The 144,179-nt window shown below is 33.3% G+C and overlaps 6 protein-coding genes, 2 long non-coding RNA genes, 16 other non-coding genes and 2 pseudogenes across 44 annotated transcripts in view; 21 read left to right on the forward strand and 5 right to left on the reverse strand.

Moving 5' to 3' along the window:
* Nucleotides 1–7,709: 7,709 nt before the first annotated feature.
* On the reverse strand, nucleotides 7,710–9,187 carry LOC146912276 (uncharacterized). The gene is made up of 3 exons (XR_015016392.1): nucleotides 8,507–9,187; nucleotides 8,365–8,421; nucleotides 7,710–8,003 (listed from the first exon to the last, which is right to left on the reverse strand). It is a non-coding gene; the product is annotated as an uncharacterized LOC146912276 (long non-coding RNA).
* Nucleotides 9,188–15,670: 6,483 nt separating this feature from the next.
* On the reverse strand, nucleotides 15,671–20,820 carry LOC146912277 (methyltransferase). Its single transcript, XM_085720382.1, has 9 exons — nucleotides 20,568–20,820; nucleotides 20,195–20,298; nucleotides 19,732–19,833; nucleotides 18,543–18,647; nucleotides 18,091–18,195; nucleotides 17,819–17,957; nucleotides 16,905–17,020; nucleotides 16,760–16,816; nucleotides 15,671–16,066 (listed from the first exon to the last, which is right to left on the reverse strand). The coding sequence occupies exons 1-9, from the start codon at nucleotides 20,719–20,721 to the stop codon at nucleotides 15,965–15,967; spliced, it is 984 nt and encodes a 327-aa protein (XP_085576508.1). The 5' UTR covers nucleotides 20,722–20,820; the 3' UTR covers nucleotides 15,671–15,964.
* A 19,330-nt stretch (nucleotides 20,821–40,150) lies between these two features.
* On the forward strand, nucleotides 40,151–45,065 carry LOC146912278 (uncharacterized). Its single transcript, XM_085720384.1, has 9 exons — nucleotides 40,151–40,502; nucleotides 40,836–40,907; nucleotides 41,611–41,835; nucleotides 42,103–42,238; nucleotides 42,606–42,768; nucleotides 42,959–43,087; nucleotides 43,181–43,375; nucleotides 44,026–44,148; nucleotides 44,692–45,065. The coding sequence occupies exons 1-9, from the start codon at nucleotides 40,322–40,324 to the stop codon at nucleotides 44,788–44,790; spliced, it is 1,323 nt and encodes a 440-aa protein (XP_085576510.1). The 5' UTR covers nucleotides 40,151–40,321; the 3' UTR covers nucleotides 44,791–45,065.
* A 3,844-nt stretch (nucleotides 45,066–48,909) lies between these two features.
* On the reverse strand, nucleotides 48,910–51,764 carry TDF1 (Duplicated homeodomain-like superfamily protein). The gene is made up of 3 exons (XM_085720385.1): nucleotides 51,557–51,764; nucleotides 51,160–51,289; nucleotides 48,910–49,796 (listed from the first exon to the last, which is right to left on the reverse strand). The coding sequence occupies exons 1-3, from the start codon at nucleotides 51,687–51,689 to the stop codon at nucleotides 49,046–49,048; spliced, it is 1,014 nt and encodes a 337-aa protein (XP_085576511.1). The 5' UTR covers nucleotides 51,690–51,764; the 3' UTR covers nucleotides 48,910–49,045.
* Nucleotides 51,765–53,366: 1,602 nt separating this feature from the next.
* LOC146912280 (putative prolyl 4-hydroxylase 7) lies at nucleotides 53,367–58,364 on the reverse strand. Its single transcript, XM_085720386.1, has 8 exons — nucleotides 58,003–58,364; nucleotides 57,826–57,897; nucleotides 57,659–57,716; nucleotides 56,140–56,244; nucleotides 54,909–54,966; nucleotides 54,649–54,824; nucleotides 54,467–54,527; nucleotides 53,367–53,817 (listed from the first exon to the last, which is right to left on the reverse strand). The coding sequence occupies exons 1-8, from the start codon at nucleotides 58,101–58,103 to the stop codon at nucleotides 53,504–53,506; spliced, it is 945 nt and encodes a 314-aa protein (XP_085576512.1). The 5' UTR covers nucleotides 58,104–58,364; the 3' UTR covers nucleotides 53,367–53,503.
* Nucleotides 58,365–62,613: 4,249 nt separating this feature from the next.
* LOC146912281 (small nucleolar RNA Z199) lies at nucleotides 62,614–62,692 on the forward strand. Its single transcript, XR_015016900.1, has one exon. It is a non-coding gene; the product is annotated as a small nucleolar RNA Z199 (small nucleolar RNA).
* A 98-nt stretch (nucleotides 62,693–62,790) lies between these two features.
* On the forward strand, nucleotides 62,791–62,865 carry LOC146912282 (small nucleolar RNA SNORD18). The gene has a single exon (XR_015017005.1). It is a non-coding gene; the product is annotated as a small nucleolar RNA SNORD18 (small nucleolar RNA).
* A 65-nt stretch (nucleotides 62,866–62,930) lies between these two features.
* LOC146912283 (small nucleolar RNA U54) lies at nucleotides 62,931–63,013 on the forward strand. Its single transcript, XR_015016894.1, has one exon. It is a non-coding gene; the product is annotated as a small nucleolar RNA U54 (small nucleolar RNA).
* Nucleotides 63,014–63,046: 33 nt separating this feature from the next.
* On the forward strand, nucleotides 63,047–63,141 carry LOC146912284 (small nucleolar RNA R64/Z200 family). The gene has a single exon (XR_015016935.1). It is a non-coding gene; the product is annotated as a small nucleolar RNA R64/Z200 family (small nucleolar RNA).
* Nucleotides 63,142–63,143: 2 nt separating this feature from the next.
* On the forward strand, nucleotides 63,144–63,216 carry LOC146912285 (small nucleolar RNA R64/Z200 family). The gene has a single exon (XR_015016942.1). It is a non-coding gene; the product is annotated as a small nucleolar RNA R64/Z200 family (small nucleolar RNA).
* A 4,106-nt stretch (nucleotides 63,217–67,322) lies between these two features.
* On the reverse strand, nucleotides 67,323–73,875 carry LOC146912286 (beta-amylase-like). Of its 21 annotated transcripts, none has more exons than XM_085720398.1 (10): nucleotides 73,748–73,875; nucleotides 73,130–73,252; nucleotides 71,362–71,412; nucleotides 70,547–70,839; nucleotides 69,963–70,019; nucleotides 68,647–69,461; nucleotides 68,486–68,541; nucleotides 68,075–68,239; nucleotides 67,881–67,979; nucleotides 67,323–67,782 (listed from the first exon to the last, which is right to left on the reverse strand). In XM_085720398.1, the coding sequence occupies exons 6-10, from the start codon at nucleotides 68,873–68,875 to the stop codon at nucleotides 67,765–67,767; spliced, it is 567 nt and encodes a 188-aa protein (XP_085576524.1). In that variant the 5' UTR covers nucleotides 68,876–69,461; nucleotides 69,963–70,019; nucleotides 70,547–70,839; nucleotides 71,362–71,412; nucleotides 73,130–73,252; nucleotides 73,748–73,875; the 3' UTR covers nucleotides 67,323–67,764. The 21 variants fall into 21 exon arrangements, 15 of the variants coding, with proteins under 15 accessions (XP_085576524.1, XP_085576523.1, XP_085576517.1 ...); XM_085720397.1 differs by having other exon boundaries at nucleotides 68,647–69,464; XM_085720391.1 differs by having other exon boundaries at nucleotides 68,647–69,489.
* A 5,681-nt stretch (nucleotides 73,876–79,556) lies between these two features.
* Nucleotides 79,557–79,629, forward strand: LOC146912287 (small nucleolar RNA SNORD18). The gene has a single exon (XR_015017006.1). It is a non-coding gene; the product is annotated as a small nucleolar RNA SNORD18 (small nucleolar RNA).
* An 85-nt stretch (nucleotides 79,630–79,714) lies between these two features.
* LOC146912288 (small nucleolar RNA U54) lies at nucleotides 79,715–79,796 on the forward strand. Its single transcript, XR_015016896.1, has one exon. It is a non-coding gene; the product is annotated as a small nucleolar RNA U54 (small nucleolar RNA).
* A 65-nt stretch (nucleotides 79,797–79,861) lies between these two features.
* Nucleotides 79,862–79,952, forward strand: LOC146912289 (small nucleolar RNA R64/Z200 family). Its single transcript, XR_015016936.1, has one exon. It is a non-coding gene; the product is annotated as a small nucleolar RNA R64/Z200 family (small nucleolar RNA).
* Nucleotides 79,953–81,388: 1,436 nt separating this feature from the next.
* On the forward strand, nucleotides 81,389–81,471 carry LOC146912290 (small nucleolar RNA Z199; annotated as a pseudogene).
* Nucleotides 81,472–81,572: 101 nt separating this feature from the next.
* Nucleotides 81,573–81,647, forward strand: LOC146912291 (small nucleolar RNA SNORD18). Its single transcript, XR_015017007.1, has one exon. It is a non-coding gene; the product is annotated as a small nucleolar RNA SNORD18 (small nucleolar RNA).
* A 107-nt stretch (nucleotides 81,648–81,754) lies between these two features.
* LOC146912292 (small nucleolar RNA U54) lies at nucleotides 81,755–81,838 on the forward strand. Its single transcript, XR_015016895.1, has one exon. It is a non-coding gene; the product is annotated as a small nucleolar RNA U54 (small nucleolar RNA).
* Nucleotides 81,839–81,882: 44 nt separating this feature from the next.
* Nucleotides 81,883–81,977, forward strand: LOC146912293 (small nucleolar RNA R64/Z200 family). The gene has a single exon (XR_015016937.1). It is a non-coding gene; the product is annotated as a small nucleolar RNA R64/Z200 family (small nucleolar RNA).
* Nucleotides 81,978–83,840: 1,863 nt separating this feature from the next.
* LOC146912294 (small nucleolar RNA R72) lies at nucleotides 83,841–83,931 on the forward strand. The gene has a single exon (XR_015016897.1). It is a non-coding gene; the product is annotated as a small nucleolar RNA R72 (small nucleolar RNA).
* An 867-nt stretch (nucleotides 83,932–84,798) lies between these two features.
* Nucleotides 84,799–84,889, forward strand: LOC146912295 (small nucleolar RNA R72). Its single transcript, XR_015016898.1, has one exon. It is a non-coding gene; the product is annotated as a small nucleolar RNA R72 (small nucleolar RNA).
* An 867-nt stretch (nucleotides 84,890–85,756) lies between these two features.
* LOC146912296 (small nucleolar RNA R72) lies at nucleotides 85,757–85,847 on the forward strand. Its single transcript, XR_015016899.1, has one exon. It is a non-coding gene; the product is annotated as a small nucleolar RNA R72 (small nucleolar RNA).
* An 11,203-nt stretch (nucleotides 85,848–97,050) lies between these two features.
* Nucleotides 97,051–97,121, forward strand: LOC146912297 (small nucleolar RNA Z199; annotated as a pseudogene).
* A 5,498-nt stretch (nucleotides 97,122–102,619) lies between these two features.
* LOC146912298 (uncharacterized) lies at nucleotides 102,620–103,280 on the forward strand. The gene is made up of 2 exons (XR_015014624.1): nucleotides 102,620–102,734; nucleotides 102,949–103,280. It is a non-coding gene; the product is annotated as an uncharacterized LOC146912298 (long non-coding RNA).
* A 9,026-nt stretch (nucleotides 103,281–112,306) lies between these two features.
* Nucleotides 112,307–112,384, forward strand: LOC146912299 (small nucleolar RNA Z199). The gene has a single exon (XR_015016906.1). It is a non-coding gene; the product is annotated as a small nucleolar RNA Z199 (small nucleolar RNA).
* A 467-nt stretch (nucleotides 112,385–112,851) lies between these two features.
* On the forward strand, nucleotides 112,852–112,946 carry LOC146912300 (small nucleolar RNA R64/Z200 family). The gene has a single exon (XR_015016940.1). It is a non-coding gene; the product is annotated as a small nucleolar RNA R64/Z200 family (small nucleolar RNA).
* Nucleotides 112,947–138,891: 25,945 nt separating this feature from the next.
* LOC146912301 (uncharacterized) overlaps nucleotides 138,892–144,179 on the forward strand; it is an 8,674-nt gene continuing 3,386 nt past the window's right edge. Inside the window, exons 1-4 of the mRNA XM_085720710.1 lie at nucleotides 138,892–139,741; nucleotides 143,419–143,721; nucleotides 143,904–144,017; nucleotides 144,113–144,179. The exon at nucleotides 144,113–144,179 is cut by the window's right edge and continues 397 nt beyond it. Of these exons, the coding sequence (XP_085576836.1) occupies nucleotides 138,892–139,741; nucleotides 143,419–143,721; nucleotides 143,904–144,017; nucleotides 144,113–144,179 (1,334 nt within the window). The remainder of the gene's footprint in view (nucleotides 139,742–143,418; nucleotides 143,722–143,903; nucleotides 144,018–144,112) is intronic.

The following is a 144,179-nucleotide window of genomic DNA, read 5'->3' on the forward strand; positions in this document are numbered from 1 at the left end:
GTTAACTTGTGCCCTAAGGGCACAAGTTAAGAAGCTAAAAATGGAAGTAAAACATAATTTCTGTCTTGAAAACATAAGATTTTAAATTTCTAAAACATAGAATGCACAATTTCCAACAAAATGTTTCTATATTTAATCTCTTAACTTGTGCCTTAAGGGCATAAGTTAACATTTGCCTTTTTTTAGACTATATAGTTGAAGTAAAGACTATATAGTTATTCTGAAATTTCATGTACATGTACGTGTATATTTCGAAAAACAAAATGTACATGTACGTGCAGTTTAAGGAACAAGCTCTTTTAAGAACATGAATGAGAATAAAGGAAGCATACTTTTCCTTTTCACCAATGCTAGTCATAAGAATTGAATCCTTTTCACCAATGCTAGTCATAAGAATTGAATCCTTGACCATGCATGCAATTCATCCTTTTTTTTTTTGTAAGAACAAAAATCAAAATCAAATGCATAATAAAAGCAAAAGGCATGAATACAAATTTCAGATAAATTTTGTCAAAAAAAAAAAATTCAGATAAATGCAATTCATCCTTTTTATGTGACATGTAGTTGATATGAGTTCAGTATATTTTATGATCACCCAACACTTACTCCCTCCATTTATTTAAGTTTTTTTTTAAGGAATTTATTTAAGATTTTTAAAAATCATTTTTGACTTTTCGTTATGTTTTAAAGTTTTCTAAAAATATATTTTGTTAAAAAAATACTTTTTGTGCTGGAAAAACGAAATAGCTACTCTGATTAGCTTTTGGAGAATTTTCTTTAATAGAAGAAAGAGAAAAGCATATAGTTTATGGGATCTATTATTTTCAGTCACCTATTTATTAATTTTGTTACGTCTGCAACAACTTAACCTAATTTTTTCCCGCTCATTTGCTTGATTAGGTTTGCAATTATTTAACCTAACAAATTCCATCTAAAAAATGCATTGCACACCAATTTCATTCCTATCCGCTTGCCTTTTTTTTAAGAAAATATTTTCTACCATATCAATGATCACGTATGATCCTTCTATTTTATACTTTTTTTTATCAAGAATTTTACACTTTTTTTTTTTGGATTTTTTTTTTAATTTCATGGTTGTTTTTTTGACATCCTTATTTATCCTTATTTATTAATTTTGTTACGTCTGCAGCAACTTAACCTAATTTTTTCTCGCTCATTTGCGAATCCTTATTTATTAATTTTGTTAAGTCTGCAGCAACTTAACCTAATTTTTTCCCGCTCATTTGCAAATTAGGTTTGCCCTTATTTATTAATTTTGTTACGTCTGCAGCAACTTAACCTAATTTTTTCCCGCTCATTTTCAAATCCTTATTTATTAATTTTGTTAAGTCTGCAGCAACTTAACCTAATTTTTTTCGCTCATTTGCAAATTAGGTTTGCAATTATTTAACCTAACAAATTCCATCTAAAAAAATGCATCGCACCAATTTTATTCCTATCCTCTTGCCTTTTTTTTTTTTGAAGCAAATATTTTCTACCCTAATCCTTATTTATTAATTTTGTTAAGTCTGCAACAACTTAACCTAATTTTCTTTTATAATATTTTCAGATTTCATACATTTTATGAAGTGTTTTATTTTGACTACTATAGATTATCAAGTGTTATTTTTTTCACCGTTACAAATTATATATTGCATTTCCCTTCAAAAAAATTATATATTGCATTTTATATTTCGTATGTCAATTTTTTTACAATAAACCCGAGCGGAGCACGGGTCAAAAATCTAGTTATATATATTCACTATCCCAATTATACACAGTGATATTTATCGTCGGTGTCATTAAACAAAGATAATTTTTTTTCTTGATCACAATTAAACAAAGATAATTAAGAATCTATAAAAAAAATGTATATTATATTTGTTATGTTATTTTTTTGTGAATAATTTATTATGTTATTGTTATTGTTATCACTAAAATAGATTTATATTATATTTGTTATGTTATTTTTTTTATCACTAAAATAGATTTATATTATATTTGTTATTGTTGGAACAAAATGTGTTTAACAATGAACCTTAAAGAGTTTTGATGATAACAAGGTATTAAAAATTGTAAATTGGACTAGCTAATATTTGTTCAAGTGTACAGGACCATAATTATAAAGTTACATCATCATTGGTTCTGAATGAGCAAATAAAGAGCAAAGGAAACAACAAAAATTTGAAGCTTGGACGCTCCTGAAGGCAACTTGTTACTGAAGAGAAAAAGAGCTCCTGAAGTTAAGTCGCTTCTGAAGTAAGAATAGTGCTCCTGAAGTTAAGACGCTTCTGAAGTAAGAATAGTGCTCCTGAAGACAAGAAGTCCAGAAGTCATATCATCAAAAGCTGCATCATCAGAAGCTGCAGAAGTCATATCATCAGAAGCTGCATCATCAGAAGCTGCCTCATCAGAAGCTATTTCACCAGAAGCTGAATCTCAACTGGATTTGCAAAAGATTCAAGATTTGAAGAATTATCAATGCAAAAGCTGTCTATTGGATTCGAAAACACAAACAAAGGATTAGTGGAATTTTGCAACGGTCATTTCAAAGGTGTTTGAAGGCTTGTGCTTGCAATTTGGACGAAAGCGTTGACATTGTACTTTGTACGAATTGTACAACCACGTTCTCCACTACTCTGTTTTGTGTCCACGCTACAAGACAAGAAAACAGCTCCAGAATACGATTTTGCCTGCATATATGTTCCTTTTGATAAGGAATGGATTTCAAATTTGTTCTTCATAGGACAACAACCAAATCAGGCAATATATCATTGGTGAAAGATCAAGCTTCAACAACGACTCTTTGGTGTGCTGGCAATTTCACAACGTCTCTTTCACACCTCTATATAAAGGAGTGAAGACTTAGAGTTTTGGTAATGCAAGAACGATGAACGAAAGACTCATAATATTTTTACAAGTTCCAAACCTCTGCTGAAATTGTTCTGCATTCACTTAGAATTTCTGTGTCTCAAAGTCATATCTTAGAAATTCTTAAGTCCATTGAGTCTGTATCTGATTTGTATTGTGAGCACCTCTGATTGTATATCAAGTGTTCAACCTTAAACAATTTTCTGTGTAATTTTGTTTAGTTAGGAAGTCTCTTGCAGTTGTGCTTGAGCAGGAAGTCTCTTGATTGTGTTCTTGAGCAAAGGAAGTCTCTAGCTTGTGTGCTTGAGCAAAGGAAGTCTCTTGCTTGTGTGCTTGAGCATTTGTAATCAGATATTACTCATAGTGAAATCTCCTTGGAAGTGCAAGGGGGACTGGACTACTTCCGGATTGTGGAAGGAACCAGTATAATTGCTTTGTGTCGTTCTTCTTCTCTCTCTCTGTTTTATTCCGCTGCATTTAGATTCTGATTATCTCTTCAGAAGCTGTCTCACTTAGCTTCTGATCAGTGTGTTCAGTTTTTAGGAGAAACGAAGAATTTTTCAAAACACAATTCAACCCCCCTTCTTGTGTTTTTCTCACCTTCAGTTATGTTATTTTTTTTTGTGAATAATTTATTATGTTATTGTTATTGTTATCACTAAAATAGATTAATTTATTATGTTATTGTTATTGTTATCACTAAAATAGATTTATGTTATTTTTTTTGTGAATAATTTATTATGTTATTGTTATTGTTATCACTAAAATAGATTAATTTATTATGTTATTGTTATTGTTATCACTAATCACTAAAATAGATTAATATGGTTTTGGTTTGTTGGGTTTTTATTTAGTGGCTGGGGTTTGAACCCCGGACCTTGCATATTTTATGCATTGTCCTAACCAACTGAGCTAAGTTCACGAGGACATGGTTTGTTGGGTTTGTTATAATTTTAAAGTGACAACATCTATATTTATACTTTTAATCAAAATCAAATTTCAAACAAAAATATTGTTCTTAATTTACAAACGTCATTACAATAAAAAAAAAACGAAAAGACGAACATGTGCGTGATTCCGCTAGTGTTAATAAACTATTTTAACATGCATAATCTTCATCTTGAATGTTTTTTCAACCATATTTATGCTTTTTTTAGATCTCTACAGAATAATCCTCAAATTGTTTCTATATGTACCAAACAAAATCCAAATCAAATACCAACAAGTCTATTTAATCAAGAAAAAAAAAATTACAAAATTTGATCACAAGAAAAATCAAGATTTATTGGCGACTACTTCTGCCACTAAAACACAAAATCTATCGGTAATTTGCCATTATTTGGCGGATAATCGGCAGTCGTGTTTTGTCATTGAAATATGTATTGATATGTTATTGACGGTATGTCCCACAATTACAAGGGTCGGGATTTTTTTATTGAATAAATAATTTAAATGATTAGTCGTCAATAAAATAATGAAAATAATTATTCAACAAAAAAAACACTTGTTAAAATCAACAAAGATAAGAAAAGAAAGAGGAAAAACCTTTTACCCTCTCCAAGCCTCCAAAAACAATTTCCTATGGCAGCTGCATTACCCGACCTAGGTGTTTGATGTCGCGGCAGAAGTCACCGATGACAGCAAGGCCGTGCACCTAAATGGCCATATTCAAGTGTTGATGTTACGGTATAAATCACCGCCAATGATAATAGCACGAACATACATGTACGTCAATGATAGTCGTCAACGACGGACCCTTAACCATAGTTGTTAAATTGAATATTAATCCTCCGCTTCTAAAGTAGGATCTAGGTATCCAATTGCCAAATAGGTAGTGATGGTTATTTAAATTATTATCATAATGTCAAATCATAACGTATTTATCGTTGATTCAGAAATAAATCTCTCTAATTTCTTGTACTATTTTTATTTTATTTTTCCTTTGTCGATTGAGATTATGATTCTGATTAATTGTATATGACTAAAATTTCAATTATAAAGTTCCACTTATAAAATAATTTAATATTGATATTAATAATTAATGAAAATTAAAATAATTAATGATGGTGACGGCTGCGTTTTCCAACAACAAGATGTCAAATAATTAAAGTGGAGTCCCACATTGAGAAGCATATATTTTATCTGACTAGATTCTCTCTCATTGGTTAGATGAGTATGTGTATCATTTGGTGTTCTGTTGATGAGTACAAGTTTAAGACTCTTGCTTTCTGTTGTTGTTAATAATTTACTCCTCCGTTGTTTTTTAAGTGTATCTTTTGGAGAAATTTTTTGTTGTTATTTGACTGTCATTTTCAAAGTTCAATGTATCATTAAATGTTGTTTTATCAATATTATCCTTTGTTATTTATTGCGGAGAGAGAAATATATGAAATAAGATGTTAAATTAATAAGGTCATTATAGTAAAAGTATAACTTATTGCATCAAAAGTAGAAACAATTATTGATTGTCTTGGTTTGTGTAAAATATCAAAACATGACAATTAAAAAGGAACGGATGTCGTAATGAAGTTAAAAGACTCTTGCTCATGCTGTTGTACTTAATTTTATGTTCAAACTTAATGAACAAAAACTAGCTAATGTATTACTCCCTCCGTTCCTTTTTAATTATCGTATTACTCCATCCGTTCCTTTTTAATTGTCACTTTTAAAGAATTTTTTTTCCTATTTAACTGTCACTTTCAAAGTTCAATGCAACATTAAACGTTGTTTTACCAATATTACCCTTAGATATTTATTGCAGAGAAAGAAACATATGAAATGAAATATTAAATTAATAAGGTCATTATAGTAAATATAAAAGCAATTGTATCAAACGTAGTAACATTTATTGATTGTCTTGGTTTGTGTAAAATGTTAAAAAGTGACAATCAAAAAGGAATGGAAGTAGTAGTTTGTCGTACTACTTTGTATCCACGTGGATTATCTAACTTCAACGTAACTACCATGATTTTTTTTTTTTTACAAACAAAAACAAAATGATATTCATTCATTCAAATCGAGAGATTACATCATTCAACACCGCTAAAAACGTAAAGGATGAATCTGCGAACAAACTCACAGCATCCAAGTTAATAGCATATAACGGCGTAATGCCTACAAAAAAATATATGATAAAACTAAAGTGACCGGAATATCCATGTCTCCGGATCTGCAACGTTGACGACCAAATCTTTGATCGAATAATCGATCTTTCAATATGAATCAAATGAACACCGGTAGAAAACGGGAAATTCAAACAACGCCGCACAAGACGACGAACAACAAAACACCACACTTAGATGATGAAATCACAAAGAAAAAACCTAGATCTATGTGAAAATCACTTATTTAGATTGAAATAGAGAGAAAAAGATGGAGATGGGTGATTTCAGGTCAAAAATTGACCCAAAACCACCCCCTTAATGAAGAAATTGGAAGAAAAAACCTGGAGAGAGAAAAAACTAGGGCCGGTTTGTTGGAGAGGGAGAGGAAGAATAAAAAATGTAACTACCATGATTATGTTTATGTTAGTAGTGACTAATGGTGGTGGTGGGGTGGGGGCAATTGGTCACAATTCGTACTAACTTAGGTGAGTCTAACCAATTTATAGTTTTAAGAACGCCAAAGAAAGTAACAATTATTTTTTTTAAGGAAAAGTAAGTAACAAATGGTTAAACTAGGTCAAGCCAACAAAGTTAGGGTTAGTGATGTGAATTTTTTTATTACCATGAATAGAATATAAATTGCTCAAGTATTAAGAGGAACTCGTCATGTGATTGGATTAGCCAGAATCAAGAAACCATTGGCGAGGAACATTCAAAGATTTAACATGAATTCCCAAAGATGAAAGAGCTAAAAGGACCATTTGATGAATCGTTTTAGATTGTGAAGCGCCACCATTATCTGCACGAATAATGGAAAGACTAAATGCAGAGCTTGTGGTCACATGGAATGCCTGCATTGGACTTTGTGTTGATCATGGAAGACGTATGGGACAATCAGAGATAATATGGTCCTGCTGCTTGCAGTAATTGCAAAACTTCTTGCTGCAACTACGACTGATATATTTAAATTGTTTGCAAAGAAAAGTATTGAACTTGTTGCATATAACAATTTTTACCTCTACTCTGAGCAGCATACACAATCGTCATAGGTTTGGAAAGGGCACGATAATCAGACACGATTCCTTAGGTGAGCAGACGTTGTTCCTTCCTGAGAAGTTCGCCAACACAAGTATCCAAAGGAGGAACGTGGTTCCTATTTAACAAAGCATCTCCGACAGTCTCAAACTTTGGGCGAAGTTTCATGAGAAATGATCTCTCTTAGTGTGTTAGAAACCACTTGAGCAGCTGCGAGAGAAGTATTGAGAACATTAACATGCATAATAGCACATTTGTGTTCTATCCACAAATGCAACAAAACCTGAATAGTATTCTTCGAGTGTGTCATTCTGTGATTACTGCAGAAAGGAGGTTGAAACAACTCTACATGTGCTAAGAGATTGTGCCAAAGCAACATCTCTCTGTGGATAAATGTAGTATCATGCACATAGAATGAGACATTAATTTTTTCATAATAACATCATAGAGTGGATTCATTTGAATGTAAAATGTAATGGCACATATTATGAGACATGAATTTTTTCATTGTAACATAGGTGATATTGAATGTGAAATGTAGTATTTGGTCATTGGCATATTTGGTCATTCTGTTTTATTATTTAATACAGCAATTTTTTCATATCAATTCTTTATATAAATTGGACAACCAACGAACTGGCCGGTTTCTAGTGGAACCAATCAGCTCGATCTGGTATTTTTAAACATTGGACAAAAGCATTTTAAGTGTTAACTAATCAAATGAATAATTAGTTTATTGACTTTGCTTTATCACTACAGTGAATCATCACTATGCTATAATGTAATTCCTTAATTTTCAAGTAACAAAATCCTGCCAACTCATCCTTAAAAAAAAAATCCTGCCAACTCATGTAACATTTTGAACCTTCCAACAGCAAGTTTATCAGACTTCACTTCAATTGTGTTTTCTGGATGTTTGATTTTTCTCTTCTTTTGAGCCCATGTTGATCCATAAATTGCCAAGAGTGTCCGGCCAAACTGCCTATCGGTTATCTGTAGTTCAAAACAAACACTTACATAACTCAAACTGTTGACATATCATCAAACTGCAGTATATTAAATTCATAATAGTAAGTCAAAAGAATTTTAATAAAACTCGATGGTTGCAGTCTAGCAGTGGAGAGGAGAGGTTGCGAAAGAGAAATGAGGAGAGGTCATGGAAGTCAAAAACCCTAAACGGTTCAAAAAGACTAAAGGTCCAAAAATATAACCCTAAGTGGCTAAAAACATGGGACATTTTTGGCTTTTGGCTTCTCTACCGCAACACAGATCTGCTCTGACCTCCGTTGTGCCACTCACTGCCGCAATTGCAGCAACCACCACTGCTATTGACTACAGATATTACTTGAATTACCTTAACAAGGGGTCCGCAAGATTCCAGCATGTCGGTTTTCGAAGGATACTCAACTACCTAGATAAAAACATGAGAGTTCCATGTAAAATTAGTAACAAGAAAACTATTTAGACCATGAATAAGAAAGTAAGAAAATACATACAATAAAAGTGTCATCGCCAACAAAGGGTGATTCTGAAATCAGCCTCATCAGAACCGCATAATCAACTTCGGCATATGGAGGGGTGACACTAATGTAATCAAATGAGCCATACCAAACAGTTTTCTTAGCATCCTCTCTTTTGTCTATAAGGTTAGATCAATAGGTAGTCTTGCATATTTGCAAGAGACTCATACAGAACCTTGAAATATTCATTGCATTTCCTTGAACAAGATTCTTAATAGCTACATAAAAACATTGTTAAAAGTGCTTCTTCCGAAACCTTTTCTAATAATTCCTCTGTTCAGCAATACTTAGAGCATTTCGTATTTTAATTAGTGTTGCCAAATGGAGGCTATCATGTTATAGCGCTACAGCGTAGCGGAGTTTGAATAAATCGCCGTTACTCTGTGATACGCTATTCAGTACAAAGTATTGTCAACAGCTATAGTACAGTAGCATACCATACCACAGTTTGAACAAACCACTAATATTCATGATCAGCCATTAACAACAATGATTTCAAACCATAAATCTTTTTAAATTTAAACCAGTAAAGAGGAAGTTTTAAATCATTATGTAACCACAATCCTTATTCCAGAAGAGTCTACTCGAATTACGGTTGTGGACTATAGATGCAATGTGGATGTGCAATGAAATTGAAAGGAAAAGAGATGTACATGCCTACAAATTGCTCTGCACATTCGAAGAATTTCTCAACGCGGATGTGTATAACTGAATCATCAGTGAATCCAGTGACCTCTAAGTTTGGACGTAAAACATCTGATACAACCCAAGGATCCATCTCAACAAAATGTACCTGAAATGTTGGCTTTTGTTAAAAATCACAAAATCAAAAGACATTACGCAAAAAAGTGCATTATACATGAGAAAATTTAAAACAAATTATTGAAAACCTTTTTGTGCAAATCTCCTTAAACTTGATGAAAATCTATTAACTCCATTTTTTAAACTTGGTGAAAATAGCTTTGTTCTTCGAGCTGTTCCTCTGATAACCTAAGTGGTTGTTGGAAGTAAATGTCAGACATAAGTTCATTCTGTCCAAAAACAAATTTCTATAAAATTCAAAGCCAGTAAGTATATGTTTAGTCCCGCGGCTCGTTCACAAAAATTGCAGTCGAAAGCCACGTCGACATGGGAGCTTGGTTTTCATCATATTATTTGGAAAAGTGTATAAGTTTCCATTCATTCGAATATAACCTAAGTTCACAAGAGAGAAAAAAGCAAAGGTCTAAAAGTGCATCCATAAAACCATCAGATTCAATTCCATCTCTTTCATCTCCATCTAGTAAATGACCAGATATTTCTACTTCACAGCCTCAAAAAACTATTTTTTCTCTTTCTGAAAATCAAGAAAACCACATGTTGGGAAGGAAAATATGAAGCTCATAAACAAAGGAGAGTAGTGTTGTAAACTTATAATGTAAATAGGATAAAAATCCAAATATGTCTCTCATCTTAAACTTATACACATAAAATGCAGCCATCCTAAACGACATTTGCATGACAAGAACAGAAAAACTAAGCTCAATGTAGCACCGACACTTCAGATGGAAGACGTGTTCGGTGTTCTACATGTGTCAGGGTCGGACACTAAGACATATGGTTATATTCAATCACTTACATTTCGTTAAGTTATTATTATATCTATGTGTTAGTGTCGTGTGCAGTATCCTTGTCAGATCTTCATAGACTATGCTCCTCTAAAAAGTAAGGCACGCTTCCCTCGGACACTTTCACAATTTCTTTGGCAAAGTTTAAGCAACCTCACAGCAATCCATCCATACACAAACACACACACACAAAATATATCCATATTTTCCTCATCATTTAGCACTGTCTTGTATAAATTAAAGAGCAATGCTATATCCATAGAAAAATAACATCAAGAATTCTTCAAGAATAAAGAGCAGTCAATCACAATGCACTATTTGCCACAATTCAAGGAGGTGTGGCTGAAAAATAGGAAGTGAACAAATAAATCATGCAATTAAAACTTGTCAGCTATGTCTTGAAAAATTCTTAATGCTATTTTTCTAGAGAAATAGCATTTTCCTAAATTAAAAGTAGCTATTGCATTTCACTTTTATCAAAAATTATATCTAAACTTCAATCTTATACACACTTCTTTGAATTCATCAACATAAACCTAATTCAAACTGAAAAGTTAAGCAGAAACTCAATTCAAACACAGCTCAAAAAGCTATAATCAACATACAAGTAAGATATGATTGAAACTTATGGACTGGTTCTAAAAAAATTAAAAAATTATGCATGATATACAACATATCTTACTTATACACTATAGAATTAGTCTATCTCTAATATCTTTTTGTACGTGCTATTTAAAATTATACTCCTTAACTAATAGTAGGTTTTAAGAGGTTTGCAGAAATTTCTTCACTAGCTTAGCCCTTAAGCAGATACCATATGATGATTTGGTCCCATAATTGAACCATCATGGCCTACTAAGTTGATTATGTATATTTTAGTTGATTATATAGGACGCCCACTGTTAAACATAAGTAGTTCGTGTGCATGGTGTGAGTGTAGAGTTGTTAAGAATCAAACCAATGATCTAATGCATTCGATGATTCAATCGAAATAAATTAAATTTATTTGATTTTTTTTCTCATTTGTTCAGGTCTAAATTGAATCAAAATAAGCAAAACGACTTGTTACACTCTTACGTGAGTATTGTAAATTCCAAAGTACCAAGTTTAATTTTTATTGATATAAAAAGAATTTGATTTGATATGATAATGTAGGACCATAAATAATTACTTGTTTTTTAGTTGTGTAAATATATTGGTGAAACCTGAATGACCTAACGACACACATTTCAGTTTCTCATTTGAAATTGATATGTTAAAAAGTCATTTAAATATCCTTCCAACAGTTTTGATTTAAAGATTGTATAGTTATTCTGAATTTTCATGAACATGTACATGTAGTTTAAATAACAAGCTAGTCATAAGAATTGAATCTTTCACCATGCATGCAATTCATCTTACTTTTTACAAACAAAAATCAAAAGCAAAATAAAAGCAAATTTACATGTGACATGTAGTTGATATGAGTTTAGTATACTTCATGATCACCCAACTTTTACTCCTTCCATTTATTTAAGATTTAAAAAAAAATCATTTTTAATGTTTTCGTTATGTTTTGAAGTTTTCTGAAAATTTATTTTGTTAAAAAATACTTTTTAAGCTGAAAAATGCGATAGGTATTGTGATTAGCTTTGGGGAATTTTGGTTTTAATAGAAGAAAGAGAAAAACATTATATGGTGTCTATTATTATCAATTATATTAATAAAAGATATTCTAACATGCATAATTTTCAATTGAATGTTTTTTCAACCATATTTATGCTTCTCCTTTTTTTAAATCTCGAAAGAATAATCTTCAAATTATTTCTATTTGCTAAAAGAAAATCCAAATTCAAATACCAATAAATCAATTCAATCAAGATAAAGAAATACAAAACTTGATCTCAACAAGAAAATTCATGATTTAATGGTGGCCTACTTCCGCCACTATAGTACAAAATCTATTGGTAATTTTCAATTACTCACGGATAATGGGCGGTGGCGTTTTGTCAATAAAATAAGTGTTGGTAACGTTATTGGCGGTCTAGTCCGCCGGCTATGAGGGTTGGAATTTTTTTTTGTTTTTTTTAGTATTACTACATTTTTTAAAATAAGTCTATGGTATCAATATGTCTTTTTTTTTTAAAATGTTTTAGTTAGTGAGGATCTAAACTATTTTTAATGTTGCCTTAATTAAATATAAATATGTACACACCCCTAAAAAAAATACACACACATATATATTAAAAATAGAACTTAAATATATATATATATATATATATATATATATATATATATATATATATATTAAAAATTGCGGTATTTAGAGTAAAAGACTTAGAAGTAATGTATCCGTGAGTTTAACTCTATTGGTAGAAACATTGCATAATATATGTAAGGCCGAGGTTCGAACCTCGAACATCCCACTTATTCAAATACAGACATTGCATAATATATGTAAGGCCGAGGTTCGAACCTCGAACATCCCACTTATTCAAATACTCAACATCGTTAAAAGCGTAACACTTTTTGTTTAATACATTTATTTTTGTATTAACATTTTAATACTCGACATGATACCCCTAAAAAAAATACTCAACATGATTAAAAAAAGCATAAATAAGCATAAATATTCGTTAAAAGCGTAACACTTTTTGTTTAATACATTTATTTTTGTATTAACATTTTAATACTCGACATGATACCCCTAAAAAAAATACTCAACATGATTAAAAAAAGCATAAATAAGCATAAATATTTAAAAGCGTAACATTTTTTCTTCAAAATAATTTAAAAGCGTAACATTTTTTCTTCAAAATAAAAACGTGTAACGTTTTGTTTTTGTTTGATGATCTTTCGTGTTCCCTAAGTTTGATTCATTGATTTTTTATTTTTAATTGTAACAAAATGTAAGGGGTAAAACTAGTATTTAAATAAAAATAATAATGTGTAAATTTTCGCAAACTATAAAAGAAAATTGTATTAAAAATGAACCAACTTCAAAATCACATATGTTTGTTGTATAACGGAATAGAGTAACTCAGGAAAAAAAGATATCAAAGATATACAAAAAGAATATAATACGGTATTAAGATGAGAACGATTATAATATAATACAAAAACAATCAATATTGTTTTATTCCTTGTCCTGCACATATAAAACATATGTACTTACAATTAAGTATAATAATAAAAAATAAAAAAAAAACAATCAATGCATACGGTCCAAGTTGGTTGTTGACGTTGCGTGAATTGATGTATAGTCTTGTTGACTGACTTAGTGTACGATACGTCTCTGATGTTTCGCAACGTGTATTTTGATTTTATTGCTGGCCCCATATTTTGACCCAAAGTGTGTTTATGAACTGCGATATATATTGGTCTTGTACTTGACCCGTATAACGTTAAAGTGAAGTGTGGCATGTCTCTGATTCTTCCGCACATTATATTGATTTTGCCGTTACCTCATATTTTCTCCCACACATTGATGTTGAATCTGACTTGTCTCTAAAACATATTGTTGAAGAGGAAGTGGTCATCATGAAAGGGTGTTGGGTGAAAATTTGATAGAATTTTTTTTGATTTATTTCAAAAAATTGTAACACAACAAATATTAAATACAAATAGAAATTCTCGAAGGACTACACTTTTAGATTTTAGGATGATCAATACCGAACTATGCTCCAAATAATGGCAACAATAATACCCGCGCCAAGTATCGAACTAATGACTGCCGTGATAAGAACTTATAGGAATACAAGTTAATATAGATAGGATGGAAAAAAATATTAATATCCTCGGTTGTGCTTATACTTCGACTAGAATACGATGGAGAGCAAAAGACATTCCTTTTCAATAGTTTGGTGGTGGAGATATTAGGTTATTCAGTTTTATTTTCGTGGTGGTAGTAGGTAGTTCCAAAAAGAGATTTGACAAGGATTAAAAAAAAAAGAAAAAGAAATGGTTACAAAAAAGTTCTGTGTAGGATGAATATTGAAAAGATGTTATTAGTTTTATCTTTAAAAAAAAAAATGGTTCCATGACAATATGCGATTTCTATATACCTTATCTATGTCAATATGTGTACATGTATTCGCAATTTTCTACATGAACCATGAATTCAAACTCAATTCAACTATGGTGATACGTCATCGATTCACGATTTTCCACCTTATTCAATCTGAACTATGAATTCAAACTCATTTCCTGCGAATTTCCACCTTATTAAATTAAATCTCATCATGCTTCATACTCTTAATTCAGCGCCAATTATATCAATGTTACTATTATTGTTTATTAATATATTTGTGTTTTTCAATTAACTTTGATATTATCTACATAGGGTCGAGCAAGTCTTACATAGTCACAAACCCAAATAAAAAATATTTGGTTAGGGAAAAATTAAAAGAAAAATAATTTAGTCGCAATATTTAACACTATTTAATTATTTTCTCTTCAAATTTTGTGTACCTATGTGAGTGTACCCAAACATATTTTATTTGGATTTATATCCAAACAAGTATTTCACCTCTAGGGTATAGTGTGGGTTGTCCATTTTAGAGGAGTCAGATCTAGAAGTCAAACTTCAAAGGTCAAAAAATATTTGGTTAGGGAAAAATTAAAAGAAAAATAATTTAGTCGCAATATTTAACACTATTTAATTATTTTCTCTTCAAATTTTGTGTACCTATGTGAGTGTACCCAAACATATTTTATTTGGATTTATATCCAAACAAGTATTTCACCTCTAGGGTATAGTGTGGGTTGTCCATTTTAGAGGAGTCAGATCTAGAAGTCAAACTTCAAAGGTCAGAGGAATAAGACTACGGGCTAGGAATGGTTTCGACTCAAATAGCCCATTTTTGAGCTTATGCAAAATAGGTATAGTGCCAGGAAAGGTTTGGATCCCATTTTTGAGCTTATGCAAAATAGGTATAGTGTCAGGAAATGACAATGTTAATATTGTTAGATTAGACATTGCACATAGTTCAAGCCTATTTACAGCTGATTTTGATCAAGGACTCAGGTCGGTTGAGGTGTTCATTGATTCAGAGTCAGTCATCGAGAGAATGCTAATGGATGGAGATTAGTTTAGAAAAATCGACAACTTTTGGAAAGAAACTGGGAGTTATGTGTGCCAATGAGTTGGCTAATCTTGATAGTTGTGGAAACACAAATTTGATTGTGTATGATGATTGTCCTAATCAACTGTAATATAAAAAATTTATTATTTAATTAAACACTGATAACAATCTGAAGAAAGTATGATGCACCATCTTTTGATAATCTATGCTTCTTTTCAGAGATAAAAGTGTTAGATCTTAAGCATAGATTCAACTAGTGATATATTCATGTTATTCACCTAGTTATAGTATCTAAACTTGAGGCACCATTCTATGGACACAATGTTTTAATAACCAAACTAGAAATTGAATCCGTAAGATCTTTGATCATAGTTCAATAGGTTTAATAGAATGATGAATTAGTTAAAATGTAAAAATTAAAAAAATTGCGACAAAAAAGAAACGATTTAACCAATTGTGGTTCAAGGGTGCAATACAGGTCAACCAGGCTGCAATATAGGGAGTAACTAGGACCAAACCAACCAGCATACTGGCCGGTTTCTAATTGGACAGACTGACTCGGTCCGGTTTTTTAAACATTGGACACAAGCATTTTAAGTGTTAACTAATCAAATGAATAACTAGTTTATTGACTTTGATTGACTTTGCTTTATCACTAGAGTGAATCATCACTATGCTATAATGTAATTCCTTAATTTTCAAGTAACAAAATCCTGCTAACTCATGTAACATTTTGAACATTCAAACAGCAAGTTTATCAGATTTCACTTCAATTGTGTTTTTTGGATGTTTGATTTTCTCTTCTTTTGAGCCCATGTTGGTCCATAAATTGCCACGAGTGTCCGGCCAAACCGCCTATCGGTTATCTGTAGTTCAAAACAAACACTTACAGAACTTAAACTGGGAACATATCATCAAACTAAAGTATATAAAATTCGTAATAGTAAGTCAAAAGAATTTTAATAAAACTCGATGGTTGGCAAATAATTTCTATGTAGTCAATGACATCTAGCGTAGTGTACTGTAGCTGATGACCTTGTTGGTGCTATAGAGGTGTAGCGGCATAAAACTCCTACGTCAAAGTCTAGGGAGAAAAAAATAGCGAGATTCAGAAGAAATTAGGTCGCGCAGAGAACAGATGAGAAAAAGTAGCGTCGGAGTAGCACGGCAGCAAAGTCACAGTCTAGCAGTGGAGAGCAGAGGTCGCGAAAGAGAACTGAGGAGAGGTCGTGGAAGTCAAAAACCCTAAACGGTTCAAAAAGACTAAAGGTCCAAAAATATAACCCTAAATGGCTAAAAACAAAGGACATTTTTTATTTTTGGCTTTCTGAGATTTTGCAACCATGAGCAGCACTACAACCGCAACACAGATCTGCTCTGGCACGGCGTTATGTGTAGCGTCTAACCTCTGCTTTGCCATGCACTGCCGCAATTGCAGCAACCACCACTGATATTGACTATAGAGATAACTTGACATATGTGGTGCAACAAGAATCCACAAAATTTTGCATGTTTTGCAACATTGCAAACACAGTACTACTTTTGATTACTTGAATTACCTTAACAAGGGGTCCGCAAGATTCCAGCATGTCGGTTTTCGAAGGATACTCAACGACCTAGATAGAAACATGAGAGTTCAATGTAAAATTAGTAACCAGAAAACTATTTAGACCATGAATAAGAAAGTAAGAAAATAATACATACAATAAAAGTGTCATCGCCAACAAAGGGTGATTCCGAAATCAGCCTCATCAGAACTGCATAATCAACTTCGGCATATGGAGGGGTGACACTAATGTAATCAAATGTGCCATTATTTCCTGCATGTGAACAATTCATATTTACAAAATCAGAAATTTCCTTGAAAATTTTTCTTACCATACTTTCTTTTGACGATACGGTTGGATACATTAGACCACTGATATTTAACATAAAAAATAGACATTATATGTCAGACACCATAAAAAATACATCTCAATCAAGTAAGTGTCAGGTTTATTCAAGGAGAGAAAAAAAACTAATATAAAAAATAAAAACTATCAAATACCATGTTAGATGATGATTTTAGATGTCAAAAAAATGTTTGTGGATACATTATAGCTCTATTGTAGGCAGTCTGGCATATTTGCAAGAGACTCAGGCAGAACCTTGGAATATTTATTGCATTTCGTTGAACAAAATTCTTAATAGCTACAAACAGAAATCCATAAAAATGCTTCTTCCAGAACCTTTTCTAATAATTCCTTTGTTCAGCATTTCACATTTCAAGCAGTGTTGTCAAATAGAGGCATACCTCAACAGTACTATAAAGCTGTTATAGGCTATTGCTTAGCGAGGTTTGAACAAATCACTATTGTTATGCAATTGTCAGATAGCAGCCATAGAAGCGCTATAGCACTGGCATCCCGCAATTCGAACAAACCACTGTTTTTCATGATCCCGCGATTGACAACAATAATCTCAAGCCATAAATGTTTTTTTAAATTTGGGCTGGTAAAGAGGAAGTTTTAAATCATTACATAACCACAACCCTTTTGTTCCAGTAGTAAGGGTTGTGGACTGAAGATGCAATGCGGATATGTGTAAAATGAAGTTAAAAGGAAAAAAGATATACATGCCTACAAATTGCTCAGCACGTTCGAAAAATTTCTCAACACGGACAGTGTGTATGACTGATTCGTCAATGAATCCAGTCACCTCTAAGTTTGGACGCAAAACATCTGATACAACCCAAGGATCCATCTCAACAAAATGCACCTAAAATGTTTGCTTTTGTTAAAATCACATAATCAAGACTCCAGGAAGAAAAAAAAAATGCATTGTAAAAGGGAATATCTGAAGAACTTAATTAAGATATTGATTGCAAACCGCTCATTGAAAACATGAATACCTCAGAGCATCCTCGGCTAAGTGCTTCAATTCCAACAGAACCGGTACCACTATACAAGTCTAACCAGCGTCCAGGTCTCAAGGATGCAGGACTGCCACCAGCCGCCTTGGCATTATAAAACAAAATCATTACCATAAACAAGAAAGTTGCAGCAAAGAAATTCTATAAACTAGATGAAACTCAATATCAATAGTTAATAAGCAAACAAGTGTACTAAGGATCTGCTTAGATTGACTTATTTAAGATTATCTATTGAGGTGAGTCCTTGTGAGACTGCTTAGGAGAGCTTGTGGAAACAGCTTATGATAAGTCCATAAGCTGTTTTCAGCTTTTTCCATAAACTCTCCATGATAAGCTCTTATATGAGAAGCGTTTATGCTATAAGCGCTTAATTGAGTTGTTTATCCAAACATCGTCTAAGTAATATACGAGATAACACTTGCAACTGGTACCTGTAATATATCAAAGGCTGCACCTTTCACGACCTCCATCATGGGGCGTACATCCATGCTCTTTGGTGAGAGTAGCTTTGTTCTTCGAGCTGTTCCTCCAATAACCTATGTAGTCGTTGGAAATAAATGTCAGACATAACTTCATTGTACCCAAAAACAAATTTCTATTAAGTTCAAAGCCAGTAAGTATGTATTTGGCCCTGCAGCGCGTGCACAAATCACGGTCAAAAACCATGTTGACATAGAAGCTTGGTTCTGTTGCTTCTACAAATTTATGGTGGAATAGCTTAGGGACGCAAGAAAAAGTTTACAGCCACGCATCCAAACATATGCTAAATTAAGATGGTATACCCTTATAGGTTTTAATGCTTTGATGCAACGGGTGTTAAAAGGCATACGATAAACTGAAGAGACGTTGACATCAGTTAACGAAGATAACATTTTTTCAGACTATTTGATATAATTTTCCATATAAGCTAACTACTCGAACATGACATTCAGATTAAAATGAAACAGTAAAATGTTCAAGTGATAAAGTTTGATACGTTGATGATAAGCTCAAAGGATTTGGTTTACAACTTGAATAGATGCAGCAGCCTCAAGTATTAACTATCAGAAAGCCCTAGGTAATGATGGATGAGATAGAGCAATATTGTCGTCATACTGTTGGATATTTTATGAGTTTAAAGGGGATGCACTGTCGATGTAAAACAACTTCACGCATGTGTCCAATAAGAATCAACCGTTTTGACACGTCAATTCAGTCTTGTAAATTAATCTTAAAAGTCATGATATGAAGTGACAAAATAAATAACTCGTATTGGATGGCCATGTAAAATTGATTTACACTGACAGTGTATGCTTTTAAATCTCATATTTTTTGTAATGGAGCAGAATAAAGTGTCCATAACATTGTTTGTTTGAACAGTGAATGAAATGATAGGGAAACGTGACTAAGCTCAGTGCAGGAGCTAGGACCGACACTTAAGAACATTCGATCACTTCTATTTTCAATGACTAAGCTCCTCTAAAAAGTAAGGCATGCTTCACTCGGGATGTATCACTTTCACGTTCTTTTAGAAAAGTTTAACCAACTTCACGGCAATCTATCCATCAACACACACGTGGGCGTGCACAAATTTTTATTTTCCTTGTCAATTAGCACTTCCAAGTGTTAAAATGAGATTACCTGAAGCAATTTATGTGTCGTACGAGGAGGCTTAGGTTCCTCAGGTGGATCCTGCCCTTGTTTCCCTCCTCTCGTCTTTTGCTTCTCCTTCTTCCTCTTGGACTAAATAGTTGCACCACATAAAAAAACAAAACACGACAAAATTCACGAAACAAAAAGTCAGCAAATCGCAACCAATCATATGTGATTTTATGACAGTGAAAGAAATCTTTACACATACACTATTTTTAAATAACATCTTGTTGTATAAACTAAAATAAGCTACTGCATTTCAACTTTTTCAATAACTATCTCAACTTCAATCATATAAGCACTTGTTCATAAATCAACAACATAAACTAATTCGAATTGAAAAATTAAGCAGAAATGCAATTCAAACAGCCCTTATAAAAGTTGTAACTTACAATATTATAGAAATTTACAATCATATAAAAACAGAAAGAGGAAAAAAAAAATGCAAAACCTTTGGAGAAGAAGATTGAGAAAAGTAGTCATCAGCATCAACATCATAACCATACCGTTCAAGTAAGATTTTTTTCTCTTCACTCGCCAACCCATTTCCTGATTCTGCAAAATATTCAACAAACACAAAAAACCCATCATTTTAAACCACAAAAAATCATTAAAAAACTTTTTTTTTCCTTCAAAATCAGCAATGATGAACTATGAAGCATTGACACATACAACTAACAAGTCGACACCGGTAATTATTCGATAAAATAACATAATTGAATGTAATTATATGTGTTCGTGTCGCACACTGACAGGTGTGGAACACTGGACATGTTTTTAATCAGAAGTGTCGGTGTTACAGAGATGAAAGATGATTAACTTACTTGAAGAAGAGAAGAAGGTGAGTGAAGAAGAGGGTTTGGAGGTAAAGGTAAGAAGAGGAAGAAGAGAAGAAGGTGAAGAATAAGATGAAGAAAGATGATTGGTTTTGGTGTTGAGAAGAAGTGGTGAGTGTGTTGGAGGGGACAAAACAGACATTGTTTGTTGTTGCGAAATGAAAGGTGTTTTTTTGGTTTTGGTTTTGTGAGTGTGAAATTGAAATTGAAATTGTTGAAGATGTTGGAACACGACCGTAGTGAGAAAGCAGTTGTGTTCTGTTGAGTTAAGGATAAAATGACCGCCAAAGGCTACTGCAAGGGGAAAAAAGGACCCAGGTTGAGTTAAGCTACGTAGGTTGTAGGATATCACTTGGATGATAATATGATCGGTGATATTAGTGACATTGATCAAATATAATGTCGCAAATGTACAACAAAACAAAAAAATCTTATGAAAAAGAAAGAAGAAAGTCACTTATAATATTGTGGTTGACTAATATCATTAATGTCATCACCTGTAGGTTGTATGTTAAATTTTAAGTTTGGAGGTGTTGTTTGAACTAACAAGATTAAAGTGTGTGGTAAGGGTGGTACTAGAGAACTTAAGAGGTTTAAAAAATTTATCTCTTACGGGTAACTGGTTAACAATGTTTTCATTCTTCAGCAATGTAGGTTATGCTTAACTCCATTTCTTTTAATTAAGGCTCTGTTTGGTAAACCCAAAAAAAGAGCTTTTAGTTCTTAGCTTTTAGCTTATAAGCTCATTTGACAAAAAAAGCTCTGTTTGGTAACACAAAAGCTCTGTTTGGTACAACGAGCTTATAGCTTATTTCAGGAGCTTATAAGCTATTTTTCAGAAGCTACTTCAAGTAGCTTTTGAGCTTATAGCTTTTAGCTTCTCATTTTTCCTTCCATATTTACCCTTATTATTCAAAGCAAAAGCTATCAGCTAATTTTACCAAACACTTCAACTAGCTTATCAGCTAAAAGCTATCAGCTATCAGCTAATTTTACCAAACAGAGCCTAAACCTATCTTCCTAAAAATTACCCATATTTACCTAAGTCTCGTTATAACCTCAAAAGATTTTAAAGTGTGTACTTGATATTGACTTTGATTGACAGTTTAGAAACTTTTCAAGTCTACGCCAATATGACATACAAGCGTGTCGATTGTGGAAAGCCTTTTTCAAACTTGTGTGAGAAGTTGTGCATAAGGTTGTTGGTAAAGCAAACCATTCATCAAAATACAGGTCCGAAGATGAACTTTAAGGTTATTATTGGTGAGGTAAATCTGTTATTTTGCTTTCATTTTTTATTTAATATTTTGTTCTCTGAGGACGAGTAACAGCTCAAGTTTGGGGTTGTGATGACAGTCTGTCATATCATATTTTTAGAGTCTATCCAATTATGTTTTATCTATTTTTATTAATTTAATATTTATTTGGAGTCATTTGAAATAAATTGTGGTTTTTTATTAATTGAGTCAAGTAGTGTATTATTACAACTATTGATCAATTAGTGGTTAGTAAAGAGAATAAAACCAAAATATGTGTCTATACCCAAAAAAAAAAAAACAGAAAACATGTTTGTATGAACTAATATTATTGACCAAAGAAAAGGGTTACAAATTTAAACAAACGAAAAAAAAAATTTAACAAACTAAAAGGTGACCACACATGTATAGCATGGGGTGTATGAATTAACAAACCAATTGGACCTTTGACCTAAGTAGAGGTGTCAATAGAACCTCAAATTTCAAAGTCCACTTAAAAAAGCCCCCACCAAGCCCACTAAATTAAAGCCCCTTAACTGAACAAAATTATTTGGGGTCAAGCCCACTATAAAATCTACTTATTTGTGGGCCTAAAAAAGGCCATATTAATTTTTTTTTGGTAAAAAAAATTTCGGTAAAAAAAAAGTTTTTTTTGGGTAAATTTTTTTTTAAATAAAAAAGTTTTTTAAAAAAAATAAATGTTTATAGAAATTTTGGGGCTTGGGGGCTTTTGATTTTTGAAAATTGCTTTTTTGACATAGAATACTTCCTATTGACACAAGTAAATGATGATTTTACCCCAGCGGCAGTTAACAGCCGCTGGTTAATGCGCCGGCAGTTAACAACCGCTGGAGGCTAGCGGCAGTTAACTGCCGCTGAGTTCTGTATGTTAAGAACGCAGAACACTTCCAGTTTCTGGTTCCAAGTTCAAACCAACACAAAACCAACTTGACCCCAACTTCAATTGCACGGATTTGAGGCAAATTTCTTCAAGTAATTAACAAGTAAGTACCTTTCTTCCCATTTACATGTAATGTAGGCTGTTTAAGTTGTTAGTTTTCATAATTTTAGCAAAATGTTTAGGGTTTAGGTTAGGTTTAGGTTAGGTTTAAAAATTGCAAATTATGATAGAATTAGATGTTGTTTAGGCTTGTTTATGCTGACATTGTTGTTTAGATTAGGTTTAGGTACAATGTAGTTGAATTTTATGTTGAATTTTATGTTGAATTAACACTAATTGTGCTAGTATTTTAAAATGCAATTAAGGTGTTTGATGAAATGCCTAAGTGAAATAATCTTGCTTTTTTTGTGATTTTTTTTCCAAATATGTTAAATTTAATAATGTATATATGTTATAATTATTATAATTTGTGATCTTTTTCGAAATATGTTTAATTTAATAATGTATATATGTTATGTTGGATTTTGAATATGTGAAATGTGAAATGTCTAACTTGAATTAATATGGTTGGATTTTCAAACTTATATTAATATGGTTTTTTTTAAATATGTGAAATGTCTAAGTTGAATATGTGAATATGTGAAATGTGAAATGCCTAAGCGAAATATGTATATGTTATGTGAATATGTACATGTTAAATGCCTTATAAGTATATAATTTTTTGGCAACTTATTTGTGTTTTTTAAATTTGTTTTGAACAGATATGGCTAGGGATGAGGATGAGCGGCAGCGGGTTATTAGAGAGGATAGGATGCGGAAAGCTAAAGAGGCGAGTACCGCTAGTACTCGGAGAGAAAAGGGGGATCAAAACCCGTATGTCCCTAAGCCTCGGAAGCGCAGGGACCCGATGATACATGGAGAGGGCTCACAGGCACATGTGGATGACTCCTCCCAGGTGGTTGATCCGACACCAGCGCATGATCATGCTGGGTATGCGGATGAGGGTTTTGTTGGCTATGATCGGATGGAGGAGGATAGGATGTTTTTTCAGTCGCCGCAGGCAAAGGATGAAGGGGTGCCACATGATGTTATGGAGGATTATCTTGAGGCAGATAATGTTATTCCTGAGGGTGAGCCTGAGCCCCTGACTCAGCGACGACGACGTCGTCTTCCGTTGATATCGCCGTATCCTGCTGGATAGCCTCCCTTTCCTGGAGGACCTGAGACCACGACACTATTGTCCGACTACGCGAGGCACGTGGCGAACCCTCTTTGGGTGAACCATAATAATATAAGTGTTTAAATTGTTTAAAATTCTTTAAAGTGATTATTTAATATATAATGTAGCGTAAGTGATTTAGTTATTAAATATTATGTATCGTAAGTGATTTAGTTAGTTAAAATAATGTAGCGTAAGTGATTTAGTTATTAAATATTATGTAGCGTAAGTGATTTATTTATTTAAAATAATGTAGCGTAAGTGATTTAGTTATTAAATATTATGTAGCGTAAGTGATTTATTTATTTAAAATAATGTAGCGTAAGTGTTTTAATTGTTAAATAATATGTAGCGTAAGTGATTTAATTAGTTAAAATAATGTAGCGTAAGTGATTTAGTTATTAAATATTATGTAGCGTAAGTGATTTTTTTATTTAAAATAGTGACAATGTCTTAATTAATTTGAATTTCAGATGTGGCATGATGAAGTGGGTTACAAGAGCATAAATGCAGGGAAAAGGTTGAAAGAGCTTGATAAGCCGCAGCCGGGTTTGAGGTGGTTTTAGGAGCATGTGGAGGGGTCTGGCCTCCATGATTTGATACACACTGGGTATTCCACTGTGACCCATGCAGTGATATGTGCTCTCTGCGACAAGTGGCACACGGAGACTAGTAGTTTTCATCTACCTGTGGGGGAGATGACGATTACTTTAGACGATGTGCATAATCTCCTGCACATTCCTATTCACGACCGCATGCTGGAGCATGACGAGGCGATGGATTGGGACCGTTCGATTGATATGATGACCAGGTTGTTGGGCATGTCAGATGCTGATGCCAGGGCTGAGGTTAGGACTGACTCTGCTGGTCATATCAGTTATCCCGCACTGAAGCGGGTTTATGAGGGGCACCTGACAGAGGCTAGACGGCTTGAGGAGCCACAGATTAGGGAGGAGCTGCAGGAGAGAGCCAGGAGGAGGGCATGGTGTGTGAGGAGTTTCCTTCTATATCTCTTCGGTTGTGCGCTGTTCACTAACAAAACGAACAGACACATCGACTTGATATATCTTGATTGCATGGCGGACTTGGGGGCGATTGGGAAGTGGTCATGGGGAGGGATGACCTTAGCCTACCTGTATGATTATCTGGATGATTCTGTTATCTTGAATAACAGAACGATGGCTGGCTCTACGACTCTTTTTATGGTAATAATTTAATATTTATCTTAATTTCTATTATCATGTTAGATTCTTTTATAATGTAATGTTTTAGATTTATTGAATATTTAACTTGAATAATTATTTTTGTGTGTATTATTTATTTTGTTGCAGGGATGGATTTTGGAGCATTTGCCAGGTCCTTACACAAGGAGGCCTAACCCGGAGTGGGATCCGCGGAGACCATGTGCTGGGAGATGGCTTCCTAGCAGAGGGCATACGAATGTGCACCATTACCGCTCACACCTGGATCGCATCGAGGTGGATGACGTCAGGTTTTCTACTTATGGTGATCACAGAGATGTGCACCCATTTCAGATCATGTGCACTTACTGGGGATGGCTCATGTGCGGGAAGGAGAGGGTGTACCGTCATTTACCTGAGCGGGTGAAGAGGCAGTTCTCCTTTGTCCAGGACATTCCCATACATCCTTCAGCTGTCCCTCCGGTGCCTACTACGCAGTTGCTGACCACTGTGTTGATGGACGCAGTTGCTTGGTTAGTCGCTGATTGGGGAGATGGGTGTGAGAGACCATGGCAGCATGCTCCTGGCTACATGGCTTGGTATGCCAAAGTCTCTCACCCTCGCATTCTCCCACCTGATGAAGGATCTCCTCCCAGGCCGGCGAACGTGGAGCAGATCATAGAGGAGGAGCATGCTAGGGAGATGTCTGACACACTGACGATCGTCCGGGATGTGGCGCACAAAGCTAATGATATTTTGGCCAGGCAAGCCGAGATGACCAAAGAGGAGATTGTCCAGGAGGTCATGCGGATAGCTAGTGCTACTGGCCCTGCCGTTACTTATCAGATTTCCAGGCGGCGCAGGTGGCAGCAGAGGCAGGGTAGGCAGCAGGGCTTATTATTATTAGGATTTTTTATGTATTTTTTGAGTATGATGATGATGATGTACTATTATGACATGTATGTTCCGCACATTTTCCTATTTCTATGACATATTCGTACGTACGTTTTATATTGCCTTCTTGCGTTTTAATTTTACCATGTTCCTGTTAAATATTGGATGAATATGTTTAGGTATCAATTGGTTATTAGATAAAAAGTTTAGAAGAATTTCCAATTGGTTATTTGATGAAAATCTTAGATGAAAATGAAAATGAAAGTTACTGAAAAATGAAAATGAGGTTCTGGAAACTGATCAAGCACGTAGCGGCAGTTAACAACCGCTGACCTCAGCTTCAGCGGTTGTTAACAACAGTTGAGTCCCAGCGGCTGTTAACCGCCGGCGTGTCATTGAGCGGTTGTTAACTGCCGTTGGGGGTAAAATCGTCATTTACTTGTGTCAATAGGAAGTATTATATGTCAGAAAAGCAATTTTCTTGATTTTTTTATTTGTCGACTTGCATCAATGTTGGCCTTTTAGTTTTGTAAATTTTCAAGCCCCCTTACTATGTGGGCTGGGGCCAAAACTTCAAGGCCCCATGATATTGACACCTCTAGACCCAAGTTAGTTAATATTGACCCGAGAGAAAAAAGAAAGAAAAAGAGCCGCATAGGAAGACGAAAAGACTATTACTTTTCCCACCTTACTCATTTCTCCTGCGCCTTATTTTTTTATGAAAATATCTATGCTATTTTTGGATTTTATACTTCAAAATGAGTTTTCACTAATTCGGATTCTATAATCCGAAATATGCTTATATACAGCCAGCAATCATCATCTTTCCCATTTTAGCAGTTTTAAACTTTGCTTTTAAAAAACAACCAAAAAAAGGGAAAAATGATAAAACATGTCAAATAAAATCAAAAAAATATCAAAAGACCACACAAAAAATTCTAAAGTCAAATAAAACTAATGCAAATTTTTTCGATTTTTTCTGAGAATATGAAAAATTAAAAATGGGTCTAAACGATGGAATTTTGGATTTTGAGGGGATGAGTCAAGTCCCTTCTAAGGGAGTCTTGATCCTTAATATATTTTTTTTTGATTTTATAGGCAAGTTTCGGAGCAATCCGATAAAATAACCCTAATATCATTTTTCGACTGGAAATAGTTGACAATGACCTAAAACATAATGATCAGAGTTAGGAAAATTAATATGGTCTTTAAAATGATTATTCATGTTACAAACATGTTCATAATTTGTCTTGATATAGTTCGGATTATATAATCCGAACCGAACTATTTTTCCCTTGAACAAGGGTGTTTAGGGAGTGTTTGGATTTTATAATCCAAAAAAAGCAAGGAGAGCGCCTATTTTTTGCGGTTTTCTGATTATACAATGAATTGGTGAAAAACTCATTTTTTTCATCCTATAACAAAGGAAAGGCTCAATTCGGATTATAAAATCCGAAAATTTCATGGGATTTTTTACGAAAAAAATAAAAATAGGGCGCGGGAGAAGGTGATAGGGTGGAAAAAGTAATATAGTCAAAGGAAAAAGAATCATGTTTGGAGTATCACGGTCTTGGAGATCAGCAACATGGAATTGGGAACTCTATTGGTTTATTTTCTTTACTATGTTGCTTATTTATTTGATCATGTCTAATTTGTTTCTTTTGATTAAGTCTTTTAGATATTTTAATTTGAGTTGTTTGAACCATCTAATTGTAAAACTCTATTGCAATGCAATTATAATCCTAGTTTTATTTATAATGATTTGTTCTTAGATGCTTTTTGAATATTGATCTTGTATAAATGGTTTCAAATATCAATTGACCACTGACACTAGCTTTTAATCAGAACTATTTTGTTAATTTGTTGTAAATTTAGGAGAATGATTGTAGAGACTAAGTGCAATTTATCAAATACTAACAATTAATTGATTCGAAAGATGGTGGAGACTAAGTGAAATTTATCAAATACCATGAATTATTTGGTTCGAAAGACCTCATCACTTTAATCTTTGTTATTTCTCAAAACATTTTTATTTTATTTTATGTTAAACTTAATATATATACTTTTCATATCCCCATTTGCTAAATCTTATTATAATTAAATTTTCAAGTTGAGATTGAATTGAAACAACCAATGTCGAAACAAACACATAAATTTTATTAATTTGATGCGATTTATTTTTAGTACACTTGTTAATAGAAGTGTATCAAAATATACACGAGTTACAATTCAGTTTATGTTTCACGATGGTTGTGGGAAGAAGGGGATTCAACATACGAGGGTTCATGGTGGAGAGTGAAAAAAATGTTTTTGAGCGAAAAGATGCTTTTGAGTTTTTTAGAAAAGTGATAGGAAAATTGAGTTTTAATAATGGTTCAACTTCATGTCATAGATCCACGTTTTTCAACTTTATTTAATCTGTACCATGAGTTCAAACTCAATTCAACGATGATGATTTGTACATATCATCGATCCGCGATTTTGGGACATCTAAATCATTGCCATGAAGAACTTTTTTTATTTAAATAATTGCCATGAAGAGCTACTGTGATGTTTTGTGATAATATTTCTAGTCATGTGATTTTCATATTTATTGCTTATGCTACAACACATCATTGCTTGTATGTGTACAAAAATTGATACTGCATGTTAATTAAATTAAATTCATGTATGGAGTATTAATTAAGAATAGGGTTAAATGTGTTTTTGGTTGCTTACTCAATTTAAAACTAAATGAAAAAAAAAAAATTGCTAAAATATTTACATTGTAGAATGAGTTTAAATATTATACAATGACGGTGTAAAGTTATGTTACTTATGTATTCAAATGTACACCTTTCGGTCACTATTATAAGCAAAACTTTGTCTTTTAGATTCATTCATTAAATGATGTATGTGGTCTTTATTATGGACCACATACATCATTTAATGAATGAATCTAAAATACAAAGTTTTGCTTATAATAGTGACCGGAGGGTGTATTTTTTTTTTTGAATCGGCAAAATATTATTAACCAACAAACCCGTGCAAGATGCACTAACAAGCTCGGGTGGAGAAAAAAACAAATACAAGGGGAAATCGAGGGTGTATTCAATTATGTGTTGTCTCATCAATTAATAAATATGAGAACTCGTATGTTTTTCATATTCATTAATAATGTAACAATACATCATTGTTGTATGTGTAAAATAATTAATGATATGGGAAAAAGAGATTAAAATAATTAAAAGAAGAGAGAGTAATAAATGATCAAGGGCATGATTGGAAAAAATCGTTAATGATGTATTGATATTGTATTTTTTTTATCAATATGTATTGATATTGTAAAACAACTTATAATAAAACAAAAACATTTTTTTAAAGTGAGTTATAATAAAATATAGAGGGAATAGTTTTTATTATACTTCATACTCCTTTTACGAGATGCTTAAATTACACTCCATACACCTCTTACGAGATGCTTGAATCTCAACTTCTCCCTTAATAATTAAGTATGTATTACACTCTAATATATATTAAAGAAAAATTTAATTATCATTTTTTTGAAAGAAAATTTAATTTTTATTAACATTTATAAAGAAATGAATTTATTTTTCTTTAATAGTGGTTCAAAATTTATAGATATCATAAAAATATTTAGCTCAATTGGTAGGGATATTGCATAATTTATGCAGGGGCCCCGGACACCCCACTTCTCCACATTTAATTGTGTGAGCTTCAGCCATTAGGCTACTAGACAAAAAAAAAATCATTTCTTTATATGTCAATGAAAATTAAATTTTCTTTCGAAAAATGATAATTAAATTTAATATTGTGTTATTAATTTTATAATTTAAATATAAAATTCACTTTTAAATAACCATATTTTATCGACTTTAGTAACTTTTCACTCATTTTCATTTTATTTTGTGTTGTTTTATACTTTATACGAGTTTTTTTTTTGAATTTTTTTATAATAGGGTTTAAAAGTAGACGTTAATGAATTTGTGAATAAAAAATAGAGAAAAATATGCATTGAAATTTTAATTATATTAAAATGGATTCATAATATTAGATTTTTTTTGTTAGATTATTTGAAATAAAAAAGACTATAAAGGGAGAGAATTGTATATTTTAACATAAGAGATGGGAAGAATGTAATTCAAGTTTCTTTCAAGCCTATGGGAGGGGAGTGAAATGTTTTCTAATATGTTTTGTGTCAGAGGAGATGAAAATATATATTTTAACATAAGATGAAAGAAAAGTGTAATTCAAACATCGTAAAGAAGATTTACTCTTTTTATTAACATAAGAACAAACCCCATAAACTATGTTTTTCTCTTTCTTCTATTAAAAAAATTCTTTAAAAGCTAATAAGAGTAGCTTTTTCATTTTTCAGCATAGAAAGTATTTTTTTAACAAAATATATTTTAGAAAATTTTAAGACACAACGAAAAGTAAAAACTTATTTTTAAAAATCATAAACAAATAGAGGGAGTAAGTGTTAGATTATCATAAAGTATACTGAACTCATCAACTACATGTCACATAAAAATTTGGTTTTATCACTAGGATAGCGTGAGTATTTTTTATTCATGCCTTTTGCTTTTATTCTGCATTTGATTTTGATTTTTGTTCTTACATAAAGTATAACTACACGTACACGTACATTTTGTTTTTTGAAATATACACGTACATGTACATGAAATTTCAGAATATAGTCTTTACGTCAACTATACAGTCTAAAAAAATATCAATTTCAAATGACAAATTTGAAATGTGAGTCGTTAGATCATTCATAGTTTACCAGTATCTTTGATGTTCAACAAGTAATCATTTACATCTACATGATTTAAAAACAAGTAATTATTTACAGTCCAACATTATCATATCAAATCAACTCTTTTTTATCAATAGAAATTGAACTTCCTACTTCAGAATTTACAATATTCATACAGGAGTGTAACAAATCGTTTGGTTTTTGTAGAAAAAAAATCCAAACCAATAAAAAAAATAGCAATTAAGAATAAAACCCAAAAATTGTCCATAAACTATTAGTTCTCTATTTTAGTTTTTTTTAAGAAGTCAAAATGAAATTAAATTATTATAAGGTGTGCAAGGAATCATAACAAACAAAAGTAATACAAAGGAACCACAGAGTTAAATAGGCTAAACAAAACAGTTGAATCGTTAAGTAAGCATCCTAAGGCAAACTAAGATATTTATCCACCAATCATGCGAAACAATTGATAGATAATCTTTAAACTATTGTTATTCCATCAAATTACACTTTTCGAAGATTAGTGTTCAGGTGATTCATACACCAATCATTTTAAGGGATAAGATCGTCTTAATTTTTTTTTTTTTTTTGCCTCTATTCCATTACTATAGTTTTGAAAATATAAATGTAAAACTGTGACACTAAATGAGTCCAAATCCTTTTTATACAATCCAAAACGTTAAAAAAAATTGGATTCTAACTCTCATTTTGAAGCTCTAAAGTTTGGTTATGATCATCTTTATTTCTCAAAAGAAACATAGGGCTCCATTTTGACGGAGAAAGCTATAAATTAATTTTGAAAAGACAATAAAAAAAAAAATTTAATGATTGAGGAGGGGTTCACCCACCCACCATCAAGTGGTATTCACGATCTATTTTTTTTATGTGTGTTCTCTCTAAATGAGTTTATTCATTTCTTTTGAGAGATAGAGATAATCTCAATTCATACATTTTCATCCGGTGTCTTAGACGTCCACGTAAAAGATCCTTATGGGTGTTCCTTGAATTGATACATCTTTATTTTGTGGGAGGTCTCAATAACAACTCTAAACCCAATTACATGGCATTTGTTTCCAATTAGACAATTTCAATAAAAATTGGGTTTTTCATAATGTGGGCTTCAAATACTACGTCAGAACAATGAAGATTGCTGTTTACACCGATTGATTTGCCATCACACACCTGAAAATGACCAAAATACCTCAACAGTAGTTAACTACCATTCGTTCCAAAAGAAAAAATTAAGCAGCGAACTTCAATTAGGGGTATTGAAGGTTATTTCCAGATGTGTGATAGCAGGTTGTGAAGTCTAAAGAGCAATCTTCTAGAACAATTATGAATGTTGTGTTGCCCCGTTGCTCAACCTCAGAAAAATGTGCATTGAAACATAGTAAGCTCCTAGAGATTTTAGCAGTGAGAATATTGATCGGAATTTATGTTTTGATATGTTTGTTCAATCGAATCGAGTATTAACTTCCGATAAATCGGGGACTTTTTCATGCAAATTTGACCTTGATACTGAGTTGGTACTAGATTTGGAGGTGTTGGTGTCAATGTCGAGTTGTATACCTTGCTTTGTTGTGTATCCTTGTAATAATTAAATTCTCACATACAACGTTAATGCTTTGTCCAAAATCCAAAGTTGGGTCCAAAATGGATTCCTACGTGATGGTTGGTGTCTTGTTCTCTTTTATAGTACTAGATATTGGGACCATCAAGGGATGTCGATCAATGTGGAGAGACAAGGAGTACTCTCCTACTTTCGATCCTCCACATATCACATTCCATGCCATAGATATATAGTACTCTTCTTTATCCACGTAGTTCATAAAAAAATATATATCAAATAATTTTGAGAAAAAAAAAATTACAAAAGAAAGAAGAAGAAAATCATGCATTTAAAGTTATGTTAATAAGGATTGTGTAGACAAAAAATAGATTATTCAAGAACTTTTTATGTAATTCACACATTCAAAAATTCACCACACATATTTCAAGTCAGACTAGATCGAAAAAGAATTTATTTATTTTTTATTCAAGGAGACTAACAATGAAATTCACACATTCAAAGTGTGAAAATAATGGATGCAGGTTCAAATTTACACTCCAACATATCAAATATCTCCTGAATTTTTTATAATTTAAGGTGAATCTGAAGCAACAAATGAACATTTAGTGGATGATAAATATCCTTTAAAATAGCCTATTCATTTGCTGGAATATGGAACCTTTTGTTGGTTAGAGGGGAAGAGTTTCAAACAAAAAGTATAATATTTTCTGTATATGTTTTTGAGAGATCTTGCTAATAAATATTTCTTCGATCAATAACTTGGTATCTATTCAAGGCTCACCTTGAATCATGACCATGTTGGCATTTATAAAAACATATGTTTTCAATATCGATCTTTATTACTCTCACCAGTCCTATATATAAGAGATAATTAGATCAACAAAAATTAATGTGTCTAGTTTAAATATTAGATCAAATACATCAATTTTCGTTGATCTAATTGTCTATTATAAATAAGACTAGATGAAGTAATATTTCTCATTCACATATTATCCATATATTATAAAAGTCTCATTAGATAAGAATAATAAAGAAAGAATTGCACAAATGAGTATATTACACACCAATATTATGTTGATCCGAGTAGAACTCGACACACATCCCTTAAATAATGTATCAAGCTAAGTATATATAAAAAGTGTCAACTAGTTTCTACTATATTATAAACATATGGATTGGAGATCATGTTCTATATTTAATAATAATAAAAAACATGACTAGGATGGGAAATCTTAATAAAAGTGTTTAACTAAATTGTTTAATAAAGATTAATTATCGACAAAGTTAGTAGATTCATCATATTATTAGTGATATGGATAAAAAGAAAATAGGTCACGCTATTATATTTTATAAAACTAGAATCATACTTTATACATCTTATTATTATAAAAATAACACTATACTTTGTGTTGAATATGGATTGTTTTCCTACTATTTTAATATTGACTTTAATATTTTTATAGAACAGTTATTTTAGTCAATTGATTTGAAAAAATACTGCTGTGAGTGTACAATATCTGCTTTTGTCAAACAACTACGCACGGTCTAACTTTATTATTTTTGAACGGAAAAGAATATAATTATTCTTTTTAAAAATGTCAACTAACCCCCAGTAGAACTATTTAGAACCAGCACATGATGAAAGTGGTCTAGGAGTATTTATTTAAGATATTTTAGAATTTTGATATTTACGTCTAGAAGCTTAATAATCCTAAACTAGAAAAATGTTCAAGGTGTCAAATTTGAATATGCCTTACATTGTAAGATTCACAATAAACCAAACTAACTCGAATGTAATTTGAGATTCAATTTTGACGGTTAATAAGATGAACTTGATTTATGTATCTAATGAGTTGAATTTGTTAGGAAGAAAGTGACACCATTTATTTTACTGTGTTGTAAAGACACGTGTTAGCTTCAAATATAAAAAATTTAATAGAACTTTATTGTCATGTCAATAACTTTCAATTTATATTTACAATTTGGTTTGCCAACCTTTGTTTTCGTTTATTTCTGTTAGGTGTCGAGAAATGCTCATGGTGACAAATACGTTTCCAATGGTACCTATCAGTTGCTAACAAATGATCCTCATAATGTTCTCTCATCAATTGTCAATTTTCCCAAACTCAAAGGATTACTCTCTGCAGTTGCACACGGAAGATACTCGATTTGTATCAAAAAAGGCATTGCAGCATGCTCGGTCATTTTGCAGCATAGTGGTGGTAAACTTACATATAATATATTTATTGACATTTAATTTGCTTGTGTGTGGTCTATATGAAAAGCTTGAAATACTTTCATATTCCTAATGCAATAGGGGGTTGATATTTAGTTGACTGATTTAAATTATTGTTATGGTGATGGTCTAAAACTAAATCTAAAGTTTTTTTTTCTATGGGTTATATGATAAGTGATCTCGATAATGTGTATGATTGATGGTCTCAACAACTTGTGTGTCTAGGAGTTGGTGTTTAATGTTTTGTATTGGTTATTTGTTTGGGTTGTTATCGGTGGTGGTTATGTGTTTCATTTTTGCTACGTTGGTTGATTTATAGTAATTTGTTGCTTTGTGTGTTCTTTGAGTACCTTCTGTGCTATCATTTCTATCTTTTAGTCCTCTTGAGATTTGAAAGTTGTTTCTAATATTTTTTGACTTTGAACTCAGACGTTGATGAGTTTTACAGGATGACAAAATGTTCGAGAGAATTTTAATTTTATTTTTACGTTGAACAATTTTTTTTTTAGATTTTATCTATCTCATCACTAAACTTCAAATTATTAGAGTTTTCTCCCTAAAAAATGAACTATTAATATCAAAAAATAATATATTTTGGCTATACATTGAAAAAAACAAAAAGAAAAATCTAGGTACTATTTCCATTTGCAATCAACAGTTTTTCAATGAGTAACGTCGTATGTCGGCATTCGCATAATAGGATATTCCTTTGTGCAGTATCTAACATTGTTTGATTTTTATGTCTTCAAAAAGCATTTTGTCAAGACAGAACCAAAATATCTTCAAAAGGCATTTTTTTTTTCATTTTCTTTTGGATAAATCATTCCATTTTTTACCATGGAAAATAAAAACATTACTCATTCATTATACACACTCTTTCACACTGAGCTGGTCTTTTTTTTAGCTTTATGATTTGTTTATTAATTTTGGTAGAACTGTATGATTTTTTCCAAGACAAAATAGAACTTTTTATTACGTACATGTTATAGATATTCACATTTGAATATTTTAACAAGCATGATATTTTTAAAAAATGTTATTTTTAAGTGTAATTTGTGTACACTCACATATATTTGGAAACAATGGTACACACTAGATGTTTTATTAGATCGCTATTTTATCTAAAAATTGGAGGGTTATCATAAAAAAGAATATGTGTTATTTGAACAACCATTTGTGGGATAACTTTTGGGACAAACATAAATTTACAAAGAAAAGTAAACATCGATACGAAAACTAAAGCAATAGAGATAGAAAGTAAAAACATAAGGTAAGTATGAGAGAGAATGTTATCACAAAAATTATTAAAAAATAATTGTACAAATATCATTCATCTAAAAAGAGATCATCAGAGTCATTTCATTATAATATTGAAGTCTCCTTTATCTTTTATGCTAAGATGTGGAGTCTTTTTGCGACCTAAATTTTGCTCGTCAGCTATGCATTTTCTCTCTTTTTATCGAAGTTGATTCTTGTGTTACATCGACCATGTGCTTTTAATTGAAAAGTCTTGCTAATCGGTGCTTAAAAACACTAATCGACGCCTAGAAACACCGATTAACATTCTCCTTAATTAAAGTATATCTCTTGCGCACTACTTTAAAAGAAACAAATTCTAAAACTTTAAAATATTTTAGAAATCAATGAACGAAATCTAAATTTTAACCCAACTGATAAAAATGTTAAAGTTATTAAGTTCGAACTTCATCTTTTTTTCTTCTTTATATTTGAATATCCAATGATTATTGTAATTTTTTGTATATTAAAATAAATTGATAAAAGTGACGTGGTAGTGCGTGCACGATTTGATGAAGAAGACATGACGTGCCTTAATAAGTGATAGTGTCAGAAAGAACAGAAAAAACATTACTAACAACTGTCTTCACGAACTTACATACCTGCTGCTACTGGGTTTTGTTTGTCTATGACTATGTCTAGTGTAGGGACACTCTTTCTCTTTCAATTGCACACGCTTTCTTTCTTCATTCATATCTTTTTCTCAATCCATATCCATCCATATAATTAACATGAACTTTAATACTTTATGAAAATGTTAATTCCTATTTTATTTATTCTGATTTATGCGGAGAAGAGCCAACGCAAGCTCTATTTTGTTGAGTGAATTTTTAAATTTTAATCTACTAGTATGAAATAAAGTATTTTATATTGTGCATGTGATTGTACATTTCAAGGGAAAGATAAAAAAAGGGAAAGATATTTTGTTAGCATTAGGTGGGTTAAATGGCTTAAATAGTGTGGATGTGAATTTAATTCATTTTGATAACAACATTAAATAATAGTATACCTTGATTCGAATTTCGATCATAACATATTCTCTTTTTAAGAGATAAATTTTTCAATCATTCGGTTATTTGACAAAAAATGACCTAAATAATAACAATGAATTATTCCAAATGTTAACAGACTTGAACCAATTAAACAAATGGTTAAAATTTGATATTTGACATGCATAATTTTAACTGAATTGATAAAAAAAAATGACGGAATTATTTGATCGAATGTCGTCATTGGTGTCCATCTGGCCTCTTTCACTTATGCATAAATGAATTGAATTATGGAGTATTTCAAACTTAACTTACTTATTCACAAAGAAGAGTCATATTTAGTCCAAGTTCAAGTTATCTAATTCATAAACTAAATTCAACAAATTACTCATAAAAGTATTCTTGAATCGATTCTGTATATTGCCGACCTCAATACCACCATGTGTCACTGAGACACGCAAAGGGGTGTTTATGGATTTTTTTTTTCTTTCCTAAGGGGGTGTGTTTATGGAGGATGACTCATAAAATTGTTAAGAAATGAAATTTGTGGCTGGATTCTTTGTGATATTTAGAATAGTATATAAATAAATATCTTTTTTGGAACAATAGTATATAAATAATTAATTTTCTCATTTAATTTTGTTAAATATACTCTGTTTCCATGTAAGTTTTATATAATTTTTATAGTGTTTATTGTAAATAGAAATTTTGGCTTTTAGTGAGACTTTAAGGTATTTTTATTTTTTGGGGTCTAGACTTTTTTAATCAAATATAAATCCTCTATACCATAAATAAATAAATAAATAAAGCTTTCGCTTTCTCTCAAATTATGTGTTTCGTGACATTGGTCCTTTAATTCGTCGATAAGCTTAATCCGTATACCAATTACTTGAAGCACATGCACAAATTTGACTTAGAAATTTAATTGACATTTTTATTTTATGATATTTCCTTTTAAAATATTGTTTACTTCTTGGCAAAATTGTAGGTACAGTGAGATTAGTGTGTACACGATATATTTTTTTGAATGAAATCATGAATCACTAGTCAAAAGTTATAACTAATGTCCGTAAATGTTGTTTTTTGTTTGAAAAAAACCAAACACTGTTGGATTCTTTTAACAAATGTTTTTTTAATCTATATATAAAGTGATAAACAGTAACAAATTTTGTGGTATTAAAAAAAACATAATAAACCACCCTTTGAGACTAAAGTACAACCGTGAGTTATAGGCCAAATCCAAATGAAAACGTTTAACTTGATAATATTGACATTGTCGATTGAATTAAGTCTTACAAATGCATAAAACTAGAATTAAACCCCTAACTTTATATCAAATAAACTCAATCATCAATCAACTCAGTGATAAATGGTGTATATCCTATTGAGTTTTTTTTCTTCATGATTCAAACCAATAGATATCTATATTTAAGGACACTATTTATTAAATAGATATTTTACTTTGATTTTAGCCAAAACAAAAACGAACAACATATTTGAAGTTGTGAGCTTAATTCAATTGATAGAAATATCGTGTAATATATATAGGGGTCAGGGTTCCAATCCGGAACACCCAACTGATTCATCTTGAAAAGATGGATTTCTAACTATTAGACTACCTGTTAAAAAGAACGAAAAAAAATCCAATGTATTTCGAGTTGGATTGGATTTGTTTCTCTTCGATTGATCATTCAAGTATTTTAGGTCATTATATACATTTTGTCTTTTTAACATACGGTTCAAAAGTTCGACGATCTTTTATGTATGTTACTTGGTTTCCATGCGTTTGGGTAATTTGGAAAGAGAGGAATAATAGAATATTTAGCCAAAAGGGTGGTTATATTCATCATCTTTTAGATATAGTCAAGTTTCTTATGGTGGCCGAAGGCAAAATATGTTAGCTTTTGGTTATCATGGTTGGTGGCTTCCTTTTCTCTTGTTTGGACATTGGCTAACAACACTCTTTCCATTTTCTCTTTTTTGGGTAGTTTGCGTTCTTTTGTAAGACTTTGGTGTTTCTCTTTGGTACATCTTGTGCTAATAGGAATCACAATGGCCCCTTAATGGGTAGGGTACTGCAGTGTCCTTCCCCATACTCGCATTTGTAAAAAATGTCTATCTTCGAGTCCATGCCCTCGTGGTCAACAACTTTAGTGCTTGTCCCCATTTCTTATGGGTATTTAAATGCCTCTATCCGCGTTTATTACCCTCACTTTAACATCGAAAAGACCAAAAAAAATATAACAATCAACAAATAATTTAGAGATGATTCAACAATTCTCGAATTTGGAACAATCTGTCCATAGTTGATTAACGATAAAAACAAGGCAACAAAAAAAATTAATTAAATTAAAAAATATCACAATTAAAATAAATATATGATCCAAAAAATTTCAAATCAACTCATAATAAATCATAGTATTTGACCAAATAAAAAGCATTCAAAATACTTATAAGAAAGTGCATATTACAATAAACAAAAAATTGATTTAATTTAATTCATAAATTTGTAACTCTTGAGCCCATGTTCTCCATAGGTTTAGGTTTAAATAGCTAATTAATTAATTAATTATTGTATACCAAAAATGTATAAATTATAGAACTTTTTTTAAGGGGAAATTACATTTTTTTATTATGTTATATAAAAATATTTATAAGCGGGTTGTGGGCCTAGGCACTATTATGTCCCTATCCATGTCTATACTCATTTAAATTTGTCAATAATTATTCGAACCCAAACTCAAACCCACAGACGCAGAGTTTACACAGGGACGCTATTTATTAAAAGGATTGAACTCTAGTGCTTGATGAACTCTACTAAAAATTGTTCAATAGAGTCTAAGTTCAATTTATGGATATAGGTTATAACAATTTTTTCTTAAACTTTGTCTATCCTCATCAAACTTCGATTAACAAACCCTTCTTTAAAAGCTGAGGGTTAACAAAAAAAAAAAAAAACAGTTTACTTAAAAACTAAGATATATTTTTTCCAAAAATATGAAATGATAAAGACAATGACATTTAAACCTCATAAGTAAAATAAATGAAAGGAATGAAAAATAATCAAGTTTCCCTAATAGTATTTTATTTTTTGAAGCATTAATATCAAAATTTAAACACCACTGCTTTTAGAACCAAACCAAAGAGTGATAAAAGAAAAAGTTTTTTTTATCTTTCGTCATAGATCTCATCAACAAATCCACGTGTCAAAATCTCGACCCTTGGACCACATCCTTAATAAAACCAAACTGTTCATATAATGTTTTTTTTGTTTGTTATGTTCCATGAATGACCCTTCACCAGCTCAACAACGATGCTGGTGATGAAAAGCAAAACCCATTGAATTTCTGAATACCCTTTTGAAAAAAGTTTCGATTTTTGTGATTTAGAACAAGAATCACGAACTGAGTTGTGAAGAAAAATTGAGGAAAATTGAGAAAAATGGGTGCTTGTGCTTCTAAACCTAAAGTAAATGATGATGGTGTTAAAATGAAGAAGATGAATTGTCATAATCATAGAAGAAAAAGAAGAAGAATTCTTAGAAGAAGAGTTTCTTCTCATAAGATTGAATCTAATCTTGGTCACTCTAATTCTGCTTTACAAGCTTCTAATCGTGCTTCAGGTACTTAATTACTTCAATTTTCCAATTTTTTTCAATTAGTAATTATTTTTGCTAATGTTTGATCCAATGATATTTTATTATTATTTTAGTTTATTAATGAGTGCTGTTGTATTTGATTCAGTTATAATTTTTTTTCTGAGTTGAAATTTATGATTTTTGAAGAAAATGGTGATTCAATGTGTATTTGATTGATTTGAGATTGATCTGTTTATTTGATTTGGTTGTAATTTTTATTTTAAGAGTTGTAAAATTTATGATTTTTGAGGAAAATTATAATTTAACGTGAATTTGATTGATTTGAGATTGAAGTGAAACTAATTTTCTGTTTTTCAGATGCTGCTTGGTTTGATTCTACTTCAGCCTTGGATTCTGAATGTGATGATGAATTTTATAGTGTTTATGATGGTAAGAAGTTTTTTTTTTTTTTTTTATGAAATGTATTTATTTGAGCGTTATGTGATGGATTTATTTAATTTTATCGCATGAATTATTGAATATTGTGTATTTTTTATTTATTTATGAAATATATTTATTTGAGCATCATGGTATGAGTTTACTGGAGATTTATGTTATGAGTTTATAGTTTAGTTCGCGTCATGATCCTTGATAAAGCAAAGAATCACAGTTAGATATTGTTGATCTGGCCTCAATTCCGGAGAATTGCGGTCATATATGGCAGATGCGGGTGCCTCAGCAGTTGAGGCGCGCTGAGGCATCTAAACCTTGCCGCAAACCTCTTTTTAGAAACCCTAATTTTTACGTGTTAATGTTTGATAGACGATGTATTTGAATGGTTGTGAAATCGGGTCATGACTAGTTGATTCATCTCCTAAAGGAGTCGGTTTCGTGTCTGTTTATTATCGACAATAGGAACTAAGATTGCAGCCTAATAACCAGTCGAAGCAATTTTTGCTTAAAATTACTTAGTTCATGTTGAATTGATTGTGCGATTAGTGGAATCACGGTGACCTTCAACAAAATCATGGTACCACTGTGATTTCGCCAAACTCGCTGTCAATCCAAAGATGCACTCGGGTCAAGTGCAAAACAATATTTTCTGCATTGAAATCAGATAGTTCTTGAGCTGAGTTCACTATGTTTTTAACAGGAGAAACTTCTGCAAGTCATGCTGATGAGAATGGAGAGGAAAGAATACTAACCCCTGATCATTGTGGGATTCTGCCAAACAACTGTCTGCCTTGCCTTTCTTCTAATAATCCCCCTGCCGTCGAGAAGAAACGGCCATCGAGTCCTGACACACCAAGTTCGCGGAGAAAGTCGCTTTCTAAACTGTCCTTCAAGTGGAGGGAAGGGCCTTCTGACATGGCATTACGTGAGTGATCTCAAGATTTTTTTCGCCTTCAAGCTTTTATCTATGCTTCTATTATTTTTTATTTTCTAGTTTTATGCAAGTCGAAAACAATGATACTTTGTTGGCTTGTTATTGAGCTACTCTTACTTCTCAGGCTGAGCGAACAACAAAGTAACGCTCTTCATGTTAAGCTTGTTGTATCATGAACTTCACAGTTTTTAGATGTGTGGTACTAGTTCTTTTTGTGGTTTTTCTTGTTACTAACCATCGGCTTGTCTTTTGTTTCAGTTTCCCCCAGGGCATTCAAACAAAAACTAGTAGCAGGATCTACTATTCCATTTTGTCCGATAGAGAAACAAACCCCTGGTTCTTGGTCACCACTTGAACCAAGTTCCTTCCGAGTTAGAGGAAAAAATTACTTGAGGTATGCACCAAATGCTTGTTTTGAACTAGACTTTCTTTCAGCGATTGAACCTATTGTTAGAAATGTTCTAAAAACCGAGCCAGCCAGTTTGAACTGGGAACTGTCCAGTTCGCCGGTTGTTTGATCCCAGTTTTATTGCAATTTGGTTGAATCGAGGCTGAACTAAGTTGACCGTGGTTTACAACGATTCAACCAGTTTTCATTATTTTATTTGTCATCCGGTTTTTAAAGCATTGGTTGTTAGGGTGGTGACTCTCCCGTGAGGTCATTATCATTAAATTATCAAACATAGCTCCATTTTTTGTAGTTATATAATTTATAGTTGCATTTTTTGTAGTTATATAATTTATTGTTGCATGGTTTTCAGGGATAAGAAGAAAGAATTTGCTCCAATCGGTGCTGCTTTCTATCCCCTCGGTGCTGACCTCTTTTTGTCTCCGCGAAAAATTGACCATATTGCTCGCTATGTACAAATTCCTGCAATAAATGTACCTGGGGATGTCCCTTCTATTCTTATTGTAAATATTCAGGTAATTTCATATTTCCTTGTTCATATTAAATTCGAATTTGGAATTTCTAATTCTTATATGAGTAGCTATTTATTGATAATTTTGTATCTTATGCACTGAATTGTAAAGGTGGAATACACATATATACACATCCACCACGATTTGGATTATTTTCATTAAGATCTTAATATTTATGTTGTTTGAAATGCAGATACCATTATATACTGCCTCAATCTTCCAAAGTGAAAATGATGGCGAAGGAATGAATGTGGTTTTGTACTTCAAATTATCCGAAAAATATTCTAAAGATCTTTCGGAACAATTTCGAGAAAATATCACTGTAAGTTATTGAAATATGCTCTTACGCCTTTTTTTACTCGATTACTCTTCCTTTATAACTGTAGGCTTAATTTGTTCTTTTGTTTCTTGACAGAAAATGATAAACGATGAAGTGGAGAGAGTTAAAGGCTTCCCTATGGATTCGATCGCACCCTTTAGAGATAGATTAAAAATCTTAGGTAGAGTGGTGAATGTGGACAATCTTAATTTAAGTGCAACGGAAAAGAAGTTGATGAATGCTTACAATGAAAAACCTGTTCTCTCACGTCCTCAGCATGAGTTTTACTTGGTAAATACACTAACATGCTAGTTTCATTGAATTATTATCGGAGTCATATCAATAAATCTATTTCACATTTTATCTATGCTGCTGTGAGCATTTTTAGAAGCTATGCTCGTTTAGATATTGGTTTACTCGCTCATTTTCATAGTGTCGTTAGACAACTTTTTCGTTTGATTAAAAAAATTATCAATCTGGTGGTCATAATGCCATGCTATGAAGCACGGACACTGGACACGTCACTAACACGTCGAAAATGAAAATAATTTGTGAAAATGTAACCATATGCGTGGTAGTGTTGTCTAATAGCGGCGTTGCAGTGCTATAGCTCACAAGAATTTTAACAAACTGCTATTGCGTTCTCCATGATACAAAATTTAGTACGTGTTGTCAAATAGCATTTATATAAGTGCTATAGCACTGCAGCGTAGCGGAATTTGAACAAACTGTTATTTTCTGCGATCTACAATTGACAACACTGTGTTGGTTTCGGACACACTTTTAATTTGAAGCGTCGGTGCTATACATGTAGTATTCCAGTACACGAATGGCCACGTTGTTAACCAATTAATGTTCTCCATCTCTAGTGTGCTCGAGTTATCTTGATTATTTTGTAACCTGTTAAAAAAGCTCTTATTCTGAAACTCTTTTTCTCACAGGGAGAAAACTATCTTGAGATAGATATAGATGTGCACAGATTTAGCTATATTGCAAGAAAAGGATTTGAAGGCTTCATAGAAAGACTGAAGCTATGTAACCTTGATTTTGGTCTGACAATTCAGGTAATTATCTTATATCATTCGATTTGCAACATTAACTATAAGAGAGCTTATGAAAATAATTTACAACTTATTAGACAATTAACTATACCTTCTCTTGGACTACAGAAATAATAACTTGTACATAAGCACTTTTATGATAAGCACTTATTCAGTAAGCGCATAATTAAGCTATTCATTCAAACACATAGCCCTGTTTGGTTGGACAGACTTATTTAAACTTATCTACGAAATGTTTGGGCGAGATGACGAAAACCACTTATGACATATCATAAGTTGTTTTCAGCTTCTTTTTGTAAGTTTTCTATGATAGCTTATGAGAAGAACTTATAATTTTTATGAAAATAATCTGACTTTATTTCATCATTTGTTATAGAAATATCATATGCATAAGCACATATATGACAAGCGTTTATGCTATAAGTGATAAAGTGATTAATTAAGTTGTTTATCCAAACAAGGCTAGCACATTTACGATAAGCACTTATTCAATAGGCTTTTCATCAAGCTTTCTTGCAAATGATATAATTTCTACGGCCTTTACAGGGAAACAAGCCAGAGGACTTGCCAGAGCATTTATTATGTGCAATTCGGTTGAATAAAATTGACCACAGCACTTTCAACCAGATTGGTCTTTTAAGTTGAAGCTTAAACATAAAAGAGCTTTAAGCTTAATGTAATATCATAATTACATTATAAGGATGTTAATCATAGAATATTTTGATATGAGATTCTATGGCTAACTGCCATGCATGTAATCTTTGAATTTTCTTGATTCATTGATGTAAAAGTTGTAGAATGTATAGTGATGAGAATGATAAATAATTAAATTGAAAAAAAATATTAAATTACTCAACAATCTCATTTTATTACTCTACATTCATGTGTGACAAGCAAACTTTGCAGTTTAAAAATAAAAATTAAATAAATTTAAATATAGTAATAAGTATTACAGTTGACTGAGTGACAGAAAATGCACTAAAGTAAACTACTAAGTTACAAATCTAGTGAGTACTAAGTTACAAATCTAGTGAGTCCAAGAGTCCTAGCTCAACCAACAAAATTGCCGGAATCGCTAGGCTGGATGTCGTGACCGGGGTTTAGAACCCTGGCTTCTCCGATTGTGTATGAGTTTCAATGGTTATTTGTCATTTCATCTATCTATAAAAATGAAAAATAAAATGTTACAAATCTAGTGATAATTTTCACAATACATTTCCCTCTTTTTCTCATTCATTCGATTAATTTTTTTCCCCTCAATGACTTAGGGGTGTAATCCATTCAGGGTTTGAATTGAATTTGTTTGGTATGTTTCTTGGGCCAACCAACTCAGTTGAATTTGAATTGATGTAGTTGAATTTGAATGGATTACATCAGGTTGAATTATTTTTTATTTAAAATATAGTAATAAAACATAAAGACAAAAACTTTTAATAGAAACAATAAAATAGTACTATATTAATCTCTTAAAAAAAATTATGCTCAAGAACTTGTTTGACCTATATTGTGTTCACACTTCCCTTTAAGTTTAATCTAACCTATACTCGGTTGTTGGAACCAACGGCCGAGTATCTTCTATCCATTAAATAGATCTAACGATTAACTTTCAACTGCAAACGAAGGAGACTAGGGGAGGATCATATCATATCTCATATTTTTCCACTTGATTCAAATTAACTAAAAAAACCTAAGGTTGGGACTTTCCTCATTGAAGGAAAAAAAAAGTATGTTTTATGCTTCCCCGAAAATATTCTTCTAAAAACATGTATTTTTTTTTCTTTTCTCAGAATTTGTTTATTTTGGTGAAAAATAGACTAAGAATCATATCAATTTTGCACTATGGACCCAATTGTGTTGATCCAAATATAACTACTTTGTAACTTCTACAATGCTTAAGAAGAAAGTTATGAATGATTGACAATTTTTTTTTGTTTTGTTTTAACCCTATGTTTTTCAGAGGAAAATGAGACAAAATGATTGGAAGTTCGGTTGGGAGATAACTAAAGATCGACAAAAGATCGTTCCAAAGATTCAAAGATTAACTATTAATTACTTTTAGTCTTTATCTATTCATTTGCATTTATTTATTCTTTACTTCAAGGCTCGTGCTACATATTCTTTTTGCTTTTTTTGCATTTATTTATTTTTATATAGTTTTTGAAATATTCTTTTTTCCTATTATTTTCTTTGTTACAATTGAATAATGGCTGATAAATCTACATAAAAACATAAGCAGCCAATAAGACCATGGAAGAACATATATTAATTGAAATAATGAAGAAATAATATTGTTCATTAAAAAAGGAACAATGTTTGACATATTTGCATAACATGAAACATAAGATAAGAAATGACAAAGTACAAACAAATGATCATTATCATTCTCGAATTGTTGGTGAACTCATACATCTCCCAAAAATAGAAGATAGAAAACTTCTATTTACCTTATTTTCATTTTTTGTTGATGAAGGTGGTGAATGTGGTAAAATTTCATTTTCATGCACCTTTCTTCCAATGTGCGACACATTTTCTTCCTTGATTTGATTCTTCCTTGGTGAAGGATTTCCATTTCCTTTTGGTTCCATGATATGCACGTCTTGCCATATCCGACCAGACGATCCTTGTCGACGAAATGAACATGAAGATCTTTGCAATGTGTTCATGATGAATTGAATTTTTCCTTGTTATTTTGATGTGTTTGTGTAACACCTTTTCCTTCAACAATTGTTTTCAACTTTCATCATATAAGTCTTTTTGATTTGGAGAGAGAAATTAGGTATAGTTCTGGATAACAAATTGTTTTGTTTGGTTTTAAGATTATGGTCACCATTCATTTAGCTTGTAAATGCAAATATAGTAAATAGATTTTTATAATTATGTCTTATCCGTACAATTTGACTGATTATTTTTCTTTTTTGAGGTGAATTTGACTGATTCTTGATAATTGCAATATCTTGAATGCAACATGTGGTGTCATACTATAAAAAGATGATGCTATATTTTAGCATATATAGTATAATAATAGCATAACACAATCATAACCACAAATCTAGAGGCATGTTGATAGGGAATTCAAACATTCACGAATAAGCAAATCATGACCGTCTAATTAAGATCAAACTATAAGATTCTGAAGTTTTTTATATGGCTTTAAATATCGTTTATCTAGATTAAAAATTGAATTATCTGATCTTGAATGAATGATCTCGATTTATAATTGTTAGAATGAAGAAATTTTCTAATTCATACAATTCGTATTTTATGACCACTTTACGTATCTCTGACTACATTTTTGCCTCACATAACATCCAAAGACTAAACCTTGAGGTAGTAAGATTCATTTAGGAGATTGACTCTTTTGACGTATGTTTTTCTATGCATTCAAGTATGAAATCAAACTTGACCACATGTTTAAGAGATCACGCAATAATTAATCAGTTGTGTCACGTCATATAGGTAGATAATTAATTTTTTTTTCTTCTTTGAATCAAGTTGAAAAAATTATTCACTGTTAGTATTCTAGTCATTAATTGATTGACCATGGATCATTGGGTTTTGTAAATGTCTTGATTTTAGTCTTAAGAAAATTACATGGTAATATTTACTTTTCAATTGTTTGAGCACAACTAAGAATTTGGGTGAGGTTTAATTGAAATAAATATTTTCTTTAATAGTATTCTTACCCTTAAAAATTACCAAAGATTTTCGGGTTTGTAAATTAGACTGTTTAATATTATTGGTTATAGTAATAAGAAAACAATGTTGGGGGCTTTAAGCTCTCTTTGTAATAAAAAAACAATGTTGTGAAGGTCTCTTATAGTTTTGGTCATTAGTCTATTGTTGCTTGCTTTCGGACTCGCACCAAGTTTTATCAGGGTCTTGACTCGGTTTGATAGAGGAGTGTCGGTGGTTCTAGGTGTAATGGAACAAGTACATTGATATTGGAGGTTCAGAAGAAGCATGTTCGAGTTTAAATATGAGTGATTAGTCACACATCAACTATGATGAGACTTTAATGAATGATATATAAGAAGTTGACTCATACGCAAAATGCTTTAAAATTTTGGATGATGATGTGGTGTTCAAGTCTCTTAAGAATCGATCATTAGCTTGTTATTTCTGCAATGCTCCCCACATTTTTATTTATTCTCATAAAATTGTTATGTTTAGTTAGTCTCCACATATTTTTATTACTCTCATAAAATTTCCATAGTTTTATTACTCTTAGTTATATTGCGGATTGTGTTTTTAATGAAGGGTTATGTTACAAGCCACCCTTTGGTGGTGTCTTTTATCAAGTCACACCTTAAGGTGTGATTTTCACTTTTTAGTTATAACTTTGATAAAAGACACCTTCATAAAAGTAAATTGGTGTCTTTTCGCAAATGCTCATAGAGTAACTTGATAAAAGACACCTTCACAAAAGGTGTCTTCTATCATAACCCTTTAATGAAATAGAAGGCCTTGGCTTTTATCAAAAAGATAGTAACTCTATCTCTATGGGTCAGATACCATTGGATCGGATACCAAATTTTCAACATTTTAGTCGGATATAATTATTCTCCTATTCTACTCCTTAGAACAATGCAAAACAATTATTCTAGTCGTTCATTGGGTCGGATACCAAGTTTTCAACATTTTGGTTCCACAATGAAGGTTCTACTGGAACCAAAGAGAAATTTGAGGTGTATTTTTTTCTTTTCAAAAAAGAATATCATAGACAACAAAATTTGAGTTAGAGATAGAACAAATATCAATTTCCCTGTCTTAATAAAAATCACACAACTTCAAACAATTATTCATGAATAACAAAAATCATCCTTATAGAGAAACTACATATAAAAATAAATAAAATTCAAATGCAAACATCTGAATGAGTCTAACAATGTAACACAAGCACTCAATAATCAAAAGAAGCATCCAAAATTTCTGGAAATGTTGCCCTAATCTCACTGTCCTTGTCCAAAATACCATCCACAAATGAATTCCCTGAAAATGAATTTCCTTCACACTTCTTATCAACTTGATATTCTTTGCTTGCAACACAAGCAACATCCTCAAAACCTTCACTTGAACCACCTTGTTTATCATTTCCATCACTATTGAAATTATTGGAAATTTCACCTTCATTTTGCATTATACCTGAAAGGCTCAATGATGACATTACCCTTTGTATGTCACATTGTTGAATCGGTTGAATCTCGGTCCACACTAAAGGCTCATCATTGTGAAGAAAATCACTCCAATCAAAGTTAGAATTAATTTGAGCTTGTGAAGTGTTGCAAGAGTACGAAATCGGCGAGCTTAACCTAGTGAGATTAGAGGAAGATGAAGATGAACTTGATGATGCAACTTCACTTAAGACATGTTGTTGGAAATTCTCTTGGTTTGTGAATTGGTGATATTGAATTTGATGAGGTTGCAATGGTTGAACTTGTTCATCTTTTGTTTGATCCAAAATTAGGTTGTTTTGAGAGTTTGTGCTTGTGACGCTACTAATGTTTCCTAAGTCAGAAATCACTTGTGAAACTGGCTTATGAGTTACTGGATCAATTCCCATTTTCATAAGCTTCTTTCTTAGTTTTGTGTTCCAATAATTCTTAACATCATTGTCTGTTCTTCCAGGTAGTCTTTTTGCAATACAAGACCATCTACATTAATTAAAAAAATAATATCAATGTTTGTAATGTGATTTTAAATTAGGTTATGATCTTTTATCTCACAAGGAATGCATAGGAAAAAAAAAGTGTTTATATTAGGCTATACTAAGTTTGAGATTCATGTCCTGTCATAATATTAAACCAACAACTACATAAAATTTTGTCATGTTAAATTTTATTTAGTGCGGCTTAAGGATAAGGCCAAACGAACTCTTATTTTAGGTCTTGAACTCGCCCTACTTAGTCGCTATTTCATTTTTTTAATTTGTGGCGTCACCTCCATTTTGATACATTTAAAACTCACAATTTATTCACTTTTGAGACCTCACCTAACTTTAGATCTTCGATCAACTTTGGTTTTAATAGTTTACCAAGACTACTAGCTACTAGTTCGGTCTTAAATATAAGAGATAAAATATATATATATATATATATATATATATATATATATATATATATATATATATATATATATATATATGGGGTTTGCTAGGATACACCCACTAGTTTTTATTAAGGTGTGTTTTAGCAAAGATATAACTAAAAAGTTGTTAAATACACCTTAAGGTGAATGTTGCTAAAACACACCTTCTAAAAAATAAGTGGGTGTATGTTAGCAACTCCTATAGGCATTTGCTAGGATACACCCACTTATTTTTTAGAAGGTGTGTTTTAGCAAGTTATAACTAAAAAGTAGTTAAATACACCTTAAGGTGTAGCTTGCTAAAACACTCCCACATATAAACTAGTGGGTGTGTTCTAGCAAATCCCTATATATATATATATATATATATTAGCAAAATTTAACTAATTTCAATTTATTAAATATTATTATTCTCAAAAATACCCTTTAATAAAACAAGTTTTCAAACAAAATTAAATTAAAAGAAAGGGTAACTTGAGAAATACAATTATTCTTTTGATTACATCAAGAAAACTAAATAAGGCTAACTATTATGTTTAATATGCGTGTAATTACTAATTAATTATTTTTACTTATAATTGAGACTGGTCATAACGCTGAATTAAAAAGTTGCACTTTTGTACTGTGATCAGATGGCTATAGAAGCCTAGATATTAAATCACATTTTCAAATGAAGAAGCAAATATGTACATGGAAAATGTAGTTAGAACATACAAATATGATGTATGATTATTGTACATTAACCATGTTATACTAAAACATATAGATCTTACTCTAAAGCCCATGTGAATTATGCATTTTTTTTTGTTAGTGTCACATTTTTATTCGTGTCATACATTACACTGATTCTATAGTCTACACAATTTTTTTTAGATGTATAAAAAAATGGAACATGAACAAGAACATGAACAATTTAATATTTGAATATACCTGCTTCCTATAGCTCCATGAAGGGTAATAATGAGCTCTTCTTCTTCAGGTGTAAAACTATCATGCTTCAGATCAGGTCTTAGATAATTTGTATATCTTAGCCTGCAACTCTTACCACACCTATTCAACCCTGAAAACAAGTTCAAGTATAAAAAAACTCGGTATCAGGTCCAAGGACCGACTTAATAATATAACACACGATATTACGTATATTGATTGCCATTTCACACTATTTATGAACATAGTTTTAAATTGCAGTCTGCAACCGCAAATGCAGCCTCAATATATAAGATTTGAGATCTTCGCAACGGTATCACATTCACAACCACATTGGTCGCATTATACTGCAACCGCAATTTAAAACCATGTTCGTGAATAAAGAAATCGAGGAAATAACCTGCTTTCTTTGGAACAGCTGTCCAATTTCCAATTCCATGATTGGCTACATAAGCAAGTATTTTAGCATCTTCCTCAGGAGTCCATAAACCTCTTTTCACATTGGTTTTATCACAACAAGGAGGCCTTCCCATTTTTGTTGAATGAGAGAAAATTTAGACAGAGAAAAAAGGGCAAAGATGAATAATGTGAGAAGAAAGAGTTACTGAATAATTATGTAATGGTGATGCAATGTGCATTGAAATGAAAGGTAAGTTTTAAAGTAGTGAAAGGAGGGTAATGTTTAAGATATGAAGAGGTAAGAAAAGCATGTAAATTTTGGATCTATATAACAACTATTGCATGATTTTATATATATATGATCATCTTTATTCTGTTAACAAAATTAAAAACCAAAACTATTTGTATGACATCAGAATCATAATGCAAGTGCCTTACATACATTCATTCATATTCTCTTTCTCATATGCTTTGGTTCCTAAGAACAGTTTCTATTTCAGGTACAATTTGAATGACCAATTTTGTTAAAACTGAATATTATAACTAATTATGATGATATACTATTGAATGACCATCCAATCAAAAATATTTCAGTGTTATATTGCTTGGTTCATATGCATGATACCTAGTTCTAGTAACTCCTAATTGAAAACATATGCATTTGCATATATTACTAAACAACAAGGAAAATGATTATTTATATGAAACAGTATACGTAAGCATTGTGTCAATATTATATGAAAAATGAATCTTGGTATCTTACATTATCTTACAATATATTTTATTTTGGAAAAGAAAATTAAGCTATATAAAGGTGTCAAATATCTACTATTTTGCCATGTCAACTTTTTTTGGTTGAATTGTCGACATGAAATACTTTATCTTCCAGAGTTGTAAATATGATGAGAAGTCAGTATCAATGTAATGTCTTTTACTTTTAAGACAAACAAGTGAGTTTTAGTTTTTGTAAACAACAAAAAATAATTTGTTTCACAAGAAAATATCTTAATTATTCGAGTAAACTTTAATATTGGTCAAATACAAAATAACTTTTGCGTGCTTAAAAAACTCTCAAAGTACGATCTCTTAATTTATTTTTGTTCAGGACTGGGTCAAGGTTTAATCTTGAGGCATAAAGGTGCAATAAGACACATACTCCATAAGCAGACCACCGGAGCAAACATGGGGCCGCGGGATAGGGGAAAAGAACCCCAGTTAATCTAGTCCCTTTGATCATCGTTGAACAACGCCCTGGATTACGCGCCGGGAAAGGCTCAACCGCCTAACGACATTATGCCTATGTAGCAACTTCCAACGTCTATATAAGGAGCTCTCCACAGTAAAAAAAAAAGTACACAAGCTTATTCTGAAAAAATCTCTAAGCTCTTTGAGCACTCATTGACTTGAGTCACTCCACTTCGATGATGAACAACCCCGCATTCTAACGCGCAACATCTAATCTGACCGTCATCTCATATAGTAGGCCAATCAATTTTCATGAAAATCACCTTTCTTTAATCTCATTAAGAAAAAAAAGACTCTTAAATTATTCGAATAAGAATAGGATCCTAAATAGGAATGGAATGAGGGGGTATCGTCACATCTGATAATTACACACAGTTTATAAGCTGAATCGAACAGTTCAATTGGTTGAATTGTGAACTAGCGTCGTTAATATTCGATTAATTGAGCAATTCGGTCGCAGGTTCATTGCGTCCAAACAGTTAAAAATAGTTGAACTATGGCCTCAGAAATATCATCGGTTCAATGTCGAATTCAGTTAAGACATTTGTTAAATGTGAAAGGAGAGATTTATTTGTAAAGGAAAGGGTAAAAACCCTAGAGGAGAACTCCTTTCTTCATTTCTATTCAGTTTTCAATAATACATTATCTATTCTTTTAATTTCTCTCTGTATTCTAGTTAATCACATAAACCATGATAACCTCTCTAAGAAGAGCAAACATTGCAACTCTTCATACATTTTCCTTTAACTCCTCCATTACCAACCATATAACGTGGATTTTTCTCACATTCGCCAACTTTAGCCCACCTAGCACAATTCTCATTCTCATCAACACACTCTCCATCATCCTCCAATGCTTGTCGTATCGGTTTCTCAAAGTCGGCAACATGAATCCACTTTGTTGCTGACCACTTCTCACCTTCAATCACTGGACAGCTTCCATGCAAGCTTTTTGAATCTGTGGTTGCATCTAGATGAAGACTGAAGAACAACAAGGCGTCACCCTTCCGAGGTTTTACTGAAATCACAGAAACAGAAAGCTTTAAGTGTTAAGATCCTAAGCCAAAAAATGAGACAAAAGCTTATTGTTAGATTATGAGGGTGTTTATATTTCGAGTTTATTGGTGTCTGAATACACTTGCAGAATCCCAATCTCATTCGTCCCCAAAAACAGAATAGCTTACTGAATAAGCTCAAATACACTGTCTAGAATAGCTTATTGAATAATTACTTATTTAAGTTGTTTATGAAAATGCACACCCTGTTTGGGCAAACAACTTAATTAAGCGCTTGTAGAATAAGCACTTATAGTATATGAGCTTATTTATAAGCGATTTTTATAACAAAATATAAAGTAAAGTTAAACTGCTTTCATGAAAATAAGCTGAAAACAATTTATGGACATGTCATAAGTTGTCTTCCATAAGCTCTCCTAAACAGTCTCAAAAAGTATTTATGTCAGTAGATAAGTATTTATTTCAGTAGTATTTATGTCAAAAGTATTTATGTCAGTAGATAAGTACAAATAGATTAATCAAAACAGGCCCGTGCAGGTGGAAGCAAGAGATTTAAATCATTGTAGTAGTAAGACATAAAAACAAATAGTTTGTTCATCTCACACCATTGAAATGAGCTAATATCTTGTGAAACAACTATGAAATGCATACCTGCATATCCTTTGTGAGCACATTCTGACCAGCTCTCATCTTTTGGCTGCGACAACCTCCCCTGAAAAAGCAATCAAATTACTCATCTAGTCATGGTTTTGTTTTCTTTCTTTTGTTAGCGAGTGTAGGAGTGTTCGTCATGTGAAACACACCAGATAATCAAATACATGTGAAAGTCTTACCTCGGCATGAGGAAAAATGGTTTCTCCACCCTTCTCAACATTAGACAAATACATCAGCACCGTTGCAACACGATGGCCGCCAAGTCGTTGATTAGCCTTGTCGTGGAAGAAATCAAAATGTGGTTCGTATTTCTCGCCGTTCATGTAGTGCAATACTTGCATAGACTCACCATTCTCTGATGGATAAGAGCTAGATCATAAATTTGAAGTGAAACAAAAAACCTAAAACGGACCAAAGCATGATGGTGTCTACTACTTACCTACGGGAAGGAATGTCCATGCGGCAATTCGTGCTTCAATACCAGAAACTATTTCATCCTAAAGATTAAACAAATGAAAGAGGAAATAAACAAGTTAACATTGAGTTTCGACGCTAAAAGCACATATGTCAAACAACTGAATTGGACAATTAAAAGCACGTAGTCAACAATACAATTTAGTCTCGTGAAAACACAATTTCTTCATAAGAAAGAATTTGTAGGTATGAAGCACCGGCACAGACACAAACACTGAACAAGGACACTTTGGCACTGGTAACAATTTAATAAACTGGATTAACTGAATGTAATCACACGCGTCAGTGTCATGCGGTGTCCGACACGCCTTCAATTTGAAGTGTTGGTATTACAAATATTTGTAGAGAAAGGGTTATTGTGAAAGCTGGGAGGAGTCAATAATGTCCATTATATTCAAATAGACACTATATATACACCACAATTAAATGCATCAAGGTTATAGCAAGAAAGATGAAGATAATGAAGTTGCAGAAAATGTGAAATTTTGTGAGAAAGAAAGAAGCAAAAGAACAATGATCAAACGCCTTTGTAACTTGATAATGATGAATGGTTGGTGACGATACATTTTTTAAAGATGACGCCAATGGCGCTGAGAAAATAAAGCAACAGAATGAAGAACAAATGCCTCATAAACAAGATGATGAGGGAAAAAGTAGGATTGAAACAAGTTACAGCAATAAGCCACTGCATTTTCACAACTCCAAAGGAAGAATCTAGATAGGAAAATCATTCAACACTGATGTAGTAATGCAAACCATTAAGCATGAAGATATGGAGAAAAGCAAAGAACTATCCTGAACACAGATTCATAATGTTTTGGATTTTAAAAACACATGAATATGCCCTTGTTTACTATAATTTTTTATATTGGGATATCTTCATTTCATAGCAAAGTATAATTTAATCGACGTTTTACATAAGCTTTCATTCATAAGTTAAACAAATCACTCATCTCCATGGATCAATCTCATAAAAATGTTGGACAACCAAACAAGTTTCTAACACATTTTTCGTCATCAAGTGTCGTTAAAGATTCAAAATGGATACGTTTACTTATCCATATAACAAGAACCATGTGTTGGAATAAAAACAATCAAAAAGCAAAACAAACACTTGTATGCTAGATACTATAGAAACATGAAGAACCTATGATGAATTTTGACATGTAAAGAAAATAAATTATCTCTTATTATACCTGTTGCTTGTTGAGAAACATCCCAGAACTAGTTCTGACTTCACTTTGTATACTTTTACCAGATTCATTATCCGCCACCATAGACTTCTCCAGCTTATCCTTCGACTATAATATCACAAAAATTCAGACATGCAATGTAAGAATTTAGAATACACCTAATTCAACCCTACAGAAGCGATTTATAAGGTTGGATTCCTCCCACGTATAAAAATATTTTCAGGCAATGTAAGACTCTCAACACACCAAGGATTGAAAATCTCGAGCATGATCTAAATGACTCGATAGCATAGCCTAACTCAAACATGCAAAACTGGCTTGGTAAGGGATGTCTCCCTCTTATAAACTAATTTCCGGCAATGTGAGATCAGTGTTATTAAATGGCAGCCATGACGGATCTTAAGACAACCACTGTAAGATTTTTTTTAAGGAATGTCCGCCATGACAGCGCCATAAGGCTGCAGTGGCGTGTGTTATGAGGCGGATTTTTGGCCTTCCGCCATATACCACCATCAACAACACTGAGACTTTCAACACACCCAGAACTGAACATCAGGAGCACGACATGAGGGGCTCGATGGCATAGCCTAACTCAAGCCTACAAAACTGGCTTGTAAGGTAAGGGATGTCTCCTGCTTAAAAACATATTTTCAGGCAACGTGAGACCAGTGTTATTAAATGGCAGCCATAGTGGAACAGCATGGCGGATTTTAAGACGACCGCCATAGGAAATTTGTGAAGGAATGTCTACCATGGCAGTGACATAGGCCGCAATGGGTTGTTTACACAGCAGACTTTTGGCCTTCACCATATTCCACCCTCCACAACACTGTGTGAGACTCTCTCAACACATCTTATCAGTTATCACACCCAGGACTGAACATCAGGACAGGAGTGCAACAAGGGTGGCTCGATAGCATAGCCAAACTCAATCCTACAAAATCGGTGTGTAAAGTAAGGGATGCCTCCCGTTTATAAACATATTTTCAGACAATGTGAGACCACTGTTATTAAATGGCAGTCACGGTGGAATGGCGTGGCAGATCTTAAGACGACCACCATAGGAAATTTGTGAAGGAATGTCCACCATAAGGGCGCCATAGGCCGGATTGGCTTGTTTATAGGACAAATTTTTTGCCTACCAGCATTGGCAACACTGTGTGAGACTCTTAACCCACCATGGCCAAATACCATAGCCTAATTCAAACCTATAAAACCGGCTTGTAAGACGATAAATGCTTTCTACTTATAAACACATTTTCGGAACATCAGGAGCACAACATGAGCGGCTCCATAACAAATCCTAACTGAACCCTACAAAATCAGCTTATAAGGTGAGGTATGCCTCCGACTTATAAACACGTTATCGACTTATAAACACATTTTCGCCAGACTCTCAATATGGAACATGATATATACTACAGTATATACTATTGATTACTTCACATAACAATCTAACAGAAACACATACAGAAACAATGAATAAAATCCAAAACCAATAATAATCACTAAAAAAACTAACCAATTCAATAAGATGATCACATTCTTCATCAGTCAAAAAATTCTTATACAGAAAAGCCCTGCATAACAACACAACATAATCCACAACAAAAATAAAAAAAAAATCAAAAAAACCTCGAAAACCAAAACAACCCTTTTGAACAACACAAGAAAAAAGGTTTATACTACCTAGGACTCCACGAGAGCTGAGTAACACGTGTCGGATCAAACTTGACTTTTGCTCCAAAAACCGATCCACGCCTGAAAACAAAAAATTGAAAACACCCCAACAAAAAAAGATAAGATTTTTACAACATTTTCAAACAAAGAAAGAGAATTGAAGAAATGGGTATGTGAGATTTTTACGTGATTTTGTTTTCTTCTTCCAAATCAGGTAATCGAATTGAAGAAACAAAAGAAACAGAGAAAAAACAGAGTAACAATGGAAGAAAACGAGGTTGGAACATTTTGATGATGAAATTCGAAACAGAAGAAGAAACAGAACAAGAATTAAGAATGAATGTTTTTGTTATGTTATGTTAAAATAAGAGAGATTAGAGAGAGGGTTTTGTTTAGGTTAATTAAGAAATAATTAAATGTTAATTAAATGTTAATTGGACAAGAAATTCAACAAAAGACTTAAGATTCCCACAGATTTGAGTTTGGCGTCTTGTTGTTTCTGTTTTACTTTTCTGAAAATGAAAACCCCTCTCAATCTTTCTCTTTCTGGAAGGTTCCTCATAAATTATTATTTTTATTAAAAAAATAGTAAATTAAGATTATATTTTTACAAAATCTTATATTTGATATATATCTCTTTTGTTTGGGGTTCAATATTTTGTTAGCCACATTGAAGATATATGATCAATTTAAATAAATGGTAAAGATTTAATTATCGACTCTTTGTGAGTAGAGAAAATTTGATTGAAATGAAAGAATTCGTTGTTTGTTTCAAAGACTTTTCGATAAAGATTAATTTTCCCTAAAATGACATTGAAAAAATTGTACTCAATAATGGTAAAAAAAAGAATGTTAGGTTTCCTTACTGCATAACTAAGTGATTTGTCTGAACTAGTTTATAAAAATTTAACACCTCGAATTTAATTCTTTTTAAGAAAAATTTTTGGTTAGGTTTTAGTTACATCTCGACTAACCGATTAGCAGGTTCCCTTCCCAACCTGAAAGGTAGAGGGTTAGAAAAAGATTAGGTTTCTGCATAGATTTGAGGTTGCATCTTACTATCCATCAAAATATGATTAATCTCAATTTTCATATCTTCAAATCTGATTTTCCTATAGTTAGGGCGCATAAAATCAAGGCTAAAAACATTGAAATTTGTGGTGAATAAAGTCAATGTGTTATTCTTACACAATCGAGACAATTAATGAATTTTATCACATTTTCTAGATTATTTATATAATAATCTTAATCAATCATTCTTTACAAAAATCGTAATCATTTGTTGGCAAAAAAATAACGAATATTGAACACTGAACATCGGTATTTTTTCTTTTTTGGGTCAAGTAATACGAACAAAAGTTTTATACAAATGTTACGATCTCCTCTAAAAAAATGTAACGATCTAAAATGAGTGTAGGAAGTATAATTTAAAATTTAATTGAAAGTAGTCAAAGAAATAAATAAATATGAGAAGTTGATTTTAACTTTATTTGTTTATTTTTATTAATATTTATATGTCTTTAGCAGTCGTGAAGCATTTAATTCAAAAAGAAAAGCATTTAACTGGTTAATTTAAACTTTAGTAGAAAGCAGTCAAAGAAATTAGATAATCTTACATGATAATTAATCTTTTTTTTTTTTTGCTCTAATATTTTTTCCTATAATACATGATACGATAATCTGAACTTTATTTTTCGTCAAAAGGAAGATTAAATTTTATTTGTTTGATAAAATTGTTGATAAATTTGATTCCTTTTTTTTTTTATACTTTTTTTACCAAAAAAATGAATCAACATTATTTGTATACTATTTAATTTGTATTAACATTATTTTGTCACAAAATGTATTAACATCTTTGTTTTTGGTCACAACAAAATGTATTAATATCTAAATAAATAGATTGTTTCAAATTGACAAAAAAAATTAGATTGTTTACAAATTTTTGTTAATAAAAAAACTAATGACAAATAGATATATGTTATTAGGCCTAAAGTTAGGATTTTGAATGACCGATCTCTTGTAGATGAGAGTTCACGAGAAGAAATTAAATAGATGAGATTAGTTGGGAAGAGTCTATCCTTAAAAAAAAATCTTAGTTATCTTGAAGAATTAAAGTTGCACGATGAAATACCTAAAGTTTATATATTAATAAAGAGGTTCTTGTGAGCTTAGCTCAGTTGGTATGGACAATTTATAATATATGCGAGGTGCGGGGTTCTATCCCCGGCCACCACAAAAAAACATTAATAAAGAGATTATATCCTTTGAAAAAATAAAAGGTTAAACATAATAAAAGGTTAAACATAAAAGGAAATAAAAGGTTAAACATAAAAGGTTAAACGAGTCAATCAGTCAATGCCATAAAATAAGTAATTTGTAACTTGCATCCGTCTTGCTTGAAGCTTAGCCTCCTCTCCTACGAACCAAAGGCCATAATCACTCAATTATATAATAGACAACATCACAATCACCATTCAATAATCTTTACAAGATGATTTAAAAATTGTCATTGTTCTTGTTCGTCTTCAAAACTTGAGTGAATATAATATTTTTTTTATGTGAAAGAATGAAGAATACGATTTCATAATACTATATATACTATCATAAACAGAAAGTTAGACAATATATTAGGTGTAGCCGTATGCTAGAGTTGTGCTAGATTTGACCTTATGTACAAAATTGATGGTGTGCATGAATGGAGTATATTATCGTTCGTTAATATGTTAGGCTTATGTAAGACTTAAAACTTCTCTCTTTGGCTGTCGGTGAACATACTAGTAATTCGAGAAATGATATTTGCACAATCATTTTTATAACAATTTTCTCTTTCATGCTCATATTATGGTTTTACTTTTTCTCTCTGTTGATTTGCTTTTCGTGTCAATACCTATTTTTCTCTGTAAATATATGGTTGTCATAAAAGTTGTTGCATAAATAGTTGTTCAAATAACACATTTCTAGTAATTGATGCCCACAATCAGATAAAAAAATATTCATTTTTATGGGTACAAATAGGAAAGCAAAGGAAAAAAAAAATACTCTTTAAGTAGTCATCCTCGTAGCATTGGCTTCAAGAATTGAAGGGAGGCTAGGAGAAGTTCATGTCAAAGGTAGAACTTATCGTCGTCAAATATGTAGTGTTACTCATTCATACTTTTCAGCTTCATAGTGTTGAAAACATGGTTAAAAACTATGTCTAAAGGACCTGTTGGCAACATGTTTTTGATATCTATTTGGTGGATCTGAAGGTTTAAATATAACATGCTCTTGGTGATAAGTAATAGAAAATCAAAAAATGTCCTTCATTTCATAGACATCATGCGTACCAACTTAACTTATGTTAATATTCACTCTTCAGAGCACCATATTAATTGTCACGACGCTAACCCCCATCTCAAGATGAATGTGTTAAGTTGAATATTGATGGAGTTGTGGTACTTTCAGTGACATTGGTTATGACGTTTTACTTGACAATGAAGGAGATTGGATAACAAGTTTCTCTTCTAATGAGGGGGAGGGAGATGCGTTTTTTGCTGAGTTATTTGGTTTTTACCCTGGTTTGAAGTTGGTAATAAACAACTATATTGATTAGGTTATTTGCAAGACATATTCTTTAGAAGTCATCCATCTTCTTCGGCATATAGAGCACTCACATATGCATGTTTACGCTTCTTTGTTGGTGAAGATTTTTGGTTTAAAGGAGTATATTCCTAACATTTCTTTCCATCATGTGCTTAGAGAGGGTAACTATTCTGCAATTTTTTTGGCCAATCTCGGGCGCTCTCAAGGTTAGGTGAGACCATTTGGCAGGCTTCCCTCATCAGAGTTGGAGATAGTGTTGAAGCTTGATTCCCCAGGCTGAGCCTTGTTTGTAGTGTTTTTTTTTTTTTTTTGCTTTGTCGTTCTAAAAAAAATCATCTCTAACACAACTAGTAATGCCAAAATTGCTGGAATAAACAATTTTCAATGGTTACCCTAGTTCGAATTCAAGATATCTACTTTGGGCATGTAAAATTTCAAACGGTACTCAACATTTAATCTATGAAAAAACATCAAGTTTATACATATTTAAAAACAACATCAAATTTTTAATTGTAAATCATTCATAACATTACCTCAAAAAGAATCATTCATAACATTGAAATCATTAGAAGTAAACTATAATTTATATACCCAAGATTGTTTAAATAATATGACACGAGTCTCTTATAGTTTAACCAAGGTCTTGTGATCGAATAATGTCTCAGACATGCAACAATGTCAAAACTTTTAGGGAGAACTTACCGTCTATTTGGGTCCACAAGACTTGAGAGATTAGTCTCAACAACTGCGCGCAAAGATACCTGGTTTAAAAAAAAAACTATAGTTTATATATTTTGGATTTAATAAACAATCAAGAACTTTATTCTCTTCCCTAAAAAAAATAACTTTATTCTCAAAACATAACTTATTTTTAAATACAAAATATAGTTTTAAAAAACAACTTAAAAAAAAATATTTACAAAAAGAAGTAACTTATAAGGGTGTATTAGGAGAAGATGGTACTAATAGCAATTTCCAATGAGTCATAAAAAAGAAGTTTCAAAGGCCCAGTTTGTTATCACTCAAGTCCGTTAGGGTTTCATCAGTCTCTCATTATAAATTCACACACCAACCTCTCTATACTCCATTGTATCTCTCAGCCTCTCACTTCACAATTTCATTGAACCCTTTTGATCATGGTTTATTTTTCCCTTGAAATTGTTCTTTCTTTTTAATCTTAGTTGTTTTTTTCGTTGAATATTTGTATTGTTGAACGAATCATGTGATGAGAAAATAACTGCAACAATATGATGGATTCGTTCCATGATTCCTAGTATTTAAGTCTCTGATGATTATTCACTTTCTTTCTTCATGTTTATTTTATTTTTTTCCGATATTTTTCATGTTTTATGTTGTTGTTTCATAAGATCTTTGTTTAATTTTGTAACTATAGAGATATGATGATGTTTACATTGGTCCGTGTTTCTGATTTACCGTGACCGACAACTTTTTCCAATTTCTGATCTCTTTTTGTTTATGTTTAAGATTATGTGTTTATGAAATTAAATTTAATCAGATATATATGTATGTTTGGCTCTGTGATATTCTGCCTTTGTTGCAGTATACGCTATTCTGATTCAAATTATGAACAGATAATTCATTACAAATGAGAGCTAAAACATTAATCATGTATATTGATTATCAATTTATTTTGCTGTGATGAATTAAGAAAAATTTCACATGTCAGACTTCAGAGATTTTTATAATCAATGAGAATGACAATTCTTAATTTCTGAGCTTAATTTTAATTAATTAATTTCACATGTCAGACTTCAGAGATTTTTATAATCAATGAGAATGACAATTCTTAATTTCTGAGCTTAATTTTAATTAATTAGAATATATATATATATTTGTAATTTATTTTAACTTAGAATGATTCTAAGATGTGTGGCAGTGGAATAATTGATGTGTGTGTGTATAAATATTTGAGTCGCATACATTAATTTTTTCACTTCTTCAATGTCTTAGCTACATTCTGGATTAAATATTAAATTACTGATCACAAATTTCTTCACTTTTTTTGTTTAGATTTCTTGAATGTTTAATTGTTAATGTAAGCTGTATTGACGGGAGATTTCCGATAAATCTCAGTACTTATTTGGGAGCAAACTGAAAAGTGTTTGTATATTTCTCAAGTAACCGTCATATATTAATGTTTCTGGTGTTGATGGTGCCCCCGTAACTGGTGGCATCTCCGCTGGAATTGTCTCATATTCCATTGCCTTGGATAGCGGCGTCGCTGCATTTACCATTTGGGTCGGCCATGAGACATACATTTTATCTTTTATCTTATTTTTAATTTATTTAATTGTTTATGATAGGAGATTGAATAGATGTATTTAGATTCAATGAAATTTTCATAAATTTATTTAATTTATTTAACAAGTAGCAAATGATGAAATTTTAGTTTGTGATAATGAGAAGCTCGTGTATTTGCGAGCGATGTTTATCCTAATACTTCCATGACTCTGATGCTACTTTTGATTGGCTTATCTAGAATTCTTCAGCTCATTTTTTACGGGTGGCACTTTGGTGACATAATGTCACCGTGACACTAAATCTGGGCCGCACACCACACAATGTGTTGTGTGGCCTAAATTTAATGTCACGGTGACATTATGTCACCAAAGTATTATCCATTTTTTACTTGCCCTGTTGTCGCGATATATGTCATGTAACCTTTTATAATAGGAGGACACACCTGTTGAGGGCTACACATTATGAAAATTTCTATAAGACGCAGTTGAATATTTCTATTATCTTTATGCAGAGTTTTGCAGGACAATTTAGTTGTGATTTGATAAATTGCCTACTATGATAAGAAGATAATCACATTTGTTACTAAGAAGGTAGCTAGTGATTCCAATAGTGTGTTTGTTGTCTGAATTGTGTTGTAATTTTTGATTTTGATATAATTCAAAATATTTAATTGTACATTGTTATTTTGATATTTATTATCATACTATGTTTTATGGAACATACAAAAGACGATATAGCAACTACCAAGTATTTCAAAACTATATAATTGAGCTAGGTAAAGGATACCAATTGAGTATACCGAAACTTTTTAATCAGCATATTCCAAACTGAACAAGCTGATATCCAAATCAATAATTAAGCATTTTTACCCAAAATATATGCTAAATTGTGTAACACGTCATTTCCCAATACGAAGATCTAACCATGAACAAGCCATTTCCCAATCAATGATCAATCATGTGACTTTAAATTTCAAAAGTAGAAATTATTTCATACAAAAGGTGAAATGTTTCAAATTGTTATATAAATCACCAAACACATATTGAGATTAAACTAAATGTTAAAGTTAAACAATAAGCATGTTGATGAAACGAGATGGTTTTTCAACTAACCTCACACTTATTTAGTGAAACTAGCAAGCATATTCAATTTTCATTTGCACAGCATGTGGTTCATAATTGTGTGTAACTAACCTGAATGTGATCCTAACCCAAAATTTGAAGGTTTAATAGAAAACAGACCCCTTTAGTTTTCTTTTCCTTTGCTAAACATAACAAATTACATATGATGAATCGGATGATTTTTGCATTTTTATTCAAAACAGAAATAGCCTCATTTGTATGTGCTGAGAGCATTTGCGACGAACCAAAAGACTGTGACCATAATTATCATAACTAAGTGATAATTTAAAATTATCACTTAGATGATACTAAGTGCAATTGAATGGAAATTCATCTCACCTATTCAATATTTGAACATTAATGTATGAGAAGACTTGACTAAATATCTTCCTTGTTATCATGGGAGGTCTCTAAATGTAGTATATTCTGTTAAGCACAACCCATTTCAAGCAATGGATTTTGTTTAACTACGCTGAATGATTCTGCACTTTATTATCATTACAGATTATTAAACACTTCTCACACTTTCATAGAATCATATGTATCTGTGAACCTAGAAACTTGGCGTAGCATCCATTCATTATGGTCAAATCAAATCATATGTATCTTTGAACTTAGTGTCGGACACACGTCGATGTCTGACATCAACACGACACGTCGACGCCGACACATAATTAAAGAATTATGTGAATTTTTTCAAACTATTCACATGATCGGTGTGTCAGTGTTTGTGTTGTATTTATTTAAAGTCCATGTTTATATCTGTGCTTCATTGATTGTGGTAGACACCTTATGATGCAGTTGTGCTGTTGTGTCAAGGAAATCCATTCATTTTTTTTCGCAAACATTAATTCAAAGAACCACTTATGCGTCTAATCTACAACACCATAAACTTTTCCTATTTCACGTGTTTGTAATGTGAGAACGCCTTCACCAAACAGCCGAACATAACTCCGAAAAAATTGGATGCCCCAATACCACTCTGATTTTAGGGAGTTCTCATTCCCTTCACTATTTTATCTTTCTTGTCCTAACTAGTTACAAACCCGTGCTTCGCACGGGGTTCAGCTACTTTTTTGACAAAATATTATATCGGAATGATAAATCGCGAAATGATAGATAATTATAAACCATAATACAATATTTAGAGTATTCATGCATTACGGGTTACAAAATGAAATATCCAAAATGGCTTGATCACGAAAACATATGAAAACATATTTAGTCAGCAGTAGAAACACTTTTCTATTAATAATTGATATCTATCTATAAACCAATGAAACCCTATTACCAAAGCTTTAACGTATACCAATGAAAACCCTATTACCTGATTTATATCATATTGTCTTCTAGCTTCAACGAAGGTCGCATAATCCAAATATTTGTGATGCATGGTCTAAAGTATGGGGTTCAGTAACGTATTTTGTAAAGAGATTGTTCTAAAGGAAAAATGAGTAAATTAAGGGAGATAGCCGCAATTTTTTTTAGAGATTTTTGTCGTTTATAAATATGAAAATCAAGCAAGCATATTTAGCAATTATGAGTAAGAAGATTTCTGCAGCTTGGAGAGATGTACAAATTACGGAACATTTCTATTCTTCGTAAATTTGAGAACGAAGGTCGCGTGCTTCGCAATTGTTATTTATCTTATGTTCATAATAGTAGGATGCCCAGATGATTTAGTAGACATTGAAATTTTTATGCAAGTGAGCACTCTTTTTTTAATGGATTCACTAATCAAAACTTTCAAGAATAAACCTATCATCCACAAAATATATACTACATAATGCAAAATAATAAAATAGAATTAACTTGAATCAATTAGCATTAAACCCTTATTTTCCACATATGCTGCAAAGTTGAGGGGGTTGCATATAAATAGGAATCATATCACTCAATATCAAATCCGATAATTGCAATGTATTTATAATCATAATTTCCATGGGCATGACAAATTATTATGCCACAATTGCCAAAAGAATATAAGCTGCCAAAAGGACAAACTCTATGAAGAGAAACAAATAAAGGTAGTGAGACATTCAGATTGCCAAAAGAAGTAACTTATGAAGAGAAAAAATACAAAGTGCTATCGGATCATAACGAACATGAGTCTAAGTTGTTGTTGTGTGAGGCGTTAAGATTTGCAAGTTTTAATACAATTGGAGTTAAAAATGAAAAAGTCATTTCCACTTCTCAATTCAATCAATCTACATCACAAAATACAGAGAGACAAATTTGGTTATGTCACAAAGATGTAGAACAAATATCTCAAAAAATAGGAGAATAAAAATGAAAGAGAAAGAAGGTAAAAATACCTCAACAAAAATAGAAGAAAAAGAAGAGCAATTATAATGCACTGTGATGCACATGCACCAGCTTATTTGTGAATCGTAACACATAAAAATGAGTTGGGAGTGACTTATTAGAAGTTAATTTTCTAGATCTAGGACACAACATTAACAGTAAAAGAGTATGAGAGAAACATGTATATCTCAACATCATGAAAAGTGATTTAATGTATATTAGTCCTGGTCGAGAATGGATTTGTAATTGTTCAATTGATTCATTTCTATGGTTTGATTCTTCAATTTTGATTATACAATGTCACCAATTTTGATTAAATTATCATACACAAATTGTCAAATATGAACCAGTAAGGCTGCTATTAAGCTTGTCCCCCTAATTAATCTATAAGCATATATAATAATATGATTTATTCACTCAAGATTACATATATATAGCTATATCTATATATATGTTCAAGGAAAAGAAGCCCTCTTTTTCATCAGTTTCTTCAAAGTCAATGACAAAGCCTTTGCCATCCTGCTTCAAATAGTCAGCCATTCTGGCTCTGGAATCTCAATCCTCGAGCTTTTAAGGATCTCTGAGGAAATTTTGTATTTGGAGTCCCTCTCATGCATGATATCTGGCCTCACTAATCTTGGACTCACCGCTTATGGTGACATCATAAGGGCTGGTGCACCTACTGGAAGCCTGTCCCCTGCATTTCCAATTTTCATATAAATATTCCAACATTAAACATTACATAACAAATTTTAGTAAAATGGCAAGTCATCGTATGAAATTGTTCCATCATACCTCGGTCAACCTGCCACGTACACGCTTATAAGACTGATAACTACACCTTTCAGCATCATGAGTAAAGCTTAATGTAAGAATCTCGGCATCATGAGCACCCTGAAACAATATGCAGGATACAAATGACCATGAACATATATGTATACACGTGGAACTGTGCACAAATTTCTACAACAAAAAATACACAAACTCACATTAAATTCTCCAATACCAGGAAATACCCAGCCTAGGCATTCTGAAAAAGAAAGATATCTAAGTTCTCCAGCAGGGCCAAGTCCTACCTCAATGTCTATCAGTAGCTCAGATTCTAAGAAATTTGCCATATTCTCTCTATAACTCTTCATATAGTCGCTATACATCTGCATCAAACACCAATTAAGGGAACTAAGGGAAAAAGTGAAATACAATTTTTTATATGTCATTGCTAAATACGTGACAAAGTTAGTGAAAGAAGTAATAATAAAAAGTGGTCGAAAAACAATTTTCAAGTTTTGCTTATGTTTAGGAGTCAAGTTATTCATTTAAACTTACAGACAGTGGAAATTAATTGTGATAGTAATAGAATATGCAAAGGTTAATGTATCTGAACTAAAACAAAAGAATACGGTCGTGACGAATATTTGCATAGGCAACGCGGAGTTTGAAGGACCGTAAAGCAGACCTATAGAGAAAGAGATATAATATGTTGTATGTTGTTTGTTCATGATTTGGTTTCTAAACCATAAGGAAGTTGCGAAAATCAAACTAAACGAACAATAAACCTTACATGAATTTAATATCTTTGGAGTCACAAACCATCTGGAGAAGAAGAGGAGGTTTTTCATTCTTACCATCAGATAAAAATAAATGCTTCCCTGTTTTACCAAGAAACCGCGAAAGACGAAATGCTGTTTTCTCCAAAGAGTGAAATCCACATAACAAAGGAACCTAAAGTATGTGAAATTCCAAAACCATGTCATGAAGCTTTCACCAACACAGATTAGTATGACATGCATATTTTTTTACACAATGATATTGCAAACTCCTATTTAATTGCCCTCAATAACCATCACTTGTAGCAGAGTAATCAGCCAAAGTAAAGGAGACAGAAATTACATTATTTGCAGTAAAGTTTCATCAGACAACTCACACAAAATTTAATAAAAGAAAACATGATATACTACATGTCCAAAAGAATTAGCTGCTTATGCCCTCTACAACCAAGGTGCGGCGTTGCAGACGTAATAAAATTAATAGGCTCCAGTCCTGCAAGCTTGTTGGCTGGTAGCGAGCAATAAGTCCATTAGTTTGTCCTGATTTGCATTAGAAGTTAAATGCCTAAAGCAATGACCTAAAAGTGATACTAACTATATAAATTATACATGTGTTTCAAATATTAACCATGTTGACTACCTAAAAGGTGAATGCCATCTAGTATGTAACAAACAAAAATATGGTGGGAATGAACTTATCTTGTATATAATTAAGCCAAATTCTGAAATTCATATAGTTGAAGAACTGGTAGGAAACAAAGTAACAAATTCCTCCATACACAAATCATTGAAGATATTTTGCATTGGCTGCAACAATGCATTGCAATTGCTGCTGCATAAAATAAGTTATCACCAATCTGACCATGGGTAAGGAAAAAAATTGTGAGTCTTCACATACACTAAGGAACAACAAACCTAAATATAATCATCAGGAACTAAAAGAATGAAATGAATCAAAAATTAATTTTTATCCTATTCACTCATTATTATAACATAAACCAACATTATTTCTCAATAATTTGTGACTAAGATACATACATACTTATAACAGTCCATATGCAAGATAATATACATGCCATTTATTCAATAAATACCTACTTCAACCATCAATGAAGTTCAAAATTCCAAACACAATTATATGTGTTCTATGCTTTACCTTGTCCTTGAGACCACCTTCAAGTGGCAAAAACCACCTCAATTCATTTGTAAAATAAAACAACTTTCAAATGGTGTAAAAGCATATTGGAGACTTACAAATCCTTAGACAGGACCATGCAAGATTCATAATTCAGATTTGCAAACACAACATTTACATAGCTTTTCTGCTTACTTTCAGATATGGCAAAGCTCCAATTACATTGTCATAGTCACTTCTGTTGACTTGAATCTGTGTACCACAATAAACAAAAGTTAGAGATGAGAAAATTAAGGGAAAAATGAGCAAATCTACCTAATCAAATAGAAGTTTCCTATTTACAAAACAACATATATTTCAGCCATAAATAAAAAAAAATATTGAAATATGGAAGCTAAGTTGATGTATCATAGGATCATCTTCACCAACCTTCATGAAAAAACACAATTATAAAAGTCAGAATTCCTACAAACAAATCTAAACACTCGCAGCCAATCCAAACATACATCTTTAAAAAACATGGCAATTTTGGTCTTTGATAGCAATAAAATTGATTCGAATGAATCTAAACACACAAAAATGAAAGCTAATATTTGCAAAGAAATGTGCAATTTTTTTGAAAGGGCAAGCAGAGATAAAAACTTGGTAAGCTTTCAAGAAATCAGCAGCATTAAACATCTTTTGGCTCATATATAATATTTGTGTACTGGTACCAGCACCAACCATGCGCGCTTCAATCGCATTCGCAAAGTAATGAGCCATTCTCTGTGATGCATCACCTGAAGGACAAGAATGCTTCCTATTCTGCTTCAACAATTCATTAGCAGTCCTATTGTCATTAGCAGACACAGCTTGTGCACACAGAACCAAAAGGGTCCTCAAATCCACAACATCCCTCTTCCTCCCTTGTTTCTTCGAACGTGCCTTCCCTCCATCAAGTTCACCAACCTGTGTTCTACTCTCCACCACTGATCCATCCTTTTGTTCAGCACGCAACGACACATTTTCTTTTTGTAAGTTGCATGGCCAATGAATTCAAATTTCTGTACATACCAGATGCACCATGTAGAACCTGTAGCAAAAAACATTTTATGCTAAAGTTTCAATTCCACGACAAAAAGCTGAAAGTTAAAAATGAGCAGAAGCAAAAGTGTATTGCAAATTGCAAAACTTTCGTGATAACACCAGATCACACAATAAATTTCAAGATCTTTGCTCTTGCAATCGCTTCTAGATGGCCATAACCATTGCATTGAGAATTATTTCCCTGATTGCTGTGTTGGAACTGATATTGGGGAAAAGGTTTTAAGGCAAGCAACTGGTTACATGGTTGCACAACTCTAGAAATTTCAGAACTTGAATTGTGCTACCAATTGCTAGTTTTTCAAAAATACTTTAAAAACAATTCTCCATTAGAAAGATTAGGCAAAAACTAAACTTCTAAAAGCATTGAACCACTTATTTTACATTATAATCATACATATTAATATTATATGTAATATTTAAGCCATGAGGTGCATAAATATGCTTCTATCATATCCTTGCAAGTGATCCAAAGGTATGTGAGTGTAGCAAGAGAGTGAAGAAAGAGAACCTTCAAAATCCTTGAAACACAGATTATCAGCTCCAATAAAGCTTGTTCTCCCTGCCAAGATGAAAGTAACTGAAGTCAGATATCCAATTTCACAGAAAAGCCTAACCTTTGAGAATGACATCACGAACAATTGGCCTTACCACAAATTTACAATCACAGATAAACTGAGCATTTAAAATCTCTGGAAAATGAACTCTTACCCAATAGCATAGTCAGAAATCCAAACCACCTCTATCATAGGATCACTATCTACAACTACTTGTCAACAAAATTTAGTTTGTATAATCTGCCTACTCAAATCTTTTTCAGTTTACATTGAACTGTTATCAATAGTGCATTTCATAAACCCATTTTTATCTTCATCAAATCTAACAAACAACTGAACCTCAATAAGAACACCCAATTCAAAATTTAAGCTACAAAATTTTAATTTCATCAAATCTGACAAATGAAAGAGTACAATATGGCAGACAGATGCATATAAGGATCATTTAGCTTGTGAGATTTCTTTCAAATTTACTAATATATTAAATTCCTTTTCTTAAAGAGTGATAAAGAAGCAAGAAAAATATTTTAAGTGTAAGATACAATATGATGCTTTATTCTCTTATGCTGATTCAATACACCTATATATAAACAACTTCAACAAATAAAAGTTCATATTTATGTATCTTTCCATGATTGGTACTCATGAAGTTATATGTGCTGCTTATGAGCTTTGGCGTAAAAATAAGGAAGACAGGGAGGAATATTAAGGTTATAAGTTGTTTTATGCGTATTCTATATATCATTGTCACATTACCAGAATGCTCTTTTCTGTAAAAAAAATTCTTTGCATTGGGACTAATCTAAACCTGTTTCAGATGGATCGTTCTAGAGGTTTTGAAATTGAGACCAAGAAAAATGATGAGACCAAACAGACTATATTCTAAATAGACTCTAATGTCATAATTTAAATGCACATGCTTCAGTTGCTATCTTTCTAACATTACTGCTATCATACATCTCTGCTATCATAAATTCAAGAACATCATAAGAGAATAAAGCATCATATGTAGATTTAATAGTGTTCAATGCTGCAATCCAGATAAAAATCAAGTACTAAATCTCAAAATATCTAATATTATTGCCAAAAGTCAATATTTTTTAGCACATCAAATGACAGAGCAAACCTATTTTCTCTAGAATCTTGTGCTACCAACTGTAACCATCAAAAACACCAAGCTAAATGTATCAAACCAAATTATATCAAAATCCTCTCAAAGTTAAACATGAAATTGAGACATAATCTACAAATCCTCAAGAAAAATGATGAGACCAAACAGACTATATTCTAAATAGATGTTAACAGGTAAATTATTCACCAAATAAGAACAATTCAATCATATCAACCACAAGAGTCTTCAATTACTCATATCAAACAGACTATAACTTTCATTTTCACCAATTGAAAACCCATAAAAGTATTTTCAAAATCCAGACACACATTTTCAGCAATAATTTTTTTTTACAATCCCTTCAACACCAAACAAAATTTCCAAAACATGCATACCAAAAAACTATAAATCATAATACTCAAAATGAACAGACCATACCATAATCAAACTAAACATATATTTTCCTATAAAACAAACACCAAATAAAAAAATCAACATACATGCATAAAAAAAAAAACCACCAAACATACCCAAAAACATGTCACAACACATGCAAAATACAAAAACAATCACTCAACATCATACAAACACAAAAAACCTCAGAAAATTACCTTGTAAGTATGGTGGCTTAGTAATTACCATTAATACCTCTTCTATGGCCTTATCTTTCTTAGCTTCAATTGCCCTTACGACCTTGATTTCACCATGGCATGTAGCAAGTTCATTAACCTTATCTGCAACAGATTAAAACTTGTTCATAATTATTTTTTATGGCATTTTAGATAGTAACATATGAGAGGATCTATATTGAACAGATTCATATATCACTGAGACTACAAATATGCCATCAATTTTTAAGTCATCAAGTAAACAATTCATGCATCACCAATTTTAGTCAATTTCACAAACACCTTATGTGCAATTTATACCAAGTGTGATTTCATCTCAAAAGAATCAATTTTTTCACAAGTTACTTGTATAGAAACATCACAAACAAAAACATAATCACACCAAAAACAGAATCAACAACCAAAAAAACCCAGAATCACCAAACCACAAAAAGCAAAAACAAAAATAAAACAGAAAACACACAAAACTCATTCAATCTGAGACATGCATGGCATTAGATTCATGAAAAACCCTAAAATTCCCTTTTCCCCCAAATGAAAACCTAACCCTAAATTCATCAAATTTCAACACGCATGAGGGAAAGGAAAAGGGAAACTCACCTTAAAATTGAAGCTTGCCTTCTTCTCCAATTTCCCTTCTTCCTCCATCGGCTTCTTTTCCCTCTCGTTCAGTTTTTTTTCTTTTTTCTTCTCTGTCCCGTGTTCTGTTTTCCTTCTTGTTTTTTTTTCCTTTTCTTCATCAACAAAAAAAACACATATATAGGTAGGCAGCTCCATTTACTAATTTACGAAAATGCCCTTATTAAGGGCAAAAGTGTAATTTCAACGGACTATTATTTTTATATTTAGTTTAGTAGACTAAAGTGTGCCCATACTTTAAATTACCTTTGTGATACCCATTGAGGACAATGTTTAATTTAAGTGTGGGTGGAGATATTTTATTATATTAGTTTATGTTGTTTCTTTAAAAAAATTGTGAATGATTCCCTTATTTTGGGACTTTAGATTTTGGGGGAGGGAAATGAATGATTTCCTTTCTTAAGAGTGATAATTTGGAATATCAGTGGAGAATGAGATTGATGCCTTGGGACTTTAGATTTTGGGGGAGGGAAATGAATGATTTCCTTTCTTAAGAGTGATAATTTGGAATATCAGTGGAGAATGAAATTGATGCCTATATTAGTCGATCATTGGACATGATGCTGAGTTTTGTTTTTAAAAAGAGTGATAATTTGTATTTGAATATTACCTTTTTTTCCGACACAATTTGAATATTAACTTGAAATATGATACACTTAGAAATTATAGTAACAACGTTTCACAGGCTCACACAATAACCAAATAATTGAACTCAAGAGGTTATTGAACTTCACACGAATTATTAAAAAAAAAACCGAGTTCGATTTTTAGGTCAAATAATTTTTGACGAAACTTTAATTATCTTCTGTCCAAACTCCGGATTACTAATGTCACTTTCCTTAGAAATCGAAGGATTAAAAAAAAAGTCTCACACATAGTGAAAGATGAAAATATATGTCTGACCAATGTTTTTGTCCTCATCATTTGCCTATAAATACGTCCCATATGCTTGTTACTCTATCTGTGCCTCCCAAACTCCCTTTCTCTAAAGCAAATAAGCTCGATTCTTATTTTTTTCTACTCCTACTACTGCAACAGCTATTCCCTTTTCAATCATATATATATATATATATATATATATATATATATATATATATATATATATATATATATATATATATATATATATATATGGTTTTGCTAGAAGACACCTTTTAAGAAGGTGTCTTTTAGGGAATTTTTTTTTCCTGCCCCTATCACCAAAAAAAAAATGATATGTAAATACCCTTGTTCTTCTTTTAACTTGGCGAACATGTCAATTTTTTCAACCATCCACTGCAAACTTGCAGGCTTTGTCTGAATAACTCTGTGCGTTCTTAATTTATGTTGGCAAGCAAGAATTTTTTAATTTTTTTTTCTTGTACTAACTTTCAATTGGCGAGCACTTAATTTTTTTTTTTTTTTGCATCAGGCCCTTGTTCCATATATAAAATGGCGACCATGGCATTATAGTTATAATTTCCCGTTTATCTTTAAATTTAGGTGACATAGTTTTTAAAAGGTGGCTATACATGGTTTTTTAAGAATTTTTTCTTGCTATTCCTTTGAAATGGCGAACAAGGCCATTTTTTTCGGTCTACTTTTAAAAATGCGAACATGCTTATTTTGTAATTTTTTTTTTGCGGTTTTACATTATGGAACAAGGGCCTGGTGCAAAAAAAATAATAAATTAAGTGCTCGCCAATTGAAAGTGAGTACAAGAAAAAATTAAAAAATTCTTGCTCGCCAACATAAATTAAGAACACACAGAGTTATTCAGACAGAGCCTGCAAAGCCTGCAAGTTTGCAGAGGATGGTTGAAAAAATAGACATGTTCGCCAAGTTAAAAGAAGAACAAGGGCATTTACATCAATAATTTTCAACTAGGGGCAGACATATCATTTTTTTTGGTGATAGGAGTAGAAAAAAAAAATTTCCGTCTTTTAGCAAGTTATTCTATGAGCATTTGTTAAAAGACACCAACTAATTATTATGTAGTTGTCTTTATATATATATATATATATATATATATATATATATATATATATATATATATATATATATATATATACAAACTCCTCTTTTTAGTGTTTTACTATACCATTTATGTGATTTTTATACTTTTTGTTGCTATGAAAAAGAAATGGTAGTTTAGAGAAAAATGGAGTAATATAGGAGATAGAGAGAAAAAAAAAAGGTAATGTTAATTTACCCTTTACAAAATCACCGTTTAGATACAAAAACAAATTCAAAGAGGATTAGTGTTCAGTATAAAATTTAATGGTATTGCTATGTTAAGAAAATAGTCTTGCTATCCATAATCTCCTTTTGAGGGAATTCAACTTTTATGAGTTTTGTGTGGTCCGATACTTTGATTTCACTAAGTTCATTAGAGTTGGATACTCTCTGAAGGAGATTACATATAATAGTCAATTTGCTAAAAAAATAAAAAAATACTTATATTCTTAACTTAATAATTAACACAAATCACACTCGGATTTTGAGGAATGAAATCAACTTTTATAGTGAATCTTTTTATTCTCTTCATTTCATGTTAGTTATTATTGTGAAGAATGTTACTTCATTGCATAAAAACCAAATAATAAAGATTATAAGTAGAAAATCACGAACATGGAGATAGTTTCATTAATATGAAAAGAAGTGAGTTTCATTAACCTAATGAGAAAATTGAAATAAATGAAGCAATTTCAGAAAGTAAATGATGATGAACAACATATCACAATTATGATAGAAAGAGAGCGATTGAGAATGTGAAAGAAAGATCGATTGTGTGTTATGATTCGAAATGGTTAGTTGGGGTATTTTCTTCTTTGTCTTTTGTAGTGATTTATTTAGCCTGACGGATGAGAAGCAATTGCTATCCTATGATGGCTTCCACACTGGTTATACAAAAATGCATAACAATAGGGTAGTGTTAGGTCTTCATCAATTTCACGCCTTCCTTTAATATCCTTTGGCACAACTACTCCAATTTGAATACCTGATGCACAAAAGTTTTTTTTTTTCTTTCTATTTTTCCTCTTTTAGGAGCAATTAGAGTGAGAAGCCACATGAAAAAGCCACATGAAAACTTTTAGCTAGGTTCATTAAAGCTTGTGCACATTTGGGTTGTCTCAAGACTCTCAAGTCGAGAGTCTCAACCAAGCATCCATTTGATTGATTTTGCAACTTCGAATTTTATCACATCTGCAATGCACCAAATTGTTGGACCGGTGCATAAAGAATAGTTTGGAGTTAAATATGTTAGTTTCACAGCGAGCTGATTGATAAACATGTAACAAAATGATGATAGCTTAATGGATTCTTCATAATTGCACATCCTGTCAGGTTGTAACTTTTGATAGATATTGTTTAAGGAGTCTATTGAACAATCACTTAGAAATGCATTAGGCCCCATTCATCAAGAAGGAGTCCAACTCATGAAAGTACACTTTGATTTTATTATTTTTAAATAGTTTTTGTTCTTCATGTTATCTATGAATTTATTACTACCTCCGTCCCGGTATAATTGACCTACTTTGATTTTTCACACAGATTAAGAAAAATGTATAAATAAAGGGGAAAGTGTAATATATTGTATTGGGAATGATAAAAGTAGTATTATTTAGTGTTATATTGTATTGGGAATGATGAAAGTTGTATTGAAAATTGAAATGGGTCAGTTTTTTTGGGACACTTTTTTTTAGAAAATAGGTCAGTTATTCCGGGACGGAGGGAGTAGTAGAAAACATGGATATGAGTATAGGCACAAATACTAACATAACCTATATACTTATATACCCATCATGTACGGATACTAATAAAAAATTGTCTCAACACACACGGGCTTTGACAAATTTATATATGGATGATTTAGATTACACCATAATAGCTTTAAATAGTACAGCTTCGTCACACACACACAATGACTGCAACCTTCCGAATAACCAGAAAAAAAAAAAAGCATTATGGTAAGCTTAGTCATAACAATTTATGTTTGTATACATTTATCTAAACGTGAGTTGAACAATAAATTTATATGTAAAAATCACATTGATAATAAAAATACTACAAACCTTGGCTTTAAATTAAGATCAATTATGTAGTACAAAATCAATTATATCAAGTCAATTTTATATCTTCAAAATCAAATTTGATTGCTTGATCAAAGGTTGAACCAAACACAAACTAAATCTTTCAATTCAACAAACTTAGCCACAACTGATGCGTCAAATCAAACTATATTTCTTCTTTCTATGTTTCGTTATTATTCTTTTTCGTCTTCATTTTTTCCTCGACCCACACATTTATAACAGAAATAACATTTATACTAAAAGTACAATAAAATGTGAAAACCAAGGCATAGAATATGAACTTATAATTTTCCAATTTCCTATTATTTATATTATTAAAAACATAATATATCTTTTTCAAACTCACATATATTATTGAAAAAGTAACAAAAAAGCCATATAATTTTATGGATTTGTAACCTTCCTAGGAGGAGGAGGAGGAGGAGGGGGGCAGCATGGGCTTGCCCTATAGCATGGCAAATACGGCACGCAAACCTTTTTCTCATCCCATTGAACAATTTCATTCCCTTGAACTCCCCCAACAAGTGTGCTCACAACAGCAAAAAGTATTACGACAAACATCAACCCCACCTTTAAAGAAGAATCCATTTTAAAACTTAACTTTCTTGACAAATAAAACGAAATTTGTATTAACTTGTAATGATGTGCAAAGGGGATGTGTACATATTTATACAAATTCGCAAAGTTGATAATCACGGAAATTTCTATTCAATTATATATAAAAAAAAACATAAATTAAAGGGTGTGAATTAATAGAAAAAAAATATTTTTAATAACCCCTTTTTATAGAAAAATATTTCAAAAGATAGATCAAGAAAAAATATTGTTAATTTACTTTGACATGTGAAATTATTGTGATCAATGTCAAATTATCACAATTGCAAAGAAATGATGCATATTCATGATGATTAATAGCAAATTTAATTCATGTTATCTCGAGACAGCAAATCAATCAATTTATGATGATGATAAACTAAATCAAATTCAATAAATTTGTTATTAAAATATGAGATATCCCGACAGTTATTGATCCAATTTTAAATCAAATTCCAAAAGCATTCCAAACAATGTTGTAACCTTGTTTAGCCAAAATTGATGGGTCAAATCAAACTATATATTAATTTCCATTTAGGTGGATATTGCTCGTAATTATGATTTAATTTACTATGTTGTGGAAGCTTGTGACTATGTTTGCCAAGAATGAGTACATAAAGAGAAAGAAAGATAAAGTGGCTTTATGATTTTACTCTAAAAATGGGAAACAAGCATTTGTAGAATACTGTCTTCCCTCTTTTTTAAGATGTCCTTACTCCTTATTGTTAGAGGAAGACAGAACAAACAAAACAAGAGCAAAATACTGAATTTATTTTTCATAACGTACCCATGCATGAAAACAGTTTGTTAAGAATCCATGTGGTTGCGGTTATATCAAGAATCAAACTGTACCACTTGATTTGTGGAAAACTTTGATGTCTAGCTAGTAAATATCCACAAGATATGAAGATCCAAAGACCAACTTGTCATTCACAACCTTGCCTATAAATTGACACACCAAGAGTAGCCTCTCACCACCTCTCAGTCTTCAATTTCTTTGAATATATTTTTCATCTGATATTGTTCTTTCTTTGAATTTCTTTGTGTTGTTAATGTTTTATATTTCTTTTTTTCATAATTTTTTTGTTTGATTTGAAACAAAAGAGACATGATGATGTTTACATTGGTCCGTGTTTCTGATTTACTGGCAGACAACCTTTTCCAATTTCTGATCTCTTTTTCAAACAAACTTCATTTTACTAATTTATTGTTTATCTTTGAGATTATGTGTATTCTGAAATTGAATCAAATATGTATATTTAGTTTTGTGATATTCTGCCTTTGTTGCAGTATACGCTATTCTGATCAAATTATGAGCAGATATTCTATTCCAAATGAGAGCTGAAACATTAATTTTATTTTATTTTAGATTTTAGTAATTTAAATTTGAATTTTGATTTATGAATTTGTTCTGCTGTGATGATTTAAGAAAAATTTTACATGTCAGACTTCAGAGATTTTTATAATCAATGAGAATATTCTTAATCACCGAGCAGAAATGATAAAATGATGCTTTCGCTGTTGGAAATTGAGAAATTGATCTGTGTGCTTCATTTTAAATCACATATATTGATTTCTCATCTCATCGTCGACAGCATTCATTTTGGAATTCATTGCAGGATTTTTCAAAATTAAATATTATTTTTTGAATCTTTAAATGTTTATTCATGTTTCATTGACGAGAGATTTCACATAAATCTCAATGCTTATTTGGGAGCAAATTGAAAAGTGTTTGTATATTTCTCAAGTAATCGTCATATATTAATGTTTCTGGTGTTGATGGTGCCACTGTAACTGGTGGCATCTCCGCTGGAGTTGTCTCATATTCCATTGCCTTGGATAGCGGTGTCGCTGCTTTTACCATTTGGGTCGGCCATGAGACATAGATTTCTCCTTTTTTTCTGACTTTTAATTTATTTAATTGTTTTGGATATGAGATAGGATAAGATTTATTTGGTTTCAATGAAATTTTCATATTTAGAGAGGTAGAGAGAGGCTGAGATTTAAGAGATTTAGATTAAATTCAATTAAATTCCTCAAGATAACCACAAATCTACAACACATTTGTCAGATGCCCTCGACAACCGGCCATGTCTTCACCATTTTTGTTTAACTTGGTAAACTTGCCCGGTTGTCGGAACATTTGCCAGTTGCAATGTGATTTAGTCGACTTCTGTTGTATCATCATATTTTATAGGAGGACCAATATTGCAAATTTATTAGAGGGACCAAAAGTTTGCATTCTAGGCCATCTAAACTTGAGGGTACACAATATAAATAGTTTATAAGTTTTATATGCTTATGCAGTTTTGAATATTTCTATTATTTGTAAGCATTGTTGTGCTTGACAAATTTAGTTGTGATTATGTGTTGTAATTTTTTAATTTTTACATACTTATTTTGACATTTATTATCACTCATCTAATTGAGCTAGAGTAAAAACTTGTTTTTTTACTAGCACATGATGTTAAGTGTAATTCAGTGGTAACCACATACATAATTAATTGAATGAATCCAAAATGTAGTTTTTTGCCTATAATAATGGCCGGAGGGTGTACACTTTTCACACTATGATATGCCAATATTATTATTGTAATCATACATAATTTTCGATATTTAGGATAACTTTGATATCTAGCTAGCACTTTAACACGACAACAAGAGAAAACCAAGGTTGTTTTGTTACACGCATATGCTATGTTGCTTAATAGAGTAATAATTGTGTGAGACACTAACATTATTCAATTAATTAAAAGACGGAGGTGCTAATAGTAAATATCCACTTGTCATTTATAACCTTGCCTATAAATTGACACACCAAGCTTCTCAAAACCTCTCACTTCAGAGAGTGTTCAATTTCTTTGAATCTATTTTATTATGTTATTATTTTTCATCTGAAGTTGTTCTTTCTTTGAATCTATTTGTGTTCTTGAATGGATCATTTGATGAGAAAAAAACTGCAACAATATGATTGATTTGTTCCAAGATTCCTTCCTAGTATTTAAGTCTCCGATGATTATTCACTTTCTTTCTTCATGTTTATCTGTTTTTTTTCGATATTATTTATGTTTTATGTTTCTTTTTTTCCATAAATTTTTTGTTTGATTTGAAACAAAAAAGAGACATGATGATGTTTACATTGGTCCGTGTTTCTGATTTACTGTGACCGACAACCTTTTCCAATTTCTGATCTCTGTTTCTGTTTCAAACAATTTTCATTTTACTAGTAATTGTTATTATTATTTTTTGTTTATGTGTAAGTTTATGTGTTTCTGAAATTGAATCAAATTTAAGTATATTTGGCTCTGTGATATTCTGCCTTTGTTGCAGTATACGCTATTCTGATTTCAAATTATGAACAGATAATTTATTACAAATGAGAGCTATAACATTAAGCTTGAATTAAACTTGAATTTTGTTTATGAATTTGTTTTGCTGTGATGAATTAAGTAAAATTTCACGTGTCAGACTTCAAAGATTTTTATAATCAATGAGAATGACAATTCTTAATTTCTGAGCTGAATTCGGAGTAAATAGGCAATTTCCTCCCTGAAATTGCAAGGTTTGTCAAATATCCCCATGTAGTTAACGAAACATCAATTACCCCCCTGAAATTGAATAACGTTAATCAATTTACCTCATCCGTCAATTTTTATATTAACTGTTTACGGTTATGATCAATTACCCCCCTGAAATTTTACACTTATGTGCAAAATGCCCCCTGAACTTGAAAAATTAAAAAAAATTGAAAATGTTCTGCAAAAATATTAAAAAAAATTTAAAAATTATGGAAAAATGAAAAATCAATAAAAAAATTGAAAAAAAATATTAAAAAATTCTGGAAAATTGAAAAATTAATAAAAATGAAAAAAATCTGGAATAATTAATAAAAATAAAAAAAATCTGAAAAAATTAATAAAAATAAAATAATCTAATAAAATGAAAAATAATGAAAAAAATAAAAAAGATTAAAAAATTCTGGAAAAATGAAATTTTCGAAATTTTAAATTTTAATGAAATTCTGGAAAATAAATTTTAATGAAATTTTAAATTTTCTAAAATAAAAATGAAATTTTAATGAAAAATTTTCGAAATTTTTGAAATTTTCATTAGTATTTCTCAAAAATTTTCCGTGAATTTTTGTGTATTTATAAACCGAGAATAAGGGAAAAAATATGTGTATTTATAAACCGAGCTTAGGTTTTTTATGTATTTTTCGAAATTTTGAAATTTTCATTAGTATTTTTTCCGGGAATTTTTGTGTATTCATAAACCGGAAACTTTTTGTGTATTTATAAACTGAGAATAAGGGAAAAAATATACTGAAAAAACCTAAGCTCGACATATATACTAATCAAAATTTCGGAATTTCGAAAAATACATTTTTTCCAGAATTTCGAAATTTCGACATATATACTAATCAGAATATTTTTTATTTTCCAGAATTTTTTCATTATTTTTCATTTTATTAGATTATTTTATTTTTTAATCATTTTTTATTTTTATTAATTTTTTCAGATTTTTTTTTCTTTTTATTAATTTTTCCAGATTTTTTTAATTTTTTCCGTTTTTTTCATTTTTATTAATTTTTCAATTTTATAGAATTTTTTTAATATTTTTTTCAATTTTTTTTATTGATTTTTCATTTTTCCAGAATTTTTTAATTTTTTTTAATATTTTTCCAGAATTTTTTCAATTTTTTTTAATTTTTCAAGTTTAGGGGGCATTTTGCACATAAGTGTAAAATTTCAGGGGGGTAATTGATCATAACCGTAAACAGTTAACAGAAAAATTGACGGAGGGGGTAAATTGATTAACGTTATGCAATTTCAGGGGGGTAATTGATGTTTCATTAACTATTGGGAGGTATTTGACAAACCTTGCAATTTCAGGGGGGAAATTGCCTATTTACTCATTGTTTTTTAATTAATTTTAGGATGAAACATAGCCGTAATGACTTGAAATAATTGATGTGTGCTTCTAAAGATTTGAGTCTCATATATTAATTTTTTCACTTCATTTTCGAGAATTTTTAAAAATTCAATCACTGTTCACAAATTTCTTCACTTTTAATTGTTTATATTTATGTTGTATTGACGGGAGATTTCCGATAAATCTCAGTACTTATTTGGGAGCAAACTGAAAAGTGTTTGTATATTTCTCAAGTAACCGTCATATATTAATGTTTCTGGTGTTGATGGTGCCACTGGCATCTCCGCTGGAATTGTCTCATATTCCATTGCCTTGGATAGCGGCGTCGCTGCATTTACCATTTGGGTCGGCCATGAGACATACATTTTATCTTTTATCTTACTTTTAATTTATTTAATTGTTTATGATAGGAGATTGAATAGATGTATTTAGATTCAATGAAATTTTCAAACAAGTAGCAAATGATGAGATTTTTGTTTGTGATAATGAGAAGCTCGTGTATTTGCGAGCGATGTTTATCCTAATACTTCCATGACTTTGATGCTACTTTTTAATTCAATTTAACTAATGTTTTTAGTGCTTCAAGATTTTTAATTGTTTGCAATTTCCAATAGTTCGAGTATGAAAGCATACTCATATTTCTCTTTTTGGGGGTATGTTTGTTCAGTTGATACTTTGATTGGCTTATCTAGAATTCGTCAGCTCATTTTTTACGGGTGGCACTTTGGTGACATATTGTCACCGAATGTGTTGTGTTCAGAAATTTTGTTTAGAAATTTTGTTTTACGGGTGGCACTGTAGTCACCGTTTTTTCAGTCTAAATAACACAAATTCGTCAGCTCATTTTTACGGGTGGCACTGTATGTTTGTTCAGTTGATACTTTGATTGGCTTATCTAGAATTCGTCAGCTCATTTTTTACGGGTGGCACTTTGGTGACATATTGTCACCGAATGTGTTGTGTTCAGAAATTTTGTTTAGAAATTTTGTTTAGAAATTTTGTTTAGAAATTTTACGGGTGGCACTGTAGTCACCGTTTTTTCAGTCTATTGTTCAGAAATTTTGTTTTGATTTCATTCCAGAGAATCTATTGAATGTTTAATTGTTTATGTATGTTGTATTGACGGGAGATTTCCGATAAATCTCAGTACTTATTTGGGAGCAAACTGAAAAGTGTTTGTATATTTCTCAAGTAACCGTCATAAATTAATGTTTCTGGTGTTGATGGTGCCACTGGCATCTCCGCTGGAATTGTCTCATATTCCATTGCCTTGGATAGCGGCGTCGCTGCATTTACCATTTGGGTCGGCCATGAGACATACATTTTATCTTTTATCTTACTTTTAATTTATTTAATTGTTTATGATAGGAGATTGAATAGATGTATTTAGATTCAATGAAATTTTCAAACAAGTAGCAAATGATGAGATTTTTGTTTGTGATAATGAGAAGCTCGTGTATTTGCGAGCGATGTTTATCCTAATACTTCCATGACTTTGATGCTACTTTTTAATTCAATTTAACTAATGTTTTTAGTGCTTCAAGATTTTTAATTGTTTGCAATTTCCAATAGTTCGAGTATGAAAGCATACTCATATTTCTCTTTTTGGGGGTATGTTTGTTCAGTTGATACTTTGATTGGCTTATCTAGAATTCGTCAGCTCATTTTTTACGGGTGGCACTTTGGTGACATATTGTCACCGAATGTGTTGTGTTCAGAAATTTTGTTTAGAAATTTTGTTTTACGGGTGGCACTGTAGTCACCGTTTTTTCAGTCTAAATAACACAAATTCGTCAGCTCATTTTTACGGGTGGCACTGTATGTTTGTTCAGTTGATACTTTGATTGGCTTATCTAGAATTCGTCAGCTCATTTTTTACGGGTGGCACTTTGGTGACATATTGTCACCGAATGTGTTGTGTTCAGAAATTTTGTTTAGAAATTTTGTTTAGAAATTTTGTTTAGAAATTTTACGGGTGGCACTGTAGTCACCGTTTTTTCAGTCTATTGTTCAGAAATTTTGTTTTGATTTCATTCCAGAGAATCTATTGAATGTTTAATTGTTTATGTATGTTGTATTGACGGGAGATTTCCGATAAATCTCAGTACTTATTTGGGAGCAAACTGAAAAGTGTTTGTATATTTCTCAAGTAACCGTCATAAATTAATGTTTCTGGTGTTGATGGTGCCACTGGCATCTCCGCTGGAATTGTCTCATATTCCATTGCCTTGGATAGCGGCGTCGCTGCATTTACCATTTGGGTCGGCCATGAGACATACATTTTATCTTTTATCTTACTTTTAATTTATTTAATTGTTTATGATAGGAGATTGAATAGATGTATTTAGATTCAATGAAATTTTCAAACAAGTAGCAAATGATGAGATTTTTGTTTGTGATAATGAGAAGCTCGTGTATTTGCGAGCGATGTTTATCCTAATACTTCCATGACTTTGATGCTACTTTTTAATTCAATTTAACTAATGTTTTTAGTGCTTCAAGATTTTTAATTGTTTGCAATTTCCAATAGTTCGAGTATGAAAGCATACTCATATTTCTCTTTTTGGGGGTATGTTTGTTCAGTTGATACTTTGATTGGCTTATCTAGAATTCTTCAGCTCATTTTTTCCGGGTGTCACTTTGGTGACATAATGTTACCGTGACATTAAATCTGGGCGTGTGGCGCAAATTTAATGTCACGGTGACATTATGTCACCAAAATATTATCCATTTTTTACTTGCCCTGTTGTCGCGATATATGTCATGTATACACCTGTTGAGGGCTACACATTATGAAAATTTTTATAAGATGAAGTTGAATATTTATATTATCTTTGCAGGACAATTTAGTTGTGATTTGATAAATTGCCTACTATGATATGAAGATAATCACATTTGTCACTAAGTAGGTAGCAAGTGATTCCAATGGTGTATTTGTTGTCTGAATTGTGTTGTAATTTTAGATTTTTTGATATAATTCAAAATATTTAATTTCACACTGTTATTTTGACTTTCATTATCATACATATTTATGTTTTATGCAAAAGACGATATCAACTTAGTATTTCATAACTGTATAATTGAGCTAGATAAAGGATACTAATTGAGTATACCTAAAGTATTTTTTTTCCCCAAAATGTATACAAAATGTAGTCAATGTTCATTTCTCCTATCGAATGAGCTATTTGAAGGCTACCAAATGAGTTTTTGATCCGTCTATCCCAAATATACGAAGTTCTAACCATGAACAAGCCATTTCCCAATCAATGATAAATCATGTGACTTCAATTTCACCCAAATAAGAGCAAAAGAAAATATGTAAATTTTTTATTTATTATTGAACGTTTAATTATAAATTAATAGTTGCCCTCAAACCCTCTTGTTCTTTCTCATTTGGCCACTTGATTATTATTGTGTTTTGAATTGTTGGTCTAAACTCGAGTAAGGTTTCAATGGTTGTTGTTACCGTGAGGCTATAACACATACAAATACATGCATTTACATTAGTTATTTTAAAATGGTAATGGTTTAAGACTATGGTAATGGATATTACATTTCTTTTGAGATTAAACTAAATTAGTTGCTCAATGAAGAAAGTTGAAAATATTCAATTTTCATGTTCAAGAGATTAAACTTGAAAAAAGAGTTTAACAATAAGCATGTTGTTGAAACTAGGTTTTTCAACTAACCTTACACCTATTTAGTGAAACTAGCAAACATATTCAACTTTATCCACCTTCATTTGGCTCAATCAAGAGTCCAGACAAGTTGTAAGTAGCAATGTCTCTATATTGTTTCTGAGCATGACTGTCTTCAACATATACAATAAAAAAAACAACATTCAATTGCCTCAAATGCTTGTAAACAATGTTTCTAAAGAATTAATTAGTTATAGTACTAGGTTATGGCAAATGTTTGAAGTCACATGAACTCTTACGATGCAAACCTACTTTTAGTTTTAAATATCCTCCACTATAAACTCTAGTCCAAGATGATACTAAGTGCAATTGAATGGAAATTCAGCTCACGGCCTATTCAATAGTTGAACTTGAATATATTAATGTATGAGAAAGCTTGACTAAATATCTTCTTTGTTATCATGGGAGTGTGTTTGGATGAGGGAATTGGGAAATTTTAAAGAATTTAAAATTCTAGGCAATTTAAATGATTCAATTAAATTACTTTCATTTCTCAATTTTTGTTTGGATGGAGTAATAAAAAAAATTCATAGTCATCATTTTGGGCAAATTTTATAATTTTAATTTTTTTGGGCCGAATTTGAAAATTGAAGTTAGGGGTCAATTTGTAATTTTTAAAATTTTGTGGGATCAAATTATAATTTTTGAAAAAATTAAGGGGTCAATTCGCAATTTTTTTAAAAAAATATTGGGGTCAAATTGAAAATTTTGGAAATTTTTTCAAAATTTAACTTGAACAAAATACTTACTAAATTTCCATCATTTTGAAAATTCTTCAAATTTTTATCCAAACAATGGAATTCACCTCAAAGTATTTGAATTCCCTCAAAACATTACATTTCCATCCAAACACACTTGGAATATTGAAAAATTTCTTATCTGTTAAGCACAACCCAACTAAAGCAATGGATTTTGTGTAACTAAGCTGAAAGATTGCACTTTATTATCATTGCAGATTAAACACTTCTCATATTACCAAAAAAAGATTAAACACTTCTCACACTACGATATGCATTCCAATCATAATTTTCAATTCATAGAATCAAAAAATATGCATCTTTTAATGTAGAAACTTGGCGTAGCATCCATTCACTGTGGTATATGAAGTAAAAATATTTTTCGGATCTTGTCCAGGTGTTGGACATCCGTTGATGTTTGACACCAACACGGCACGACATTGGCACATAATTAGACTGAATTATGTGATTTTTTTAAGGCACATAATTAGACTGAATTATGTGATTTTTTAAAATTATTAATAGGGTCGGCGTATCAGTGTCTGTGTCATATCCAATATCCGTGTCTGTATCCGTGGTTCATAGATTATGGTAGACACCTTATGATGCTTTTGTGCTATTTGTGTCTAGGAAATCCATTCATTGTTTTCAGAAACAATGTCTACAACACCAAGACTTTTCATATTTCATGTATTTGTAGTGTGAGAATGCCTCCACCAAATCCACCGAGCATAACTCAGAAAATTGGAACCCCCAATACCACAGCAACATTTTTGGTTGACTCGTCATCTTTCTTTCACTATTTTATCTTTCTTGTCCATATACTTGTTTTTCCATCTTCAGTATGATGATTAATTTACAGGTCAGAATTATATTAACTAGGTATTCAACCGATGCGTTGCACGGGTTTGATTAAAATATTTTAATCAAGAATAGAAGGAAATAATTATGAATTATATTTTAACTCTATTAGTGTAAAAAAAAAAATTACGTTTTTTTTTTTTTTTAAATTTAGTCCATATGTAAATATGTGTTTTTGGTTTTAGTCCCTATACTAACCTCAGTTATCAACTAATGCCAAGTCACCAAGTGCCACATAAGCCTCCGTTAGCCAGCTCAGCGTTTTTTTTTTCTTCACGGAATTGGACGGCAGGGACGAATATCAAGTTTGGTAAATACAAGGGTTGTTTTAGAACAAAAAAATTTTACAAGGACGAAAACCAAAAATGCGCTAAATTGCATGGACCCTTTACATATTTAAGCCTATATTTTATAAAACACGTAAAATTTTGATTGACTATATCAAAGAATAACTTCATCCTTTTAGATTTCAAACTTTATTTTCTTCAAAATTGAGAAAGAATTAATTAAGTAATTCGGCTTAAGTGATTAACGAACTCCATCAAGTGACGAATTGTTGTTTTTGGATTTTCAAACTGTTGTATTTGAATTTCCAAATTTTATTATCTACCGAAATTGTTACTAGGTTGAGTCACGACCAGTTCGCTCTCTTTAAGACGTTTCGTGGCACTACCCAAAATTGTGCAAGGTAGACTATCAACCACGCCGCCTCCAGGATAAAACAAGCCCAGCTACAACTGTGCGGTTAACTACTGCACTGTAGAAAACCGTTCGAGAATTACACCTTCAAATATGGTACTAAGACCACTCTTTAATACTAAAACCACTTTAATATGGTATTATTACCATTCTATATGGTGCTAAGACCACTCAAATATGGTGTTTCCACCATTCTAACTTTTAAGTTCTCCAAACTTTCAATATGGTACTACGACCACTCAAATATGGTGATACCACCATTTCTCCTCAAATAGAAAAATATTTAAATAATTTATATACTGTTAAGATCATTCATAATTCCGACGGGACATTATTATTACGAAAGGGACTATGATCTTAATAGTACTCTTTATTCCGAAGGGACATATATTATCGAAAGGGACTATGAACTTAAGACCATTCTTAATTCCGAAGGGACATTAAACCGAAAAGGGACTATGGTCTTAAGAACACTCTTAAAAATATGGTTCAATCGATTGATCGAAGCCACTCGATACGGTACGTAACCGCTCTATTTGAAACCGAAAGGGACAGAAAGGAGTAGAAGCAGAAGAAACTTGTTAACACAAGTCGGAGGGAGAAGAGAAGAAAAGAATTCCCGACAACTCAATGAAATTCTTTTCGGTGTGTGGAATGCACTATGTGAGTTCTCTATTTATAGGGAAAACTCACAACTAATAAGTGAGAAACTTTGGGAACAAGTAATATGAGAAACTTTGGGAACAAGTAACATATTACTTTGTGATTAAGTAATTCACATATTAGATCTAGTACAAAAATATCTTAATTGAGTACCAAAATATATTAAATTTAGTACAAAAATATATTATATTATGTACCAAAATATTTTAGCAAAACTTGGGGACTAAGAAAGCACTTTCTAATAATGATTAAATTAATTATTTAATTTATCATTTCCAAATAATAAAATATATATCAATATATATTTTTTTCTCTAGTGCTTATGTACCCCCATTAATTAGAGGTACACCCCCACTATATAAACACTACTAATGTGTGTGTTCCATCCGATGTGGGACTTCCACTTTTTTCAATTCACACAACACTAATTCTACCCAACATGGGAATTTATGTTTAGTCTTTTTACTCAATTTCCACACATGTTCCAACAATCCCCCACTTGAATTTAAAAAATGGTTTCATAAATAACGTCAAAGACGTCTCCATAAGATTTGCTAGTAAACAAAGGTGTCGCCTACAACTTGAACCTCTGCATAGCGAGTAAAATTCTGATTAACAAGAGTTGCTTACAGCATTGAACTCTATCTCAGACATAGAACCCACACACAAACCTTTTCATAAGGTGTATTCTAAAAGCCCGTGCGTTTATGGCCTTGCACGTGTATCCTGGTTTTAACGAACGCTCTAGGTATTCTGCCCCGAATCCCATAGGAACCGGCCCTTAGTTCCACATTCGTATAGGTGAGTCTATCAGGAGTACTCCTGTAGCTATGTACTCCACTCCAAATAGAGTATAGATCTCATTAAGAGTTTCTATTATCTCATCCTTCTATCGCTGCAGGAATCATGCTTTCTTACTTTTATCATAGCATGTTCTATCACTTGTGACTCGTTATTACCCATTGAACCTATTTCTTGGGATCTCCAGTCATGTAGGTCGGGTTACCATCACTTGTGACCTTTGGGCATTAGTCCCATCCTATTGGATGTGTTTAGACTTTCTTTCTAGTAATTCCTTTCGTCAAAGGAATAACTAATTCTTTATCAGTACGTACACGATCTACTTTAACCGTTCCTTTTGAGAGTAGCTAGCTCTCTATTTCTCTATGTGTTCGTGCCTTAATAATCGTCTCTTACCATTGTGGTAACGATTCTCAATTTTGTAATAGCTGCAGACTATCACAACAAATTAACACTTCGGACAACGGTTTCACCCACTAAGGGTTCTCAGCTAGCAAGTATCTTATCAACTTGCTTCTTCACTAGTTTTCTCTAGTGTTCTCATCCCAGATTAATTCCATAGTGGACTGAGTCAATATCATTTGTTTTAACAAACAACTCCTCTAGTGATGCTCAATGTGCAGTCACTAGTCGCTAAATACTCATCTGAAGGATGTTCTATTTTATATATTGTACAATTTAAGTACAATAGGTTACTCCTCATGAAGTAATCCTAGAGTCATAGTCTTCTTAAGGCACCTCATGACTCTTTCTATAGCATGGCAATGCTTCTCATCCGTCTACTAGTAAACTTGCACAAGAGTTTCACGACATTAGCAATGTCGGGTCTAATACATTCAGTGGCTTACCTAAGGACTGCCAATGATGCTCGCATATTCTGTTTGTTTAACTCCATCTCAAGTGTTCTTACACTTTGATCATAATATATGATTGCAAGTTTACGGTGAAATAATAATATTTCCTTAAGAACTTCTCAACTTTGTGAGATTTATCAAAAAAATTCTTTTTTCTGATCTAGTAATCCTGAAACCAAGAATTACTTCAATTTTGTCTAGGTCTTTCTTATCAATGTTGTTGATAAACAATGATTTCACATAATTCATAACATGAATCTCTAAATCAAATATGAGCAAGTCGTCTTTATAGAGACTTATGATCGTGCAAATATTATTTGTCACTTTCATTCACTTTATACTCATTCGATAGCATTAGAATGTCAAATTTTTCATGCCATTCCTCAGGAGTTTATTTTAGACCATACAAATAATTATCTAACTTACAGACCTTGTTTTCTTGTCCATGAATCGCAAAACTTTCAGGTTATTTCATATAGATTTCTTCTTCTAGTTCACCATAAAAAGAGGCAACTTTCACATCCATTTGGAGTACTATCGAGTTATGAACGGCGGCTAAAGGGACTAGTACTCTTATGGATATGATTTTCGTGACTGGTGAATGAATGTCGAAGAAGTCTATATATTTCTCTTTGTCTAAAACCTTTGACTACAAGGAGAGCCTTGTATTCATCAACCGTTCCATCAGGTTTTAGTTCCTTTTTCCAAAATCCAAATACAGCCGATTAGTTTGCAACTATGAGGCAAGTCAACAAAGTGTCATGTTTTGTTAGACTCTAGAAAATCCATTTCATCGTTTATTGCTTCTTGCCAAAATTCAACATCCAATGAGGATATGTCTTATTTAAGGCTTAATGGATCTTCTTCCAATGTATAAACCAAGTTCATACTCTTTAGCAATTCTAGCTTTCTTACCTCCTTGAGGTTCTATAACATCTCATATGATGTTTTCATAACTATTTCTAATTACATGAATGTGATTAGATATAGTGCCCCCACTATTCTTTAATTTACAGGGGTACTTACTTCATAGAAATCAACATTTTTTAATTCTATGATCACTTTAACATTTAGGTCCTAAAACCTATATGCTTCGTTATTTATAACATACCTAATGAATACACATTCATAGGCTCTACTAGTGAGTTTAACTCTCTTGGGGTCCTGAAGCCAAATATAGTCCGGACAATCCCAAGTTCAAAAATAAGACAAGTTGGATTGTCTTTTCTTCAAAAATTTCTTAATTAGAATTTTTGTTCTTAGACTTGGGTACTCTATAAATTTCAATTTTCGTTATAAAAATTGAACATTCAAGCACATCAATTTTATTTTCCAAAATTCACAGTCATCAATAAATATGATAAAAATATTATTTTATCATTTCTAATTTATGTGTCATCAAATTAACACATATCATAATTTATTATGTTTAGAGATTCAATTCTCTAAATTCTGATTTATATGAACTTTTGGTTCATATATCTTGACTGCAATAAATAAAATTGTCTAATTATATAACGTTGGAATTAAGTCCAAGTTACTCAAAAATTAAATTCTTGTTCATGATCAATTTTGATATGTCAAATATTAAAATCACACAACTAATAAAATAGAAGAATTTAATTTTTAATGTACCATCAAGGTGCAATCTTTTTCCACAAGAATGCATGGTACACAAGTTTCTCTTTAAGTCTGAGTCAACTCAGTCTTATTCAATAGAAATCTGAAATTCAGATTCTTTTCAATATTTAGAGCATCCAACATGTCTAGATATCCAGTATGCCATTAAATTTATGGCAATTCTTGTTATTGTTTTAAAATAACACGTAAGGGACATTAAGTTTTATATAAAAATAAAACTTTATCATTTTCCATTCTTTGTTACTATTTTTGTAACAAATGGAACTAAATTATTTTTTTCTTGTTTTTGTAACAAAAAATACGCGACGCTCGTATTATGAGCTCCAAACGTTTTTTTCTCATGTTTTGTAACAATCAAAACTTGTTTGGTTCTGTAACTAATAATTTGTTTTGTAACAAATTATTGTTTTCATCAAATAAAATTTTATTGTTGTTGATTGAAACAACAATCACTTCATCGTTTCAGTCGAAAGATGTAAATCTATAGCTTGATTTATCCTTAATCTTAACCTCAATAAGTAACTTCTCCGGTAGACATAGCATATCGAAACGTCTTAAAATTGTTGTTTTTGGATTTTCAAACTGTTGTATTTGAATTTCCAAATTTTATTATCTACCGAAATTGTTACTAGGTTGAGTCACGACCAGTTCGCTCTCTTTAAGACGTTTCGTGGCACTACCCAAAATTGTGCAAGGTAGACTATCAACCACGCCGCCTCCAGGATAAAACAAGCCCAGCTACAACTGTGCGGTTAACTACTGCACTGTAGAAAACCGTTCGAGAATTACACCTTCAAATATGGTACTAAGACCACTCTTTAATACTGAAACCACTTTAATATGGTATTATTACCATTCTATATGGTGCTAAGACCACTCAAATATGGTGTTTCCACCATTCTAACTTTTAAGTTCTCCAAACTTTCAATATGGTACTACGACCACTCAAATATGGTGATACCACCATTTCTCCTCAAATAGAAAAATATTTAAATAATTTATATACTGTTAAGATCATTCATAATTCCGACGGGACATTATTATTACGAAAGGGACTATGATCTTAATAGTACTCTTTATTCCGAAGGGACATATATTATCGAAAGGGACTATGAACTTAAGACCATTCTTAATTCCGAAGGGACATTAAATCGAAAAGGGACTATGGTCTTAAGAACACTCTTAAAAATATGGTTCAATTGATTGATCGAAGCCACTCGATACGGTACGTAACCGCTCTATTTGAAACCGAAAGGGACAGAAAGGAGTAGAAGCAGAAGAAACTTGTTAACACAAGTCGGAGGGAGAAGAGAAGAAAAGAATTTCTGACAACTCAATGAAATTCTTTTCGGTGTGTGGAATGCACTATGTGAGTTCTCTATTTATAGGGAAAACTCACAACTAATAAGTGAGAAACTTTGGGAACAAGTAATATGAGAAACTTTGGGAACAAGTAACATATTACTTTGTGATTAAGTAATTCACATATTAGATCTAGTACAAAAATATCTTAATTGAGTACCAAAATATATTAAATTTAGTACAAAAATATATTATATTATGTACCAAAATATTTTAGCAAAACTTGGGGACTAAGAAAGCACTTTCTAAACTAAGAAAGCACTTTCTAATAATGATTAAATTAATTATTTAATTTATCTTAATTTATCATTTCCAAATAATAAAATACATATCAATATATATTTTTTCTCTAGTGCTTATGTACCCCCATTAATTAGAGGTACACCCCCACTATATAAACACTACTAATGTGTGTGTTCCATCCGATGTGGGACTTCCACTTTTTTCAATTCACACAACACTAGTTCTACCCAACATGGGAATTTATGTTTAGTCTTTTTACTCAATTTCCACACATGTTCCAACACGAATCGTTAAGGAAAATCCGCGTTTGAACAATTCTTAATCACACTATACATACTTTATGGTTGAACTCCAAATTTGAACAATTCTTAATCTCATACTTCTAAGAGCCGAAGAATTAACACATAAAATTAAGAAGAGAGTTAACCTATGTCACGGGGGACTCAGTTGGATTTGGTGACTTTGTGGAGGTAAATGTACTCTTAATTTAGTATAAATTTAGTGATTTATTTAGCCTGATGGATGAGAAGCAATTGCTGTCCTATGATGCCTTCCACACTGGTTATACAAAAATGCACAACAATAGGGTAATGTTAGGTCTTCATCAATTTCATGCCTTCCTTTAATATCCTTTGGCACAACTACTCCAATTTGAATACAGAATACCTTATGTGATGCACAAAAGTTTTTTTTTTTCCTTCTATTTTTCCTCTTTTAAACCAGGTTACTTGGTCTCTCCATGATTCCTCTGATTTCTACGATTACTTAGTTTTTTAGGAGCAATTAGAGTGAGAAGCCACATGAAAACTTCTAGGTTCATTAAAGCTTGTGTACACTTGGGTTGTCTCAAGACTCTCAAGTTGGGAGTCTCCACCAAGCATCTGTCCATTTAATTGATTTTGCAACTTTGATTTTTTTATCCCATCTGCAATGTATTTCGTTATAAAAATTAATTTAGACTGCATTGATTTTGTAATTTTTTTTTTGTCAGGTAGCCTAGCTAGTGGCTAGAATTCACCTTATAATAAATTAATTTAGACTGCATTGATTTTGTAAAATTTTTTTTTTTGTCAGGTAGCCTAGCTAGTGGCTAGAATTCACCTTATAAGGTGAATAAGTGATTCACCTTATAAGGTGATTTTTTTTGTCAGGTAGCCTAGCTAGTGGCTAGAATTCACCTTATAATAAATTAATTTAGACTGCATTGATTTTGTAAAATTTTTTTTTTTGTCAGGTAGCCTAGCTAGTGGCTAGAATTCACCTTATAAGGTGAATAAGTGATTCACCTTATAAGGTGATTTTTTTTGTCAGGTAGCCTAGCTAGTGGCTAGAATTCACCTTATAAGGTGAATAAGTGATTCACCTTATAAGGTGAATAAGTGGGGTGTCCGGGGTTCGAACCCCGGCCCCTGCATATAACAATGCATTGTCCTACCAACTGAGATATGCTCATGGGACTTGTAAAATTATTTTTATTTAAAAGTAAGTTAACTGTAAAAAGATTTATGTTTGTATACATTTATCTAAAGGTGAGTTGAATAATAAATTTATATGTACCCCTAACAAAATATTGAACTTATTTTTCATATCGGGGAATGGATCCTCTGCAGTCACTGCAGAGTCCAGTGAAATCTCAGCCTTTAAAGAAAAATTAATGCTTAAAAATAAAAATATTGAAAATTTAAAACTAGGAGAGATAAGATATTTAATGGTATAGATTCTACACTGCAGAAAACTGGAGAAAACAACACTGGAGAGAATCCTTTCCCTTCATAACGTACCCATGCATGCAACAGTTTGTTAAGAATCCATGTGGTTGCAGTTATATCAAGAATCAAACAGTACCATTTGATTTTAGGATAACTTTGATGTCTAGCTAGCACTTTAATATATATTATATTCTATGTTGCTTAATAGAGTAATTGTGTGAGACACTAACTTTATTCAATTAATAATTAAAAGACAAGTACCTATAAATTGACACACCAAGCTTCTCTCATCCTCTCATTTCTCAGTGCTCAATTTCTATGAATCTTGGTTATTTTTCTCTCTTAAAAAATTGTCTTTCTTTTTCATCTTGTGTTATTGTTCGTGTTGTTGTTCAACGAATCATTTGATGAGAAAAAAACTGCAGCAATATGATGGATTCGTTCCATAATTCCTAGTATTTATGGAGCATACAAAAGACGATATCAACTTAGTATTTCATAACTGTATAATTGAGCTAGATAAAGGATACTAATTGAGTATACCAAAACTCAGCATATCCCAAACTGAACAAGCTATATCCAAATCAATTGTATTAATTATTTATTTTTAAACTATGGTAATGGATATTTACATTTTCTTTTGAGATTAAACTAAATTAGAGTTAAACAAAAAACATGTTGAAACGAGATGGTTTTTCAACTAACCTTACACTTATTTAGGGAAACTAGCAAACATATTCAATTTTCATTTGCTAAAACATAAGGATTGTGTGAATGTGATCCAAACCCAAAATTTGAAGGTTTAATAGAAAACAGACCCCTTTAGTTTTGTTTTTCCTTTACTAAACATAACAAATTACATATAATGAATGGGATGATTTTTGCATTTTTATTCAAAACAGAAATAGCCTCATTTGTATGTGCTGAGAGCATTTGCAACTAAGCAAAAGACTGTGTGACGATAATTATCATAACTAAGTGATAATTTTAAGTGCAATTAAATGGAAATTTATCTCACCTTTTCAATATTTGAACATTAATGTATGAGAAGACTTGACTAAATATTTTGGGAGGTCTCTAAATGTAGAATATTCTGTTAAGCACAACCCATTTCAAGCAATGGATTTTGTTTAACTAAGCTGAATGATTCTGCACTTTATTATATTAAACACTTCTAACACTTTCACATGCATTCCAATCATAAATTTCAATTCATAGAATCATATGTATCTGTGAACCTAGAAACTTGGCGTAGCATCCATTCATTGTGTCAAATCAAATCATATGTATCTTTTGAACTTAGTGTCGGACACGTGTCAATGTCTGACATCGACACGACACGTCGACACATAATTAGATTGAATTATGTGATTTTTTTCAAACTATTCACAGGATCAGTGTGTCAGTGTTCGTGTCGTATTCAATGTCCGTGTTTATATTTGTGCTTCTTCATTGATTGTGGTAGACACCTTATGATGCATTTGTGCTGTTTGTGTCTAGGAAATCCCTTCATTTTTTTTTCGCAAACATTAATTCAAAGAACCACTTATGCGTCTAATCTACAACACCATAAACTTTTCCTATTTCACGTGTTTGTAGTGTGAGAACGCCTTCACCAAACAAACGAACATAACTCAGAAAAAATTGGATGCCCCATTACCACTCTGATTTTAGGGAGTTCTCATTCCCTTCACTATTTTATCTTTCTTGTCCTAACTAAAGTGTGCCCATACTTTAAATTACCTTTGTGATACCCATTGAGGACAATGTTTAATTTAAGTGTGGGTGGAGATATTTTATTATATTAGTTTATGTTGTTTCTTTAAAACAATTGTGAATGATTCCCTTATTTTGGGACTTTAGATTTTGGGGGAGGGAAATGAATGATTTCCTTTCTTAAGAGTGATAATTTGGAATATCAGTGGACAATGAGATTGATGCCCTATATTAGTCGATCATTGGACATGATGCTGAGTTTTGTTTTTAAAAAGAGTGATAATTTGTATTTGAATATTAACTTGAAATATGATTCACTTAGAAATTATAGTAAAAACGTTTCACAGGCTCACACAATAACCAAATAATTGAACTCAAAAGGTTATTGAACTTCACACGAATTCTTCAAAAAAAACCGAGTTCGATTTTTAGGTCAAATAATTTTTGACGAAACTTTAATTATCTTCCGTCCAAACTCCGGATTACTAATGTCATTTTCCTTAGAAATTGAAGGATTAAAAAAAAAACGTCTCACACACAGTGAAAGATGAAATATATGTCTAACCAATGTTTTTGTCCTCATCATTTGCCTATAAATACTTCCCATATGCTTGTTACTTTATCTGTGCCTCCCAAACTCCCTTTCTCTAAAGCAAATAAGCTCGATTCTTATTTTTTCTACTCCTACTACTACAACGGCTATTCCCTTTTCAATCGTTTACTAAGAGTTTATATATATATATATATATATATATATATATATATATATATATATATATATATATATATATATATATAACTCCTCTTTTTAGTGCTTTACTATACCATTTATGTGATTTTTATACTTTTTGTTGTTTTTTTAGTTTATTTTTCTATCTATATTATTGTTCTTCTAAATTTAGTGTAAATTTAGGGTGTGTTATGAAAAAGAAATGGTAGTTTAGAGAAAAATGGAGTAATGTAGGAGATAGAGAAAAAAAAAAAGGTAATGTTAATTTACCCTTTACCCTTTACAAAATCACCAAATCTCAATCCAATGGAGTCAATGAGAGATGTTATTTGAACTTTAAAATTGACAATGCATTCTAACATATAAACAATATTATTGATATTCATTGATATGATTTGGGAGAGAGAGAAACTAATTGAAAAAAAATGGAACCTTACGTTGCCAAAAAACCAACATATTTCTTGTCAAAGTAACAATTATGAATTTAGATACAAGCATAAACAAATTCAAAGAGGATTAGTGTTCAGTATAAAATTTAATGGTATTGCTATGTTAAGAAAATAGTCTTGCTATCCGTAATCTCCTTTTGAGGGAATTCAACTTTTATGAGTTTTGTGTGGTCCGATACTTTGATTTCACTATGTTCACGAGAGTTGATACTCTTGGAAGGAGATTACATATAATAGTCAATTTGCTAAACAAAAAAAATACTGTTATTCTTAACTTAATAATTAACACAAATCACACTCGGATTTTGAGGAATGAAATCAACTTTTATAGTGAATCTTTTTATTCTCTTCATTTCATGTTAGTTATTACTCCATCCGTTTCAAAATGAGTGTCGTTTTAGATGTTTACACACATATTAAGAAATGCAATGATTAAAAGAAAGAAAATGATTATTTTACCAAATTATCCTTATTAACTATTGGTTAGTTTTAAAAGTAATACTTTGGAAGTAGTGTGCAGAGTATTAATTGGCGGGTACAATTGAAAAGAAAAAGTTATTATTGCATTGGAAACTGGAAGCGACACTCATTTTGAAACGGAGGGAGTACTTATTATTGTGAAGAATGGTTACTTCATTGCATAAAAACCAAATAATAAAGATTATAAGTAGAAAATCACGAACATGGAGATAGTTTCATTAATATGAAAAGAAGTGAGTTTCATTAACCCAATGAGAAAATAGAAATAAATGAAGCTATTTCAGAAAGTAAACGATGATGAACAACATAACACAATTATGATAGGAAGAGAGCGATTGAGAATGTGAAAGAAAGATCGATTGTGTGTTATGCTTCGAAATGGTTACATGGCGCCGTCAAGTTGAGGTATTTTCTTCTTTGTCTTTTTTAGTGATTTATTTATCCCGAGGGATGTGAAGCAATTACTATCCTATGATGCCTTGCATACTGGTTATACTTTGGGTAGTGTTAGGTCTTCACTAATTTCACGCCTTCCTTTAATATCCTTTGGCACACCTACTCCAATTTAAATACCTCATGTGATGCACAAAAGTTTTTTCTTTCTTACTATTTTTCCTCTTTTAGGAGCCCTTAGAGGTGGGGTTTACAATGCACAAGCAAAAGAGTTGTGCACAACACAAACTTGTGCAAATGGTGGGCCCAAATCAAATCTGGACCGTTCATATATTATTATTTTAATGCCAACAGTTGAGATTTGTTTGGATTTGGGAATGGGTGACCTGCTGCCACAAAGGGAGAGAGGGCATGTGGGTCCCACGCGGGTCCCACCCCTTTGATTAAATCAGAATATTTTATTTCATTTTTTTGGTAGATTTTGTATTGGGCTTGGGCTTGGCATTTGTAGAGTAAAATTTTGTCTATGGGCTTCCAAATTTAATTTTCTTGGCCCAAAAAAAAGGAAATATTTTTAGCATTGCATAATTTTATTTATTTTTGGCCGAAAATTGCATTTAATTTAATATGGAAAAGTCTGAAAAAGAATTAATAATTAGTAGAAGTTGTTTTATTAAATTGGACGGTTGTAATTGGATTTTAATTTTCTGGGAAAAATTATAAGATGAATAATTTGCTTCATATTTTTAAGAACAAAAATTTACTTGTTGTTTTTGCAGTTTAAGCACTGTTTTATTATTATTATTATTTTTTTTTTTGGTCAAGTAGCTTAGTGGCTATAGCTTATTTTTTTTGGTCAAGTAGCTTAGTGGCTATAGCTCACACATATAATATGTGGAGAAGTGGGGTGTCCGGGGTTCGAACCCCGGCCCCTGCATATAATATGCAATATCCCTACCAACTGAGCTAAGCTCACGGGGATAGCAGTGTTTTATTAAATTGTTGTTTTGCAACCATCACATTCGCATATTCATATTTTTGAAGGTTGTACGTGAACTTAATTTACTTGTATGTATACACGTGAAATCAATCTACGTACATGTGAAATGAATTAACGTAGGTGAATTTATGGCAAAATTGTAAGTGTATTCCATTTTCGAGCAACACGAAAATTTTTGGGAAAAATTGACCGAAATCAATTCAGCCAAGTGATGTGCTTCACAATCACATATGATATTGTTCAATTATTGCATTTCTTATCAATTCAATTTTTGGTGTTGTTCAATAATGGGATGGATAAATCTGCAACCTATATTGTTTACTTTTTAAAATAAAAAAAATCAAGGTGAATTGAATTTACGTTCATCGCCATGCATCAAAATATTTATAATATACTAAATCATATTTATAGATTAAATATACTAAATCATATTTATAAATTAAATATACAATAAATACTCCCTCCATTCCTTTTCTTTTGATGTTTTAGGTGATTGCACAAATATTAAGGAATCATTAAATTATAGGAATAATTGTATGGTTTATACTAAAATACCCTTACTTACTCCTTGATTTTTTTTTTCTCATAATTCTAATCTCCTTAATTATTGAAACTCCCCACACAAATTCCATTTATTATTTAAACTTCCAATTTTCAAAGTGTGTTTTTCAACAAGGGTAAAATTGGATAAAAAGTATTAAAAATTCTAAAACATCAAAAGTTTTGGAATAAAGTTTAAGCTCTAAAACATCAAAAGAAAAGGAATGGAGGGAGTAATAATTATAAATTAAAGATACATTAAATCGAAAAAGAATAAAAATTTAGTATAAGTTGTTGAAGTAAATTGAGAAAATTTATAGAATTGGATTTTTTTTTCGGAAAATTTAGAATATTTAATAATTGGATAAAATTTTTGTAATTATAATTTTTTTTTCGAAAATTTTGATAATTGGACAAAAATTTAGTAATTGGCTTTTTTATTTTCTTCGAAAATTTAGAATATGCATAAATAAATAGACAGTTTAGTCACTATTATAAACAAAATATACCATGTTAGGTTTATTTAATAAATAGTGTGTGTGATGTATATTTATGACCACATAGATTAATTATTGAATAAATAAAAAAATGTCAAGTTTTGGTTATTTTGGTGACCAAAGTGTGTACATTATTGTTGAATGGGTCAAGGTAAATTTTTTTCTTCCCTTATCTAATGTAGATCTAGATCTATTGAAGGTAATAAAACTTTGTTGTCACTGCTGCAGACAAGTGATGTTGTTAATAACAGTTCGACCTTGTCTACTAATGCAAATGTGAGTGCTTAATTACCAAGATAGAATTGAAAAAGATGGTTAGTGTTGTTTATCGGTAGATTTGATTTATGAGCTATGAGACAAGACATTGCGATGCCTAGTGGGAGAAAGCTTAGTTTGTTGTTAACTTGATTTGTGATATTTATCCTTATAAAACACATATTTATGTTATATAATTGAGGGTTATTTCCAAGTTTTAATTTTTGTGTTTCAGGAATAAGTTTGACTCAGGAGCAGTGGCTAGCCTTCAAAGAAAATTGTGCCTGACATAGAACAAGCCATTCAGAAAAAGGAGTCACGCGCATAAGGATGAGAAGATTTCCATATGCAGGTTGAAGTATTCATGTCGTTGTCTTATGATTGCCAAGTGATGTGGTGATACTTGATGTCTCAACTCTCAAGTGACATGACTTTGCTTTGTACCTCAACCATTTTGTTCAGGACTTTAAATCACTGAATCATGTTTTGTTCAGTGTAGTGCAATTGGAGTAGAACTTTGTAGGAAAACTCTAGAGAAGGTGAAATGAATGCTATTCAATGCAGTAATATGATATTTCCTTCCAAATATTTCTCTCTGATGGTTTTGTGTTTGGTAATATGCCAATAAGAAATTCTCAAATGAAACGTAATAATTAAAGTGGGCTTAAATGTGTCATTGGTCCCTGCATTTTCATGAATTTTTGGTATTGGTCCCTACACTTTTTTTTGTTTGGTTTTAGTCCCTGCACTTTGTAAAAGTATTGCTATTGGTCCTTCCATTAATAAAAAAAAGTTGGAACTAACGGTTTGGTTTTGTTGAAGTTTTTCTGTTACAAAAAAAGGGGGATTTGTTTTAGGGGATTGGAATGAATTAACGTTACCCACAAAAAGGGTTGATTGAAAACAAATTAGTTTTGGTGGGATTTAATCTATGAAGATCGGTTACTACTGAAGCAATAGAATTATCAAAGAACAATGATTCAAATTTTGTGATATATACGATTGCGTTGTAAAACCTTTGTAGATATTTTAGGGTCTGTTTGAAACACTTTTTGCTTTTAGCTTTCAAAATATGTTTCAAAAATTAAAAACCAAAACACAATTTACCTGTTTCAAATTTTTAGTCCCCAATACTTAAAAAACCAATACTCTTTTCAAAACTTATATTTTAAAAATAGTTTATCAAACAAGTTTTTTAATTTTTGAAGTTTTTAAAAACTAGAAAAGAGTTTTTGAAAAGTATTTCAAACGGGCCCTTAATCTTTCGATGATGCCTTGTCTTTGCTATGGTTATAGAACCTATGTTTCTATTTTGCTTCCTGATGCTTACCTTTCGGTTGTAATTGAGTGTTCCACTAAGTTTTGCAAGAGATGAGATGGTGGTGATAAATTGAGGAAGAAGATGAATTAGGCTCTGGTTCCGTATGTCAAACGCTCATTAAATGAGATTTTATTTTGTTTATTAATATTTTTTTTGAACAGATTTTGTTTATTAATATTATTATTATTCTAAATAATATATTTGTTAATAAATTAAATAAATAACAGATTAATAACAATTTTGTCTTTTACTATGCCACGTGGCATAAAATAATCGGGTCATGTGATATTATGTTAGTTTTAACTTTTTTTTTTATTAACGGAAGGACCAATAGCAATACTTTTACAAAGTGTAGGGACTAAAACCAAACAAAAAAAAGTGTAGGGACCAATGCCAAAAATTGGTGAAAGTGCAGGGACCAATGACTCATTTAAGCCATTAAAGTGTCATCAATTGTAAATTAAGGAACCAAAATTGAGTAAATTTATTTTTAAAAGACCAAAGTAAAATTTAAAATTAACTTATAGATCAAAAATATAATTTACCTAAATTTAGAAACTATCAAAAATGCTATTATGTCATGTATGGCTCGGCCTTGGAGACTACCTACCAAGCTTTCCCTTTCCTTTCAAAAACAATTTCTTTATTTTTAGGCAACCTATTTTACCTTTTCATTTGTCTAATCTAATCTAATAAACTCGTAAGGTAACATGTGTGGTGAATTTTTTTCTTCTCTTTTTATTTTATTTTTCCCATATTCACACAAAATACATTTTAAAATGGGGAAGGAAAAAAAATTCAAAAAAAAAATGGGGAAGGAAAAAGAAACCATCGGCTGCTAAGTCAAGACATTCGATTTTACAGGTTATTTGGTTTGCAACAGTGTGGGAAATATGGAAAGAAAGAAACAACAGAATTTTTAATGCAAAAGAAAGCTCAATTATGTAGGTGGTGGACAAAATAAAGTCATTAACTTATAGGTGGTTGAAGGAGAAACTCGTAACTCTTCCTTTTAATTATCATGGATGGTGGCTTAGACCGTTTACCGTTTTAGGCATAGGCTAATTTTCTGTTGTTGTTTCTTGTGGTCCTCTGGGTGTTGGCTTTTGCCTTGTAATTATTGTTTATCCTTTGGATTTTTTTTTTAAGGAGTTTATACTTTGGATTGACTTTGTTTTTTTGGTAATATATTTTATTTTAACTCTTCAAAAAAAAAAAAATTTAAAACTAAACTATTTTATATATTTCTCCACCAGATTCCAACCATATCTAAATAATAATTACATCCATTAAATATTATTCATTGATTTAATACTAATTCATAGAAATAATATTTTAATTCTCTATTCAGTACCATTTCTCCTTTTCCTGTTTATTTTTTTAATCTCCAATTTGGACAAGTCTTAGGAAAGTTCTTTTTTTTTTTGAAAGGGTCTTAGGAAAGTTTGGAACTCAATTACCTGAACTACAAAACAAGGATCCATTTATAAATTTCGACATTTTCATTTCCTTTTTAAACTCCAAAAATTCAATATATATATTTTCTTTCTATTTTTTCAAGACCAGAATATTATTTTTCCTCTTTCAAATTTTAGATTTTTTTTTTCTTCATCTAACTCTACTATTTTTTTTTATTTAACGATGAAATTTATGCACATGGTGCAACTATTGTTCTTGTTTAATGCTTTAGTTTCTCAAGCTTTTAATTTGATTTTTAAAGCTTAAAATTTTAATCTGTTAATTATTTTTCTTTTGAACAAAAATATTTACCAGTGAAGTTTTGAGTGTTATATGAGTTAATAAGTGTTTGAAAACATGGAGGCTAGTGGCGGCGTTACGGTGGTCGGGTCCGATCTGATGCTCCGTCGGAGTACCACGTAGCTCCAAGAACAGACAACCAAACTCCGACCACTGGATCGGATATCGTCGTCTGCTCCGTTGCCGCTGGTGATCGATTTCACGGCGGAGAAGCGTGCAAAAGTGAAGCCAATTAGCTCTGTGATATGCTTCTCTGTCAAACAAACATGAAGGATGGGGGAAAGAAAATTAAGGTGAGAGTGAGAACCAAGCTGATGGCACGTGTTTCTAAGGGGGTGTGAATTACTACTCTCCATGTTTCAATTTTAGTAGAGGGTATACAAGTAATTGCTGAGAAGTGGTGGTTTTTAAGGGGGTGTGAGCAGCAGAAACAATAAATGGAATAGTTTATAATATAATATGTTTCATTAAAATATTCCAGTAGGTAAAAAAGCACTTTTTTACCGCCAGCTGTCCTTAATTTCTTCCCTTGTGCATGTGCACAACTCTTTTGCTTGTGCATCCTAAATGCCACCGCAATTAGAGTGAGAAGCCACGTGAAAACTTTTAGCAAGGTTCATTAAAGCTTGTGCACACTTCGATTGTGTCAAGACTCTCAAGTTGAGAGTCTCAACCAAGCATCCATTTGATTGATTTTGCAACTTTGAATTTTATCACATCTGCAATGCACCAAATTGTTGGACCGGTAGATAAAGAATAGTTTGGAGTTAAAGATGCTAGTTTCACAACGAGCTGATTGATAAACATGTAACAATATGATGATTGCTTAATTGATTCTTCATAATTGCGCATCCTGTCAGGTTGTAACTTTTGATAGATATTGTTTAAGGAGTCTATTGAACAATCAGTATTTAGAAATGCATTAGGCCCCCATTCATCAAGAAGGAGTCCAACTCATGAAAGTACACTTTGATTTTATTATTTTTAAATAATTTTTGTTCTTCATGTTATCTATGAATTTATTAGTAGAAAACATGGATAAGAGTATAGGCACAAATACTAACATAACCTATATGCTTATATACCCATCATGTACGGATACTAATAAAAAATTGTTTCAACACACACGGGCTTTGACAAATTTATATATGCATGATTTAGATTACACCTTAATAGCATTAATTAGTACAGCTTCGTCACACACACACAATGACTGCAACCTTCCGAATAACCAGAAGAAGAAAAAAAAGCATTATGGTAAGCTTAGTCATAATGTAAAACGATATATGTTTGTATATATTTATCTAAACGTGAGTTGAACAATAAATTTATATGTAAAAATCGCATTGATATTAAAAATACTACAAACCTTTGCTTTAAATTAAGATCAATTCTGAAATACAAAATCAATTATATCATATCAATTTTATATCTTCAAAATCAAATTTGATTGCTTGATCAAAGGTTGAATCAAACACAAACTAAATCTTTCAATTCAACAAACTTAGCCACAACTGATGCATCAAATCAAACTATATTTCTTCATTTTATGTTTCGCTATTATTCTTTTTCATCTTCATTTTTTCCTAGACCAACACATACGGTATAACAGCAATAACATTTATACTAAAAGTACAATAAAATGTGAAAACCAAGGCATAGAATATGAACTTATAATTTTCCAATTTCCTATTATTATATTATTAAAAACATAATATATCTTTTTCAAACTCACATATATTATTGAAAAAGTAACAAAAAAACCATATAATTTTATGGATTTGTAACCTTCCGAGAAGGAGGAGGAGGGGGGCAGCATGGGCTTTGCCCTATAGCATGGCAAATATGGCAAGCAAAACCTTTTTCTCATCCCATTGAACAATTTTATTCCCTTGAACTCCTCCAACAAGTGCGTTCACAACAGCAAAAAGTATTACGACAAACATCAACCCCACCTTCAAAGAAGAATCCATTTTAAAACTTAACTTTCTTGACAAATAAAACGAAATTTGTTATTAACTTGTAATGATGTGCAAGAGGGGATGTGTACCTATTTATACAAATTCGCAAAGTTGATAATCACGGAAATTTCTATTCAATATTAAAAAAAACATAAATTAAAGGGTGTGAATTAATAGAAAAATAAATTTATGACCCCTTTTTATTGAAAAATATTTCAAAAGATATCGGTCAAGAAAAAAATAGTGTTAATTTACTTTGACATGTGAAATTATTGTGATCAATGTCAAACTATCACACAATTAAGAAATGATGCATATTCATGATGATTAATGGCAAATTTAATTCATGCTATATATCGAGACAATCATGAGGATAAAGATTAAGTGGCTTTATGATTTTACTCTTTTTAAGCTGATCTTGTTAGAGGAAGGAAGAACAAACAAAATAGTATTGAATTTATTTTTTAGAACGTACCCATGTGGTTGCAGTTATATGAAGAATCAAATTGTACCATTTGATTTGAGGAAAACTTTGATGTCTACCTTGCACTTTTACACGATAACAAGAGAAAATCAAAGGTTGTTTGTTACACATATGCTATGTTGCTCCATTGAGTAATTGTGTGAGACACTAACTTTATTCAATTAATTAATCTCAGCTACAATATAATAACACTAAGTATTTGTAAAAAAAAAAAAAAACACTAAGTACAACTCCATCCTCGAAATAGACATTGTTTGTCAACTTATACGATTATATTAAATGACGCATTTTTTTTTTAACTTAATCATGTTTTGAATTCGAATACAACTTTGTGCATGTATTAACGTTAAAACTGTTAGTAAAAATTTTCCATCCCTTTCGATTTCACTAAGTTTGAGTGATTAGTCTCCAAAATAACGCATGAAAAATATCCGATTTACATCGCAAAAGATGCAGCTTTGTCATGACACTATAAAATATGTAACTTTGGACGGTTTCCATGCATTTCGCTTAACCATCCTATACCATTCTATTTTACAGTAATGCTATTTAAAGCAAATAATTCTATCACAAACCAATTGAGAATCGTTTTGTGAGCGTCAGATCTTTGATGAAAACATGTTATTACTCTTGTTCATGTCTTTCATTAATACTTCAGTATTAGTTCATCGCTTAAGAGTGATCACTTGAATATTAAATTAAGAAATCTTGACAAATATAACAATTATAATAGATTCACATAGATCGAAATAATTGTTTCCCCATTGCTTTTTTAGGTTTTTAGAAATTTAGTTTGCATGTTAGTTTTTAAGATTGTTAGTGATGAATTAAGTTAGGAATTATAGTTTAGATGTTGTTTAGAGTGCAATGTGTTAGTTAAGAGTTTAGAAATTGTTAGATTTTATGTTGATTGAAACTTGCACTCTAGGTGTTTGATAAAATGTCTAAATGAAAATTTGTTTGTTTTTTGGATTGTAAATGATGAAATTAGTTAGAGATTGATTTGTTAATATTGATTATAGTCAGTTTGACTGCAATGTCGTAGTTTACAGATTGAAATGACACTTCCAAAATTTAACTGTTGTTGTTGAATATTTAGAAATGACACAATGTCCTATGAAAAAATTAATTGATTTTTCGCTTTTTGAAATGTTGTGTAGATATGTCTCAGAGGCCTGACAGAATTAGGTTAGGGAGGGAGTCCGCTACTGGTAGTGCATGGGTCGAAAAGGTCGCACGTCGCCCTCCTCAGGCTCAACCTAGTAGACACAAGGATTGGTAGGGGTGATGATGCGGAGGGAATGACGTCACATGCGGGTGTGTCCCAGATAGTGGACCCGACGTAGTATCAATATCAGCATCAGTATGAGGCGTATCAAAACTCAGTATGAGCATGCTCATTTGCAAGAGGGTGAACCTTGGCTGAGGCTCAGGAGGAGCAGGCTAGACCGCATGGCGTTCCCGAGGGGGCTACTGAGTTTTCGGTTCTACCGAATTTCGGTGAACACGTGACATGCATGCTATGTGCCGATGTTCAAGTAAGTATAATTGTTTAATTTTATTTTAATGATATGTTAATTTTATGATTTAAATATTTATGTTAAAACAATTTAAATTGACTTAAATTACGTGTCAATTTAAATGATGCACGTCAGTTTAAATGGCACACGTCAGTTTAAATTATGCACGAGAATTTAAATTACGCGTGTCTGTTGAAATGACGCGCGTCAGTTTAAATTACGCGCGAGAATTATATTACGCGCGTTAGTTTAAATTATGCTCGAGAATTTAAATTACGCGTGTTAGTTTAAATTACACACGTTAGTTTAAATTACGTGCGTAATTTAAATGTTTATTTTAATTATTATTATTCTTTTTAACGGTGTTGTTGTTTGTTTATTTATTTTTTGTATTTCAGTTTCAGAAGGAGCATAAGTTGAACGCTGTCTCACACGAGAATAAGCCTAGTCCTGATACATTGACTGTTCCGGGAGATGGAAAGGAATGGTTATGGACGCGGGTGAATGCATTCGGCCTTGCCCCTTCCTAATGACTGGGTACAAGAACATCAGTCATGAACTCATTTGTGCCTTGTCAGAGAGATGGCATAAGGAGACCAGCAACTTCCATCTGCCCGTTGGCGAGATGAACGTCACACTAGATGATGTGGCGTGTCTTCTAGACATCCCCATCATTGGGAGGCTCATTGAGGAAGAGGAGATATCGTATGAGCAGGGCATACAACTGCTGGAGGATGAGCTAGGTTTTTACAGAGGAGGATACGATGAAAGAGCTGAAAGATCATTGGGTTGCGTATGTCAATTACACTCACTTGAAGAGGTGTTATGAAAGACTGCTGAATAGATGTAATCAGTTGGAGGAGCCTGCATCCGACGAGGAAGAGGAGGAGGGAGGAGGGTCTTGTTAGGAATGCCTGCATTAAGGTATTTTTGTTGCTCTTGGTTGGCTACACCATTTTTGCCTACAAGAAAAACAAAATCATTAGTCTTATATGGCTGCTTGTGTTTCAGGACTTAGACTGGTTGAGCGAGTGGTCTTGGGGCGAGATGACACTTGCTTTCATGTACTCTCAACTTTCTATTACCTCGAGTGCAAGGAGTCAAGCTATTGGTGGTTACATGACTTTACATGAGGTAATACTTTTTTTCTTATTTTTTTAGTGGATCATAAATGTATATTTGTTTGTATGATACTTGTGCTGATATAAATGTCTCTTTCTGTTTGGAGGGATGAGTTTTGGTGCACTTCCGGAAGCTCGTTCCGAGGAGGCATTGCCCGGAGTACGATCATGCTAACCCGCTTGTGGCTAGATGGAAACCCTCAAGGGCTATTCTGATGCTGGACACTACAGAGGGCTCATTGATTTGAGGGAGAATGCTAATATCATCTGGAGGCCGTACGAGGATCAACGAGACATCACACCTTTTCAGGACATATGCTGGTACCCCGAATGGATCATGACCGACAAAGAAAGGATGTGTCGTCACATTCCGGAGAGGGTTTAAAGGTAGTGCGACTATATCCAGACCATTCCTAGACCTCCTACGACGATTGCAGATCTCGAGTCAGAGGATGTGGTTATCGCCTTTCAGGATTCTGCGCCCATGCCCTTAGCTAGGCGGAGAGGGGTCAGGCGGTCCCAGAGGACAAATTGTGGAAGTATGTGAGGGGTTACATAAGATGGTTCTACAATGTATCCCATCCTATTATGAGTGAGCCTGCCCCGTTGTTAGGTACACGTCTGATGTCCCTCTTTACGAGGAGGTTATTGTTGAGCAGGAGTGGGCCATACAGGTTCCCGACCCACTCCAGATCATCGAGAACATCAGGCGCATAATGGATAGTGTTGTGGGAGTATAGCATGTTGCAGGAGGATCTGGTTCTGCGGAGGAGGACTAGTCGCCATAGTCCACATGAGTAGGGTCTTTTCTACCATTTTTAGGACATTTGTATATTTTGTAGTTATTTTTATGGCATTTTGGCTGATTTTCCTGTATTATATTTACACTCGCGTTGGTGCGCATTTTGATAAGATTTTTGATAGTTCATTGGTTTAATTTTGCGTTATTTTTAGTTTTATTATGCGTATGTTAATTATGAATGAATGGTTGAATGAAAGATTGAATGAATGATGAAAACATGTATTTTTTAGAGGAATGGATGTGTGAATGGATGAAAGAATGAAGAAAATTAGGAAAAAATGTGTTTATGCTGTTCTGATAGTGGACACAGACACATCGTGACTTATCTCACGCTGGATTATAACCTACGTGAGCTAAGTTACGTTGACCGTAATGTGAGTTAACTCACGCTGGATGCAACGTGACTTAAGTCATGCAGGGGTATTTTTGTCCGTTTGTATGGGAGTGAACAAATCTTGATGGGAGAAGAGCAATTTTCCTCTTATAAATGGATACATCAGGCTTCTTCATAGTATCTATCAGCCTCTTATATCTCAGTGCTCAATTTCTTTGAATCTTGGTTATTTTTCTCTCTTAAAAATTGTCTTTCTTTTTCTTGTGTTTTTGCTTTTGTACTGTTGTTCAACGAATCATTTGATGAGAAAAAACTGCAACAATGTGATAGATTTGTTGCATGATTCCTAGTAATTAACTCTCTGATGATTATTCACTTTCTTTCTTCATGTTTATGCTGTTTTTTGGGATATCGTTTATGTTCCATGTTTATAGTTTTAATTTACTCTTTTATTTTTTATGTTTGAGATTATGTGTTTCTGAAATTGAATAAAGTATATGTATCGTTGGATTGTGATATCCTGCCTAGCTGCGGTTATGGTGCATAAGGAAAATCCTTATGCACCATGCATAAATCCAGAAATGGTTTTTGTGAGTTGTACTCCAAAACCATTTGTTAGTTGCATAAAATTATAGTATATTGTACTCCAAAACCATTTCTGGATTTATGCAGGGTGCATAAGGATTTCCTTATGCACCATAACCGCACCCATCCTGCCTTTGTTGCAGTATACGCTATTCTGATTCAAATTATGAACAAATATTTTATTACAAATGATAGCTAAAACATTAATTTTAGGTTTTAGTGATTTAAATTTGAATTTTGATTTATGAATTTGTTCTACTGTGATGAATTAAGAAAAATATCACATGTCAGACTTCAGAGATTTTTATAATCAATGAAAATAACAATTCTTAATTACTGAGCAGATTTTCTTAATTAACTTAAACCTAACTTCGGCAACGACAAACTACGGAAATGAAGGTGGAAAAATTGATATATGATGAAACTCACACACAGTGAAAAGTGATAAAATTGATATGTGTGGTCTAAATTTGAATCACATACATTAATTTTATTAATCACTAGTTGTGTAAGCTTCTTTCTATAGACTTTTTTTCCACCTTTAGTTGTTTAAGTATCTTTTGTTGACGGGAGATTTCTAGTTATTTGGGAGCAAATTGAAAAATGTTTGTGTATTTCTTAAGTAACCGACATAAATAAATGTTTATGGTGTTGATGGTGCCACTATAACCGGTGGCATCTCCACCGGAGTTGTCTCATATTCATTGCCTTAGATTTTGGTGTCGCCGCTTTTACCATTTGGGTCGGCCATGAGACATACATTAGTTGTTTTTTCTTTTTACACTCTGAGAAGAGTTGATATAGTGACGGGAAGAGAGAAGATTGAGAAAGATACCTAACAAATTTACAAGACATATGGTACTTGTGTCCTATCGCCTATGCAGGGCCGTTCCTGCGAATATGGAGGCTCGGTTCTAAAAGTGAAACGAGGCCCGTAATAAAATAAAGATGTATTTTTATTTTAAAAGAGCAGTGTTCTATTTAAAAAAATTTAAAAGATAAATACAAGGAGTCGTGTATATGCGGTACACCCAAAGGTGAAAATCACTACCGTATACATGAGGAACATCAATTCTAATATCCTATCTGATTTTTAGTGAGGGGTACTGGGTTATAATTTTTTTTTTTTTTAGGCTCATACCCTAGGGAGGCCCGGTTCTATAGAACTTCTTGCACCCCCTAGGGTCCGGCCCTGCCCCTATGTTATGTTTAGTCTTCACACCGATATTTAACTTTTTTATATATTTAATTTAAGGGTATTTGTGTCCTATCCCCTATGTTAATGGTATAAGTTTTCGGTGTTACAGTAAACACCACGTGGGATACAATAGATGATGTAATGTGATTGGTTATTATTATTATTATTGGGGTAATAGTCATTTTGGTCCCTGAAATTGTAATGAGTAGTCAAAATAGTCCTTCAATGTATCAAAACTTCAAAGTAGTTCCTAATTGTGCATTTTATTAGTCAAAATAGTCCTTAATGTTAAAATATTTCATTAATATTGTCAGATTAGTCCTCCAATATACTTACTTATTGTCATATTAGTCCTTATAAGTACATGTTTATTGTCATTTTAGTCCCTATATGAAAAGAGTTATTGTGAACATTGAGAGGTTATTTTAGTGTTAAGGACTATTTTGACTAACAGAATGCACAATCAGGGACTATTTTGAAATTTTGATACAATGAAAGACTAAAATGACTAATCATTACATATTCAGGGACTAAAGTGACTATTACCCCTATTATTATTATTATCATGGGAGATTAGTCACTTTAGTCACTGAATAGGAAAAAAGTCGTCATTTTAGTCTCTGAATGCAGATAAATTGCAAAATAGTCCCTGAATTTTGACTATGTTAGTCAATTTAATCCCTGAATGCAGACTCCGTTAGTCAGTTTAGTCCCTGAAATTGACTAACAAAATATACCTTGAAGGACTGTTTTGCAATTTCTCTTCATTCAGGGACTAAAGTGACTAATCTTTTTCCATTCCGGGACTAAAGTGACTAATTCCCCTTATTATCAAGTTAATTTTTTTCTTAATGTTTTTGTTAATTCGTAACCAATAGATGATAATAATGTAATTATTTCACACTCGAATATAATTGCAAAATTACTTTTACCCCTATATCTGAAAACCGCAATTGTTATTTAATGGACAGTAAATTGCAAAGTTAATTGTTTAAATTTTATCTTTTTTTTTGGTTACAAAAAGTTTAGGTGGGTTCGGCTCCGGTCACCACCAGGGTCAGGGCACGCCTCCGGGCCCAAAGGGCACTTATAGAGGTACTTACAGATCACCCACCAACACTGCCCTCACATCGGCAGAGGGAATCGAACACACAACCTTCTGCAAGGAAGTGGCCCGTTCCTTACCAACTGAGCCAACGTGTGTTGGTTAATTGTTTAAATTTTATCTATTATCAAATGTTTTTTTAAAGAAGCTAAACAGGAATTAAAAAATTACCAAAATGTTAAATTAAAAGCTTACAAAGTTCAAGAAAAGGAACATGCAAATAGAGTTAAAGTAAATTATAGTATATTCTCGTACTTAACTCAGTTGGTAGGAACACTATATAATATATATAAAATACAGGGTTCAAACATCGGTCACCACCAAAAAAAAAGTAAATTATAGACTAAGAGATAGTTCTCAATCACAAAATTGGGTAATCTATTCGTAGTATTCTACGAGAACCTCTTGATTTTATTTAACTTTTGTGCTATAAACTTGCTTGCTTTAAAAAATGGAATTTGAAATGACAAAAGAAAATAGAGACCTAATTTATCTACATTTTTATTGATTTGGAAGGACGCGTGTCCTTTGCCTACGTACCCGTGAGGGATCAAAACCTCGTAGTTCGGGGGTAGAAATTGTCGTTTGATTTGTTTTGTGTTTTTTAATAGTTTTTTGAAAAAAGGTTTTAAAATGAAAAGCCAAGAGGCAAATTGGAATTTGTTTGTATTTTTGATATTTGAAAGAAAATAGACTTAAAGTAGAATTAAATTGATTGATGATTTGATTAAGAAAATAAATAAAATGAACGATCACTTGATTTAAGATCAAGGTTTGTTTATGAAAATATTTTTGTGATTTGATTATTTGAATGTTTTTGTTGTTTTGAATGATGAATGAAAATTATATAAGCAGAATGAGAAAAAATAATGTTAAACTGAAATATAAGGTTATTTTAACATGGACCAGAATACTCTGGAGAATGATTATATAAGCGGAAATATAATATTAACAGTTGATTTAGGACCAGAGCGCTCTGGATTAATTTAATTAAACAAGGACCAGATCGTTCTGGAGAATAATATAATATTAACAGTTAAATTAGGACCAGAGTATTCTGGATTAATTTAATTAAACAAGGACCAGATTGTTCTGGAGAATAATATAATATTAATAGTTAAATTAGGACCAGAGCACTCTGGATTGAGGTGTGCATTTAATGACAAAATTTAAATATGCATATAATAATAGTAGACAATAGAATGTAATGCAAAAATAAAATAAAAATGCATGAGGAAATGAAAAGATGCGAGAGAGAATTAAAATGCATGAAAAAAGAAATAAAAATTAGATGCTGGGGGGTGCAGGTAGTATTGTGGGGGGTGCAGGAAATAAAAAGATGGGAATTGGGCCACAGAGAGAGAGGGCGCGATAGTGGGCTTAAAGACAAGGAGCTGGACCGGTTCGGTTCAGAGAGAACCAACCGGTTCGGTGCAGTATATATATCATCTGACTGGTTTTTTTCATTTTGTTAACTTCCCTTCTCTCTCTAACTTCTTTCTAGAGAGAGACTCTCTCATCTCTCTCTTCTTTCTTCTTCTTCTCCGACGAGAAGACAGGGTGGCCGGCGGTGGTCCGACGCGGCGGTTAGCCGTCGAAGACGGCGCCGCCGCCGCTCCAAACACCCTCCTTTTTTTTTATTTTTTTTTCTTTCTACCTATTTTTTCCTCCTCTTTTCGTTTTTTAAACCCAAATTTCCAAGCAAAAGGCCAAACGGCCTAGATCTAAAGAAAGAAGATGACTACCTTTTGTGTGTGTGTATGTTTGTGTCCGTTTGAGTGGCTGCTATTACTGTTGGTTCGGATTTTGGAATCGGTTTTAGTGTGAATGGCTGTGTGTGTGTCGGTGTGGATTGAATAGTTTAGAAATAGGTTTATGGTGTGTGTGTTGGCTGTGTATATGTCGATTTGGATCTGTGATTTGGCTTTGAGAAGTCACGGTTGTGTTGTGTTAAAATGGGTCACGAACATGAGTTGTGATTGTGCTATTCTGTGTTTGTGTATCTGTAATTTTTGCAGGTTAATTGTGAAAAGGAAATGGCTTCTGTGTGTTGTGTTCTTGGCTGGAAATTTTTCTCCCCCTTTCTTGTGTGCGCAAGCGTGTATTTATAGAGAAGGATGAGACACTGAGTCTGCTAAAACAACAACAGAAACTGCCCTTGTGTGGGATTGAAGGAACATGACAACCTGTTAATTGAGCTCTGTCTGGATCATTTTGGACCAAAATTGGATTTTTTATGGACATAATAATAATAATAATAATAATAATAATAATAATAATAATAATAACAATAACGAAAATAATAATAATAATAATAATAATAATAATAATAAATAATAATAATAATAATAAAAGTAATAAAAATTGAGAGAAGAGGGCCCGACTCGGAACCAAATATGAGGTATTTTAAAATACCTCTCTGCCGAATTTTTCGCTGAAAAGTCAAAGACTGATCAGGGTTAGAGGACACGTGTCGGTGTAGGAATGCATGATTTTTGGTCAAAATTTGGGGTATGACAAATATATATATATATATTTTTTTTTGTAACTATGTTTGGAGAAAACATGTTATTACGCTTGTTAATGCCTTTTGTCTATATTAGTATGTGTCATGTAATGTGTTCTTTCTCTTTTTTTATTTGTCTTTCTTCTATATTAGTGTACCTCTATAGTAATATACGAGTGATCCTTTTTTTTTTTTTTTTTTTTTTTTTACGGTCACACCCATGATTGATTGGAATGTGTTTAAATTTATTACTTTGTATAGTATAATTATTTAATGTTAGCTCTCATGAACTATGTTTTATACATTGTTGATTTCATAAAAAAAAATCAAGAATTTAATTGACAAATCATAAATTAATTTTCAACATGAACTATTGTTTTGAAAAAGTATCTTTCAAAAAAATGCTTCGCAAAATAAGTATCTTACTTATTAGGGCGTATTAGGTGTTTGTTGCTAATATTACCTTCGTCGCATATTCAAGATATCGCTAACAACAACGTAACTACAAGTGTTTTTTTGTCTCCTAGGGTTTCCTCCACCTAGGGTTTCTAGCGCCTCCCTAGTTTGGGCTGCCGCCGCACCTTGGGCAGGATCCATCTGGTGAGAAGTTGATCATCATCTGATACGTGATCTTGATCCTCATCTGTTACGTACTCTAGATGTTTCCATTTTGGAATATTTATACGTGCTTTACCCAGAGATTTTTTCATCGTTCAAACCCTAGTCCATTGCAAAACTTCCCTGAGTCTTCTGTTTTCTGTTCCGGTCAACTGATCTCCCTTGCTTTCTCATCAACGCTTTCGCGTTTCCGAACTGCTTCCATGGATCCCAACAACCTTAACATCGATGGTCTTACCTTGTCTGAGGAGGGTTTAACGATAAACCTTGCTTCTGAACCTGAAACCGCTGCTGTTCTTGAAAACTGTTTGATTGGTCGCGTGCTTGCTGATCGCGAGATTCAATTTGCCTATTTCAGCGAGCGAATGTCTCGCGCATGGAAGCCAGGCAAGAGGGTCACGATCACTAAGTCTGTGGCTGACCGCTATCTTTTTCAATTCCATCACAAAGTTGATGCAGCCCGTGTTCTCGATGAAGGTCCGTGGCTTTATGATAATTTTCATATCGTCATGGACCAGATTTCCCCTGGTGTCGTTCCCACTTTTCTCCCTCCGAACCACATATACTTTTGGGTCCAAGTTCTTGGCTTACCCTTTGGTTTCATTCAACCAAAAGTAGGTCAAGGCATAGGAAGTTTTTTAGGCACTTTTAAGTCGTACGATGGTCGTAATTCAATCCATAGTTCCTATATGCGTATCCGTGTAGCAATTGATGTGACTGTTCCCTTCAAACAAGAGTGGCGTGTCCGTGCTAGCAATGGTAATTTTGTAACTGTTAACTTTAAATATGAAAAGCTGGGTGTTTTCTGTCACAGGTGTGGAGTGCTCGGACATACGGACAAGGTGTGTCCGGAGCTGTTTGAATTAGAAGCTGATGACGGTGTCCGTAACTGGGGTGCTTATCTCAAGCCTACGCTGCAACGTATCGGTACTGCTGCCACTAACAGGTGGATTCAGGATCCTATTCCAGCTGCTGTGCCGCGCCATACACATGTTGATGCTGGTGTCTCTGTTGGGCGAAATGCATATGCTGAAGGTGCACCGGTTCCTAGTTTCAATGATAGGATGGCAGCTGTACAGAACCAAATCATTACAATCAAACAAGATGTTCTTCCTGCTCATCAGGCTGCTGATAAGTGTTTAAAAGTGATATATTTCGCATAGGAGTTTAGGCGTTTTAGTGACTTGTTTTGCAAGATTCTCTATGGAAAACTCCAAATATTGTGTTAATATGTCATTTATGCTTTTGAGCCTTAGTCTACCCTTTTTGTGCAGGAAATTACAAGCAAGGAGCAAGAAATGTCAAAGTTCAAAGAAGCTACGCCATTAGCGTGTCCTACGCTATTGGCGTGATGAAAAAATGCCAAAGGTCAGAGGGATACGCCATTAGCGCACCTGGGGCGTGGATCTGGAGCACTCTTGAAGAGTACGCTAATAGCGTATTCTGAGCTATTAGCGTACAATGTCCAGAGAGCTACGCTATATGCGTACCTGGAGCGTGGAAGCAGAAGCTGGGTTTGAAGAGCTACGCTATTAGCGTATTTCACGCTATTAGCGTAAATGCTCCAGAGAGCCACGCTATTAGCGTGGCTGGAGCGTAGCAGCAGGGCAAGAACAACGTGGCAGGCTCCCATTGGCCAAATTATAGGCCGCCTTACCACGCTATTAGCGTGAGTTGCGCTATTAGCGCAGGTGCAAAAACACAGGCCATTTAAATAGCATTTTTACCTCTCTTTTAGGTATTCACTATTCCATTGAAACATTTTATACATTTCTAGAGAGAGGTTAGAGCTATTTCATAGAGAGAAACACAAAGCAAGTGATTAAAGAGTAGATTCAACCCTAGATTCATTGAGACATCAAGGATCTTGGCATGGAATCTTCATCTTTCCTTCATTCCTTGCATTAGTTTACATGTCTATATGTAACTAACCTTCTTTGTAGTATTGAGGTAACAATCAAGCTATTATGTAATCTTTTGATCTTTTAATATATATGGTTCTAGCTATATGATTCAATATTGTTGTTATTCTTGCTTTTAATGCTTTCAAAGAGATTCAAGATGTTTTGGACACAAACCCTTGAATCTAGAACTAGAATAACAATCTATCTTATGTTATATCACTCTTGACAAGTTTGTAAACCTTTGATAATTACTTTTAATCAAGCTTTTAATGCTTTCGGATACTTAATCAGGCTGGACACGGTCGATTAAGTCATCCGATCGACTTTGTTATCGTTTAAGGAATTTGGACACGAATGTTTAAACGCTAACTTGGAAATAACGATGTCGCTTTGGACACGAAGGATATTGGAAAAATGATTGTAATAATATTGGTTATAAAGCTAGAGTCTGTTAATCGATCGAGAGATTGCTGCTGTTATGCTTGCTCGTTATCTTATACCGCAAGCGAAATAGTTCAATCCCCTCTCGTTTTTACTTAAATGTCAAATATGGATATAGTGTTACACACAAACAAATTATATCCAAACCCTTAATGTGAACGATTGTGTAAATGCTTATGATTAACGTAACTCCCTGTGGAAACGATCCTATATATACTCACGTGTACATAGTTATATGACGTGTAGGAAAAATCTTACATCAAAATGGCGCCGTTGCCGGGGAGTAACGGAAATTTTTATCATAAGTATCGAAACAATTTTGTCATGTTAAGTCAATTTTGCACAAAATTCTTTCATGCATATACTTATACACTTATGTCATTCATTATTTTTTATGCTAACCACCTGGTATAATCTTGGTGAACTTTGTTTATGCGAGGTACCGTTGATAAAGAAGACCTACAATTTGATCCTGAAATTGAGAAAACTGCTAGGTTACTTAGAAAGCAAGCAAAGGAAGCTAGGAGATTAGCCAGGCTGGCTCAGCCGGAATCTTTACTTTTTATTCCTTCTCCGTCAGGTTCGGTGCATACTATATCACTAGGTGATTCTTCATCACATTCTTCTGCACATTCATCTCCGAGGAGTGATCCAGAAGTAGTCATGGCTAATGAAGATGAGAATGCTCTACCTATGTGGGTTAGTCCGAGGAGGCTAGCTAATCTTGGCAACCGTAATGCCAAATCTTTTGAGCTGAAGTCTGGGTTGATAAACTTGATAACTCATAACCAGTTTACCGGTATGGATCATGAGGATCCATATAGACATCTTACCAACTTCTATGTTACCGCCGGTACACTTGGTATGAAGGAAGATGAGGAAGAGGGTGTGTTTGTGCAATTGTTTCCTCATTCTTTGATCGGGAAGGCTAAGGAGTGGTATCTTGATCAACCAACTTCTTTGATGGAAAATTGGGGTGAGCTAGAGAAAGCATTTCAAGAAAGGTTCTTTCCGGAGGATAGGCATCTTGAGGCTAAAACTTCAATTACAACTTTTGCTCAAGGCCAAAGTGAGACTCTTTGTGAAGCTTGGGAGCGCTATAAATCATTGCTAAGGAATTGTCCAAAGCATGGTTTTGATAGCCAAATGCAACTATATCTTTTTCGTCAAGGGCTTCAAGACATGTCCAAGACGATGCTAGATGCAAGTGCTGGAGGTTCTATTGCTTTGAAAAACCCAGCTGAAGCTGTCAAAATCATTAACCAAATGGCGCTCAACACAAGAAAATCTTCTCACAATCGGAATCCTAATCAAAGGAAAGCCGGTATTCTTGAGCTTGAAGCAAATGATGCGGTCTTAGCTCAAAATAAGCTTCTCACTCAACAATTAGAAGCTATGCAAAAGGAGATGAAAGCTATGCCTAAACAAATTCTTGAATCTCTCAAGCAAGAAGGAGGAACCGCTCAAGTCTATACTTGTGGACTTTGTACGGGGGATCATCCCACCGGCTATTGTCCCGAGCCCGGTTCTTTTGAAGGGGAAGAGGTCAACTATGTGGGAAACCAACAAAGGCCTAACCAACCACAACAAGCCGGAACCTCACAACAAAATCCGGGTACTTCCAACTTCCAAGGAAGGTATCCGGCCAACCAAAACCAACAAAGACCTTGGAGAAAACCGTACAACAATAACTATCAATATCCACCATCAAACTACTACCAACAACCTTACCAACAACCATTCAATAATCAATACCAAAATCCACCACCAAATAACCCCCAACAACCGAATAATTCCCAAAGCACCGAGGAGGTCTTGAAACAATTCATGCAAGTGTCCATGGCTAACCAGAAAAACACCGACGCGTCCATCAAAGGCCTTGAAACGCAAGTTGGTCAGTTAGCTCAACAAATGGCTCAAGGTCCTCCGCAAGGTGGAGCTTTCACCGCTAACACTCAACCAAATCCTAAGGAGCACAACAAGGCATAGCAGTCAAAAGCTATAGCTACAAGGAGTGGGAGAGTAGTAGGTATAGGGGTAGGTGATGATATTGTTGTTGAAGAAAAGGATGATGAAGTTGTCAATAAGGAGGACAAAGAGGAGTTCGAGGAGGATAGTGTAGAGATAGAGGAGGAAGTGTATATAAAGAATAAAGAAGCATTAGTTGAAAAAGAAAAAAATCAAAAAAGAGATCTAGAGTTACAAGAGGAGATGGAGAGGAAGAATAAAGATGTGGGGAGAGATAAAGGGAAGAAACAAGTAGTTGAGAAGCAAGTGGTGGCTCAACGCTTACCATACCCACATGCTCCATCGAAGAAAGACAAAGAGCGGCAATACGCAAGGTTTCTTGAACTCTTCAAGAAGTTGCAAATTGATATACCATTCTCGGAAGCCTTGGAGCAAATGCCGGTCTATGCAAAGTTCATGAAATATATCCTTTCCAAGAAAAGAAGAATCAACGATGAAGAGACGATCCAAATCGATGCCAATTGTAGTGCTATTATTCAAAGAACAATGCCAAAGAAAGAGCAAGATCCGGGAAGAGTCACTCTACCGGTAGCTATTGGCACAACACATGTAGGTAAAGCACTACTTGATCTTGGATCAAGCATCAATCTCATGCCTTTGTCCGTTGCCAAAAGAGTTGGTGACCTTTGTATAAAGCGGACTAGGATGATGTTGCAATTGGCCGACAAATCCTTTGCAAAACCACTAGGTATGGCCGAAGATGTTCTTGTAAAAGTGGACAAATTTATTTTTCCGGCTGATTTTGTGGTTATGGATGTCGAAGAAGATGAGGATGTGCCTATCTTAATGGGAAGGAATTTCATGCAAACGGCTCGGATGATGATTGATCTTGATGATAATATCATGAAGGTCAAGGTAAATGATGAAGAGGTTACCTTCAACATCCGAGAAGCTTTGAAGTACTCGAAAGACAAGGGTGCATGTTTCAAAATGGATGCAACCGAAGAAGTCATCTTGACTACTCGGAAGCAAATGCACAATAGAACACCCCTTGAGAGTGCTTTGGTGGACGCACTCAATGCTATTGATGAAGACGAAGCAAGTGCCATTGAAGAGTGTTTAAAGGAGCTAGATTCCTTGAAGGAGGTTCTTCCTAATCAAGCCATACTTGAAGATTTGAAAGAAGAATCCAAGGAAGAAGCCAAAGTTGATGACACCAAGGTAGAATTAAAAGTTTTACCATCTAATTTGAAATATGTTTTTCTTGAGAAAGATGGTACAAAATCGGTGATCATTAGTAGCTCCTTGTCCATCGATGAAGAAACAAAGTTGGTAGAGGTTCTCAAGGCCAACAAGGAAGCAATAGGGTGGAAGCTATCCGACTTGAAAGGGATAAGTCCATCTTATTGTATGCACAAGATCATGATGGAAGAAAACTTTAAACCGGTAGCACAACCGCAACGCCGCTTGAATCCAAACATGAAAGAGGTGGTGCGAAAGGAAGTAGTGAAGTTGCTTGAAGCCGGCATGATCTATCCTATCTCGGATAGTGCTTGGGTAAGCCCGGTTCAAGTAGTTCCCAAGAAAGGAGGAATGACGGTGATCACTAATGATAAAGATGAGTTGATCCCAACTAGAACCGTCACCGGATGGAGGATGTGTATAGATTATAGAAGACTCAATCAAGCAACAAGGAAGGATCACTTTCCCTTGCCCTTCATGGACCAAATGCTTGAAAGACTCTCCGGTCAATCCTTTTATTGCTTCCTAGATGGTTACTCCGGTTACAATCAAATCGCCATGAACCCAGATGATCACGAGAAGACGGCTTTCACTTGCCCCTTTGGTATTTTTGCTTATCGAAGAATGCCATTTGGCTTGTGTAATGCACCCGCAACTTTTCAACGGTGTGTTCAAGCAATCTTCTCCAAACTTATTGGAAAATGCATGGAGGTGTTCATGGATGATTTCTCAGTTTTCGGTTCGTCATTTGATACGTGTTTGAATAGCTTGGATACCGTGCTGAAGCGGTGTATTGAAACTAGCTTGGTGCTCAATTGGGAGAAATGTCACTTCATGGTTACCGAGGGTATTGTCCTTGGTCATAAGATTTCTGCTAAGGGTATCGAGGTAGACCAAGCAAAGGTCGATGTCATAGGAAAGCTTCCTCCACCGGTAAATGTCAAAGGTGTGCGGAGTTTTCTTGGTCATGCCGGTTTCTACCGGAGGTTCATCAAAGACTTCTCAAAGATTGCAAAGCCTATGAGCAACTTGCTCAACAAAGATAAGTCTTTTGTTTTTGATAATGAATGTCTTGATGCATTTGAATCTTTAAAAGAAAAGTTGACCACCGCACCAATAATCATTGCTCCTAATTGGGATTTAAATTTTGAATTAATGTGTGATGCAAGTGATTATGCTGTTGGTGCGGTCTTGGGTCAACGTAAGGACAAAATTTTTCATGCTATTCACTATGCAAGTAAGGTTTTAAATGAGGCACAAATCAATTATGCCACAACTGAAAAAGAGTTACTTGCAATAGTTTATGCAATGGAGAAATTTCGTTCTTACTTTGTAGGTTCCAAAATTGTTGTTTATACTGACCATGCAGCTATCAAGTATCTCCTTACTAAGTCCGACTCAAAGCCTAGACTCATCCGGTGGATGTTGTTGCTTCAAGAGTTTGACTTAGAGATCAAGGATAAGAAAGGCACGGAGAATCTTGTAGCTGATCACCTTTCAAGGTTGACAAACAATGAGGTAACCAAGAATGAACCGGAGGTTCGTGAAGAATTTCCAGATGAACGGTTGCTAGCAATCAATGTGAGACCGTGGTTTGCCGACATGGTGAACTACAAAGCAACCGGGTTCATTCCGGAAGATTTTGAATGGCAACAACGCAAGAAGTTCCTTCATGATGCTAACCACTTTGTGTGGGATGAGCCTTATTTGTTCAAAATTGGAGCGGACAATCTCTTGCGTAGGTGTGTGGATGATGAAGAGGCAAAGAAGATCCTATGGCAATGTCATAATTCGCCCTATGGAGGTCACTTCAACGGGGAGAGAACAGCCGCAAAGGTACTTCAATCCGGGTTCTATTGGCCAACTCTATTCAAAGATGCCAACTTACATTGCAAGCATTGTGATGAATGCCAAAGAACCGGATCAATGTCAAAAAGAAATGAGATGCCTCTACAACTCATCCTTGAAGTGGAAGTGTTCGATTGTTGGGGTATAGATTTTGTTGGCCCTTTCCCTTCATCATATTCAAATGAGTACATCTTGGTCGCTGTTGATTATGTGTCAAAGTGGGTGGAAGCCGTAGCATCGCCTAAAGCCGATAGCAAGACGGTGGTGAAGTTCCTAAAGAAGAATATTTTCACCCGGTTTGGTACACCAAGAGTGCTTATTAGTGATGGAGGATCACACTTTTGCAATGCACAACTTGCCAAGGCCCTAGATCATTATGGAGTCAAGCACAAAGTAGCATCACCGTATCATCCGTAAACGAATGGACAAGCCGAAGTTTCTAACCGGGAGGTCAAACGCATACTTGAGAAGACGGTCTCTACATCTCGGAAGGATTGGTCGGCTAAACTTGATGAAGCTTTGTGGGCATATAGGACTGCATACAAGTCTCCTATAGGCCTCACTCCTTTCCAAATGGTTTATGGCAAATCTTGTCATTTACCGGTCGAGCTCGAACATAAAGCCTTTTGGGCATTGAAGTTCCTAAACTTCGATCAAGAGAAAGCCGGTGAAAGAAGAAAAGTTCAAATGCATGAGCTTGAAGAATTGAGAAATCAAGCTTATGAATCTTCAAAGCTCTACAAAGAAAGGACCAAGAAGTATCATGACAAGAAGATCACTCTGAGACAATTCATGCCGGGACAAATGGTATTACTTTTCAATTCAAGACTGAGGTTGTTTCCGGGCAAATTGAAGTCTAAGTGGTCCGGACCTTTCATGGTTAAAGAGGTCAAACCGTACGGAGCTGTGGAACTTGAGGACCCAGTCACCAAAGCCAACTGGACTGTTAATGGGCAAAGGCTTAAGCCCTACTTCGGTGGTGAAATTGATCGGTGTTTGACGACGATTTCACTAATCGAGCCATGATTTCTTCAAAATGCGTCAAGCTAAGGACGTAAAACAAGCTCTTGCTGGGAGGCACACCCAGTTTTGTAAGTATTTTTATGGTTATTGCATATAGTAGTAGTACATATACATTTACAGCAGAAATGAAAGACTTTGAAAAACTGATCCTGAAGCCTCACGCCAATAGCGAAATTTGCGCTATTAGCGTGAGAGCTCCAGAGAGGCACGCTATTAGCGTGAGTTTGGCGTGGGAGAAAATTTTTTTGTGGGCCCAGGGGATTAACTCCCCATAACTTCCCACAACCCACTCCTCTTATTCCTTTTACGGTTTCATTCTTCCCTTTCTCACTCTCACACACAAAAACTTCTCTCACTCACACACTAACCCTAAAAATCAAAACCCTTTTCTTTTGGGTCAATTGGTTCCAAGCATTCATCTTTGCATCATTCATTCTATTGCTTGCATCCAATCACTGCACTAACAGGTTTGATTCTCTTCCTATCTTTGTTCTTAAATTTGAAAAAAAAACCATGTTTTTGACATGATTAGAGATGGTTAGGTTAGGGTTAGAGTTTTGATTTGTGAATAGAGATTGTTCTTTAATGATAATAGTTGGAAAAGGAACAATAATCATAACCCACATGCAACAAACATTCATCTTTTGATTTTGACCCATTTTGTAAATTTGAAAAACAAGGGTTTTGAATGATTTGGTGTCAATGTTGTGATTCTGATTCCTTTTCATGATTTTATTGTGTTTTAGAGACATAGGATGAAACCTAGGGTTGAAATATGCTGGGTTGTGCTGAGAAATTGCAGGAACAAAGATTTTGAAAATTTGAAAATTGCAGGAACGAAGAAGTACGCTATTAGCGAAATATACGCTAATAGCGCAACTTTTCCAGAAAAATTTCGCTATTAGCGTGACTGGCGCTATTAGCGTAGTTCTTCGTACTTGTCCAGATTTTCAAAATTTTTGATATTTTTAAATGACCAATTGTAGTTTGTGCTAATATTTTCTATGCAATATGTTGGTGTTTCCTGGTTTTGTTGCAGATGGCACCGAAAAATGTTGAAAAAACTACCGGGACTAAGCGTCCTAGAGGCAAAGGTGCCTCTTCCTCTGCTGCACCTGCAATCCCAAACCGTTTCCCCACCCCTGCCCACTCTGCCAGGTTTAAGAAGATGGCACAGTACAAAACCTGGCACGAGAAAACTTTTGACATTCATCCTAGTGGTGAGCATTCTGATATGCTCCACATTTTCACTGGTCGCAAATGGACCAAACTCCTCGTGCCCGCAACCGAGATTAACACCGACCTAATCAGGGAGTTCTATTGTAATGCTGTCCCTGATGCCTCACCCGCTACCTTTGCTGAGACTTTCTCTTGGACTTCTTACGTCCGAGGAAAGCAAATCCCTTTTGATAGGGATGCAATCAATGATTTCCTTGAAAATGCTTTAAACCTTGAGCCATCTGAGGACCCCACAATGCCCACCTTGTGTACCTATGCTAAGAGAAACGCTCAAGGAAATTGGAAATATCAGCAAATTGAGCGTGATATAATGAACAAGGGTAGGCTATTTGTCAAAAATGACAAGGGAGAGATTAGGCATGCACTTACCAAGGAGATGACAGCTACTGCCCGCTTAATTTTCCAATTCCTTGTCCACAATGCCCTTCCAAGAGCCCATACTTCCGATGCCCCAAAAGCCGTTCTACCACTCATCTGGTGCATTATGAAAGAAGTGCCTGTTGATATTGCTCGCATCATTGCTAATGAGATGAAGGCTGTGGCTTTGAAAGTAGCCACTGGTGCTAAGAAGGTGGCTTTGTTCTACCCGGGTTTGATTATGGGATTGCTGAAGGCTTATGGAGTGCCTATTTCTGGACCCTATGATGAAGATATTGAAGGGGTCATTACTGACACTCATATTCGCACCTGGGAGAAAACAGAGCAAAGGGCAGCCCAATACCATTTCTCTGATGATGAAGGTGGCCCATCTGAGGCTGCTGGTTCTTTTGACTTTTCAGGTTTGCAGACCTTTATGCTGGAGCAGCAGATGCATAACCAGTACGTGAGGGACCAGAACAGCTTCTTAATGGACCAGAATGAGGCAATTTGGAGGAGCAACATGGGCATACACCAGGACCTCTACAATGCTCACATGCATCCGGGAAATGCTGAGTACCCGGTTATGACTCCTGAGCAGTACCAGGCTTATGTTCATTGGCCTGAGGGCAGGCCAAATCCTTATGTGGGGGTGGCTGATGCTGTTGATGATGAGGCGACACCGGATGATGCTGGAGTCGTGGGTGATGATGATGATGATGTGTACCAGGATCTTGATATGGATGATGCTGGAGAGGATGATCAGTGAACTTGAGTTTTTAGTGATGTTTTTCTTTTTGCTTTATAACTCTTCGTTTTTATTTCATGTTGGAACATCTGTTTATTTTGGTTGTATTTTGTACTCTTCAAGCACTGTGGTTTTTAGTGCTTGATTTGTTACTTTGTTACTTTATATTTGGTTTAATAACTTAGCTTTTTAGTTTAATAACTTATGCTTTGGATGAAATTTTTGTTTACATCTTGCTTGTGTCTCTCAAAAGAAAATTGCTCATGAACAATAAATCTTAAAGTGCTCCATGGAGCCATGTTTGAGCAAAAGCAGGTGAGTGATAATGATATTACTTGTGATAAAGCGTAAGGCCAAGGTATTGGTTTTCTTTTATTCTAGGTTTTTAATAAGAATTTGAAACTTGTACTTTGCACAAAATATATATCATTTAATTCTTTTCATAGACATAAATATTTTTGAACCACTTAGTACTTAACATAAATGTGAGGTAGCTTTAATCTGTTGTATATATGCTGGAGACCAATAATCACCGTCTAACTTGTTTTAGTTATGTTAAATCTGATAATTATTTTGAATTGTTTGAAAGCATGGAAAGGATCAAGGCACTTTTTGAATTGAGAGTAACCTACTTGACCACATAAAGCCTACCTGTGAGAAGAGCGAGTATCTGATACCCCAATCCGAACCTAATGAATCAAGTCCTCAAACATGAACTGTCAATATTCATAAGCACAATGCTTGTTGAATTTGCCTGAAATTTTTCAAAAATCCAGTTCATGGTTGAATCTTATAGGACTTTGATATTTTTACTTTGTTGAACCCTTAACCTTTTTGTACTTTGTCCCTTGCCTTAGGATAGGGGAACATTCAATTAGAGTTTTTGTTGTATTCAAGTTGGGGAGAAAAAGGAGGCATTATATGTTAAGTTCTGGTGAAGTTGTAAAATAACCTGACAACATTGAATCAAAGAAAAAAATTGTACATTTGAAAAAGAATAGAAAAGAAAAGAAAAAGAAAGAGAAAAATCAAAAATAGAATAAGTTGTCAAGGTTATAAGTTTGATTGTTAATCACCAAAGGTTTTAATTCTTGGTAGGGAAGTATATGGATTTCAAGTTGTGATACAAAAAAATGTTCCTCTTTGATAGGCTTTCTGATCAATTGCCCCACATATGACATTTCTTTTGTAGCCCGGCCAAGTTATAACCCTTGCTAGACCTTTTGATCCATGCTTTTATGCTTTTTGAGACGATATTTGGATGGACACCTAACTTAAATAGGATGTTAGCATGATTGTTGGATGTGTGTTCATTACCTCATTCATTGTTAACATTATATTGCATTTACTTTCAAAGAAGTGTGTTAGGTGTGGTTCATAGATAGATATGTTTATGTTTTGAAGTTTGTGATGTATAGTTTGTGCTTAGGACATTTTTTGCATTCTTAGTTTGAACCTAGAGTAGCGGAGGACTTCATGCTTGTCCACGCGATCATTTTTGAATCACCATTTGTTTATTTTTGTTTTGAATTGTTTGACATCATGTTGAAAACCTTGTCCAAAGCCTTGTTAGTTTCCTTTTCAATTGATTTGTTTGAGGACAAACAAAAAGCCAAGTTGGGGAGAGTTTGATAAGTGTTTAAAAGTGATATATTTCGCATAGGAGTTTAGGCGTTTTAGTGACTTGTTTTGCAAGATTCTCTATGGAAAACTCCAAATATTGTGTTAATATGTCATTTATGCTTTTGAGCCTTAGTCTACCCTTTTTGTGCAGGAAATTACAAGCAAGGAGCAAGAAATGTCAAAGTTCAAAGAAGCTACGCCATTAGCGTGTCCTACGCTATTGGCGTGATGAAAAAATGCCAAAGGTCAGAGGGATACGCCATTAGCGCACCTGGGGCGTGGATCTGGAGCACTCTTGAAGAGTACGCTAATAGCGTATTCTGAGCTATTAGCGTACAATGTCCAGAGAGCTACGCTATATGCGTACCTGGAGCGTGGAAGCAGAAGCTGGGTTTGAAGAGCTACGCTATTAGCGTATTTCACGCTATTAGCGTAAATGCTCCAGAGAGCCACGCTATTAGCGTGGCTGGAGCGTAGCAGCAGGGCAAGAACAACGTGGCAGGCTCCCATTGGCCAAATTATAGGCCGCCTTACCACGCTATTAGCGTGAGTTGCGCTATTAGCGCAGGTGCAAAAACACAGGCCATTTAAATAGCATTTTTACCTCTCTTTTAGGTATTCACTATTCCATTGAAACATTTTATACATTTCTAGAGAGAGGTTAGAGCTATTTCATAGAGAGAAACACAAAGCAAGTGATTAAAGAGTAGATTCAACCCTAGATTCATTGAGACATCAAGGATCTTGGCATGGAATCTTCATCTTTCCTTCATTCCTTGCATTAGTTTACATGTCTATATGTAACTAACCTTCTTTGTAGTATTGAGGTAACAATCAAGCTATTATGTAATCTTTTGATCTTTTAATATATATGGTTCTAGCTATATGATTCAATATTGTTGTTATTCTTGCTTTTAATGCTTTCAAAGAGATTCAAGATGTTTTGGACACAAACCCTTGAATCTAGAACTAGAATAACAATCTATCTTATGTTATATCACTCTTGACAAGTTTGTAAACCTTTGATAATTACTTTTAATCAAGCTTTTAATGCTTTCGGATACTTAATCAGGCTGGACACGGTCGATTAAGTCATCCGATCGACTTTGTTATCGTTTAAGGAATTTGGACACGAATGTTTAAACGCTAACTTGGAAATAACGATGTCGCTTTGGATACGAAGGATATTGTAAAAATGATTGTAATAATATTGGTTATAAAGCTAGAGTCTGTTAATCGATCGAGAGATTGCTGCTGTTATGCTTGCTCGTTATCTTATACCGCAAGCGAAATAGTTCAATCCCCTCTCGTTTTTACTTAAATGTCAAATATGGATATAGTGTTACACACAAACAAATTATATCCAAACCCTTAATGTGAACGATTGTGTAAATGCTTATGATTAACGTAACTCCCTGTGGAAACGATCCTATATATACTCACGTGTACATAGTTATATGACGTGTAGGAAAAATCTTACATCAAAATGGGGCCGTTGCCGGGGAGTAACGGAAATTTTTATCATAAGTATCGAAACAATTTTGTCATGTTAAGTCAATTTTGCACAAAATTCTTTCATGCATATACTTATACACTTATGTCATTCATTATTTTTTATGCTAACCACCTGGTATAGTCTTGGTGAACTTTGTTTATGCGAGGTACCGTTGATAAAGAAGACCTACAATTTGATCCTGAAATTGAGAAAACTGCTAGGTTACTTAGAAAGCAAGCAAAGGAAGCTAGGAGATTAGCCAGGCTGGCTCAGCCGGAATCTTTACTTTTTATTCCTTCTCCGTCAGGTTCGGTGCATACTATATCACTAGGTGATTCTTCATCACATTCTTCTGCACATTCATCTCCGAGGAGTGATCCAGAAGTAGTCATGGCTAATGAAGATGAGAATGCTCTACCTATGTGGGTTAGTCCGAGGAGGCTAGCTAATCTTGGCAACCGTAATGCCAAATCTTTTGAGCTGAAGTCTGGGTTGATAAACTTGATAACTCATAACCAGTTTACCGGTATGGATCATGAGGATCCATATAGACATCTTACCAACTTCTATGTTACCGCCGGTACACTTGGTATGAAGGAAGATGAGGAAGAGGGTGTGTTTGTGCAATTGTTTCCTCATTCTTTGATCGGGAAGGCTAAGGAGTGGTATCTTGATCAACCAACTTCTTTGATGGAAAATTGGGGTGAGCTAGAGAAAGCATTTCAAGAAAGGTTCTTTCCGGAGGATAGGCATCTTGAGGCTAAAACTTCAATTACAACTTTTGCTCAAGGCCAAAGTGAGACTCTTTGTGAAGCTTGGGAGCGCTATAAATCATTGCTAAGGAATTGTCCAAAGCATGGTTTTGATAGCCAAATGCAACTATATCTTTTTCGTCAAGGGCTTCAAGACATGTCCAAGACGATGCTAGATGCAAGTGCTGGAGGTTCTATTGCTTTGAAAAACCCAGCTGAAGCTGTCAAAATCATTAACCAAATGGCGCTCAACACAAGAAAATCTTCTCACAATCGGAATCCTAATCAAAGGAAAGCCGGTATTCTTGAGCTTGAAGCAAATGATGCGGTCTTAGCTCAAAATAAGCTTCTCACTCAACAATTAGAAGCTATGCAAAAGGAGATGAAAGCTATGCCTAAACAAATTCTTGAATCTCTCAAGCAAGAAGGAGGAACCGCTCAAGTCTATACTTGTGGACTTTGTACGGGGGATCATCCCACCGGCTATTGTCCCGAGCCCGGTTCTTTTGAAGGGGAAGAGGTCAACTATGTGGGAAACCAACAAAGGCCTAACCAACCACAACAAGCCGGAACCTCACAACAAAATCCGGGTACTTCCAACTTCCAAGGAAGGTATCCGGCCAACCAAAACCAACAAAGACCTTGGAGAACACCGTACAACAATAACTATCAATATCCACCATCAAACTACTACCAACAACCTTACCAACAACCATTCAATAATCAATACCAAAATCCACCACCAAATAACCCCCAACAACCGAATAATTCCCAAAGCACCGAGGAGGTCTTGAAACAATTCATGCAAGTGTCCATGGCTAACCAGAAAAACACCGACGCGTCCATCAAAGGCCTTGAAACGCAAGTTGGTCAGTTAGCTCAACAAATGGCTCAAGGTCCTCCGCAAGGTGGAGCTTTCACCGCTAACACTCAACCAAATCCTAAGGAGCACAACAAGGCATAGCAGTCAAAAGCTATAGCTACAAGGAGTGGGAGAGTAGTAGGTATAGGGGTAGGTGATGATATTGTTGTTGAAGAAAAGGATGATGAAGTTGTCAATAAGGAGGACAAAGAGGAGTTCGAGGAGGATAGTGTAGAGATAGAGGAGGAAGTGTATATAAAGAATAAAGAAGCATTAGTTGAAAAAGAAAAAAATCAAAAAAGAGATCTAGAGTTACAAGAGGAGATGGAGAGGAAGAATAAAGATGTGGGGAGAGATAAAGGGAAGAAACAAGTAGTTGAGAAGCAAGTGGTGGCTCAACGCTTACCATACCCACATGCTCCATCGAAGAAAGACAAAGAGCGGCAATACGCAAGGTTTCTTGAACTCTTCAAGAAGTTGCAAATTGATATACCATTCTCGGAAGCCTTGGAGCAAATGCCGGTCTATGCAAAGTTCATGAAAGATATCCTTTCCAAGAAAAGAAGAATCAACGATGAAGAGACGATCCAAATCGATGCCAATTGTAGTGCTATTATTCAAAGAACAATGCCAAAGAAAGAGCAAGATCCGGGAAGAGTCACTCTACCGGTAGCTATTGGCACAACACATGTAGGTAAAGCACTACTTGATCTTGGATCAAGCATCAATCTCATGCCTTTGTCCGTTGCCAAAAGAGTTGGTGACCTTTGTATAAAGCGGACTAGGATGATGTTGCAATTGGCCGACAAATCCTTTGCAAAACCACTAGGTATGGCCGAAGATGTTCTTGTAAAAGTGGACAAATTTATTTTTCCGGCTGATTTTGTGGTTATGGATGTCGAAGAAGATGAGGATGTGCCTATCTTAATGGGAAGGAATTTCATGCAAACGGCTCGGATGATGATTGATCTTGATGATAATATCATGAAGGTCAAGGTAAATGATGAAGAGGTTACCTTCAACATCCGAGAAGCTTTGAAGTACTCGAAAGACAAGGGTGCATGTTTCAAAATGGATGCAACCGAAGAAGTCATCTTGACTACTCGGAAGCAAATGCACAATAGAACACCCCTTGAGAGTGCTTTGGTGGACGCACTCAATGCTATTGATGAAGACGAAGCAAGTGCCATTGAAGAGTGTTTAAAGGAGCTAGATTCCTTGAAGGAGGTTCTTCCTAATCAAGCCATACTTGAAGATTTGAAAGAAGAATCCAAGGAAGAAGCCAAAGTTGATGACACCAAGGTAGAATTAAAAGTTTTACCATCTAATTTGAAATATGTTTTTCTTGAGAAAGATGGTACAAAATCGGTGATCATTAGTAGCTCCTTGTCCATCGATGAAGAAACAAAGTTGGTAGAGGTTCTCAAGGCCAACAAGGAAGCAATAGGGTGGAAGCTATCCGACTTGAAAGGGATAAGTCCATCTTATTGTATGCACAAGATCATGATGGAAGAAAACTTTAAACCGGTAGCACAACCGCAACGCCGCTTGAATCCAAACATGAAAGAGGTGGTGCGAAAGGAAGTAGTGAAGTTGCTTGAAGCCGGCATGATCTATCCTATCTCGGATAGTGCTTGGGTAAGCCCGGTTCAAGTAGTTCCCAAGAAAGGAGGAATGACGGTGATCACTAATGATAAAGATGAGTTGATCCCAACTAGAACCGTCACCGGATGGAGGATGTGTATAGATTATAGAAGACTCAATCAAGCAACAAGGAAGGATCACTTTCCCTTGCCCTTCATGGACCAAATGCTTGAAAGACTCTCCGGTCAATCCTTTTATTGCTTCCTAGATGGTTACTCCGGTTACAATCAAATCGCCATGAACCCAGATGATCACGAGAAGACGGCTTTCACTTGCCCCTTTGGTATTTTTGCTTATCGAAGAATGCCATTTGGCTTGTGTAATGCACCCGCAACTTTTCAACGGTGTGTTCAAGCAATCTTCTCCAAACTTATTGGAAAATGCATGGAGGTGTTCATGGATGATTTCTCAGTTTTCGGTTCGTCATTTGATACGTGTTTGAATAGCTTGGATACCGTGCTGAAGCGGTGTATTGAAACTAGCTTGGTGCTCAATTGGGAGAAATGTCACTTCATGGTTACCGAGGGTATTGTCCTTGGTCATAAGATTTCTGCTAAGGGTATCGAGGTAGACCAAGCAAAGGTCGATGTCATAGGAAAGCTTCCTCCACCGGTAAATGTCAAAGGTGTGCGGAGTTTTCTTGGTCATGCCGGTTTCTACCGGAGGTTCATCAAAGACTTCTCAAAGATTGCAAAGCCTATGAGCAACTTGCTCAACAAAGATAAGTCTTTTGTTTTTGATAATGAATGTCTTGATGCATTTGAATCTTTAAAAGAAAAGTTGACCACCGCACCAATAATCATTGCTCCTAATTGGGATTTAAATTTTGAATTAATGTGTGATGCAAGTGATTATGCTGTTGGTGCGGTCTTGGGTCAACGTAAGGACAAAATTTTTCATGCTATTCACTATGCAAGTAAGGTTTTAAATGAGGCACAAATCAATTATGCCACAACTGAAAAAGAGTTACTTGCAATAGTTTATGCAATGGAGAAATTTCGTTCTTACTTTGTAGGTTCCAAAATTGTTGTTTATACTGACCATGCAGCTATCAAGTATCTCCTTACTAAGTCCGACTCAAAGCCTAGACTCATCCGGTGGATGTTGTTGCTTCAAGAGTTTGACTTAGAGATCAAGGATAAGAAAGGCACGGAGAATCTTGTAGCTGATCACCTTTCAAGGTTGACAAACAATGAGGTAACCAAGAATGAACCGGAGGTTCGTGAAGAATTTCCAGATGAACGGTTGCTAGCAATCAATGTGAGACCGTGGTTTGCCGACATGGTGAACTACAAAGCAACCGGGTTCATTCCGGAAGATTTTGAATGGCAACAACGCAAGAAGTTCCTTCATGATGCTAACCACTTTGTGTGGGATGAGCCTTATTTGTTCAAAATTGGAGCGGACAATCTCTTGCGTAGGTGTGTGGATGATGAAGAGGCAAAGAAGATCCTATGGCAATGTCATAATTCGCCCTATGGAGGTCACTTCAACGGGGAGAGAACAGCCGCAAAGGTACTTCAATCCGGGTTCTATTGGCCAACTCTATTCAAAGATGCCAACTTACATTGCAAGCATTGTGATGAATGCCAAAGAACCGGATCAATGTCAAAAAGAAATGAGATGCCTCTACAACTCATCCTTGAAGTGGAAGTGTTCGATTGTTGGGGTATAGATTTTGTTGGCCCTTTCCCTTCATCATATTCAAATGAGTACATCTTGGTCGCTGTTGATTATGTGTCAAAGTGGGTGGAAGCCGTAGCATCGCCTAAAGCCGATAGCAAGACGGTGGTGAAGTTCCTAAAGAAGAATATTTTCACCCGGTTTGGTACACCAAGAGTGCTTATTAGTGATGGAGGATCACACTTTTGCAACGCACAACTTGCCAAGGCCCTAGATCATTATGGAGTCAAGCACAAAGTAGCATCACCGTATCATCCGCAAACGAATGGACAAGCCGAAGTTTCTAACCGGGAGGTCAAACGCATACTTGAGAAGACGGTCTCTACATCTCGGAAGGATTGGTCGGCTAAACTTGATGAAGCTTTGTGGGCATATAGGACTGCATACAAGTCTCCTATAGGCCTCACTCCTTTCCAAATGGTTTATGGCAAATCTTGTCATTTACCGGTCGAGCTCGAACATAAAGCCTTTTGGGCATTGAAGTTCCTAAACTTCGATCAAGAGAAAGCCGGTGAAAGAAGAAAAGTTCAAATGCATGAGCTTGAAGAATTGAGAAATCAAGCTTATGAATCTTCAAAGCTCTACAAAGAAAGGACCAAGAAGTATCATGACAAGAAGATCACTCTGAGACAATTCATGCCGGGACAAATGGTATTACTTTTCAATTCAAGACTGAGGTTGTTTCCGGGCAAATTGAAGTCTAAGTGGTCCGGACCTTTCATGGTTAAAGAGGTCAAACCGTACGGAGCTGTGGAACTTGAGGACCCAGTCACCAAAGCCAACTGGACTGTTAATGGGCAAAGGCTTAAGCCCTACTTCGGTGGTGAAATTGATCGGTGTTTGACGACGATTTCACTAATCGAGCCATGATTTCTTCAAAATGCGTCAAGCTAAGGACGTAAAACAAGCTCTTGCTGGGAGGCACACCCAGTTTTGTAAGTATTTTTATGGTTATTGCATATAGTAGTAGTACATATACATTTACAGCAGAAATGAAAGACTTTGAAAAACTGATCCTGAAGCCTCACGCCAATAGCGAAATTTGCGCTATTAGCGTGAGAGCTCCAGAGAGCCACGCTATTAGCGTGAGTTTGGCGTGGGAGAAAATTTTTTTGTGGGCCCAGGGGATTAACTCCCCATAACTTCCCACAACCCACTCCTCTTATTCCTTTTACGGTTTCATTCTTCCCTTTCTCACTCTCACACACAAAAACTTCTCTCACTCACACACTAACCCTAAAAATCAAAACCCTTTTCTTTTGGGTCAATTGGTTCCAAGCATTCATCTTTGCATCATTCATTCTATTGCTTGCATCCAATCACTGCACTAACAGGTTTGATTCTCTTCCTATCTTTGTTCTTAAATTTGAAAAAAAAAACCATGTTTTTGACATGATTAGAGATGGTTAGGTTAGGGTTAGAGTTTTGATTTGTGAATAGAGATTGTTCTTTAATGATAATAGTTGGAAAAGGAACAATAATCATAACCCACATGCAACAAACATTCATCTTTTGATTTTGACCCATTTTGTAAATTTGAAAAACAAGGGTTTTGAATGATTTGGTGTCAATGTTGTGATTCTGATTCCTTTTCATGATTTTATTGTGTTTTAGAGACATAGGATGAAACCTAGGGTTGAAATATGCTGGGTTGTGCTGAGAAATTGCAGGAACAAAGATTTTGAAAATTTGAAAATTGCAGGAACGAAGAAGTACGCTATTAGCGAAATATACGCTAATAGCGCAACTTTTCCAGAAAAATTTCGCTATTAGCGTGACTGGCGCTATTAGCGTAGTTCTTCGTACTTGTCCAGATTTTCAAAATTTTTGATATTTTTAAATGACCAATTGTAGTTTGTGCTAATATTTTCTATGCAATATGTTGGTGTTTCCTGGTTTTGTTGCAGATGGCACCGAAAAATGTTGAAAAAACTACCGGGACTAAGCGTCCTAGAGGCAAAGGTGCCTCTTCCTCTGCTGCACCTGCAATCCCAAACCGTTTCCCCACCCCTGCCCACTCTGCCAGGTTTAAGAAGATGGCACAGTACAAAACCTGGCACGAGAAAACTTTTGACATTCATCCTAGTGGTGAGCATTCTGATATGCTCCACATTTTCACTGGTCGCAAATGGACCAAACTCCTCGTGCCCGCAACCGAGATTAACACCGACCTAATCAGGGAGTTCTATTGTAATGCTGTCCCTGATGCCTCACCCGCTACCTTTGCTGAGACTTTCTCTTGGACTTCTTACGTCCGAGGAAAGCAAATCCCTTTTGATAGGGATGCAATCAATGATTTCCTTGAAAATGCTTTAAACCTTGAGCCATCTGAGGACCCCACAATGCCCACCTTGTGTACCTATGCTAAGAGAAACGCTCAAGGAAATTGGAAATATCAGCAAATTGAGCGTGATATAATGAACAAGGGTAGGCTATTTGTCAAAAATGACAAGGGAGAGATTAGGCATGCACTTACCAAGGAGATGACAGCTACTGCCCGCTTAATTTTCCAATTCCTTGTCCACAATGCCCTTCCAAGAGCCCATACTTCCGATGCCCCAAAAGCCGTTCTACCACTCATCTGGTGCATTATGAAAGAAGTGCCTGTTGATATTGCTCGCATCATTGCTAATGAGATGAAGGCTGTGGCTTTGAAAGTAGCCACTGGTGCTAAGAAGGTGGCTTTGTTCTACCCGGGTTTGATTATGGGATTGCTGAAGGCTTATGGAGTGCCTATTTCTGGACCCTATGATGAAGATATTGAAGGGGTCATTACTGACACTCATATTCGCACCTGGGAGAAAACAGAGCAAAGGGCAGCCCAATACCATTTCTCTGATGATGAAGGTGGCCCATCTGAGGCTGCTGGTTCTTTTGACTTTTCAGGTTTGCAGACCTTTATGCTGGAGCAGCAGATGCATAACCAGTACGTGAGGGACCAGAACAGCTTCTTAATGGACCAGAATGAGGCAATTTGGAGGAGCAACATGGGCATACACCAGGACCTCTACAATGCTCACATGCATCCGGGAAATGCTGAGTACCCGGTTATGACTCCTGAGCAGTACCAGGCTTATGTTCATTGGCCTGAGGGCAGGCCAAATCCTTATGTGGGGGTGGCTGATGCTGTTGATGATGAGGCGACACCGGATGATGCTGGAGTCGTGGGTGATGATGATGATGATGTGTACCAGGATCTTGATATGGATGATGCTGGAGAGGATGATCAGTGAACTTGAGTTTTTAGTGATGTTTTTCTTTTTGCTTTATAACTCTTCGTTTTTATTTCATGTTGGAACATCTGTTTATTTTGGTTGTATTTTGTACTCTTCAAGCACTGTGGTTTTTAGTGCTTGATTTGTTACTTTGTTACTTTATATTTGGTTTAATAACTTAGCTTTTTAGTTTAATAACTTATGCTTTGGATGAAATTTTTGTTTACATCTTGCTTGTGTCTCTCAAAAGAAAATTGCTCATGAACAATAAATCTTAAAGTGCTCCATGGAGCCATGTTTGAGCAAAAGCAGGTGAGTGATGATGATATTACTTGTGATAAAGCGTAAGGCCAAGGTATTGGTTTTCTTTTATTCTAGGTTTTTAATAAGAATTTGAAACTTGTACTTTGCACAAAATATATATCATTTAATTCTTTTCATAGACATAAATATTTTTGAACCACTTAGTACTTAACATAAATGTGAGGTAGCTTTAATCTGTTGTATATATGCTGGAGACCAATAATCACCGTCTAACTTGTTTTAGTTATGTTAAATCTGATAATTATTTTGAATTGTTTGAAAGCATGGAAAGGATCAAGGCACTTTTTGAATTGAGAGTAACCTACTTGACCACATAAAGCCTACCTGTGAGAAGAGCGAGTATCTGATACCCCAATCCGAACCTAATGAATCAAGTCCTCAAACATGAACTGTCAATATTCATAAGCACAATGCTTGTTGAATTTGCCTGAAATTTTTCAAAAATCCAGTTCATGGTTGAATCTTATAGGACTTTGATATTTTTACTTTGTTGAACCCTTAACCTTTTTGTACTTTGTCCCTTGCCTTAGGATAGGGGAACATTCAATTAGAGTTTTTGTTGTATTCAAGTTGGGGAGAAAAAGGAGGCATTATATGTTAAGTTCTGGTGAAGTTGTAAAATAACCTGACAACATTGAATCAAAGAAAAAAATTGTACATTTGAAAAAGAATAGAAAAGAAAAGAAAAAGAAAGAGAAAAATCAAAAATAGAATAAGTTGTCAAGGTTATAAGTTTGATTGTTAATCACCAAAGGTTTTAATTCTTGGTAGAGTTCTGGTGAAGTTGTAAAATAACCTGACAACATTGAATCAAAGAAAAAAATTGTACATTTGAAAAAGAATAGAAAAGAAAAGAAAAAGAAAGAGAAAAATCAAAAATAGAATAAGTTGTCAAGGTTATAAGTTTGATTGTTAATCACCAAAGGTTTTAATTCTTGGTAGGGAAGTATATGGATTTCAAGTTGTGATACAAAAAAATGTTCCTCTTTGATAGGCTTTCTGATCAATTGCCCCACATATGACATTTCTTTTGTAGCCCGGCCAAGTTATAACCCTTGCTAGACCTTTTGATCCATGCTTTTATGCTTTTTGAGACGATATTTGGATGGACACCTAACTTAAATAGGATGTTAGCATGATTGTTGGATGTGTGTTCATTACCTCATTCATTGTTAACATTATATTGCATTTACTTTCAAAGAAGTGTGTTAGGTGTGGTTCATAGATAGATATGTTTATGTTTTGAAGTTTGTGATGTATAGTTTGTGCTTAGGACATTTTTCGCATTCTTAGTTTGAACCTAGAGTAGCGGAGGACTTCATGCTTGTCCACGCGATCATTTTTGAATCACCATTTGTTTATTTTTGTTTTGAATTGTTTGACATCATGTTGAAAACCTTGTCCAAAGCCTTGTTAGTTTCCTTTTCAATTGATTTGTTTGAGGACAAACAAAAAGCCAAGTTGGGGAGAGTTTGATAAGTGTTTAAAAGTGATATATTTCGCATAGGAGTTTAGGCGTTTTAGTGACTTGTTTTGCAAGATTCTCTATGGAAAACTCCAAATATTGTGTTAATATGTCATTTATGCTTTTGAGCCTTAGTCTACCCTTTTTGTGCAGGAAATTACAAGCAAGGAGCAAGAAATGTCAAAGTTCAAAGAAGCTACGCCATTAGCGTGTCCTACGCTATTGGCGTGATGAAAAAATGCCAAAGGTCAGAGGGATACGCCATTAACGCACCTGGGGCGTGGATCTGGAGCACTCTTGAAGAGTACGCTAATAGCGTATTCTGAGCTATTAGCGTACAATGTCCAGAGAGCTACGCTATATGCGTACCTGGAGCGTGGAAGCAGAAGCTGGGTTTGAAGAGCTACGCTATTAGCGTATTTCACGCTATTAGCGTAAATGCTCCAGAGAGCCACGCTATTAGCGTGGCTGGAGCGTAGCAGCAGGGCAAGAACAACGTGGCAGGCTCCCATTGGCCAAATTATAGGCCGCCTTACCACGCTATTAGCGTGAGTTGCGCTATTAGCGCAGGTGCAAAAACACAGGCCATTTAAATAGCATTTTTACCTCTCTTTTAGGTATTCACTATTCCATTGAAACATTTTATACATTTCTAGAGAGAGGTTAGAGCTATTTCATAGAGAGAAACACAAAGCAAGTGATTAAAGAGTAGATTCAACCCTAGATTCATTGAGACATCAAGGATCTTGGCATGGAATCTTCATCTTTCCTTCATTCCTTGCATTAGTTTACATGTCTATATGTAACTAACCTTCTTTGTAGTATTGAGGTAACAATCAAGCTATTATGTAATCTTTTGATCTTTTAATATATATGGTTCTAGCTATATGATTCAATATTGTTGTTATTCTTGCTTTTAATGCTTTCAAAGAGATTCAAGATGTTTTGGACACAAACCCTTGAATCTAGAACTAGAATAACAATCTATCTTATGTTATATCACTCTTGACAAGTTTGTAAACCTTTGATAATTACTTTTAATCAAGCTTTTAATGCTTTCGGATACTTAATCAGGCTGGACACGGTCGATTAAGTCATCCGATCGACTTTGTTATCGTTTAAGGAATTTGGACACGAATGTTTAAACGCTAACTTGGAAATAACGATGTCGCTTTGGACACGAAGGATATTGTAAAAATGATTGTAATAATATTGGTTATAAAGCTAGAGTCTGTTAATCGATCGAGAGATTGCTGCTGTTATGCTTGCTCGTTATCTTATACCGCAAGCGAAATAGTTCAATCCCCTCTCGTTTTTACTTAAATGTCAAATATGGATATAGTGTTACACACAAACAAATTATATCCAAACCCTTAATGTGAACGATTGTGTAAATGCTTATGATTAACGTAACTCCCTGTGGAAACGATCCTATATATACTCACGTGTACATAGTTATATGACGTGTAGGAAAAATCTTACATCAGCTGCCAAAGCAAAACAAGGTGCTGTTGTGACTTCTACAGGCCTGGTACATCTGCTTCCGTCCTCTTCAACAGGTAACTCAGGGTCCAATCTGCCTCCTACTCCGCCTCTGGTGCTTGGACTGCCTGCTGGTCCATTTCATTTTACTACTGCTGCAGATTCTCAAGATGAAACAGGCTCTGAATTGAAGAAAAGAAAGAGGATGTTGGCCCTTCAGAATGGTGACACTTCATCTTTTGCTGCTGATGGGGATGAGGGAAACATTGTAATAGGAACAAATGTTAGTCATGGGGGGGATGATGATATGAATGTACTGTCTAACCCACTGTTTGATGAAAATGATGTAATGGCAGGTCCTGTTGATCAGGCCTGCCTAGGCAAATGAGTTTAGTGGCATGGAATTGCCGGGGTATTGGTAGCCCGAGTACAATTCCCGACCTTAAGTACCTAATCCGACACTTCAATCCGGATCTTTTATTCCTAAGTGAGACTCTAGCTTACCGAAATAAAATTGAAGAACTTCGTTTTTTGCTTGGTTACGATTGTTGTTTTCCTGTAGACCGCACTGGTAGAGGCGGGGGTCTTGCTTTATTTTGGCGTAATTCTTTAAATTGTCAGCTTATTGATTTTTCAAGTAACCATATTACTGTTGAGATTGTTGATAATGTTATTGGTACTTGGAGACTTACTGGTTATTATGGATACCTAATGGTGGTCGTAGAAATGCCGCTTGGAATTTTTTACGACAACTTTCCAATCAATTCACAGGTCCATGGTGCATTTTTGGCGATTTTAATGACATTCTCGACGCGAGTGAGAAAAGGGGGCGCACCAC

Source organism: Medicago sativa, chromosome 6 (assembly GCF_051527215.1).
Source record: "Medicago sativa cultivar Bolivia chromosome 6, Bolivia_mono, whole genome shotgun sequence".
Taxonomy (NCBI): domain Eukaryota; kingdom Viridiplantae; phylum Streptophyta; class Magnoliopsida; order Fabales; family Fabaceae; genus Medicago; species Medicago sativa.

Excerpts from the sequence above, each read along its gene's own strand:
- LOC146912277 (XM_085720382.1), bottom strand. The coding sequence starts at position 20,721 with ATGTCTGTTTTGTCCCCTCCAACACACTCACCACTTCTTCTCAACACC. Across the intron at positions 20,299-20,567 it reads CACCTTCTTCTCTTCTTCAA|AATCAGGAAATGGGTTGGCG; the intron begins GTAAGTTAATCA and ends AATATTTTGCAG. Across the intron at positions 16,817-16,904 it reads TTGGCGATGACACTTTTATT|GTCGTTGAGTATCCTTCGAA; the intron begins GTATGTATTATT and ends GTTTCTATCTAG.
- LOC146912278 (XM_085720384.1), top strand. The coding sequence starts at position 40,322 with ATGGGTGCTTGTGCTTCTAAACCTAAAGTAAATGATGATGGTGTTAAA. Across the intron at positions 42,239-42,605 it reads AGAGGAAAAAATTACTTGAG|GGATAAGAAGAAAGAATTTG; the intron begins GTATGCACCAAA and ends CATGGTTTTCAG. Across the intron at positions 44,149-44,691 it reads ATTTTGGTCTGACAATTCAG|GGAAACAAGCCAGAGGACTT; the intron begins GTAATTATCTTA and ends CGGCCTTTACAG.
- TDF1 (XM_085720385.1), bottom strand. The coding sequence starts at position 51,689 with ATGGGAAGGCCTCCTTGTTGTGATAAAACCAATGTGAAAAGAGGTTTA. Across the intron at positions 51,290-51,556 it reads AGCTGTTCCAAAGAAAGCAG|GGTTGAATAGGTGTGGTAAG; the intron begins GTTATTTCCTCG and ends ACTTGTTTTCAG. Across the intron at positions 49,797-51,159 it reads CATGGAGCTATAGGAAGCAG|ATGGTCTTGTATTGCAAAAA; the intron begins GTATATTCAAAT and ends TAATTAATGTAG.
- LOC146912280 (XM_085720386.1), bottom strand. The coding sequence starts at position 58,103 with ATGTTCCAACCTCGTTTTCTTCCATTGTTACTCTGTTTTTTCTCTGTT. Across the intron at positions 57,717-57,825 it reads CAGCTCTCGTGGAGTCCTAG|GGCTTTTCTGTATAAGAATT; the intron begins GTAGTATAAACC and ends GTTGTTATGCAG. Across the intron at positions 54,825-54,908 it reads ATGGACATTCCTTCCCGTAG|AGAATGGTGAGTCTATGCAA; the intron begins GTAAGTAGTAGA and ends CTTATCCATCAG.
- LOC146912286 (XM_085720398.1), bottom strand. The coding sequence starts at position 68,875 with ATGCATGTCATACTAATCTGTGTTGGTGAAAGCTTCATGACATGGTTT. Across the intron at positions 68,542-68,646 it reads TCCAAAGATATTAAATTCAT|GTCTGCTTTACGGTCCTTCA; the intron begins GTAAGGTTTATT and ends CTTTCTCTATAG. Across the intron at positions 67,980-68,074 it reads CTGGTATTGGAGAATTTAAT|GGTGCTCATGATGCCGAGAT; the intron begins GTGAGTTTGTGT and ends ATATTGTTTCAG.